The sequence below is a fragment of the Anastrepha ludens genome, chromosome 5 (assembly GCF_028408465.1).
Source record: "Anastrepha ludens isolate Willacy chromosome 5, idAnaLude1.1, whole genome shotgun sequence".
NCBI classification, from domain to species: domain Eukaryota; kingdom Metazoa; phylum Arthropoda; class Insecta; order Diptera; family Tephritidae; genus Anastrepha; species Anastrepha ludens.
The window spans coordinates 18,390,737-18,534,915 of NC_071501.1; the positions used below are offsets into that span (position 1 = coordinate 18,390,737).

General features: G+C 36.0%; 1 long non-coding RNA gene across 1 annotated transcript; it reads right to left on the bottom strand.

Annotated features, from left to right (window-relative positions):
• Positions 1-29,796: 29,796 nt before the first annotated feature.
• LOC128865373 (uncharacterized) lies at positions 29,797-74,408 on the bottom strand. The gene is made up of 2 exons (XR_008454791.1): positions 73,377-74,408; positions 29,797-30,247 (listed from the first exon to the last, which is right to left on the bottom strand). It is a non-coding gene; the product is annotated as an uncharacterized LOC128865373 (long non-coding RNA).
• Positions 74,409-144,179: the final 69,771 nt, after the last annotated feature.

Here is a 144,179-nt window from a genome sequence, read left to right on the forward strand (position 1 = left end):
ACACGGAGAAAATTCGGTACATTTTACAGTTTTTCTTTGATGAAGGCGAAAATGCAAGCCAGGCCGCTGAAATTGTGAATGGTGTTTATGGTGCCGATACTGCAACAGCTAATTATAGTACGTGCAAATTTGGTTTCGTCGGTTTCGTTCAGGTGCCCCGCACAGGCAGCCTCTTTTTCCAAAATGTCGATCACAGAAATAATCGAAGTTCACCGGCATGTCATTAGTCGTTGCATAGCCCAGGAGCTTAACATCGCAAATGAAACAATTTTAAACCATTTGTGCAAAGCTGGATTCAAAAAGAAGCTCGATGTTTGGGTGCCGTATCAAAAAGCATGATGGATCGAAGTTCCATTCGCGAAACGAAATGACCAAAACGAATGAAATTGATCCATTTCTTAAACGAATGATGACTGGGAATGAAAAATGGGTCGCATACGATACTATTGTGCGAAAACGATCGTGGTTAAAGCTTAATGAAGCAGCTCAAACGGTGGCCAAACCAGGTGCAACGGCCAGGACGGTTATACTGTGTATTTGGTGGGACTTGAAAGAAATAATTTCTTATGAGTTGCTTATGAATGGCCAAACACTAAATTCAGATCTCTACTGTAAACCACTCGACCGTTTGAAGCTAGCGATTGACCAGAAACAGCCAGAATTGACCAACAGAAAAAGTGTTTTGTTCCATCACGTCTGTAGTGACTCGTCAAACACTCCAGGAGCTTGGTTGGGAAGTTTTAATGCATGCACTTTATAGTCCGAATCTATTACTAAGCGATTCCCACTTTTTGTTCTCATTGCATAACGTCCTGAGTGATAAGAAATTGGTATCAAGGGAAGATTATGAAAATCGATTAATAGAGTTTCTCGCCAAAAAGGACCAAGACTTCTATGAGAGGGCCATTATAAAGCTACCTTTAAAATGGTGCGGTGCATATTTGACCCATATTGGACAATCCGAAAAATCTTAAATATAGCTTCGAATTTTATCCAGAAATAATGAATTTATTTTTCCCCAAGCCAATATTTTCCTAACCCATTTGTAATGGATATTCGTTATTAGAATCCCAAATGGGTTTCGATTGATTTGTACGTTTTTTTGCCTCTAACTTTATATAGTAGAAATATTGTTGAAAAAATACAATGCAATCCACACCATTCACTGTGATTTGTGGTAAAAGTATCTAACAAAAAAATGGTTACATTTCTAATACGTCACTGCACACATAAATATGGAACCAAATAAGGACTTAAATGCAATATTTAACACCAGTTATAGTAAGCCATAATTAAATAAATTACTATTTTTATATTATGTCAATGTACAATAACTTAAGGCTTAAATATATATGATGGATTTGTGCATCGTCTGAAACCATTTAGGCATAATTTTACTGCGAACAAATATATAAATTACGTGTTTGACGCCCACCTTATATTCACTTACGTTTTGATAAGCGATAGACAAACATTAGATGCCAGACAGCAGGCAGTTTAGTAAATGACTAGATTATATTTAATGTTTAGAAACTCGTGTACCATAAAAATGAATAACCATTAGTGTCACGCAAATAAAGTACCACAAATTACTAACACAATTATTCGAAGTGCCCTCAATTTACATGCTTGGTGCCTCGGCTACAAAGTGCTTCGATCATACGGAAAATAAAAGGGACATTCTACAAGTCACACACTGAAGCCGAATATACACATGTACACTGGTACTCGAACGTCTGATAGAGAAAGTATGTTAGTAGGCGGTAATTACGCACTTAGCAGCTTAAATAAGCAAACAACCACTCACTGGATAGTATGCAAAGTCGTATACACACTCACATGCTAATATAGCATATATATATGTGTATGCATATTTGTGGGCTGCGAGCTGCAACTGCCACTTTATTTATGTAAACAAAAAGCGTAATTTTTTCCATATTTGTGAGTATGTAATTGATATTGTTGTATTAACTTTTTTTTTGCCAAGTGCACAGTGTATGTGCATAGGGACTTTTATAGACAAGCTTGAACAATTTACTTGTTTCTCATTTAATTTAAATAACTCTTTATGAACATTTAATGAAACCTGCTACGAAAGCCATATAAATCCAAGTTTCAAGGAAAAGTTTGAAATCATTGTATCAAAATTCGTAATATAGTTCGCTTTAATTTTTCAAAAAATTTAGAGTAAAAATAAGAGAAATTGTGATGAAAATTTATTGAATTTGTCTTTAATTTTTGAAATAATTTTGATAAAAAAAGCATATCTTGATGAAAATGTATTGAATTTTTTTAACCTTTCAAAAAATGTGTAAAAGTGTGAAATTTCGATGATAATTGATTGATTGGGTTTTGTCACAAGCATTTGAAAATTTGATTTTTTTAAGAAAATTTGTTGAATTTTTTTAATTTACAAACTTATTTTGGTTAGAAAAGTTTGAAATTTTGACGAACTTTTATTGAATTATTTCTATTTTTTCTAAAAATTTCAATTCAAGGGTATAAAATTTTGCTGAGCTTTTGTTTCTAATTTCTCGGAAATTTTCAATTAGAAGAATGTAACATTTTCATGAAAAATATTTAATTTTTTTTTTTGATTTTTCAAAAGAGTGGAGTGTGAAATTTTGTTGAAAATTTATTGGTATAATATTATATTATAAAATTTTTAAAAATTTTTTGAAAATTCGTAATTTTGCAAAATTTATGAATAAGTTTGAAATATTGATGAAATAATGGGAAGTTTTAATGCAAGTTTACTGATTTTTTTTTAGTTTAACAAATTTTCAAAATTTTTTCATTTCTTTTTTTTAGACTGATTTGTTTTAGTTTATCGAAAACCTGAAAATTTGTTCTATTTTTTGTTCTTAGTCTGATTTTTTTGAGTTTATCAAAAACTTGAAAATTTGTTCAATTTTTTTTCTAAGTCTTATTTTTTTTAGTTTATCAAAAACTTCAAAATTTTTCAATTTTTTTTCTTAGTCTGATTTTTTTAGTTTATCAAAGACTTGAAAATTTGTTCAAGTTTTATTCTTAGTCTAATTTGTTTTAGCTTATCAAAAACTTGAAAATTTGTTGAATTTTTTTTCCTAGTCTAATTTTTTTTAGTTTATCAAAAACCTGAAAATTTGTTCTATTTTTTTTTTATTAGTCTGATTTTTTTAGTTTATCAAAGACTTGAAAATTTGTTGAGTTTTTTTTCCTAGTCTAATTTTTTTTAGTTTATCAAAAACTTGAAAATTTGTTTTATTTTTTGCTTTATTAGTCTGATTTTTTTTAGTTTTCAAAATTTGTTAAACTTTTTTCTTAGTCCGATTTTTTTGAGTTTATCAAAAACTTCAAAATTTTTTAATTTTTTTTCTTAGCCTGATTTTTTTTTAGTTTATCAAAAACTTCAAAATTTTTCAATTTTTTTTCTTAGTCTGATTTTTTTTAGCTTATCAAAAACTTGAAAATTTGTTCAATTGTTTTTTGTAGCCTGTCTAAAATTTTCAATTAGAAAAGGGGGAAATTTTTATGAAAATTTAATGAATTTTTTTTCATGTTTCAAAAATTTCGGATAAAAAAGTTTGAAATTTTTATGAAAATTTGTTCATCTAAGAATTTCGATTATAAGAGTGCAAAATTTTGGTGAAAGTTTGTTGAACTTTTTTTAATTAGTAACAAAAAACTTGCATAAAAACCTTTGAAGTTTTGATAAAAAAATTTTAATTTTTGTTTTTTAATTTTTCAAAGACTTTCAAATTTTTTGAACTTTTTTCTTATGTGTTTAAAATTTTGATGAGAATTTCTTGAATTCAATAATTTTTTAATCTAAATTTAATCTAAATATATCGATTATTTAGCAAAAAGTAAATTGTGAATTTTATTAAAAAGTATGAAATTTTGATGAAAATTTATTAAATTTTTATGAAAATTTCATGATTTTTCTTCTTTCCAAAAAGTTTAATTTTACAAAAGTGTGAAACTTTAATTTACCCAGTTTGATTAAATTACAATAGTTGAATTTTTTTTTAATTTTTGAAATAATTTTAATTAAAATGCGCGAAGTTTTTATAAAAGTTTGGTAAATTTAATTTTTAAAATTTGAAAAATAATTCTCTTTTATTAAGAATGCAATTTCGATTAAAATTTTTGATTAAAATTTGTAGAATTTATTTTTAGTTCGCCTAAAAGCTTCAATCAGAAAAGTGCGAAATTTTGATGAAAATTTGTTTAGTCTTGCTTAAAATTGCTTAAGGGGGTCTTCTGGTCTCCAGCGAAAAAAAAATCTATTTTTTTTTTTTTGCATAATTTTGTTGTATGTGTATGCGAGAATACGCCACAGAAAGGATTTTTTGAAAATCGCATTTTTGCACATTTTTCTGGGCACCGAAGTGTACCCTCCTCCGGCCGTTTTATCATAAACTTTATCTTTAAACGCGTTTCCCCGAAAATCGTGTTTTTTAAGCATTTTGGTCACACTTTTCATAGTAGTTATACTCCGATTTTGGTCTTAAAAGGTTCGGAAAACTTACCGCTAAGTTTCCCCGTGTACGATTTTTGAAATTTTTTTTCATTCCATTTTTATAACCTTTTAAAGTTCAAAAAATGAGCAAAAAAAAATTTTTTTTGCAAATTGTTGCATAACTTTTGAAAAAAATTTAAAAAAAAAATCTGTCACGGGAAAACTTAACCAGGGCAACTCTGAAGACAACGCATATCTAATTTTTGCTTTCTGATTACCCAGGTGGAAAAACCGTGACCAAAATGGAGACCTGTTTCGTTTGGAGGTGGACGTCTTCAGCGCCATTTCAAGGTCGCGGGTGTTAATTTTTTTCAAAGTCAAAACCATTTTTTAAAAGCCAAGACATGTACCTTTAAAATAAAAAAAAAATTTTTTTAAAATATTCACAGGATTTGTCACAATCAATCCCCAAAAAAACCCTTCATTTCAGGGCCTCGAGACCAGAAGACCCCCTTAAGGTTTGAAACCTGGATTTGTATAGCTTTTCAAGTATAATGAGCCGTACTTTCATAAAAAAAATTATTAATTTAAATTAACTAAATAAGAAACAAATAAGTTGTCAAAAAATAAGTCCCCCGCTGTAGATATTTAACGCAGTGCCGTAATTTTCCTCTCTTTTTTTCTTTCTAGCTACAGTATATTTATGTAGGTGTGCGTATGTACTCATGTTTTTATATTTTATGTATTTTATAGTTTTGAACTCTTTGTTGAAAAAAATTGTTAACCAAGAAAAACCTGTTAAGAGAAAAAAGTGTTAACCCAGTAAACAACAACTGATTTATGCATAAATAATTGAAATTAAATGATTGATACATAAATTGTTGTTTACTTATTGCATTGATTTCGTAGCAAAAAGAAGCGGTGAGTGTTCATTTTTTCGTTTTATAGTATTAGTTCATATATATTTGTATGAACGAGGGTTTAAATTTGGCTTGAAAGCTTATATTATAACTTCTTTCTGATTTTTTTTATTAACATAAAAAATAAAAAAATAAAAATTAATTTAAATTTATAGTCAGCAAGAATTTAACCACACTTTAAAGCTCTGTTAAGTTTCAAAAATTACAAGAACTTACTGGTATCTTCTTTTTCCTATTCCTTGGTTTGCCTTCTTTCCTAGCTTTGGGTAGATTAACGATTAAGTCAAATTCCCTTGTCTCAGAAATTTGTGTAGTCAATCCAATACACACTTTTGGGCTCTAAGCGATTTAATCCTCCAATACATTTGCACATAAGCGATAAAACTCCTTTGTAATCGTTCGCATAAATTAGCGCATGAATTTAAATTAATAAAAAGCGATTACCGCTCAATGAGGATATACCCGCGAGAGTAATTATGAACGATTCTGCAAAATGTTCTACATATACATATAAAATGCAGCCTATGCGGTGCTACATGGCGTATGAGTGATTTGTTGAATGCAAATTATTTTCATCATCTATATAAACAGATAATAAATAAATATAAATTTACCGCAATGCATTACATTTTTAATATAAAAATTAGTGAAAATACTCTCAAAATAAATTTCACTAACTATTGAATAATTTCGATACTAATGAGGCAAAAGTACATTTTTCGCAAAGCCACATAAAGCTTTTAAGCTTTTACCAACGCCCTGACTGACTGCACTTTTATTATAAACTACTTATTTATAAATAATGTAAATATTAAATTATTTTGCGCACTTAAAAAGCGTTTTTGAAATAATGAAAATATATTTGCTCGCAATTGATTGCAATTTAAAAGGCTCACACCTGTTTTATGTGCATATTTTATTTTTATAACATCCCATGGCATAAGAGCAAAATTTGTATTTGAATTATGGGTGTATGGGCGACACTGCAAAGCAAACGTGCACATAAATATTTCCAGCTGACTGCACTAAGCGGTTTTTCAGACAAACCTATTTTTTGAGATTAAAGGAAATACACAAAATGGATTTTGTGGAAAAACTAAAGTAAATTTGATAGATTTGGTGCATATTTTATATCTGTTTTTATTTGTAGACATTTTGAGTCCTTTTCCCCTCTATTTTTGTATGCAAAAATGTCAACACATTCGATTAATGTAATTTAGTGTTCAGCCGCACATATTTTACTCTTTTTTAAGCTATTAAGTGTAGAATTTGTACAGCAACTGACTTACACACACATACATAGAAAGCGAGAAAAAAATCACATTCGCATGCACACATACATATGCAAACGCTTTTATCCCTATTCAGTTCAATCCCAAAGCCATAACTCATCCGGTAATCGCTTTAAACACATATACACATGCACACACACACAGTCACAGGCACAAATTCAGACAACAACTGATATGCTTGTTGTTTCCTTTTAAGTGTTGTAGCATAAGTAAATAGCAGATGAAATGTGGTCGAAGACAGCACACAGATGCACAAATAAAAGTATGTATGTAAATATGTCAGTGTATATGTAAATATGCAACATTCCAAAGGAAACAGTCAGTTGAAAATGAAGACGGTCCATTTTGCTTGGACAACACAATCAAATTTAAATTCATTATATTACAGAATAAAAACACCCAAAGAAATTTTTTATACATAACAAAACACATTTGGAAAAGAGCTGTCCGTTGCTGGGCCCACAGTAGACAGATAATGGCAAGAAAAAAATTCGGGGCAGAGGCATGATGAATGACACGCAAGAAGGCAGTAAAATGATAATGTGGCAAACATATTTCAAAGCCGACTTAGCAATGAAAAAAAGGGACGAGATAAAAGTGTTTAGCAAATACAAAAAAAAATTTGGAAGGGAAATAAAGCGACTAAGCAAATTCGATTAGAATTTCGTAAGAATATAAAAGGGATATGTGAAACCAGTTCAGATACAAGCCTTTTTACCGACAAGACAATAAAAAAGCAGATTTACCCCAACAAAAACTGCAGAAAGCTCTGAACTAAATCTAACTCACACTAATCGAGCCTCAGTTCCTACTTCCTAATAGTTCTCGTTCTAACCTTACTAGTCACAATTTGAAACTGGTTCCATTTGGAACAATTGGTTTTAGTGCATACCATAAAAGAATATCAGTCGGAGCAGCACTACCTCTTCATATTTTTAAAGAAGTAGCTGCAGTCTCAAAAGTGCTTTAATGTGTTTATCAACTAGCACTTTTCCTGGCAGCCAGTATCAAACACGCATCTTACGAAAGACGCCAAGCAGAAAATGTGCAGTATTTAATTCAAGGAATTTACGAATTTCTGGCTATGGCAAGAATATGTCAGCATAAATTGCGGCAAAAAGTTTGAATGGTGCATTTATAGTCATCCATTAACATCACCAAGTGACCGCTAAAGAGCTACTCATTCGACCCTTCTCGGCTCAGCTTGTAAGTACAATTTTATAACACAGTAACATCTTTCAAGTTAATGTAGGTTTAAATATCGGTGAAACACCAAAAAATGAAGAAAAAGTTGTTTCTAAAAGCGGTCGTCCCTCGTCAGGCACTGGCAAACCTCCGAGAGTATTTCTGCCATGAAAAAGGTCCGCATAAAAAATATCTACCGTTCGGAGTCGGCTTGAAACTATATGTACCTCTATTTGTGGAACAACATCAAGACGTTTGAGGAACTTGCCATTATACTTTCTAAAACCAGTGTGAGCTTTTAAAAAAATTTAAAAGATCCCTTTCTCTACAATACAGAGATGTTTCAACTTATTAAATTACGTCTGGATAGAGCAGGACGATGGCACGGAAGGTACGAGATATTCTCCTCCTTTTCCTCATTTAGATAACTTCTGAAGAGTCATGTGCCCGCGCAATCGACGGAACGACATAGACATAGTGCAGCGAATAAAGATCAAGCAGCTACGCTGGCAGGGTCGTGTGGTCCGAATGGATACAAACGCTCCCGCCTTTGAAAGTATTCGATGCAGTACCAGCTGCTGTTAGCAGAGAAAAAGGAAGGCCTCCTCTGCGTTGGAAAGATTAGCTGCAGAAGGACTTGGCTTCACTTGGTGTGCCCAACTGGCACCGGCTAGAAAGAAACGAATGGCGCGCTTTGTTAAACTTGGCCAAAATCGCGTAAGTGGTTTCGCACCAATAGAGAAGAAAAAGAAGATTTTTACGCTAAAATATCTATTTTATAAAAAAATGTCGTAAGGACAAATAAACTTCAAAAAATCCCCGAAACAAACAACAAATAAAAAAGAAAAACTCTACTCAAAAATAATAAGAAGTGAAAGCTATCTGAAGTACCTTTTAGCTGGAGCCCATATTGTAATAATTTATAAACTTTATAATCTAAATAAAGCAACTCATGCAAAAAATTCATCCGCACTTTGAAGCAATTTTGCAAAAACTAAGACGAACTTCAATAGCCACTGTTGGTCGTCATCCTCTAATCCAACTCCCTTCTTCCTTTTTTTCCACTTGTCTTATTCCTTTCCTTCTCCTCTCTCCCCTCCTGCTGTATGGTAACACAACGGACGAATTTATCTTAACGGCAGCCATTTATCCTAACCTTTGTAGCAACTTTTGGAGTAACTAATAGACAATGTATTAAACTTAAACTAGTTTGTAACTAGTCACGAACTGTAAAGTATGTAAGTAGAAGCCTTGGTAAACTACATATATAATTTTCCTAGTGCAGTGGATATGATACCATTTAATGAACCTTCAAACGAAAACCACACGAATTATTTCCTTTATACATTTTTGTACCAAAAACTAATTCATTCGTACAAAAAATATGAATTTCTCTAGCTGACTAATTCCACAAGAAGCTTTACTCTTTTAATCGAAAAACAAACGCATAAATAGTGTTTACACAAAAGCAACAAAAATGGAAATATACAAGTGGTATACATATGTATGTATATACTAAACAAAACCTTGCAATTGAATTCTAAGCCAAAATGTGTAATCGATTTTTTCCGCTTAATCCAATAACTTATACTTGTATGCTAGTATATGTTTATATGTGTATGTATGTAAACGCGTGTCAGAGTATTTTATATTTCGATTAGTTTGGGTTTAGCATAAATGAAATAGCTTAGGGAATAATAAATACACATTGACATACATACATATATAAATAGATCTTGATTAGGCCTTATCCATAATCGCACGCAAGCCAAAAGCTGAAGTGTGGGTCACAGGGCTTTACCTACAGCAAGCAGATTGCCGACAGTAAAGTGGTTTAGGAGCTCACCGGCATACAACTACAGTTGAGAAAGGAGTGAGGGTGTAACTCTATTCATAAATTTTTCTTCCAAACTGACACTATTTTTCCTGGTGGTATAGTTTCCTATGATTTCTTTAGATTTAATTTATTTTTATTATTTTTTTTTGTAATTTTTCTGATTGATGTATGACCAAATGGGATTATAAAAAATCAGCAGAAATACGATATAGCAATTCTGAAAGAGAAATAGTCTTGGGGAACCTCCTGTTTATACTAAAAAGTCCCAATTTTCTTTAGCAGTGGATTGCAATTTTTCTACTTAGGTCTCACCCTGATTCAAATTACTTTAAAAAGCTCATATAAAACTGGATTTTCTTTAACACTGTCTTGAAAAAATAATAGTTTTAAGGCGGTATTCTGGTCTAGACGCCATAATTTTAGTTATTATTAAAACTAAGATAAAAAATGAAAAACATTTTTACTATTCATTTTTTGCATGGTTTTTATTAATACTGGAAAAGTATAAAAAAAATTAATAAAAAACATAAATAAAAAAATTGTGGAATTACAGGCCGGCGGAGTAGAAACTACATAAAAACGGTGCTCCATGGTTGACATGTACCCTTTAGTGATCTAAAACAAACAAATTAAAAAAATGCTTCATTAGTTAGGATGTCGCTATCCGATTATGCCAAATCAAAGAAAAAAAATCACAAAATGGCGTCAACTTGAAAACAAAAAAAATTGTTCCCTCTTTTTTTACCTTTTCAAATTTTTTAAAAATACTTCAAACTTAAATTTTTCCGATCCGAGGTAGGCTCGATAGACAGAGGTATAATAAAGAGCTCTTCTCAAACTTGAAAGCGATCGGTCAAGTAGAACTCGAGCTATCATGACGACCATCTCAAGAAAAATAGTTTTGAGAAAATCGCGTTTGAAGTTTGAGCAACAATTCCAATAGAATAACTTAGATCATAATATTTAGTACGCACTCTGGATTAATCGGCGATATATTTCCAGGTATATATTATAGAAGTATAGAATAAATAAAGGTTATGTGGGATACAAAAGATTTTCTGGAAAGAACGAGTTCTCAAGTCGTCCAGTAACATCTGCCGTTCATTGTGCGATTCGCTCCACTCGGCCGGCTTAGACGCCACGGCACAAAATCCGCTGTATCTCCGAAAATAACTCGAATCGAAGATTTCATTTAGAGAATAGTATCTGGGTGTTCACTGACGTTTGTTAAATTGAGTTCACCAAAAGAGATCAGATTTGAAGAAAGTCTCTTCTGATTCTTGCAACACGACCATGCGCCACTCACTAGACTGTTATTTTGAACGAATTTCTGAGCTCAATAAATATTAGCTTTCGTAGTCATCTGCTTTGGCAAAGACTATATTTTTTTTTTAACTTAAATTTTAACTTCGAGGCACCTGTTTCTATAGGCAGCAGGTTTGGAAAATGTTTTCTTGATTGGATTATTCGTGGGCATAAGTGCATAACATATTTCGGAAGGGATTTACATTGCAGGCGTATAATAAATTTGAATGAATAATAAATAACCTGTGTCTTAATGATTTTTGATGTCGTCAAATATTATATAAGTCAAAGTATGCATATAAAATTAACTATTGTCTTTGGTTTGGTTACCAATAAAAAAATGTTCACTTTAAGTTAAAAAGTATCTTTCGAACCCATTTATTTATTCTTTATTATATGGTAGAAGAGCCTGCAAATAATACTGAAGCAATTTTTTGCGAGTTAAGCTGTAGAAAAATAATGAGTAAATATACCTTGGAACAAATCCCAAAATTGTGGGTTTGTAAAAATTAAAAAATAGAAACAAAAACCATTACAATTAGCACCAGCCACCAGGGTCGTCAGTTGGATGCATTCTTAATAATAGAATATAATAGACACATGATTTTACAAATCTACTGAATTTAATATAAATGGTTTTTTGTATTGAACGTTGCCTCGACAAGCCCATATCAGAGTTTAATTATTTCACTCTCTCAACTGAAAGACTTACAATAAGTCCAAAGACAAGTGGATAGGGCGAGGCTAGGCCGAAGCGGTTGTCCTGTGGGACACACTCAGGCTCATAGCCCACTGTGATGCCGAGTGGGGAGCTTTCCCTATTTCTCCTAAAACCAGTGTATACTTTACAAAAATTTTAGAATACCTCCTATTTCTGCGGAACTGAGTTCTTCCAATTCGTTAAAAAATTGTCTGCCTAGAATAGCAAATCTTCGTCTGGATAGAGCAGGACAATGGCACAGAAGGTGTAAGATTGTCTCTTCCTCATCAAGACAACTTCTACAGAAGTCATGTGCTTGCACACCCATCCTTTGGGCGTGCCTACCTATTAGACAATGTCCCGTTATGTCTGAAATCAGTGTACTAAGACTGTGCTTATTTTGGCTTACCTTGGAGGTTGTCGACTTTTTGCGAGGGATTTTATCGCCGCCTGGCTGTCAGTGAAAATGTAGATGTCATTTCCAGATATTGAATCACACTGTACCAGTGTTGCGGCTTTCATTATTGCCATCAGTTCAGCCTGAAAGACACTACAGTAGTCGGGAAGCCGAAAACTGAAGGAGATCCCCATATTCTCGGAGTATACACCTCCGCCCACCCTGCCCTCGAGCTTTGAGCCATCTGTATACACATGGATGGACTCGCCCTGTCTTACATCGTCCCGTTCCCACTCTTCCCTTGAGGGTCGTAAACGACGTAATAGCAAGTATAGGCGCGAGTGCATAGTCCACCAATTCGGGAATCTCCGAAATGCCAGCCAGGATTTTGCCGTCCCCGTAGCTCTTATTTGACCACTTACTTACAGTGTTCAGCCTTATTGCCGTGCTCCGCGCGATGTATTTTGCCTGCAGATCTACCACCAGGAAGTTTAATATCACATATAATGATTTCGATGGTGTGGTTGACATCGTGCCAGTTATGAGAACAAAAGCTAGTCTCTGAACCTTGTAAAGTTTTTTGAGGTTCACCTCCTTCTCAACGGGCATTACACCATGTCACAAAACCATAGTAGAAAATTGGCTTAACCACTGCTGTGTACAGCCAGTGTGTCATTCTGGATTCCAATCCGCACTTCTTTCCAATTAGCCTTCCGCAGTAGTACAACGCCATCATAGATTTGCGTACTCTATCTGCGACTGTGAGCTCCCAATTAAGCTTCTTATCCAGTACAAGTCCTAGATATTTCGCCTTTTCTGTTACTCTTAGTGGTTTCCCTCCTAGGAATATGTGTTTAAGAGCGGGTGTTTTATGTTTTCTGCTAAATATATTAGTATCAGATCTGTTTTTTTCCGGATTTACTTCAAGTCCTCGACTTATACACCAAAGTGATAGTCTGTTGAGGGATCTTTGTTGAAGATCGCATAATGTTAGAAGGTGTTTCCCCGAGATTACTATAACATGAGATGAGTTGATGTTCAAATTTTATTTTTTATTTATGTATCGATAAATCTCGAACTAGAATGCACATTTTTCGCCAACTTTACGTCGACCAAATAATTGCCAATTATTCAATTCTTCACTATAAATCTATAGTTATATAGGTATTCAATTTAGTTCCCACAAAAGGCCACAATATAATCCAATTAAAGCCAAATAATTATATATTGGTGGAATTACCAATATTAAACAATAGGCAAACGCTCATAGAGACTCTCACCCAAGTGTTTGGATTAGTGGTAATACTGTAAATAGTACCAACTATACAACATTGCACACACACATATGCATACATGCGTACACATGTATGTGTAGATAAGCGCATACTCAAATAAATTCCAAGCTACATTAATGCATTAAAGTTTAACCATAAATAGAGATAAGTGCAGGTGTGTGTGTGTGTCTGTGTATGTCTGTGTATGGGTGTGGAAAGAGGAGACTACTCATTTTGAAAGAGTGCATGGATATATCCATGCGTACAAACATATATATGTAACCTCATACAAAGTAGACACCTATTAGTGGCACCATTGGCAACGGTGTTTTGTGGCAAAGTGCTGTCAAATTTATGGCATGGCAATGTTTTGCGTGTGCTTAGCGTTCATGTTGTTTTTGTTGCTATTTTTGTTGTGTTTTTTGTTAGCACTGTATACCAGCAGTGGAATATCGGAAAAGGTGCATTTATTTGGCTTGTAGTTGCCACTTCAATAAAACATGTAAGTACCTATATACCAACCAACCAACCTATATGGGTGTATGAGTTCATTAGGGTGTGAAGTTTTAGTCCATTTTTCAGCAATATAAAAAATTTCAAAGAGATTGTGTAGCATTTGGGGGTGCATGCAGTGATCACTTTAATTAAGTTAGCTAGCTGAAGTAGATTTTCGGAAAGTTGCTGACATGGAAACGCTATTTGAATGTTTCTGAATCAAAGTGTTCTTAAATATACCTCTTTTAGTATCCACCTTTCTTTTTAACTTGATTTAATTTTTTTATTTAAAAGACAACTCTTTAACTTTGTTTAAGTGGCAACCCCATTCAAAAATGAATTTGAATTAAGACTTTCCCAAGCGTTTTACGTTTGATACGATTGCTGTAATAGTACATTTAACTGTTTATATAGTTAATTAGTTTTCATTTTACGACAGATGGCAACTCTATGAAAAATAGGTTTATCAAAAATTGCCTATGCTATCAATAGTGTAATATTACTTATAATGCTAACTGATTAACTTGAATTTTTTACATTCAAGACATACCTTTTATTTGTCTTAGATGGCAGCCCTGTTCCAAAATTAGTTTGGATTAAGACTTACCCAAACCTTTTTCGTTTGATACCAATATTGCAGTATTTCACTAAACTTTTTGATATTTAATTAGATTTAATTTTAGATAGGTGGCAACTCTACGAACATAAAAAATAAGTCTATATATAAAATTATACTTAAATACTTTATTGTATTATATTTAACAGTATTGTAATGTATGAATTAAAAGTTTAAATTTATTTTTTTACAAAGAAGGCAACCCTTTTGTTTTTAAAGTGGCAGTCCTATTAAAAGATATATTTGGATTAAGACTTCTTCAAGCAAAATTCGTTTCATATTAATTTTTTAAAATCATGCTCAGATTATTTCATCCTTAATTATATTTAGGTGGCAACTCTAAAAAAAATTTGCGTATAAAATTATATTTAACTTCTTTATTGTAATATCTTTATTCGCATTTTAATATTTAACTTTACTTTCAACTGAATTTTTTACAAAGAAAGCAATCCCTTTATTTTATAGGTGGCAGCCTTAAAAATTTATTGTATTTGGACTCACACTTCTGCAAGCAATATTCGTTTGATATTGGTCTTAGAATATTTTACTAAGCTTATTACATAGTTAATTAAATTTAAGTCTTTAACTAGTTGGCAACCCTATACAAATATTTCTAGAAAAAAGTTTTTAAAATTTTTTGTAAATGTAATCTTTCAGTTACTTTGAAAAAAAAAAATTTATTAAAATAAATATTTTTTGTAATATTAAAAATTAATAATAATATAATATAATAAAATTTATTAATGTTTATAAAGGTAGCAACCTTTCCATTTTTAGCCCAATTGGCCCAAAACTTTGAAAAACCATCTACATATTTTCCCAGAATATTCCAGCTTCTTCAAAATTTGTGCAGCGCTTTTAAAGTCTATAAGCAACAAACACACATTTACACATACACATACACCATACATAATATTGTATTTATCATTTTTTTCCGCCATAAAATGAACTACCCTAGTGTTTATATGCCATTAAAGTTATTGCAGTAGCACGCACATTATTACACAGGAATGCGCACAAATAATCCGAAATTGCGAGGATTTGTAGAGTTGCGTATGCGCTAAATTTCATGCGCTCTTAGATAAATAAAACAAAGTAGAACTAAAATTTTCCTTCAGTCGTTTGCGTTTCAGTTGAGCGTGACTAGCGGTACCGCATACAAAAACAATAACAATAAGGAAGCACAATTTTGTAGTCAACGGTAAGCGTTAGCCACCACCTACGGCACACATTTGGTTGCTGCCAAAAAGGGAATTTCAGTATTTTGATGTCCTTGTTTACGTTGCGTTACCTCCACCAGCATTTTGTGAAATTTATAACCTTCATATAGACAAAGGTGCAGTGGTATAATATGTAAATTACGCGAATGTGAAGCATATTTGCGAAATTGCACCAATACATTCGTCTGCAGTGAAGAGAGGTAGGGAACTTTCATGGAACTACTATTTCGGGAATTTACATTGGTTTAGGTGAAATTAGGAAGGTTTATAGTTTATAGTTTATAAGGCAGAAGAACTTGATTGACTATTGATTTATTTTCTTTTTCATTTTAGCTGTTTTATGTATCCAAGGGTCCCTACAAGTACCGAATAAGTATGCAACATTCACCAGAGCGTTGCATAAGGAAGTTCTACGCAATAAGAGCGACACTTTTTAAAAGACTCCGAACCACAAGGCCCGGTAAATTTATCCATATCGCACTTATGTGAGCTAACAAACCTTAGGAGTTAACAAACTGAAACATGCAAACGAGCTTACCCAGAATTTCAAGAAACACCACCGCTATTCTGGGATTCCTCACTTCGCAAAAGTAACTTACAGTTACCTAAATTTTTACAGAAAAAAAGTTGTTTCTTACATACTCGTGAGAAATGAGGTTTACGTAGTCGATAAGAGTGATTGTTTGCACAAGTTTATTATTTTTGCTGACTGATAATTCTTATTCGGAAGAATATACGAATCAATATAATAAAATTTTCGATGATATTTTTGGCTTTTATAGGAATAAAAGTTCACTGAAAACCTGAAGTACTCTAAGCTATTATTGGAAAAAAAGATTTTGTCACTCATTTCACTGCTTGCATTCCACCTTCATTCACGTCTCACATTTTTTTAATCCATTCATGTCTCACTTTTTTTTTAAATTGCAGAAATGTTTAAATATTTTTAAGCAGACCTTTTAATGTTAAATGCTTTTATCTTCCGAGGTGACTTTTTCTGAACAAATTTATTTTTATTTATTTATTTTATTTATAAACAAATAAATTTTGGGAGCAGTTTTCAAATCGGTTGATATTTTTTAATTGCAGAATGTTTTTAATATTTTTATGCCGACCTTTGAATGTTCTATATTTCCACCTTCTGAGGTCATTTTTTTATTGATATTTAAAAATAATAATTTTATTTATAAACCAAACGACTTTTGGAGCAATTTTCAAATCGCTCAAGTTCAAATAAATCTTAAAATTTTTTTTTAATATTTTGCAGGAAGTCTTAAAACATAAAGATTTTATAATTTCGGTGGAAAAGTTGGTGACTTTTTTGAAAAAATATTTTTAGAAAATCATTTTATTTAGAAAAACCAATAGACAATTTTCCAATCGGTCGAGTTTTCTCAAAAATTGCAGAAAATTTTAAAATATTTTTGTGCCGATCTTTTAGTGTTCAATCTTTCTATCTTCAGAGTTTACTTCTTCTGAAAAACCATTTTTTAAAACTAATTTTATATCTAAACATAAAAATCAGTTTTTGAGCAGTTTTCAAATCGGTCGAGTTCAAATAAATCGTAATATTTTTTTGCAATATTTTGCCAGAAGTCATAAAAAAACTAAGATTTTATAATTCCGGTGGAAAATTTTCAATTTCTTTGAGAATATTTCCAATACTTTTTTTAATACATTTTTTCTCAAAAGTATGATACATAAATGAAACAACCAAACTTTATGCGAAATGCAGAAAAACTCAAAAAATTTTCATTTAACTCCGAAATGTTTTATCTCAACCCGCAAGGTAGCAAAGGTAGCGGGCGGCCAAAGCGTACTTGAAAATGTTCGATGTTGTGTGACCTAGCAGATGCGGACATTACATGGGACGACGCAAAAACAACAGTGATCGATGGAAAAGTCTTGTCGAGGCCCTATGCTCCCGAGCGGGGTGAACAAGGAAACAAAAATTGAATATTTAGAAACTTTTCGGGCACGCAGTAATATAACCCAATAGATGAGCAATCGCTTGGATTTTTAATAATTCTTTTTGCTGATGGCTTTTTGACTTTCTTCCATGTAAAAATTAATTTCTTGTGGAAGAAAATGCACCGGACCGCTTTCACAGAAATTAACAAAACTCAACTCCAGTCTTTATAAACTGCGCTGTTTTATAAAAAAAAAATCCGACAACAAAAACTTTTTTCAAAAATGAACGCGATTATTAAGGAGTTTGAAGCTTGCACTTTATTTTATCAAAACTCAATGAGCTATAAAGCTGGTTAAAAATAAATAATTTCCGATTACAATTCTGTTAGATACACTTTGAGGTTTGCCATTGCCTGCCGAGGGTCGAACGCTATTAGAAAAAAATGCTTCCTATAATTTTGCTGTATCATGGAAGGAGGTTTGAATCTATTCTCTCCCGTATGGTATGGGCAAGCACCAACCCATTTGGCGGCCAAAACTCTATACCGAAATTTTTTTAAAAATTCAGGCCAAAAACTTCAATATTTTTTTATGAAAATTTGTTAACATGTTCTTAGTTTTTATACAGTTTGAAAGTTTCTTACATATACTATATATTAGGTAAAAGAATATTTCAAAATTACCAAAAAATATTTGACCAAAAAATAAAGAAAACTCTCTGCAACATTGACATTAAATTAGAATCGTCAAGTTTAACCACTTGCACGATTAGAATTTTAAAGACGTGAAGTCTACGATGCTTCTTTCATGCAAAATAATTCTTGAAAGTCCCAATGCAGCCTCCCACTTTCGCACAGACTGATATGGGTTATCGGTTAATATTTTCATTTCTTCTCGATGCCCGGCTGAGTCCTGGTGTTGGTGGTTGTTTGCCACCGAACTTAGTGCACGAAATCTTTGCACTTATTATTGAATCAAATCTTTACTTGGGGAATCTCGCGAAAGTCGAATATTGTAATGTGAAAAAAATCTACGACGAATTGTTCAAATGAATCGTTGGCCTTGAAGTACGCTTCGATTGCAAAACGCACGTTGTTCACTGGTTCACTGCGACTTACTTGCTTACTTACTTACTTACCTGGCAACTACAACCGATGGTCGATATTGGCTGCTACCAAAATGTTGCGCCAAACGCTACTGCGCGCGGAGGTAAGATCGTCGCCAACTTGATCTTTCCAATGTAGATGCGGACGTCCTTTTTTGCAAATTTCACCAGTTCATTTCGAAAAGAGTACCACCTTTACTGGAGCGTCATTGTCTATTCGCTCAACGTGACCTAGTCAACGTAGCCGCTCAATTTTAATGCGCTGCACAACATCGATGTCGGCGTACAGCTCATGGTTCCATCTTATTCGGTATGCATCATTCGCGCAAATTGGACCATAGATCTTGAGAAGAATTTTTCTCTTGAAAACTCCTAATAACCGCCCACCGGTGTTCGTCAATATCGAGAACTCAGCAAAGTAGAGTAAGACCGGGAGCTTGAGCTCTGCTTTTCAGTTGCAAAACTTATTTTTCACTGAATCTCTTGGCTGACGCTGTTGCTGCGACATCCTAACTAAATGACCCGTCCGAATAACAAAGCTGACGCGATCCCCTGTCCACTCACACGCTCAGCTGTTAGATAGAAGCTTTAAATTTAACACCTAATTCTACAAACGAACACCCTGCATATGTGAGTACGTCAATATTTTCATTAATTACGAGTAAGCGTTTTTCTGCCTTCTAAAACCCTTAATGCAATTTTTTGGCAAATCGCTTCCTTAAACATTTCAGTATTTGACTTTTCTTAAAAAATGGGTCAAATTGGCACGTAAGCGAAGTAGATAGAGGGTTAAAGTGTTTTACAAAAATGATGCTCTAGAAATTTAATTATAGAATTGGATAATAGAATTTTTATCAGAAATTTACTTCTAACACTTTTCATACCCAATACAAAAGCATCTACGACCAAATCCTGAAAAATTTGATCCACTCTAAAAAAAATGTGATATGTGTAAAGTGCTTGAGTGATTGTCATGTGAAGTGATACTGAATCGTCACGTGTGTGAAACAGGATCGTGAAAGTAAAGGTGCTATTATCTTATGGAAGAGCTTTAGGGCAAACCTGCCGACTAAAGATTCCTTTGAGAATAAAAGATTTTTTTTTGAGTTAGGGGCAAACAACTGCCTTCCAACTATCAGGTAGTGACTGAGCTGCTTGAGCTGACTGAGCTGCCTTCTGATAGAATGGCTTTATTTTTATACTTTCTTTTCGCCTTGTCATCAAATATATATATATAATTACAATCAAACATTGTTACAAATAAAAATCAATAACAAAATTGTAAGCACTTAAAAACACTATACAAATGAAATTCTGCTTAGGTTGACTTAAATTTTGTTCAGGGTTAGCTTACTTCACAGTGAGCTATGGCTTTGCTTTGGAGTAGGGTATCATGTGACAAAAAGTGTATTTGGTGTGTGCCATGTGTTTACTTATGTTTTGGGTTTCAAAAAAAAGGCAAAGAGTTTATGTCATTGAAATTGAAAAGAATTATGTCATTAAAGTAGAGCAAATTGAATTGACATGGTTTACATAATTTGAGTTTGAGTGTTAAGAATATATTTAAAGAATTCGAAAGAAGTTTGAAAGTGAAGTGGAGGTACTCTACATATGTCAGGCTTGTTCTACCAAAAACAAGTTCATCTCATGATGGAATTTGGCGATCATTTGGTCGGATATCTATTAGAATCGAAAAATCTGAACTCGTTTCGTGGTGTTTTTCAATGAAATTTTAAAGTTTATATTATTTATATTTGTGTTTACACTTCAAATTGATAATCTGTATATACTCTTGGCTAGAAAAGCAACTACTAAATTATTATCTTTGTTAAAATATGCAAAATCAGAGTGTGAATTTTATTACACTCAAACAAGTAATACAATTACAAACCGGTTTTTGTTTACATACACAATTTGATTAAAATAAAAGTGCGCCCTTAAAAAGTTTATGAAATTTTACATCCATTAAATAACTGCTTTAATTTTGCAATTTCACAAAATTATTAAAATTTCTCTACTCCCACTCCGTATCTTGCTTTGCTTTATATATTTTTTTGTTTATGACCCGAAGCCATCAATAATCCAATTTGTCTCTCATAGTTCCATTTTTTTTTTGCTATTTTGCCTTTGATTACACTCAGCATTATTGTGTCTGGTTTAGTCGATCACAAGAAAAAAATTGTGTTAATAAAATTTGCTTAACGACATTTGCACGCATGAAAATGCCATTATTTGTGAATAATGGAAGCAAATGCCGTATTTCTGTATTCTCGCATACGCTTTAATGTGAATTTAGTATACATGAGATGTCCACAATAATGGCCTGCTTTTGTATGGAAAATGATTTTTATTGTGCCATAACCGATTTTTTCACCTTTACAAATTTGTTTGGTTGGGCTTGTTAGTAGTAAATGTTGGCAATTTTCGATTCTGTTGCACAAATGGGATATAGAGATATTTTACTTCAAGATATTTTACTTGAAGTTATGCTGAAGAAGGCATTTTAGGAAGAAGTTAGAAAAGGTGTATGCTGACTTGCACTGTAGCACTGCATCAGAAAAATATTGGAACTTAAATCTAAAGTCACATTTTGGTTCCATAAGCTAATAAAAAAGTCAATGCTACAACTGTTAAATCTTTGGTTTTAAAATCCTGAGTGTAAGAAAATCCTCCAGCGCCTTAAAACCAGCAGAGAAATAGGCGCTGAGGCGGGATACTTATCTATGATGGTACAAGAAAAATAAAGAAAATATAGAATATAGAAATATAGAAAATAGAAAAATACGTATGCCAGTTAGTTGAAAGATGTACAGAAACTAGAAATCTGTAGGCAAATAAGTACAGAGCTATGTACTACTTTCACCCTAGCACTGAAAATGAAAAGGAAACTGCATTCGGTGCATTTTGATGTTAGGAATTCAGCGGAGAATTCAGCGCTTATACTGAAAGCCATAGCAAAATTGATACAATGATGTTTGCCACAGTATTAAACGAAGATTGAGCAACAACTCAGACTACGACCAATTCAGGTCAATTTCAACAATGGAAAATTTATTCACTGATAGATCTAAAATAACTGAACGGAGGTTACTACAGGAGATTATTATATTCTGAACTTCCTTTTCAGCAGTCATGCTTTCATGCTCAGCCTACTGAATCAGCCTATTTTACGGCAAACAAAGTCAAGGGGGCTTTCAAAGTCGAGTCTCCAACATTTGGGGCAATAATTCGAAAAATAAATTTTGGGACTACAATCTATAGCTATATTCTCATAGACTTGGAATTGAAAAATCTGTGCATCTTCCAAATACCAGCAGTCTCTTCCAGGCGGAAGTACTGGCAATTGGGGAAGCCTGGATACTTGGCTACTAATCACAGATTTCTCTTTAAGGGCAACATAGCTATTCTTTCGGATAGTGAAGCTGAAATCCGGGCACTGGATTCGGCTACAACAACCTCTAAAGTGAGGTGGAGCAAAGTAGGAATAGCCTTATCACCTTGAGTGAAAACCATAAAGGAACCTTAATCTGGGTCCCGGGACACCGGAGCATTGAAGGTAATGAAAAAGCGGATGAACTGGGAAAAGGGATCTGCCATAAATACCGCTCTTGCAGTACCGGTATTCAAACCATAAGGTGCAGTCAAGAATGCAATTTCCCTAAAATACCTGCGAATCGCGGATTGTAGATGGAAAGACCAGACAAAATCTAAAATCAGCAGGACGTTATGACCCGCCTACAACCTCAAGCAATCGTCGCCATTGCTAAATATGAAACGACGGGACGCCTGTAGACTAACGACAGTCATAGCTGGCTTCTGGGCTATCGGAGAACAAGCCGCCACAATGGGCATCCCTCACAACACCATACTGTCACAGTTGTAAGCAACCGGAGAAAAAGAAAACAATCTTCCATTTCCTCTGTGAATGCCCTGCCCTATGGAAGGACAGAATGTTAACCTGGGCCAACCGCTGTTCGAGAGTCTCGAGCAACTGTCTGTCTTAAACGTCAACAACCTAATAAGGTTCTTAAACCGCACAGACTGGGTATAGGTAGTGATGCCGTAAATAACTGGTAAGCGAGTTGGTAACGAGGATGTGGCAACAAAATGGTGTGGAAGCGCTAGTTGGATTCTGGATGTATCACCACTATAACCAACCAACCAACAATCAGCTAATATCAATGTGTCGAAGGAATGCCAGTGCGCCTGAGAACTTTGCCGCTGCTTGTGTCAATTTATCGCCTACAGACTGGTGAAGCTAACTTTATACCAGCTGTAAGGGACCCATTGACCATAAGCAACATTTCTTGTGCACTGAATGCACTTCGGAGTATTTGAAATTTTGTTTAAGATCATCTTTTTTGACAATACGCACTTTCCGATGAATGTCTAAAATATAAAATGATCGTATATGGGTCGGCTTCAACCCAACATAATGTCCATCAGTTCGCATTACATCTAAAAAAAAGTTACTTATTGGCGCGGATTAAGATGATAAAATCATTCTAAAATGAAATTGTTAAGTGCATCTCCATCGACAGTGAGTGCTACAAATCAATGACAACCAGTTTCTTTTGGACGAAATTAAACGCAATTGATAAAGGTGGATCAGGTGTCCAGCAGAATGGCGCTGTGTGCACCAGTAACTGACCCGAAGGGCACTCGGCATGAATAACACGGCAATAATAATGGCTTTCTCCCGCAGCAGTGATGTAAACCGGCCAAGATTGTGAAATTTGACTCCGTCAGACTTTTTGTTTAAGGGATTTCTTTAGTCATAAGTCTATACTAATAAGCTACAATCAATAATGATCAACATAACTCTAGCGATTTCGTACATTCTGAGGGTCCGAAGCAGCAGGGGTATTGAAATTAAATGAAATGCAAGAGGGAGTTAGGTAATTTTTGCCATTTAGTCATCGCAATAACTTAACTCATCCAAACACAGTTCCTTCAGTAAACCTAAGATGAAGCTGAGTTTGGACTGAGCTTATATACTGTTCTTCTGGGCGCCAAGGCCAAGAGGTTTACTTTATCTCTTCACTATAAAATTGGATGAGAAAAGAAGATGTGTTGGAGCTTTCGAGGATCAGTGGTGGAAATCACACGAGTATGTGGACTATATTCCAAACTTGGAAAGATGGTTGCACAATCTGCAAGGAAAAACTTAAAATTGGATCGCTCGGATTTGCAAATTAAGCCATTATCATACAACGCTTTACATACATAGGAGTTTAAATTAGGGGAACAAATTTTTTTAATACCTCGCAGGCAGCTTTTTATTTACTTTATTTAATTTCAAAATCAACCCTTCCTTCTTGGCTGCCGTAGCCGAATGGATTAGTACTTGACTACCATTCTGTATAGCCTGAATTCAAAATGCACTGTGGGCTTCAAAAATTAACTGACGGTTTTTAAATAGCGACCACCCATCGGCAGGCAATAGCAAATCTACGACTACTTTTCTGTTATAAAAAGGTTCCGTCAGAAAATAAAACCTTTTGCCATTCAGAGGCGACATAAAACTGTCCCACCAGTTGTGGAAAAACTTCAAAGCGCAGTAGAGGGAGCTCAGTCTCAATTAACAAAAAACTCATTTTCCACCCACACAGTGCAAAAAGCACCAACTATCTAATGATATTTCTGAGGGTAGATAGCAGACTAGTGTCTTGGTTGCATACAAGCGATTGTCTTACATCATCACAAGCTGCCAAAAAAGAGCATCTAATTTAATAAGCACAAAAATTGGATTGAGAACTACTGCCGCTTAAATGCCATAGGGTTAATATAGCAACAGAAAATCCCAAATAAGGCAAAAGCTAATAAAATGGCATACATTAAGGCGCACCGAGAAAGTATTTTGGCATTTGGATAAAAAGTTGTCTACTTTAAAATCAGTAAACAGCTTTGAAAATTTTCTAAAATAAAAAAAAAACAAATAAAAATAAAAAAAATGTCAAAAAACCAAGAAACTCCATCCAAAATTAAATAATTGCGCTATAAAAAACGGCAAATAAAAAATTATTCCGCTTCCAAGTAGCGAAAGAGCGAAAGCAACGACAAATTGAAAAACCTAAGCAAAAAAGTCTTTAAATACCGCCAAAAGTTTTCTTGGCTGCATGCACAACTCTCTAATTTCACTTAATTTCATAGCAATCCCATTGTTGTCATAACAAATAGCAACAACAACCGCAAAAGTGGATTGAAACCAAAAAGTGTCGCAAAAATTAAAAAGAAAAGCAAAAAAAAAAAATGGACAAGAACTACAGAGATTGGGCACTGTCAACAATCAGAGTAATGAAAATAATCACGAGACCGGTCAGACGCGGAAAACGTGGCAGGCGTGAGCGTATATTAGTTCAGAAACTTTGCCTCAGCTGAAGCAAGGCGCTATGAATGCGCGGTTGACAAGGGACACTAGCGACAAACACGTACACGCAATGGCAATTTGCCTACGCCGGTAAGAGAAGAAAAAGGAATTGGCAGTAGACAGAATGGTGGCCGAGAAGGTGCTTAGTAGCTGCAACAAAAACTCACTACAGCGCCAGATAATTTAATTCAATTTCGGCTACTTAAATGCCATAGTTTTGTACCAGCAGCAGGCTGTAAATTCATTCACTCTTTTGCTGGCATTCTCTGGCTGTGCTTGCGTTGTCACTTTTCTAAATATTTGTTGTCTGCCCTTCTGCCTAGAGTTAGTTTATGGTATGGGCACATTCAGCAAACTAACGGATAAATAGGCAAAAAGTTGTCTTCAAGTTACACTGCCTCTACAACTGTCTCCTTGGATTTCTATAGGTCTAGGCTTTGTTGTTTTAGCATAAAGTTAGGCGTAGCAACATTATGAAAATGGACAAAAGTTGATTAAGTGAAATCGTACAGCTGCTGAGGCAATAAGGCTGTGCAAGCAAATTGTGCGCCAACAAAAACATTCCAAGCTGAAAAATTTAAAATAAATAATTTCTGGAAGCGAATGAAAAGTAGGACACAAAAAATTCAGCGCATAAGAAAATTGAAGAAAAAAGTAAAAAGAGTCAAAAAATATAAAAAAAAAAAAAAAAAAAAAAAATTGTTTACAATGAATTGCAGATGTCAACATGCGCCAGTATGTCACATACAGCTACTAAAACGCTACTGCGCCTTAAAGTATGCAAACTGAAGAATTCACTTCCACGCCAATTGTCTACCTGTCCAAAAAAGTACAATGAAATTGTGAAAATTCTCGATTATACTTAATACAATTTAAAGTTGCAGACACAAAAATTCTTTCATGCACCCATACATTCATACAAAGACCCTCTGCTGGTATCAGTGTGTATGCGTGTGCACGAAATACTGCGACATTTTTTATTTTAATTTTTTTATGGCTCCACGTGCTTGCTTCAGACATGCAACAGACAACTTGTTATTACTTTTTCATATTCGTCTTCTCACTCCCCGCGCTTTGTCTTGATGGATATTTTGATTTTCACTCCCATACCTGACTTCCCCCTCTTCTTCTTATTGTGCCAAAATCGATTCGGTAATATTTTGCCAAAAACTTTCACTGCTTAAGAGCGAAAGTTTTATTGGCATACTTTTTGGCGCATTGCTTGCTAAGTGAATTTCAATAAATCACGCAAATCGATTTAGCAAAACGATCAGCCCGAAACAACGGCACAAATCTTTTGCAACAACAGACCAAAATTTCGTCAAGTCAAGTCCAACAACAACGGCAAGCGAAACTTGTAGAAAACCGTGGAAATGCCAATGATTTGTAATTTATTTTGATAAATTGTGTGCGCACTCAGCACACAAGCAATGCCCGCACGAAAGTTGTGCATCGCATGTTATGCCGTTATTTTCATGCCGATTTCAGCGCACCAAAAATTTTAACAACTACAACTTCGAACATGCGGCAAATGCAATGGTAACTGTAACGTGACCAATTAGAAGTTGACACGCGCTTTTGCGCCCGTCTATAGGCAACGAAAAAAACTAAGAACTAAATATAACGGTGACATTTTTTTTAATTGCTATTCATTTGTGGCAGCTAGAAAGCGCAAGTGCGCATTTGCCAACGAGGTGAAATATGAATTAAATTCGGGCAGGTGTAAAGACTGAGAATGATTTGTGTTTCTCTTACCTACTTCTGGGCGTATTAGTGTTAAGTTTCGCAACGGTGGGGTACACCATCGACATGGTTTTGTGTGTTGGAATTTAGGGCGCGCAATGTGAAATACTTTGAAACGCTGAAACTATTGGCATATATGTCAAACTGATTTATGCAATTTTCGCAAGCAAAATTTGTTGCATACTTTCGGGCTGTTTTGGAAAATAGGAAATTGCATATGCATGTTATTTGACACATTAGAAACCTGAACTAATTGGAGAACAAGTTGAGGCGTTGAGATATGATGAGTTTTACTGGATCCTTTTTGGCGTACAAAAATTAATAATAACAGTAATTAAAATGTGGATAAGTTCAGGCAATCAAATTATGTATTTACCTAACTAGGCCGACTAAGGCTCAACTATAAAAATTCCATTTTTGTATTTTGTTTTTTCAGAAAAATATAAACAGGCCGCCGAAAACCCCTGGCGGAACGACAATTTGACTCATTTGACCGCTTCGTCATCATTGCTAGCTCAATAACCTATTGCGGGTCCTGACTTGCTGTAGCACTTCTTTTCAATTCGGTATATGCCCCCACTGAATTCTGTAACAGCATAAACCAAATAGCTCAGCGTCTCGATCTACGCCGTTCAACCATCGGAGAAGTGGTTTTCCTTTACTTTTGTTTCTTCTGCTTCATACCCAGTAGGCTTTTCTTCGGTGTGGCTTATCCTGCCCTTATAACACTTAGCTAGTGCTGTAAGCATATTACTTTATAATTTTAATTATATTTTAATAAATAAATAATAATAATATCATAATAATAACAATAATAACAAAGAACAGGTTTATTAAAAAAAATTAAGGTTTGCAGTTTTATAGCCCATTAAATTTCAGTACAATAGAATGCAAGTCCGTAGTGGCTCGAAATTCTCGATGATTGCTGATCATTACTTTTCCTGACGTTGTTACGTATTTTTTCCGTGCACAACATCTTCTTTTTTATATGGAGAAAATGGGCAAGATCGCCAATACAAAGAATTTTCAAAAAGCAACACTATTTTGAGCCACTTGAAACTTACACTTTTTATAGGAAAAATTGAATGGGCTACAAAATTGCATACCAAATATCTTCCTACAAATTTTGACTAAAAAGGCGGAAATTTTGATAAAAAATGCGTCGCAGTTAAAAACTCTGATTTATATGATATTTGTTATATTTAGAATTTTTTTTTAGTTTAGTTTGAAATTTTAATAAAAATGTATCGCAGTTTGAAGCTTTGATTAATATAGTATTTGTTGTAGAAAGAACTACATTCATAAAAACAATTCATACAAATTAGAAGAAGAAAAGAAATGTAATCAAAACCGTTATGTTTCTAAAGCTTTTTTCGCGGGCTGTATATTAATAAAATTAAAAGAGAAATTGAAAGATAGACAGAAAAACATCAGCCGTAATGCAGATTTCGAGAGACAACGACTAGAAAAATTTATAAATGTCTAGTAAAATGTTGCTCTTTATAAGATGAATCATTTAACTTTAAGTCAGATTTCTGAGAAGCTACTCTTTCCAGAACGTGCACAGTTTCTATAGAAGCTTCAGATCAGAGATCTGGAAATTTTGAGGTTATTTTGGGATGAACTTGGACAACTGAATGTACTTCTTTGACCACTGAGTGAAAAAAATGTATAATTTAAACTTCTAAAGTATTATTCATCTCCGAAGCCAGATTTCTCTAGGGAAATGATGCGAAAAACACGATTATTTTTGTTTTTCAGGTTAGGCTAGGTTAGATTGACCTGTCTGACTGAAAGCCATGATATAGACCTATTGGCGCTTAGTGCTACCAGATGGAGCTAGACCCTTGCGTTTCCTTGGAGTAGGCTTCTTGTAATCAGCCTGCGTCTTTTGCGAATCTAAGTAAGCTCTGAACCTCTAACCTTGAAAGACATTCCTACCTCTCATACTGTAGAGCTCTATACATTTCATTCGGATTCTAACTAATGCAGAGCAAAAACATAGAAGGTGTTCTAGAGTTTCCCTCTCTTCCAATTCATTGCAAAATCTGCAGCTATCATTGTTTGCAATTCCCATCTTGTATGCGCGTGCCGCTAACAATTTGTGACCTGTCAGCATAAAAAAATTATTAAATTTAAATATAATAATCATCGAAACATTTCAACAAATGTTGTTTTATAAAAATACCCAATATATTTTTAATTTTTACGTTGGTTCAAAACATGATTTTTCTTCGTGAACTTTTTATTACTAATTTATTTAAATATTGTTCGAACCGCTCTATTGAGGGCAACGAAATGTTTTAAAAAGTTTTTTTAAAGTACTTTTTTTTTATTACTTATTTATTTATATTTTATATATCTGATTGTAACAAAATGTTGTAAAAAAGCGTCTTTCGTAAACTTTTTTTTATTACTTATTTATTAAAATTTAGTTCAACCTGCTCTATTGATTGTGACAAAATTTTACTTATATGTTCATGCAATACAAACACATTTACATAAATAAAAAGGTACTCACATTAAATGATTAGCCACCAAACACGCCTCCATAACGTTGCAAATGCGCATGTGTAACGCCGTACAGGGTGTCAAATGCCCACATTGATATGTGAAATGCGAATAGTAAAAAATTTAGTACACCAATTAAGCGCTGAGATCTCAAACTGTTTCACACTTTACTAGCACAATTTGCATTATTATTATTATTATTTTTTTTTTTTAATAACTCTGTCTTTTCTATTTTAAAAACTTTATATTTTTAATTTCAGAAAATTCTTTCACTTTTTTATTTAGGATCTGCTTGCTATTTTTCAATAATTTTTTATGCCTTCTAATTTTTCCTCTCCCGCGCTCTTTTGCTAACTTAAAATTTTAATTTTTTAAGATTTTCCAAGACTTTTTTTCCACAAGTTTAACTAAAGTACATTCGTCTGCAAATCTTGAAGCATCAATTTTGTAGTTTTCCACAAAATTTCATCGCAATACTTTCGATGTCCACCAAATTTAATTTTGTTTGTTCTATTTTTAGCGCTGCCATTTATATTCCCATTCGTTTGCGATCCACAGCAAAACAGTACAATAAAATTCGCCAAACTGCAATGTTAAAGTATTTGCACTTCAATTAATACCTACCGCAATATATAACTTTTGTGTGGCTTTCAAATTCGCAAAAAGAATAATTTGGCATTTTATTGCTTTCTTCACCTTGCTTGTTGCTGTTGGCTGCTCATTGTGTTCGAGTCATAATTTTAATGGGATTTTTTTATGTCCACACAATTTAAGGGAGTTATGGCTGTACAAGGTGCAGAAAGTTGTATCTGCGTATGTGTGGCTGCATAACAAGACCGTTAAGCTATGCTTCGCAGTTATTGGCCATTACTATTCTTGGCAATTATTTTGTTTTTCTAAGCACCTTAGAAGATCGTTGTTCCTGTAAGAAGAAAAATAATAGATTTATATATTAAAGGTACTGCGTATGTAAGGGTGGGATCTAAAGAATAATTCTATAACAAATTGCCGATACACGGCTTTAAGCTCGAATATCTCATATAATAAAATGATTGTAATTGTAATTGATCTGTTGCATAAATCCAAATTAAAAAAAAAAAAATTATATGGGCCTGGCGAAAATGCGAAGGTTCCTTGCAGGCACTATTTTCAAAGTTAATAAAATTTTATGTTTGAGCATATAATTATAGGGAAGCAATGATGTTTTCGGCAACTCAAATGGAGAATGGGAATCAGTCATTTATTTTCATTGAGTGACGGTAAACGATTTAAAAGTGTGTTTTCAAAAATCTTCGACTTTACTGGTAGCAGAGATATCGGCCAGTAAGAGGGCACTTCTTTGGGTGCTTCACAAGGCTTAGATATCATGATAAACACCAATTGAGAGACATTTGTAAGAAGATCGATAACGTGACACGATTAAAATACCAAATTTACATTCTGTCAAAAAAATATAAGAAATTGTTCACTTAAAAAGCGCGCGTTACACATATGCCCTAATTTTTTTTGCTGGAATGTTGGTATAACTGTCCGAATCATTGAAAATATTGCAGAAAGCATATAGCGAGTGTGCTTTATCAAAACCACGGGTCTATGAGTGGCATAAAGCTTTTGACTTTTGAAGAGGGCCGAGAAGTCGTGAGCCGATTTGGTCGCCTATCAACGTCCTCAACAGATGAAAGCGTCGACAAAGTCAAGAAAATGGTGCTGGAGAACCATAATTTAAGTTTGAGGGAGGTAGGTCGTGTCCTAAGCCTGTGTCATGAATCAACCCCCAACATTTTACACCATCAATTAGGCATGAGATGCGTGACTGTTCGACTCATTCCATTTGAATTTCACACAAACAATTCATCGGAAGAAGGTGGCTAAAGACATGCTTGAGCAAGTGAATTCGGACCCAATGTTTATCTAACGCATCACAACAGATGATGAGACATGGGTATATGGGTTTGACATGCAAACCAGTCAACAGGCGGCTGGATGGCGCTATCACCATGAGCCGAAACCCAAAAAACCACGTCAAAGTCGGTCAAAAGTGAAAGTCGTGCTACTCGTTTTCTTTGATAATCATGGTGTTGTGCACTCGGAATTCGTTCCAAATGATTAAACGATTAATAAAGATTATTATTTGGAAGTTATGCGACGTTTGAGAAAGAATGTACGTAGGAAACGGCCCAATTTGTGGAAAGAAAACTCATGGAACTTGCACCATGATAACGCACCATCTCCCAAAGCTCATATTGTGAACAATTTGTTAGCCAAAAACTCGACAAATATCATAGAACAACCACCGTATTGACTGGATTTAGCCCGCTGTGACTTTTTCCTTTTCCCAAAACTTAAATGCCGCTTTAAGTCGATAGAGGTCATTAAGAGAATTCGCTTAAGGAGTTGAAGAAGATTTCTTCAAGCGCGTTTAAAAGGTGATTTGATAACCTTTTCCTTTAAGTATTACTACAAATTTTATATTGAACTTATGCCAGAGTGCCAGATCTTTGAGATATGAATTGTAAGGGTCTCCAGAGTTTCCAAAAATTATTTAGTAAAGGCCAAACCTTTAACCCCTGTGTATGAGGTGTAGACTTAAATCATTAGGGAGAGTTTGTCAAAAGTTTCCTAAAATTTGGAAATATTGTATTTTTCTTTCCATAGCTTTAAGTGGTTTTTACCACACTTCATTTGAAGTTCATTGCATAGAATTGAGTCATTCGGAAATGCAAAAAGTTCATCTCGATGGAATAAAGCAGACAATAACTTTCAGAGCTACCCATGTAGGTGAAGAACGCTCATTTTCTGGGGGAATATTTCTTCCTGGAATGGCATACAGTTTACCGTATTGCTCGTTTCCTCCTTATAAACAAAAAATAATAATAATAAAGTACGAAATGTAGTGCATTCGTTTTATAGAAAAATTGTAAGGAAATAAACCATACAAAATCTACAGGATCTCGCAGATTACGTACTACCTACCGTATTTTTAGCTATGGAGACATGGACAACGAAAACTATTGATTTGAACAAATTAAGTGCATTCCAAATGTGGATTTTGAGGATAGTTATTTTTTCTAATTACATTATTTAAGGGGTTAGGGGTAGTCAGAGACCCGAAAAAATTATGATTTTCAATCAGTTTGTTTTGCTAGTCAATTACTTTATTCCACAAAAATAATAACATAGCATTAATACATCACGTTTCGACTTGACTTTAGCACAATTGCAAAAAAAAAAATTATAATTGTAAAAGTTGTCGCTGTTTGTGCGGAGCTGCTTCTATAGATGTCCCTTGCGGTGATTATCACAAGTCCTTGGAGATTAATCTAAAATCAGTCGAGAAATTAGGTTTATTATTAAGTAATCTTGTGCCTGATTCAAGCTCATTGTGTCAAAATTGACCATATGGCGGCCTCAGGAAATATTTTTCAGACTTTCGAGAAAAAAACCGACAATAACATCATTGTTAAAAAAAAAAAAAATTTTTTTTGAAAAAAAAAATTCTTCGTCTGGCACGCGTTTTTTATGTTTTTCAAAAGCAGTATAAATTTTATTGAAATCCACCAAGTGGTTTTTAAGTTGCAGTGATCACCAGGTTAAAAAGCATAGTTTTGAGAAAAAGGCATTTAAAGTTTTGCTATAGATTCCAAAGCGCCCAAGCGCCCTTTGTTAATTGTTGAAAAACAGAAAAAGTGTTTGTCAGATTTACCTCAAATTTTCACACAACATTTCTACGATATTATGCTTTAAGAAAATGAAAAAACGGTAAAATGTTTGAAAATTCTGATTGCGCTTAACCCCTTAAGTATTTGTAGTGCAATATAAAATTGTGTGATCGCCTGTATTCGATATCGGGTTGGCAAATAATGCATAAATGAATATGACAAAATAAAAAATAAAAAATACTCAAAACAGGTAAAAATATTGATGTGCTACCAAATTTGGCGCGGGTTGTATATAAATTAAAAAAAAAAATTACCAACAAAAAATATTACCAAGCGAGTGCCTTACTGCTGCTCACTACCCCAGGCTCAATTGAGCAATTATTTAAATAGTGAAGCAAATGCATTGGATGCTGCTGATAAAGAGCATATGTTGATATTGAAAAAGAGCAGCGCAGGAATTTTTTCGCATGAAAAATAAATCTTAAATTTAATTAAATGTTTATTTATGCAGTGTCAACAGCGTACACATGCACGCATATGTAAATAAGTATGGGTTAGATCACAGGCACTCCTGCACATACATACACACATAGACACGCTTAAGTCACTAAATAATGTAAACAGTATTTAAATTTTAGTGCTTTACCGCTAACATCCGCCTTTTAATTAACGCAGCTCAGCTAATAATGAAAGATTCAACCAAACGAGCCTCAACAAAACGAACCTCAACAAAACAAACTTCAGGAAAAAAAAACGAAACAATGCCATATTAATTAATTATAGATTGAAATAACAAAAACTAGGTATTCGTGCACGCAAATATATGTGGTGATGCTATTAAATTGTTTGTAATTCATATTAATTGTTATCAATAAATAAACTATGCAACGCGCCTGTCAGTATGCCACGGATAATCACGAATGCAAATGGGAATTAAGCAGACAAATTTAAAAGAAAAAAAATCATTGAAACTGCAAAACGTGCATAATTTTGTGTTTGTGTACGTCTATGTGTGTATGCGTGTAGCTATCATTTGATTATAATTTAAATTATGCGCAACAAATCCCGGCAAATATTTTAGGTTGTTTTTTATGGTTTTTTTTTTTATTAGCTGTGCGTAATTTCATAAATAATTTGCGTTTTATTTATAAATAATTAAATTTTTTTTGGGCAGCGCACGTATTTGCCACACATCTGCCTTCCTGCATCCGGTTTACTGTTATCATCTGTTTTTAATATTAATTGTCAAGCGCAGCCAAACTTGTGTTGATGCACCGGGCGCCATGAATGAAACGGATGTAAAGGGTGGCGCATTAAATCTGTTGCATCATCAGGCTTATAAGTTGAAATAAATTATGCAATTAATGGCTGATAAAATTAATTAGTCGCATTTCAAATGCAACATGGCATTATAAATTAGGTAAAAGTAATGAAAGCATTGAAACTGCACGAAACTTCATATACCTGCGTAAGTATATTATGTATGAATGTATGAGTGTGTGAGTGTGTAAAAATATGTGCGTGCGCGAGTAAAACAATGCGACGGCAATAAATTTCAGCTCTAATGGACTTTCGATTGGATTACGTCTACGCGAGATATACTTACGCGTGTGTGTCTTTGACGTAGGTGAGCTGGTTAGCGAAGGTCAGCGGGTGTATTAAAAAGTTTCCCATGGCTTAAAAAAGTATACGCTAATGCCATGTAATTTTAGTGGCATATTTTCGTTGTCTAAGTAGTATCGGGTGATTTTTATTTTAGCTGCATGAGAACTATCGATAGCAATAACTATATTTTGACAGCGTAGAAAAGCAAATTGGGTTAAAACTTTCTGTTCAGTATGGTTTGGCAAGTCATCATGAATCGTTTAACCAAAAGCGATTCTTCCATATTGTGGAAATTTATTTTGAAAAAAATAAATAAATCGGTTCTCAAAGTTCATTGAGTGAAGTGTCGAAGAAGTTGCCGATAGTCGATTCGTCGTCATTTTCAACTTGTTGTCCTTTGCGCTTCGACTACGCGCACAATTTTTCGTAAGGATCTTGGCTTACATGCCTATAAAACACAGATCGCGAAAGAGCTGACGCCAAATGGTATTTGTTAACGTGATAACGTCTTATAATTCGATGTAGCCGGCTGCACGCACCAAAAAATGCGTCGTTGTCTTGCTCATGCGGCGTTACCTTGCTTAAACTGCAAGCGAGAGCGCGGAACGAACGACAAGGAGGCACAATCGGCCCCCGCGTTCGGCAACGTTCGACATCTGGCTCTCTCCTACTTGAGTGAGCATAGATATGTATGTATGTATGTATATGCGCATATGTATATAAATTCACATACTTGTATTTGCATATGCCTTCTTCCTGTGTGCATGGTAATGAACCATTTCTCTGTGGAGAATAGGACGATGATGGGAAAAGTCGGAAATGAAAGCGAGTGTTTCGAGTGTAAAGTGTCTTGAAAAAGGCAAATCGATGATGGTGCCTCTTAGTGTTGTTGACTTATTAACGTCTGATGCACAATCGAAATTGAAGATATCTTTCATGAATTTGACAAATGTTTCGTCATTTTTCACGTTTGTGTAAATGTAACTTGATCAATTCCATTGCGATTCCATTTACCTCCTTCTCTATATCCATACAAAATATCTATTAAACAAATAAAATTACAATTTTCTTTTGAAAATTGCAACCATTCCATCAGTATTTTCTTATCACGTTGTCGCGTTAAACTATTGTCAGTAAACCGACTTTACAGGCAACCTCTTTTTTCGTCGCATTTTTGCTGATTCAGCTTACTTAAATTTATCATTCAGATTTACTGGAAAAAAAAAACAGTAAAAAATTACACTGAAAAAATGAGCCATGTAACTCATATCGCAACCGGAACCCCTCAGGGAGGAGTCTTATCCCTTCTGCTGTAGTTACTAGTTGTCAACAATATCCTTACCCAATTCAGCCGAAAGGGAAGTAGTGGCGTACGCGGACGACTTAGTGCTCTTAGTGGCAGGAATGTTTCTAACCATAATAAGCGAGATTATGGGAGAAGCTCTGTTATTACTCAGCAATTGAACCACGGACTGTGGTTTGAATGAAAACCCGAGCAAATCGGAACTGATGCTATTCACCAAGAAAACCAAGATATCAAACTTTAATCTCCAAAAACTAAACGGCGTTAGTCTCACGCTAACCCAACAGATAAAATACCTAAGTGTTGTCCTAGAACCCAAACTCAGCTGGAAGTCCAACGTAGAGTAAAGGGTAAAGAAAGCGAATATAGCACTTTACACCTGCAAGAGAATGATGGGTAAAAAATGGGGTATCCAACCAAAACTATCAAATTGGTCCTCCACAGCCATTGTAAGGCCAATACGAACATATGCGGCACTAGTCTGGTGGCCCGCGATAGAAAAGAAATACAACCACACCAAGCTGAACAAGATACAAAAACAGGGTGTATCTTAACTACAGGAGCGCTTAGCACCAGTCCTACTGAAGCGCTCAATGTACTAACTCATCTGCTGCCATTAGATTTACACATTGAAACAATCGCTACTTGCAGCGCGGTTAGACTCAGAGACATAGGAAGCTGGACAACAAAGTCGTACGGCCACAGTAATATCCTCCTAAAGGGATCCTCGCTGCTCAAAAACAGATCAGACTACACAGTCCCCGACCTTAACTTCAAGAAAGACTTTACGGTGCGTTTTCCACCGAGAGCTGAATGGAGCAAAGGGAAGATACGATATCGAAATCTATACCGATGGTTCTAAGATGAACTGCGGTGTGGGAGCTGGCTTCCATTCGGAGCCACTCAACCTCTATCAGTCAATTCGTCTTCCTGACTATGCCAGCGTGTTCCAGGCAGAACTTTTACCGATCAGAGAAGCATGAAAATCACTAAAGTTCTACAAGGAAGTTGGTGCGAGAGTAGCTATCTTCAAGCAGCTATAAAGGGCTTAGACTCCAACTCCATTTCATCTAAACTAGTCTTACAGTGTAGAGAAGAGCTGGAATTGTTTAGTCATTGGCTTGAAACCACTCTGATATGGGTTCCCGGACATAGGAAGATACGGGGTAATAAGATAGCGGATGAGCTAGCAAGAAAAGGTTCGACACTAGACTTAGCAGAGGCGGTGGCAGCCTCGCCCCCCCCCCCCCCCCCCCCCTCTCCATTGAACACAATAAAAGCAGCATCCATTGCTTCATACTATCTTGCGTTAGACGAAAGAAGATGGAAGGAAATAACTACATGTATTACAACAAAAAACACATGGCCGTCTTACAAAATTCAAAGGACAAATCACCTGTTAGGATGTTCTCAGCCAAATATCTCTCGCATCACTGCATTCCTTGCAGATCATTGGAAAGTAGGCGAGCATGCAGCTAGACTCAACCTTCCCTTCAATCCCATTTGCAGAAGCTGTCAAGCGGAAGGCGCGAAGGAAAGACTTTTCCAGTACTTATGTGAATGCATGACTCCGCTCTTTCGGTAAGCCTTTCTTACAGCAAATTAAGGAGAGCTCACACATCGAGATTAAAGATTTGCTGTTATACTTGGACCTTACGCAAGGGATCTGACTTGGAAACAAAAAAAAAGAAAAAAAGACGACATCACACCAGACAGTTGTAGTAAAAAGGTGCTGGTCACTAATTAGGATTATTTCAGTGCAAATATTCAACCTTTTCAACAACAACAACAACATAGCCGCTACGGACCTATGCCGGGTATCAGATTCAAAAAAACAAATTACTTCCTCACTTACTTACTTAATGGGCCGCAACAACCCATTCCCTAGTTAAAGCCTACGGAATAATGTCTCGCCAGGAGTCTCTGTTTTTCGCACACCTTACCCAGTTTCTTGAACCAAGGAAGCCATGCCATCTTCATTTTGGTCCTTCCACTCCACTCAAGAACGTCTTCTTCGCTGTCGTTCGCCAATTACCCTTTCAAACACTTTCTTCGCGTTAGCAGTTCCTTCCATACGGACGACATGACCAAACCACCTTAATTGCTACAGACTGATTCGTTTTACAATGTCAATATCACCGTAAAGCTCATACAGCTCGTGGTTCATTAGAATACAGTAATCGTCATCTTTCTACTCTGTTCATGTCCAAAAAATCTTCCGAAGTACTTTCCTGTCGAAAACTCCAAGAGCGACTACATCTGATTTTTAGACTATCCAGGCTTCCTCGCCATAGAGAAGGAGCGGGGTGATGAGCGTCTTGTGGAGTGTTGATTTCATTTGTCGCTACTCAGTTGGCAGTTTGCCTAAAGTAGTAGCTGGCAAAAACTATCTTCCGTTGGATTTCAAGATTTCGAGGATTCATAAAATAAATTCCATGAAATTATCTACCAGATTATAATATACAATAATAAAAAAAAAAATAATTCCAAATATATTTCTGTTTTTTATTATCATTTTAAATTCTCAAGCTTTTAAAAAACACCCGATATAAAAAGCTACAGATTATAATAAAAAATCAATTCGAAAAATATTTCTATTTTATTATCATTTTAAATTCTCAACCTTTTAAAAAAAACGCCGATATAAAAAACTACAAAAAAAGCACACTTTCCAAGCCATTTAACAAAAACCAATTTATTTTAACAAAATATTTGTGTAGCAATATTTTTTTATTTTTTTATTATTATTAATCAGCATCGTAAATCTTTGAAAATTTATTATCTTTAAATTACGTACTCGCAAAAAAAGTTATGGAATTTACTAGTTTTAATGTTTATTTAGAAATTAATCATACAGCGAAATAGCGACTTTAGGGCTTAAAATAAACCACTTCCAAATATTTGCAGCCAAACACGGCCGGCCTCATGCAGTCTCACACCGTCCCCACTCTCCACTAACCTTCTTCCTTCTTTCGTTGGAGTTTGTTTGTTTCCGATGACCTAATTTTCAGAGTCAAATATTTTAGCCCTCCAATTACGCTCCCAAATAGTCATAAAACTTTCTCAAAAAATGGGTCAAAAATACATATTGAAGTAAAAGCATGAAATTTTCCATAACCGAATTGCAAAGTGGCCTATGTCCTCGATAGCCTCACGAATTTTGAGGTCTTGAATCAACCCAGGCTGTAGGTGTAGACCTTCTCTTTCACGTGTTCCCAAAGAAAAAAAAAATAAAAATAAAATATCGAACAAAAAAAACTCCCAGATGTTAAGGTGGCAATGGATCAATAGGTGCCACGGAAATTATCTTCGTAGTCAAATTGTTGATCATAAATATTTTATAGTGCTGGTGTGAGGATCTCAAGTGTGCGACATAAGAGTGGTAGGAGCAGTAAAATTTATAAAAAAATGTTTTTTTGAGAATTATCGACAGAAGTAAAAATTATAAACTTTCTAAGAACAATAAATAATCAAAAAAATTGTAATAGCAAAAATTAAATTTTTATGATCAGAAATAAAAATAAATGCACATGTGAAATAAGAAAACCAAGGAAATATAACGCGAAAATGTAGGCACCAAAAGTATATTTCCTACAAGTTTGCACCAACAAACAAGCGCCAAGAAGTAGGCAATGTTTCTTCTCACTAGAAATTAGCAACCACAAGGAAAAACTCAAGAAAAATAGCCCAAAGTGTATCTAAGATATATATAAGGTATAGCTCTCTCTCTCCTTTTCCCCTACGTTATATCTTTTTTCTCTCTCGCGGAACGAAAATACCCAAAACGTTGCATGGCCCTGAAATTTTACTCTCCATTCTCGCTCGTCCATCGACGCCTAAGAAGTTTCACCACAAAAAGTCACAAGATGTTAATTCACAAGATCTGGGTGGCCAATTGTGAAGAGGCGATCCCATGAGAGATAACACGATCCGGAAACTTTTCCCGTAAAAGATCAATTGTTTCGTTGCTTGTGTGGTACGTAGAGCCGTCTTGTTGAAAATAAACGTTGTCTAGATCAATACCATCCAATTGCGGCCATAAAATATCGTTAATCAGCTATCGATAGCGCAATGCATTCATTCGTAACACCTGTTATTGGAAAACCCTTTACTATCCCATCATACCACGGGAACTAACAAAACAAAAACCCGTTCATGAAGAACTTTGGCAACTGTCTTTTGGCTCTTTAGATGACTGAGGGATTGAATACTGAAACCTGTCTAGAAATTTGAAGCATAAAATTATTGAAAGCGTGCCAAAGAGGCAAGCAAATACCTTTACACAAGAAGAAGTTGTGACTGGACCAAAGAGGAGGAGCATTTTGTGCTTCAAAATTTTTAAAAGAATGGGAAAATCTGTAAGCAATAAGTGACAAAATTGCATTCGCGGGAAACAAATAAAGTAAAATTTTAAGACAAATTCAGAGAATTATTTTCTTCTTTTCATGTTTTATAAGTTCAGACATTACCAAAAAGGTGGCTGCCAAAAATATGAAATTGAAACTTTTTCGGCTGAAGAAGATATTGTAATTTGATTTAATTTTTGTGAAGCACAACTTTTTTTTATCTAATAAAAAAGATATATTACTTCAACGGCTTCACTTTATTGAAATATCTTTGAAATTATACATTTTGTGACGCTTTGCTAGTTATGAATAAACTCGTTGTTTATTTCTCGATTTAGTTTTGTGTTCATTTTTCCTTTTTTTGTTTCTTTTTTATATGCAATTTTTCCGCCCTCTTAAAAGAAGAACTTTTTCTATCACTTAATATTTTATCCCCTTATTTTGTAACGAGCCTGAGCCAACCAAATGATAGTCGCCCACATGCCCACTCGGGCGCGTTGGTCGCGTTGGCCACGCAAAACTAATGAAAGTTTTCAAGAGACGTTGTTTGAGTGAATATCACCAGATCCATCAAAATTCAAAAGAATTTTGTAGAAGCATTTCATACCAGAACAATTTTTCAGACAGAATAAATACTCAACGTGTGAAAGTTGTAACTTTAATCTTATTTTGGAATAAATGGTTCAAACTGTAGAGCTCCATCTGCCAGAATAAAGATATTAAAGAAAAAAGGATTTCTTCTAATGGAGATGTGGCAGGCAATGCCAAACCTCGGCAGGTAATGGCAAACCTCCGAGTGTATTTCTGTCATAAAAAAGCTACTCATAAAAAATATCTGCCGTTCAGAGTCGGCTTAGAACTGCGAGGGATCTACAATTGTGGAACAACATCAAGACGCACACCAAAAATAGGAGGAGGAGCTCAGCCAAACACCCAGAAAGGATGTATGCGCCAATTATATACCATATATAATGAAGGTGTGCGCTTTGCACGCAATGACAAACTTCCGTGCCTCTGTGTATTAGATGTGCGAATATTTGCATCCTCAAATGCATCACTGCAAGCGGTAGATCTATTTTGAGCGTCCATCAATGACAAAATTGAAAAAGTGGTATTGTCTTACATATTTTTTAATAGAATCGACTAAATGCATTTGAACAAGAATATAGCAAAATAATCACGCTTTCAAAAAATCAAAAAATATCATAGTTTACTCGAGCTTATCACGATAAAATTTAATTGGAAACACCTGAAAATAATTATTCAGCCTAACTCCTTTATTTTGAATTGGCTAAATCAGAAGACTTTGAGAAATTAAATTAAGTTATTATTTGTTCTTGCTTTATTGAAAAACATCTTAATTTTGTTTTTTTGAAGGAACATCCATTTGTGAACACAAAACAGATATTACTGCCAAAAACTAAACATTTTGGCAGCACGGTGGGGGGTCATTTTTCCCAAAATCACTTTCCCAAAAAAATTTTTTCCCAAATTTTTTTTTCCCAAAAAATAATTTTCCCAATATTTTTTTCCCCAAAAATATTTTTTCCCGCTTTATTGTTTTTTCCCGAATGCATGTTTTCCCAAAATAACTTTTTTCCAATAGATAGCTTTCCCGAACAAATACTACTGAAATTAATTTTTATTATTCTACTATTTCACATTTTTCGACGATTCCGACAATATGAGTGTATATAATAATCAAAAATCTTATACTTAAGTAATCGAAAAAGATTCGAAAAAGTTTTTCAATATACATTTTTCAATTCGGATAAAAAGACAAGGTAACGAATGTATCCAACTTCACTCATATAAACAAGTTTTTTCACGTCATTCTTTTCGTGTCAAAATTTCATGAGCCAAAATTTGCTGCCTAAAGTCAAAATTTCTAATTATGGCGGAATTAATTGAATGCAAAAAATCATTTCTTTTCAAATAATAAAAAATGTACTCGCCCATTCATTGCAAATGTATATGCGATATTTTACAGACGAACGATATTTTGGGAAAAATATTTTATGGGAAAATTTATTGGGAAATTTTTAGTTTGGGAAAAATGGCATTGGGAAAATTATTTTTTGGGAAAAAAAAATTTGGGAAAAAATTTTTTTGGGAAAGTGATTTTGGGAAAATTGTACCCCAATCCATTTTTGATATCAATAAAAGTGTTCACACTCATTGAATACTTCAATGCTTCACATCAGTAAGTCAAATTGTGGCTTGAAAATTTATTGCCACACAAAGCCACAGTATTTGTGTTTCTAGCAGTTAACCAAACAATAGAGGTAAGACGTATGTGTGTTTATGTGCGCATATGCACAATCAACATCTAAACAAATGGTAATTAAAAATCAATCAAGCATTAAGATATATTAAGCTTTTATTTACAATTCGTTCATTGATTTGGCTGCCAAGCAGAAATTCTACTAACGACTTCATTCTTGTTTTTCTTTAGTTTCTTCTTTTGACTTGACTCATAGATATTTAATGCAACTAACGTTTTGTTATTATTATTTATTTATTTATTTATACAGCTACTGACATGGCAATAAATATGAGGCAGACACGTGTGAAATTTCGTTTTAGAAAAAGGTTTGATTATGTTTGTGTCCATGATAGAGAATTACTCTACAGGCGAATATCTGAATTAAGGGGGGAGCCTGGTTTATAAGGTCAAAAAAATCAATTTTTGTTTTTCGTTTTAAGCGATTCCTAATATGTTTCAGAATATTCACACAAAGTTACAGAGCCTAATTCTCAATATTTCCGTTGATATAAAGCCAAAGGTAGGCGAGCGTTAGGTAGTTACGCTCTGACCGGACAGCTATAGTACAAACTTTATCTTCTTTTCTCGACTTCTCATTTTTATGATTTCTTTGAATTGGCGTACATGAATGAAAACAAACTAATGAGCCTTTTGAAATGAATCATAGCTTTTTCCCTTCAGTATTAAAATCTCTCTCAAAATAGATAAAAAAAAGGTTTCACGATTTTTATACCAAGTTGAAGTGAATTTTTTTTTTTATAGAAAGGCATTTTTTTCTTTAAAACCCCCAAAAAAGTTGAAATTTTGGAGTTTCTCTCAGTTTTCTTAGTTCATCTAGAATAAAAAATCATGATAATTAGAAATCCATTTGAATTTTTTGCTTCAGATAATAATTACGAGCTGTATCTTGTACGCCAGTTGGAAACTCCAGCGTTGCAGCGCTCTACTAATTTCTATGTTAAACATTTTTTTCAACTTATTTTAATATTAACCAGTACAAAAATTTTGTATACTTTTTAAATGTTCATTAAACGATAGAAAAAACTTTGCAGTGCTAAATTAATTTCTTCCTTAAAAAAAAAAATCGCAAAGAGATGCAATTTTTAGACCTCATAAACCAGGCTCCCCCCTTAAGTGTCTGGTTCAGAACTAATACAAGTTTGTTAATTTAAACCATATCACATCTCATACTACGAGTTGTAGGCGACAGCTGTTTAGGGAGTTCGGCTACTTCAAAGTCGAAAATGAATGAAATGACATATTAAAAAACTAAAAAAATATAATAAAAATACACAAAATTTATACTTAAATAATCTTAACATTTAACACGGGAATACTTCATGAATGAGCAAAGAATTGAATTTGTCACAATTTATTTTCGAATTATTGCTCGGTGCGCCGCATGCGTTTGGGGGTTGATGCTGACTTCTGAAAAAGAAAAGAACACCTCCCTTAGTAAGGCTTATTTTTGGTTAAACGGTTTCGTTAATGCGCAAAATGGTTAATTTGTCGCACAAGAAATCCATTATTTGTTTTATTTATTGTAATTTAAAAGATGGAGCACTTTTAATAAAAGGGTCTCTATAATGAATTGTATCCATCTACTTCAAATGTTCATCATACGCCATGTTGAGCAGGTAATGTTCTTCAACGCTTAACCTACCTCCCCAGCTTTGCGTGTGTACATTTTTTTGCACCTTCACAATTAAATATGAGCGTAAATAAGTTTAAGCCTTTCTGCTTTATAGCAAGTTGCTGAAGTCACTATGTAAATATTTTGAAGGGACCGAAAAGTCAGCTAAGTGCCCACAACAATTGAGGAAGTAAGAAAATATGCCACATTACACAAAACACAACTTCAATCGCATTCAAACTCCCTTGTGACAGAAATAATTGCGAATCTCACAGCCTTCACCAGCCACAAGAGAAAGTCTACAAAGGCCCTCATATGATATAAAATTAGTCTAAATTATTATTTATCACAAAATGAGTTAATGGTTACACCACTCAAAGTATTCTATGAATGTTTTTGCTCACAAATGCATTAAAAAGCTTGAAGTAAAAATACCACTTAATGTTGAAAAAAACAGATTGCAATGAAGAAATAAATTAAAAGAAAAAAAATGAATAAAAAAATATTTATGCAAATATATAAAAATGATGTTAGAATAACTGAAGCTGCCACGTTTCACAGCTGCTATAATTAAAAAAAAAAAGAGAAGTGCTAGCATACCAACAGTTTTGTGAGAGCTTAGTTTAAGTACTTAAACGCGGCAATTTTATTGCTTTTAATTTTTACTGTTTGTGTTTATTTTTACGCTTATCTGTACTAAACAACTCAAGAATTTGTTGCCCTCTTTTATGTTCCATCCCGAATCTGCTTAAAAAGCAAAAGGTTTTACTGCTGCAAATATTTTTTTTCATGTCTTGGTTTTTGTTTGTTGCTGACTCTCATCCGGTAAATTTGTTGGTAATTTCACGTATTTTTATTTTTACAAGACAATTCATTTTGGGTTTTATTTCTCAAAAAGCACCTATAAGCCCCAAAAAGGGATTCAGGGCATTTCAGTATCAAATTCATCTCCTTCAAAGTAGTCCCGCTCAGATATAATAAACTTGAGCCTGAGGTTTTTCTAATCTTCAAACCACCTCTTTCCAAAAATTGGTTTCGTATGGTCTTAACTCTTCCAACAATGCGAAATTTGTCTCCACAGGAGCGGCAAGTCTCCGACCTTTCACAGGTATTTACTATTTTGGAGCAAAGTCAAGTGGGAACGGCAGCGGTTTTTGGCTTTTTGGCGAAAAGATTCAGATTATTCTATGCAGCTGTACATTTCAGGGATAAGGTGAAAGCTTCTTAAGGAATAACTTCAAACGCGATATGTGAGAATTTGAGAGCGGAATTATTTGGAAATATATTGGGAAGAGTATCCGCCCAGTACTGCTTTCACTGGTTATACTAAACAAAGGCAGAGTGCCCATACCATCCGGCAGTTCAATTGGTTTTGGGTAGGAAAATTTTTGCAGTGACCCAAAGGAACTGTGGATTAGCCGCGCGAACCAAAATGGCACTGCAACTAATTTGCTTAGCTCTTGTCCCACAAACAAATGCTGCTTATTAGTCTTTCTTATCTGACTTTTCTCAGCTATTTTCTCTCATCTGGTCTTTCTCATCCCGAAAATACCCCGTACTCACATAGGCCATAAAAACAGTAGCTTTATTAAGAGAAGCACGTCAACACAGTTATGTGGCCACACAAAATTTTTTATTTTCACTTCGAATTTTATTTTTGCTACTTTTATTTTTGGGACAATTCCAGTAAATTAACAATTCTTCACAGCAATAAAAAGTGCAAGGTGGCACCTGAGAGGTTAACGCACTTCAGCCCGGTAACTGCCTACATAAATTAATAAAAACAAAGGCGGTAACAAAAAAATGCTCGCAAGTCCAGGGAATGCGAACAAAAATTCCTGAATGTATGCTATAAAAAAACATTGAAAAAAAAAAATTAAGTGGTCGTTGCCTGAGTTCCAAAACTTAACCAAGCACCTGATTGTGTTTATTTTATTTTTATTACTCTTTTTTATATACATATGTTTTTGGGCTTATTTTATTTGTATTTCTTCTCACACAAAACAGCTTACATATGTAGTTGTAAAATACGCTGGCCGTGCATGTTTTCACGTTTCGTGCATAACAATTCGTAAATATTTAATTAGCCAACGTCGCAGGTTAAAGGCCAAAAAGGTACAGCCAGTATATGGCCAGCACTGAAGGATAGAAAGGTGTGCTGCTGAGTGTACTGACTGTAGGTCATATTACTTTTTTTATGCCTAAAAGCATGCTGTAGTAGGAAACAATTAGCTGGGTAAATGGAAAGAAGAAAATGTACATACATTTTTTTCAGTTGCCTTGAATATGAGCACCCAAGCGTTAAATACAAAATGTTTGAAGTACAATTTTTCAATGACTTTGTGAAGTTGAAAAATTAACATTATGTTGAGTTTTCATGTGCGCACAAACACTTGCATGCACATAAGTGAAATATGTACTTATTACTGGGCAGAACTGGTAAAATTGTTTTTTTTTTTAATCTAAGAATTATTTATTTTTTTATCTTATAAACTCGAAGTACAAGTACTTTTAGGGATTAAGGGGATATACTTCAAACTAACTATAAAATTATTTAAAAATAGAGCACATTTTCTTTAACTCAATCAACCTAACTTCCGCAACTGAAATGCAGTGCGTAGAGGAACTCAAGTTGCTCAGCCGAGGGCTCCCTATTACTACAGCATAGATTCTAGGCCATAGAAACATCCAGCATAATAAGAAGGAGTATGAGTTTTCTAGGCTTGGATCCTCCTTAAGTTTGATCGAAGCGGAAAAATTAGAAGCTCTCTTCAACCGGATTAAGGCAGAACTATAATCTCTCTACTATAGCATTGCCTGTAGATGATAAAAGTGATTACCAATCTGTACATTACACGGGAAGGCATGACCTGACTATAACAAACAACTGCTTAAGTATGGTCACTTAAGCAAAGAATTGAAAATTAAAAATGCCCATAGCAAAGATATTTGACCAAAGAATGTAAAACCAGTTTAAGGTTTTACTGTACGTTTCTAGCCCTTTCACCCAAAGTTGAAATCTTTCCGCCCTCAGATAATGACACTCAAAGTGTTGCATAGTTGTACGCTAAATGTATTTAAAAATGTCACTGAAAGAATAGTTCTCAATACGTATGAGCACAGAAAGTCTTTAAAAATAGCAGATATCAGTCCTTCATAAATTAAAAACAAAATATATGTAAAGCACGTGGATTTCTGTTAGGTGTTTGGCCAAGCTTCTCCTGTTTGTGGAGGAGAGGGTCCCATAAACTGCAGAGCCTCCGATACATAAACCAATAAACGGATAATGAACTCCCATCCAAAATATGTGTTTTGTTTGACAATAAGATAAAATAAAAACTTTTGTTTTAAATATGCTTTGACTTTAAAGACCCTTTCTTATTTCTTTATTTTACTGTGTTCCGCAACTTTCTTAAGAATTCGCCAGAGCTCTAGCTATTGATGAACAAATAATACTTTTCTGTAAAGCAAGATTCTAGAAGCGAGTGCCCACTTGCCAATGACCGGAAGAACTGTCTACTTTATATTAAAACAAAATCGGTAAAGAATATTTGACAAATTTTTTTTTTTGTAAAAACTACAAAAAATCAATTAATCGGTTGAAAAAAAATGTATTTAAAAAACAAATTTAATTAAAAAAACGAATTAAACAAAATTTGTTTTTAAAGCTTTTTAAATTTCTTAAATGATTTTTTTTTTAACTTCTTTAATTGTCTTAAAAACCAATTATTTTTTTTAAATAAATTTGTTTTTATAACCGATTATTTAATTTTTTATAATATAGTTTTTACAGTTACAAAAAACAATTATCAAAAAAACAAATTTATTTTTTAAGACCATTAAAAAATTAATTTAAAAAACAATTTGTTGAACGTTTTTTAAATAAAAAAAAAATAAATAAAAAATTTTAAAAAACTTTAAAAACTTAATTTTTTTTTTTAATATAAAAATATAAATATATAAATATAAATATATAATATATATATATAAATATATAATATATATATAAATTGTTTTTTAATGGATTTTTTTTTTAATTTTTTAATTGTCTTAAAAATTAAATTTGTTTTTTAAATTAAGTTTTTTTTAAGTTTTTTAATTGTGTTAAACATTAATTATTTTTTTTAAATAAATCTGTTTTTGTAACTGATTATTTATATTAATTTTTTATAGTTTTCATAGTACAGTTAAAAAAAAAATGGATCAGAAAACCAAATTTAACTTTTAAGACAATTAAAATATTAAAAACAAACTCTTTAAAAAAAAAATTTGTTGAAATTTTTTTAAATATAAAAAAAATAAATTTTAAAAACTAAAAAGTTTTAAAAAACTGCAAAAGCTTAAATGTTTTTTTAACATAAAAAACTTTCAACAAATTTGTTTTTATGAATTTTTTAATTGTCTTAAAAATTAAATTTGTTTTTCAAATGAAGTTGTTTTTTTAAGTTTTTTAATTGTCTTAAACATAAATTTTTGTTTTTAAATAAATTTGTTTTTGTATCCGATTATTTAATTTTTTATAGTGTTTACAGTTAAAAAAAAAAAATGTATCAAAAAAACAAATTTAGCTTTTAAGAAAATTAAAAAATTAAAAAAAAATTCTTTAAAAAAAAAATTTGTTGAAAATTTTTTAAATATAAAAAAAATAAATTTTAAAAGCTTAAAAAATTTAAAAAACTGTAAAAGCTTAAATTTTTTTTAATGGATTTTTTTTAATGTTTTAGTTCTCTTAAAAATTGTTTTTTAGATATTTTCAAATTGTCTTAAAAATTAAATTTGTTTTTTAAATGAAGATTTTTGTTAAGTTTTTTAAGTGTCTTAAAAATATTTTTTTTTAAATACACTGTTTTTGTAACGATCATTAAATTTTTTATAGTTTTTACAAACAAACAAAAAATTACTCAAAAATTCTTTACCGAGCACTTCCTGTCACTCAAGAAATGGTAATTTGCAAGTAGGCAAATTTATGTAAAGTTTTTTAAAAGGTTTTTTAAATTTGTTTAAGAGAACTTTATCGAAAGCAAAGCGAAGTAGTTCTCTATTTAGAACCAAATTAACACCTAATTTTATCACAAGCTTTTTGAAAGTATTTGAATTATATAAATGAATTTTTTAACTTATGAAACCCCAAAATGTTACTGCTTTCAGGAAACTTCATTTGAAACCTTTTGAACCGAACAGGCTTTGATGGAATAATTAATTTTTTTTCTTTCATTTCAAAATTGGTCGAGTGCTTCAAGTAGACACAAAATGTTTTGGAATTTATTAACCCTACAACATCTCTCACCATCGCCGGGGACGCAAAAGCCACAAATGTAAATTCCAAATCCCTTTCTGTGCCTTTGTCCATTAACATATTCACTTGCATGCAAATATTGTTTGTCCACTTGCCTTGCAAAACCGCTAAATAATTTATGCAAATTTGTTAAGTAAAACTCCGCCTTCACTACTCACCTACGCCGGCATGTCAACAAACTTGCGCAGAAAAGGTATAAAAAAGGGTCGTGAAAAATCGCGACACTCCATACCACGTAAAGGCCATAAAAAGCATACAAACACACACCCGCACAGAACTATGTAAGTAGTTATACTCATATATGTGCGATTGTGTGGACCTTTGGTTTCGCGAACAGCGGCACATAAAACAGGTTAGTTCTTGTTCAGCCCTTGAATTTCACTACCTAACATTAGATTTGATTTATTGGGCGGCATTAGAACGTTCGGCTCGCTCACAGTCTTGTCGTGCTTGCCTAACATTTTACAAGCCAGAATTGAGTGCGGAATTCGTAAATTGGCAATTGCAATTCGAGTAGCTATAAAGTGGCATTCGTTTGGAATTACAGCCATATTACCAATGGGGAAGGCAAATTGAAGCGATTTTCAGAATGGAGTAGGTCATCAAACGGAGAATGAATTTTAGTAAGAAATCAATGGTTTTAGATTTATTTTCCATGTTTTTTTGTTTTTTGCAACCAAATTGCCTAAAATGCTTCAAGTATGGGATGAAGTTGATATTTACGTATATATAATTGTAGCTTTCACCCTTTCTGGGTGCTTGGCCGAGCTCCTCCCCCCATTTTTGGTGTACGTCTTGATGTTTTTTCCACAAATAAAGTAATCAATTTTATTATTTGTTAAGTAAAGGCAACATATATTTGAAATATATTTCATACCCTACAATAAATTTATTGAAACTCCCAGGGTTTCTGTTGCGTTTCGAAACCCTCCAATTTTCCAGTTCCATATCCATTTTGCTTTTGTAAACCCTTGACGCATAACTTTAACTATAGGCAGAACTTGAAAAATCAGATCGCCTGGCGAAAAGTGCAATGAAAAATGTGTAATCAGTCGGTTAGAACATCCCGACTAAGTCCAGAATAGGCGATGCATAATGACTGAGGCACCAAAACATCTAAGGCGGGAATGACATCAAAAGACGCCGAAAAAGATTCTTTTGCCTTTTCTAAATACTTTAAGCCTTGTAATTTTTGACTACGCACGAAGTTACTTAACTCACTCTTTGTCTACAGCTCAGATGATAGTTCTCCTTATAAAATTGGTAGTAGCTATAAAAATTATTTTAAAAAAAGTGCGTGTAGCGTAGTACACATAACAGGGGCAGACAAAGAAAGACCCGACAAAGAATGAGAGAGAGAGAAAGAAAGAATATATATCTAAATAAACTTACAACATTTGCAGAGAATACAAATAGAAAAAATTTACAAAAAACGGAGAAGGGTCGACCGGTGTAGGTAAACGCCGAAGACAATCCGTGGCAATAACGCGCACTACCCCCAGCGTTTATCATCCGCACAAATGCAGCGAAACAAGGACCGCAGCCACGACACGAATTACCGCAAGGCAATACTAATAAATCCGACGCCGGAATGGGTAGCACTTTATGGTACGCACAACCACTAGCCAGGAAACGGAAATAAGCGCCAAAAAGTAGTCACCAAAAAACGCCAAAAAATTAGGACCAAACAACGCCCCAAACAGTAGGCACCAAGGAAATATAACGCCGAAAAGTAGGCACCAAAAATATATTTCCTACAAGTTTACACAAACAAACAAGCGCCCAAAAGTAGGCAGTGTTATTTGTGACTAAAAATTAGCAACCACGAGGAAAAACTCAGGAAAATCAGCCTAAAGTGCATCTGAGATATATATAAGGTATAGCTCTCTCTCTCCTTTTCTCCTACGTTATATCTCTTTTCTCTCTCGCGGAACAAAAATGCCCAAAACGTTGCATGGCCTTGAAATTTTACTCTCCACTCACGCTCGTCCATCAACGCCCAAGAAGTTTCACTTCAAAAAAAAAAAAAAAAAAATTATAATGTTAAAATATTTTTTAAATAATAATAGTACAAAAGGCATGGTAGTAAGCAAAGTGAAAAAGTTGCTTGTTTACATGCAACGGACATTTATATGGTGATAATAAAATCTCATTTGGATCCATTGGAGCCGCGGGTAGGAAAATAATAATAATTCTTATAAAAAAATAATAACTATCAGCAGCCAAAAATTTCTCCAAAAATTTAAAAATTTGTTTTAGTTCTGAATTTATAACACAGGTCGACAAAAAGAAACAATATTTTCGGCTTTTCAGTTTTTCTGCTTGAGTTATAGCACTAGCCATCGAAAACAAACCAAATTACCCATTATTAGCTTTGTAAGTAAGGGCTTTTTAACGATAAGCTCTATAAAGAGATAAATAAACACTAACAACTGCAACCTGCAACTGAAATCAAATATTTATTACTTCACATTTTTATAAATTCGGCTGGGTATTAGGTCAAACAGAGTTTTGTCTGTTTTTGAAAACTATTTTTCGGAAAAAAAATTATGAAAAATTAAGCCAAATTTCTTAAAAGTCGGAAATTTGATCTATTTCCAGAAAAACAAAATTTGGTCAAACCAATTTTTTTTTCTATTTTTAATGTAAAACTAATAAAGATTTAACGTTCTGATGCCAAACCCCAAATTGGGAGACTGGTATTATTTCTTGGAGAATGCTACAGGGTCTGACACTCGAAATGTAACCAATTAAAAAGGCCATAATAGATTTAGTTTGGAAAATTACTTTTATTCACTTCAAAGTAAAAAATGTGTACCAAAAATAATACAAAATTAAGTATCAACTTACTTTTGCTCGATATGACCAGCTTTTTCCTTAACTACGGCATTGAGGCCATCCAGAAACACATTTCTTGAGCTTTGGCCAAATTTGTCTAATTATCAAACTGGCCGATGGTGGAGCGTGTGTAGAAAGTTAACGCCAGGCTTTCTAAAATTTATACTCGTAAAGGTATGGTAGCTTAAGTATAGGTGCCGAGAAGGCTCCTATCATCAACCTCCAGATAATTACAAGAGAAGAAATGCAAAGTGCCTGTACTGAATCTCAACGCATAGATGCCATTGCACATTAGTACCCAATTATTAATGCCTTAGAAGTTTGCTCGCCTGTCATCGTTTCAATCGTGGGTAGAAGGACTTCACAATCTTGCATGCCAATACTTTCACTACTTTCACTACATAAACTGAGCCAAGTCAATCTATGGAAGAGCAGACTATGTATAGCTTAAGATATTCTCACCCTCTTTCTGCGCAGAACAACCACCTCACGCTTGTCTTGCCTAGGCAGCTTATGATTAAAACAGTTTGCCACAATTGTCTTCTGACCTAAAATATATTCAAATTTGAACGAAAGAAAAGTCAGGCGTGCAACGATTAACTTCGTTATCACCTTCATAGAGTTGGGCTGCTTGATTGCCGCTGGGCTTTCAAGTTACATAAATGTTTATATCCGTAAAGGGGTTTACCCTAGTGAATAGCAGATTGACTGCCTTTTTGATAGCAGCTACCTGCACTTGGAAGCTATTGCAATGATAAAGAGTTCTTATTATAAGCTTATTTGGGCGCTGGTCGCAGGCTCCTCTTCCTTAAACTTTTTCATTTAACTTCGAACAATTCGTGAAAAAGTACACTGGCATCTGCTCCCAAATACTACATCCCATGTAAAACTTGATTGAGAGGAGCTTTGGGTGCTGAAGGAAACCGCTTGTTGAAAACTGATCCGCAACAGCGAAAGTTAAGTCGCACTTGCCATGAAATTTGGAATGCAATCAACATTCATACAGTCAACATTTTTTTTTGTAGAATAAAGTTATAGCCCAGCAGGTCTACTTTTCTTCAATTAGGTCAAAGATTCAAAGTTTGGGCCAGAAAAACCTTAAAGTTGCTTTTAAAAAGGTGTATGATCAATACCTGATGGAAAGATGGAAATATTTTATTTACGCGTTACGTGTGTGGCCTAAACAAGGTTGACCATACATCTCTGTGGAAGCTGAAGATTCTCGGACTTAAGTTGGGTTAGGTTAGCCAGGTGGCTTGTCTAAGTGACCTAATCGGTGGCTCTAATGCCCATTGTGATGCCTGCGTTTGATTTTCATCCCCTAACTAAGTTGCTAAAACCACTTATATCTACTTTTTTTAAAAGGTAAATATACTCCGCAGTGAGACATTTTTCAAATTTTCCAGGTCTTCAAGGAAATAATCGCCAGGATATTTCGCACAGCTTCTTTGAAGTACAGGACATTCACAGCATGAGATTAAATGGTAGACCCTCATCAATTTGGTCTCCTTACCGAAGGGATTAGGCTTAAGTGTTGGTTTAACACCCATATCGTGGAGGTTAACCCGCCACTAACTAAGAGGGAAGCTACCTATGGGTATTGGCTACCCATCCATCTGCTGGACAGCGGTGGCCCTTCAATCGAACCCTACCGATAACTGTTATTTCTTAGCCTTGGAACCTAGATCAGAGAAATGTTACCTGCACACCGAACAAATTTTTTCTCCTGCTTACAGTAGTTGACTAGTTTGGAGCTACACCATGGCGTCGTCAGAGCCTTGATCGCGGCTTGACTATCGGAAAACATTTTAGCATTCCCTACGCTCCTCCATCTTTAGCTCCTACACTCATTAAGCATTTTGTATTCCTGAAAAAGAAAAGACTTCTGCCTGAAAAATACTATCAGTATTCGGCAATTTTAAGGAAATAGACAAATTGGCTGATTTAGAGAAAACCCCTGCTCTAACTCCCGATTCCATCTTGGAGACGTCAGTGAAGACATAGGTAAAGTAACAAAACAGAGTGGAAAAGGAATCCTTCTTTAGTACTAGCAGTGCAGCCTGAAAGACATTGCAGTGCAAACATAGGCACAGGCTCCGGTTTACTGAAAATCGTCTTGAGCTCAACTATGAGGGATAGGTAAAGATGTTAGTGTAGATTTTGTTCTTTTCAGGCACACTTGGGAAATATTCTTGGAATAAAGCAACAACATGTTCTTAAAATAAAGAACAAGCAGTTCAAAAACATATAAAAATTCTAGTCTTTATTTTTCCTCTCATGGAGATCCCGCTCCACTTTATTATTTGTAATTGAAACAACAATTTATCACAACTTTTCGATCAATTTGTTGTGCTTCTTCTATGTGTTGCCTCCATAATACTTTTGTGCTAAAATATGCCAAGCGCAATTTTTTTTGCTCCCCTAAATTGTAAGCATGCAATTTTTTCTCACTTTACCCTCTAATTGAGACACATTTTATGCGAAGAAACATAACTTCACAGTTACTAATCATTAACCTCATTCAGCGCAAGACACCGTGCGAATATGAGTTGTGGTGTCGCATGCGGCTATGCTATGCAATGTTTACTATATTTATGGCCCTTCCAGCCGTACAGCGTAGTCGCAATAAACACCACCTCACCCACTCACAGCCACACCATACAAGTAATGTATTGTGTTTTGTAAAATCTTAATTTACTTTTTACATGGCTTCTCACTTTTCTTCACAACGCCATTTGCTTCACCTACACGTACGAGAGTACAACCATTGGACACGCAAAGTTAACATGCAAATTTCTTTGTAATTTATAAACGTTTAAGTGCGCCTAAAATTATGCCATACAAAGGTAAGCAAATGAAATCCAAATGGGTAGGGCAAATGCGATCGGATGGATTGCGTATGTATGTGGGTGTGTGTATGTGTGTGGCACTACTTTACGCTGTCTGCCTTACGCGCCAACAGATTTACGTGCCAATAATAACGAAATTTCACATTTTTGCCCATTTTCGTGTTGTCCGCTTCTTGTTAGAGGCAAATGGCGAAAGCGAGCACAAGCCGGCAGAAAATAAGGAACTTGTTAGCACGAGTGCAAAAGGTCGTTGCCGGCAAGAAAAAAAATTGCAAAATAAAAAGTGAAAAAAGGTAAAAAAAACTACAAAGTAAAAACAAAAAATAAAAATTGCAAAAAAGAAAATTACACATGCGAAAGGAAATAAAAACTACAAAGAAAAAATTCCATATACAAAGAAAATACAATCAAACAAAAGTAAAATAAACGCAAGCAAACGCAAGGAACGAAATATGGCACAAGCAACACGAAAAAAGTGAGCGTAAAAACAAAAAAAAAAAAAAACAATAAAAGCACAGCTAGCGCCACACCTAAATTAGTGAGTGAAGCGTTAGAAGCACGCGGAAGCGCTGAGGGGAGATTATTGCAGGAATAAACAGCAACTGGCATTTGATCAGACATAGCGGACAGTACATTGACCAGGTAGCGTAAGCGCGAGCGATTCACTTCAAGTTTCTCTCACTTACACCGCCAATTGCTATGTCCTTTTCGGTGTTTGAGACACCATTTATTTGCTTACTTCCTTCTTTGTTTGTTAGCTTGCGAGTGTATGCATGTGTGTGTGTGCGTTTTTATTTGCTTTGGCACATGGCACAATAGTGCGACAAACCATATGCAATGGCGTGAACTGGGTTAGTGCCACGTCCTTTGTTTACACGCAGCTACTCTTCTTCCACTTGCGCTTCCAATTCTTCTCGTTCGCATTTATTCCTTCAGTCGCTTGTTTTTCAGTAGTTTCTGAGCCGACACTCGCTAGTGTCAAAATGGAAACACATTCACACAGCCATGCATTAGGGCGGGTCGATTTTCTTTCGACGTGGTTCCCAGCAAATTCGGATGCTACAATACATAAAATTGAAGGAAAAAAAAGTCAGCTAGGTATAGCTCTAAAATCAATTTCGAGCTACACATTTTAAAAGTAGCTATCTTTAAAGTGGCTTACCTTTGCAATCCGTTGAGGAAATTAAAGACTTAGGCGTTATTTTCGACTCTAAGCTGAATTTCACCAGCCATGTTAACCACGTCATAAGACGATCATATGCGATATTCGTTCGCCGAAATTGTTCTGCATTTACCAACCCACACACTCTCAAAACATTGTATTGTGCTTTTGTTAGATCAAGATTAGAGTATGCCGCTATTATTTGGAGACCGTACCAAATAGGTCTGTCTAATCGGATTGAGAGAGTGCAGAAAGTCTTTCTTCGTTTTGCGCTCCGATCTTTAAACTTTTCTGAACCTGTACCATCGTACCGCTCTCGATGTTTACTAATTGACTTAAAACCACTTGATAGCAGACGGTCTATTCTATCGTGCTCATTTATTATTCGTATTATTTCTGGATCTATTGATTGTCCTTCCCTCTTAAGTAAAATTCAATTTAATATACCCAATATGAGGCTCCGACAGTACGAAACCTTTAAAATTGGCTTCTCGAGAACCAACTATGGGATGAATGCTCCGATTCCTAGGGCATGTTCAGATTTAAATATGTTTTTCAATTCTTCTGGTGCTGATTTTACATGGCCGTATGGCATCTTAGTCAATCATCTTAAATCGTTCTTTTCTTAGTAACTAATAAACTATTGTACATTAGCTTAATATAGTCTGTAAGAATGTATCCATTCAAAGTCAATAAATAAATAAATAAATAAAAAAAAAATATTTATTTCAGTACTATGAATGCTATATTTTTTCAATACAAACTTTTACTTGGAATCCATTTGGAATAAAATTTTTTTTTTTTCTTAGTTTCACAATCTGGGTTGATCCTTGGCATCTCTAAGTAACTTCGACCAAGAATCTCGATTCTTTTCAGACATCTTTCAGTTTACCAGTCCAAAGGTCTTGGCATCAGTCATCAACTGTGTCAAGCCAGATTTTTCTTGGGCGACATTCTTTATAAGGCACATACAAGATCTTTCTACATTTTCGTTTGGGTTTATCCTCCGAGATATCCAGCCCACATAAGACGCTGAAGCTTGTTACAGCCGCCGATTTTGAAATAGTTTCGCTCAGCTAGGCATTTTTCATTGCAACGTAGGCGCTAGCTGATGCGACTTATCCACACATCGAAACAGTGAAGGAATTTATTTACCTCGGCAGCAAAGTTGCCTCGGGCAGTGGCAGAGATGTAGACATATGCTCCCGAATTGAAAAACCATGAGGGACACGCGGGACGTTGTACTCTGTATGGTGAAGCAACAACCTGAATTCCAGTTTAAAGGTTAGGCTTCTGTCGGTACTGCTGTGAAGTAGCTCTACCTGGAAAACCACCAGCGCGATAAACAGTTGCTTACAAGGTTTTGTCAACCGCTATCTAAGGATTCTATTCCGCACATGGGCCCGCTAGATATTCTGATAAAAAGACAGATTTCGAAGTGGATTGGTTACACCTTGCGCAAGGAATACGGTAACAAAACGAATAAAACAATGGAATCAAAGTCATTCACAGCTCACAGAATAATGCCTGGTAGGCCAAGGGAAACCTGGAAAATAACTTTGTATCGCGAGATGTCTCAACTCATGTTAATCTGAAAGTAGGTGAAGGCGTTCTCCAGTAATCGGATGAGATGGTGCGTAGGTGTTGCTGGTGCCCTGTGTTCTGCCAGGGATTCAAGAAAACATTGATGATGAAGATCCATACCGGTTTGAAAATATGGCGAAGGAATTTTTCGCTAAAATAGTTATGTTAACCTTTTTTCATCCACCTTACGCATTTCCCACGTTTCGGAAGCATAAATAATGCAAGACCTAATTATTGTTTTATAGAGTTTCATCATCATTCGCTTGGAAAGAAACGCGCAACCTAGAGCCTTGTTTAGCAAAAAGAACACCACGTTTCTCGCCTGAATCCTCGCACTCACTTCTGCGTTCACAGACATGATAGATCCAAGGTTTTTGACCAATGTTCAAAAGGGTAAGTGTCGATCAATATTGCAGATTTGTATTCAGTTCGAAATTTTCCAGTGCACAAAGATTTAGGTTTTGATTCATGTATAGGGAGGCTCAAATTTCTTGTTGCGTTTTCAAGTTTTAGGAAATCATTTTTCAAAACTGCTGTGCGCCTGAAATTAGCGATGTCGTCCCCGTGGAAGCTAGAATTTGTGATTGTTTTACCATTAAAGTGACGTTCAGACATATATTAGATACCCGCGCAATCTTCTGCAGAGCAAACACGAAAAAAGTTGAGACGGGTGGATCACCTTGCTTCCCCCCGTGCTAGTGACAAAGGGGGCGGATGGCTGTCCAAAGAGTTTTAGTTTTTAGTGGTTTTCGCTATTTCAAAGTGTAATTTAAGCTAGTCTTACAAGCTTGGGAGGAATATTAAAATCGTAAAGTTCGTTGCACAATTTTCGTCTGAATCAAATGCTTGCTTCCCTCTCTTCTTAGCATCACAGTCCTTCCACCGCTGCACGTCCTCATGTCTTAAACCGGATCTGCACAGGAGCATAAACTTCGTTTTTTCTGTATTAATTCTTAGCCCGGTAATTCGTACTTTTAGTCTAATTTTTTAAGCGCGCTCTGTAATTTCCTTCTCTTTTTCGCCATGATAAGAATATCACCTGCATATGAACACAGCTGAAACGGATTGTTGTATAAAGTCCAATTTGGACTTAGTTCGGTAATTGCTGCATGTAGAACCAGGTTGAATATCAATGTTGATAAAGTGCACCCCTATTTAAAATGTCGCATTGATTGAATTTTTCCATAATTGGCCTTAAATTAAATATCAATTGTATCGCCAAATATACTTTAAGCCCTTCATTTAGTATGGAGGCTAACATTTTATAGACAACGCAAAAAATAGTAATACGACGTTAGTTTGTAGAGGACAGGTGGTCGGTCACCTTTCTTATGTAGATCACGTTCAAGTCTGCGGGTATGTCTTCACTGCACCACACACTTTCTATGAGGGTATGAAAATCATTGTGTATCCCTTGTCCTTCTTCTTTGATTACCGGTGCGCTGATGCCATCGCTTTGTAATACTTTTGTTTCACAACTGCGCGGTAAGTTTCTTCCAAAAGGGTTCAGGTGCCAAGTTATCAATTGTATTGCCTTAGTAGACACTATTGGCGATGTTGCTTGGTCATTTAAAAGATCACGAAAATAGTCAGCCCAGATTTTTAACGCGTCTGCTTTATCTTGAACGGTATTTCTATCGAGTTGCCTGCAGGCGCATATACGAGAATTGTAGTTCGAACGTAGGGGTTGTAGTAATTGGAACTTTTTTGGTAAAACAATAATAATTTTTTATATCTATTTTTTATTTAAAGGACCGCAAGATAGTTAAACATACTAAAGACAAATTTGTTTTTTTTTTTTTTTGTTTTGAATTTAGTTTTTACTTTTACATAAAAAAAAAAACGGCTTGTAATCATGTATACCTTGTAGCGCCATTCTGTGAATGTTTATATAAAAAATAGACACCAGTCAAAAAATATCCTTATTAGAGCAGTAAGCCGCAAGCCCTGGCAGCTAGTGCTCCTTTTACTGTAAAATAATAATTTATTGTTATTTTCCAAATATTAAATAAAAATAAATAAAAGAAATAGATATCAAAAAAAAATTATTTTTTTGGATATGATTTTGCTCTATATAAAGGAATTCCGAAATTACTTAACAACGAATGCAAAAAAAAATTTTCAATAATCCACCCGATACCCAAGCGACTTCACGGTTTCAGTTTATTACATCGAAATTGAATGGGCTATAAACTGCATACCAAAAAGTTTTCTAATTCTAATTTAATAATTGTAAACTTTGATGACGATCACTTGAAATTTTCTAAATTTTTGTAAATTTTTATAATTTTTGGAATTTTGATTTTTAGGGATTTTGCTTATAATAAATTGTATTTTTGTTTTCAAAAACCAACGTATGAAATTCGGCCTGAAAAATATTGCGCTTAATCTAAAAAGATGAAGCACCTTAATTATGGGAGCACAAATGTAGCTACTCTTGGAAGCTTTGCTAGGTAGGCAGGTGAAATGGTTGAAGTACCGCTCTGCCACTCCCCAAGTAGCGCCAAAGCGCTGTTTCGTTACCATTTTGAGTGCTCCAACAAGCATATACCTACAGCCAGTCTAAGGGACTTAGGTTGGCAAACTTCTCTAGGCTGTCGAAGAAAGGAGCACCTAGTTTCCTTAATCATCTAGTGCCAATGTCCCAGACATTTACAGAGAAAATGCTCAATAGTCTTCTTCTCTAAAAAGTCCTTGCAGCTTCTGCAATGCATTTTAAATGGTAAACCTGGCTTTTCCGCGTGAGTGCCAATCGTCCAATGACCGATTAACTCAACTACGTTGGGAAATTGAATGGCGTCGACTCACCAGAACTTTCTAGTCTATTGTACTGCGGCTAAAGTGTTTTCGAAATGCCGTATTGAGTCTTTGCTCTAGTGGACTTTTTTCCTTATCAATTCTATTTGGAAATCAAACCCGATACGGACGTTATCGAAGAAATGGATCCATACAAAGTGCGCCGCCCTAATATACATATCTATGCAAACACTTAAACACACACACACGCATACCCTCTTGCAGTTCTTTTGAGGTATGCATTGTTTAGCAGCAACAGCAACAGCGCCAACGCAGATAAGTCATAAGACGCCGTACTTAAGTGGCGACACAATTGAGCTTTTTATTATTGCTTTTGTGTTCTTCACACACACACACACACACACACAAGCAGCGAAACAAACCGAGCTATACTTTCTTCTTCACTATTCAATTTTCCTTTTATTTCTGCCAAGCCATTGTATTGTTTGCATCGAGCACGCCTCTTTCATGTCTGCCACCTGCTGGTTGTCTGCATTGTTGCCTGAATAACTGCAACTTAGCAAACTTCCGGTTTGGAAGCTTCACATTTGCAAATGTCTACCACCGACTACGTAGTATTTGCTAAGACACATAAATTCATGTGTGTGTGTGTATGATTGTATAAGTATATTTATGACACACTCACAGGCCTGTGAATGTATGAGCTCATTTAAGTAGGCAGTGAAAGGTCTTCGAATCCTTGTGCACCTCCAGCCAGCCAACAGGCAACGCAAAAAGTGTGCGCATAAACTGAAGCTCCCGCTACCCTTCAGTCGCTTTATTTTCACTTGTATACATTTTAATTGCATCACATTACAAATTGTATGAGCTCATGAGTATTATATATTAGTTCAGTGGCAGGAGAGCGTACGCTGGTGAATCAGTTTACGTGTGCGTGTGTGTGTGTGTGTGTGTATGTCATGGTTGATGGAAGATTTTGTTAGATAAAGCCACGTGCCTGCGCCGCCGAGTGTGTCGATGTGTGCATGTGCGCGTATGTGAAGGATGTGCAAGTGAAGGCTGAAAGTCTGAAAGTTTGCGGAAGTATTTATACAGTGCAATGACTTTCTGTCACAATGCGACTGCTGTTTGTTAGTTTTGATTAGGAAATTTGTAGGAAATTGTAGTTTTCCAGGCAGTTGAACATTCCTTTAGCTGGAATTTGTCGGAAAACGCGCAGGCTTTTTGTAAGCTTAAACAGCAAGTAAACTGAATATTACTTACGTTTTCTATAGGCAAGTATTAGTTACTTGCTTTGCTTTAATTCATATACCAACGTTTATTAACAAAAAATGGTTACAAATTTAATCTTCAAAATAATAGCCATCGCTAGCGACACATGTTCCCCATCTCCCAGGAAATTTGGGGATGCCGTGCCAAAAAAATTGGCCGTCTTTGGCCGCAAACCAGTCATCGAGCCATTTTTTGGCTTCTTGGTGAGAACTGAAGCGCTGCTCGAAAAGTTCGTGTCCCATCGATGCAAACAAATGATAATCGGAAGGCGTCAAGTCTGGTGAGTAAGCCGCATGCACCAGCGGTTCCCAATCGTACGTCTCCACCAATTACGGGGTCGCTCTTGTTCGATGTGGCGGTGCATTGTCATCAAGAAAAATTACTTTGTGACGCCGATCGGCATATTCTGGGCGTTTTTGGTGTATAGCGCTATTCAAATCGGCCAATTGTCGTTGGTAGCGTGCCCCGTCAACTGTTTCACCTGATTTTAATAGCTCGTACCAAATCATACCACGGTGATCCCAGAAAACACACAGCATTGCCTTGCGGCCGAAGCGATTTGGTTTGGCCGTTGTTTTTGGCTTGTGGCCGGACGGACCATACGATTTCATCACCCGTAACGATTCGATGCAAAAAAAGACTTCCTTTTGAACCGGGAGAGCAGCATTTCACAAGTGGTTTTTCGATGTCCGCCAATCGTAGTTTGAAGGCACAAAATTCGATCTTTTTAAGAGCGACAAAAATGCATTGTTGTATGAAACGTAACAATCAATGAACTGAATATTGTTGACAGATGTCAGACACAGAAACAAGACATTTGGGAAGGTTTAAAACTACTCCTAGCGACATCTATGGACTAATAGCTGAAAGTCTGATTTCATAGGTATATACCGTAATATCCAAAGCCATGAACGGCGTGGTTTTCATGACGCCACATATTGCTAATTCCGCTGATCTCTGCACCTAACTCAATAAATTGGAATAGGTTTTGTTCTCCATAGCACACCACCAGACAACATTTCCATATAGAAGAATGGGTCTGACGACAGCAGTGTAAAGCCAATAAGCAACCTTAGGTTTAATTCCCCAAGTATTACCTAAAGCTCTCTTACAGGCATAAAAAGCTGGGTTCGCTTTCCTAACTCTTTCTAAGATGTTTTACTTTCAAGTGAATTCCCTTTCTACGTTTAGTCCCAAGTACTTGATTTCTTCCGAAATCACAAGAGCTTACTTCTTGAGCATAATTGGACTTAGCTGAGGGATTCTGTGTTTCCTAGTGAACAATATGAGTTGTGGTTTGTCTGGGTTGACTCCTAGACCACACCTTTCTGCCCACCTAGAAAATATTTCTAGAGTCTTTTTTATTAGCTATCTTAATGTAGATACAAATTTACCAAAGATAACGTCATTGCCGTAAGCTATAATCTTACAGCCCACTGATTCCAGTATTAACAAAAGTTTAATTACAACTGCGTTCCATAAACACGGTGAGAGGTATCTACCTTGCGGTGTACCTCTACTCACCAATCTCCTGAGCACCGATTCTCCTAGATTCGCTTCAATGATTTTGCTATTTAGCATTTTGTCAATGAAACCTACCAAGCCCGGTTCTACCCCAATCAGTGATTGCCTCCCCTTCAACCTTTTAAAGGCTCCTTCAATATCAAGACAATCAGCTAAAGTAAATTTCTGTTTATGCAATGAACTCTCTGTCGCGTAAATAAGGCTATGTAGAGCTTTCTCTACCGATTTCCCTTTTGAGTGTTGGCATATTGTGACGTAGAGATAAGATTTTTATCTAATATATAGTTAGGCTTAAGGGAAATTCCATGAACCTCTTCATATGAAAGTATGTTAAGTTTTATTTCAATCTGTCAATTCGTTATTTGTTTACCATCCGTTTACTATAGCATCGACGTGCCACATTATTTTCCACAATATAAAAAATTAATAATGAGTTTTCATTCGTGAAAAGTTTAAAAGCAAAGGAAATTTATGAACAAATGTTGAAAGTGACAAGAACTTTTCACCATCAATTAGTACAGTAGCAATATGGGTTGCTGAATTTAAACGTGGTCGTACAAGCCTTGAAGGAAGTCCACAAACAGCAGCAACACTATAAATCGCAGAAAATATACAGGATATCGTATTGAAATTTTCGGCAAGGGACTGAAAGAGATTTAGTAGAGGCATCTCGCCTGGCAGTGTAAGTAACATTTTGCTTCAAGTATTGAGTTTCAGAAAGCCGTTTGCTAAAGATTGGTTTAAATCTGGTTCTTCGGCGCCGAAACGAGTTCGTGTTAAGAAATCGGCCAAGAAGATGTTAGCATCAGTTTTTTTTGTTTGTTTTTGCAAGCGACAGGTTTACTTGCAAACTGGTAAACCAATAAATTCTGAATATTTTTATACCTTTTTCGACCACTGAAGGAAAAACATCATGGAAAACACCCAGTTTACAAAAGAAAAAATATATATGTACCCTAATAACTTTGCACATAGTGCGGCAATTTTCAAATTTTTTTTTATGTTTCCAAGCTTATATCTGCTATTGGGTTGCTTAGTTGCCAATTTCGGGTTTCACTCATAGATGGCTTGAGTTGAACTTTTAGGTTGGCAGACGTAGTATAAATGTAAAACACGATTTGTTATTTGATAGTTGGCAATTCAGCTGTGAATCAGTAAAAAAAGTTTTTTGATTGGTTGCATAGTTTTCGTTTGGCTTTCGTTGAAAAATGGAAAATCAAATGGAACATTTTCGTCATATTTTGCTCTTTTATTTCCGCAAAGGGAAAACCGCATCGCAAGTTCATAAAAAGTTATGTGCTGCTTATGGTGACGAAACCTTAGAAAAACAAATAATCGATTCGCATCGTCACAGTACAACACGTGAGATTGCAGAGAAGCTTCATCTATCACATACCTGCATTGATAATCACCTAAACCAACTTGGCTATGTTCAAAAACTCTATACAAGGGTTCCTCACGAACTGAAAGAAATGCATTTAACCCAACGCACTAACAGCTGCGATTTGCAAGAGAAGCGTAATGAAAATAATCAATTTTTAAAACTACTGTTAACTGGTGATGAGTGCGTTGGGTGTTTATCATAATATCAAGCGGAAAAGATCGTGGAGCAGGCCATATGAAAGGACTCCAACAACATCAAAAGCTGATATTCATCAAAAGAAGGTTTTGTTATCAATTTGGTGGGATTACAAAGCAATTGTCGGCTTTGAACTCTTACCACCCAATCGAACTATCAATTCTGATGTCTACATTGAACAACTAACGAAATTAAACAATGAAGTTGAAGAAAAGCGGCCCGAATTGACAAATCGAAAAAGTATTGTATTCCATCATGACAATGCAAGGTCACACATATCTTTGGTCACCAGGCAAAAATTACTGGAGCTTCGTTGGGATGTTTTGCCACATCCACCCTATACAGTCCTGACCTTTCACTGATTTCTGAATACTTTTTGTTTTGATCTTTACAAAGTCCTTGAGTGGTAAAAATTTCAATAACGATGATGATGTCAAATCGTATCTGATTCAATTTTTTGGCTAATAAAAACCAGGAGTTTTATGATCGTGGGATTATGATGCTGCCTTATAGGTTGCAAAAGATCATTGATCAAAATGGGCAAAACATTACATAATAAAGTTATTTAGTTCCATGAAAAAAATTTTCTTTGATTTTCAAAAAAAAAAAAAAAAAATTCGCAATTACTTAGTCGCCAACCTAATAGAAGGCTTTTTAATAGAAGTTTTATAAACTTAAAAAGCAGACGTGCCTACAAGCAAAAATGGGTTGAAAAATCATAAACTTTTTTTTTTTGAAACTGCTGGAAATCGAAAGTGTTTAAGGTCGAATTTTATAAATTATTTATATTCCTTTTAATGTATTGTTTTTTATTATTTTATTTATATTTAGTTTTTGAACACAAGTTTTTTACAGACTATTTAAAACGAGTTATTATTATTATTATTATCATTAGGCTAATACGCACTGCGACCAATAGAGATCTATAGAGAGATCAAATTCTGATGAGGTGACATATATTTTAAAACTTCTTAAAATTTTAGCACATTCTGGGGCTTACTGTCCCATAATTATTATAGATGCACGGCAATACCCCCAAGGTGGTGCAGACTTTTTCTGCTTAGCGCAAGACATTCACAAAGAATATGTTCTAAATTTTCGGTATCCATTTCACAGAATTGATAGATGATGGTCTCACCGTTCTCACGGCAATCGGTTCCACGTTACCGGAACTACCCGGGTTTATATTCGGCCAAGGACTGTCACCCCAGCAGCATTTCCCGTATATGTATTTGAAATGTTTATACTGACACAACAACAGCATCATGGAGGTCTCAGTTAAACCAATTTTGTTTAAGTTATATCTCAGGCCACAATGGCGATACTTAACATTAATACTTCATTATCATTCATAGCATCACAACTCGTTGAGAGCTTTAGCTTCCTCCACAATTCTTCTCAATGTATCTCGGTCCATAGCCAGACTACGATAGTTGGTTACTCCTATGCTTCTGTGGTCGTTCTCAACGTCGTCTAACCACCGATTCCGCGGCCGTCCTCTTCACTTTTCACCAAGCATGTGCGCATCTAGAACTTTGTGAGGTATTCTTTCATCTTGCATTCTGCAAACGTGCACTGCGCCATCGAATGCACTGCGATTTTGTAAACCGCATAACGCAAACCGCATAACCGCAAACCTCGATGTTATATCTGAGGCAATATGCCCCATGCTCTTCTCGTACTGGACCCAATATTCTCCCCAGTATTCTTCTTTCCAGATTGTTTAATTGTATTTTATTTTAAACACCCCAAAATTTTTGTCGTTTAGTTTACGATAATCGACGGGTTAACCAAACAGCTTCATTAAGATTGTGGTTAAGGAAAGACATAAATGCAAATGTCCTTAAAATTTATTAGTGAATTCCCCTACAAGCACCTTTAAGCCAAAAATGTTGGACAAGTTCCCTAATTCATATTTGGTTTGGCAAAGCCATCTGTTAGTGTGGTATGAAAAGCAAACCTTTCATTACTGCGGGCACCATGAATCAAGAAGTTTATTTGAACATACGGTTTAGTTCTGTTTTGGGGCAATATAGCATAAGGTTATTAAAGCCGCACCGAAAGTATTGTTCGATATTGTAATTTAAGCTGTTTTCGTTATGAGATAGCAAGAAAATTTGAGAAATTATAAAACCCCGCTTTAATAATTAATTTACAATTATAAGTGACTTAAATGTCGTTTTACTCAGCCGATAAGTAGTAAAGTACAAAAAGGATAAATTAAAAATTGTTTTCAGCATAATAATAAAATCACCCAGGGGGTCTGAATATAACATTTGTTTCACTTTTAGAAACTAAAAAAAACAGAAAGGAAAAACCGAAAAAAACAAGCAACAAATATGTATCTTTGCTTACAAAAAGAAAAAAACGCATATAATAACCCTGCAAACACACACACCTGTAACTACATCAAATCACTTTACTGCTTACTTTTCCTTACTTCCCCACTTTGTGTGTCAACGGCATGTTTCACGAACATACTTTAATTACTATAAGCCACTAACAAAGTTAGCGAAACACACCTACAGTCAGATAACTTTTTGTGTGCAGCAATTCACAGTCAGTGTGAACTCCGCCGCCCATGTACGTGTACTTCAATGCTACATCATTACAGGTGCATGTATGCGTGTGTGCACAATCGAGTGAAGATCGTGAGCAGACATACAGATGCATAAACGCATACGCACATACACAGCAACACTGAAAGTTCGTTTAATAACATTAAGTTTTGCCCACAAAACAACCAACGTAACAGTTATAAATAAAAAATGAAAAACTTGGCATAACCGCAGGCGCTGTGGCGTGCATTAATGAAGATGGTGGTAAAGCAGTGAAGACAAATAATTCAGCAAGGCAAGGACGCTCTACAAGAAACTGGCGCAAGAAAATACAGCGCGCAGTATTTATTTAAAAACTTTGGTCACAAAATCATTTGCGTGCCAGAGTTGGAGTGAAAGTCATTGAAGTCTGGAGATGAACCAAGAAGTTACATATTTTTTCTGTATGTAAGCGTATATATTCAACTATGTGGAACAAACTTATTTCATATTGTGAAGTTTTCAGGTTTAGTAGTAGGGCTAAACTTTTCACTGGCAAGCGCGTTAAGTTCGAATAACCGCGAAAATGCAGCTAAGCAAAAATATTCGCGAAGCCAAAATTTGGTTGTGGTAGAAATTGAAAGGGAGGGAACGGCGAAAAGTAAAAGTCTCAGTCGATAGTAATTAAAAGGAAAATATTCGAAATTGTAATGTGTGTGCTTACAGTTCGATGTTTATATATTTGTAATAGTTATTTGTACTAATATATATTTTGAGAGTCTTTTTTTTCTGTTCGCAAGGCTGGTGAACACCTGCACCGATTTTTTGATATTTTGGTTATGAACTCTAGATGGACTTCTTATCATTTTAAGCAAAACCATTCCAGCTACTAAAGATTTTTGTAATAGTGGAGACTACTTCAGCCCGGCATTAGGTGCTCTGATTAGTCTACCCCCACTTGACGTTTTGATCCAAGGAGGGGCCTTGAAGACCACCTGCAGGCCGAAACACAATAAGAATTGGTATGACCCCTGCCCTGCATTGGAAAAGAGAGAAAGCATGGACGTCGATCCAACGATTCTCTCCATGCCCCTTGACTCCATGGCATCAAGAGGCGTACAGCACCACCGTAAAGGCTGAATTGTGATCAAACTCTGAAAATAGGCCCAACCAGTACTGTTTTTCGAGGACTGACCACGGTTCCAGCTCTGATGCCTGCGTGGAATTCAGCGAGACCAAACCACACTTTGCTCATGGAATATACATACGCATCTCTGTTTCAAGCGGAGGTGTATGCTGTTCAATAATCAATGAATTTTGTTGTGGAAAACAGGTGGAGAATCAGATTTGTATGTATCTGCAATGACAGCAATGTTGTGCTCATGGCCTTAGACAGCCCTTCAACCCCTTCATGGGTATTTGGTTCCTGTAAATCCAACTTCTTTGCCCCGGAGTCCGTTCTGCCACTCCCATCGGCAGCCATCACGCCTAGCAAACGGTTTACTTCAACCAAAAAGCGAGCTTGGCAGCCTGAGAGAGGGTGCAGATGTACTAAACTCATGTTACCTGTCATGTCCGACCGATTCACAGATTCACCTTCCACTAAGTAGAAAGGTCTGTGGGTAGCTGGTTTGACTGATGACGGACCGCTTTTTATAGACAAAGCACATGGAAAAGGTAGGCATCTCAGATAGTGCACTCTGCCCAGCATGTGGGGAGAACGATGACATAGTAGGCCTTCAGGCTACAGGTCTTTGGTACTGATGTGTTAAGAAGCGACCACCTTGACTCCTTGGCCCCACAAGATCTACTCAGATTTCTCCGGAGGTCGGGTAGATTTAAAGACAATTAAAAATGTTGTCTGAAAAGACAAACTGAAAAATGTTCCGTTCAGATATTGCCTTCTAAAGAGGATTAGGACAGTGGTACGGTAGCTGATGAAAATAGAGTCAGCGTATTTACTGACGGATCTAAGCTTGATGAACAGGTAGATGGAGGAGTCTACTCTGAAAAGCTAGGCATCAGTACACCCTTTCGCGTGCCTAATCACTGTAATGTCTTTCAAGTAGAAGTTATCGCCATAAGAGAGCGCATATTACTCTTAGAGAAGAGGTCCCTATCAACTAGCGGAGTATATGTCTACTCGTACAGTCAGGTAGCACTAAAATCATTAGAGCTAGTAAAACACTCGTCAAAAACGATAGCTGAATGCCACAAATTATTATGCGAAATATCGCAATATTTTAAAATATACCTGATCTGGGTGCCAGACCATAGAAATGTTCAACTCCGAGTGTATTTCTGCCATGAAAAGCTCCTCATAAAAATATCTGCCGTTCGGAGTCGGCTTGAAACTGTAGGTAACTCCATTTGTGGAACAACATCAAGACGCACATCACAAATAAGAGGAGGACTTCGACCAAACACGTTATGCTTGAACAACGTACTGCACCAAAAAATCAACTACATCCTACCGAGCGCCAGTCTATACGTTTTGAAAGTATAGCATCACAACAGAAAGCTGACAATATTTTCGACGCAAATGCGACCCACATCTATACCGACGGAAGCAAGTTTCAAACAGGCGCTTGTGGATCATCTTTTCACGTTCGTAAGCAAGATGACGACTGGACGTCACGTAAATTTAAATTACATGAAATATGCACTGTCTTCCAGGCTCAAGCTCTAGCAATTGACGCTGCACTGAAGTGGGCTCAGAAAGAATTGAAAACGGGAAAACTAGTCATATGTAGCGACAGCCGCTCTTTTTTGAAAGCTATTCAAAATTAGAGCAAACCTAATCCCTTAGTTTCATCAATTCATCAGCATCTGCACCTTCTTCGCCAGGGACAAAGATGTGACTTTTACAGGAACAAATCACACATCGGTATTGAAGGAAACGAGCGCGCAGATGAGCAGGCAAGAGAAGCTGCAAATCAAGAAGTTGATCGAGTATACACTGCATTTACTTTAAGCTACGCTATACGGCAAATTCGTCTTAAAATATTCGAGTTATGGCAGTATGAGTATGCCGACAATACCACTGGCTCCATTAAAAACACTTTCTTCCCCATTCTCGAAGATACGCAACTATACCGACAACTATTTGGGATATCATTCGAATTGACACAGCTCTTTACTGGCCATGGTTTCAATAAGGCACACTTAAAGCGATTCAAAATCATTGACAAAGACTGGTGCCCGTGTGACTGTGCAGAGTATGCACCATCTTTTGCACGACTGCCCACGCTTTCACAGTGCACGACAGAGACACGAAACATTCTGTGCACAATATGATATTCCAGCATTTAACATTAAACAAATTTCAAAGTATCCTAGTTTGATAACATCATTCAATGATTTTGCCAAAAAAATTATCGATAATTTAAAAAACTTCAATACTTCAAACATTTATATAGTAGAATAACTAATAAACTGCTTGTATCCAATCGCAGGCATTTTATTTCAGTTGGATTTGTTAAACTATTTATAAAATATGTAATCGAAAATGTTTGTAATCTATTTGAATGTCATAATGCACATATGTATAAAAATATTTGAACTAAAATACAAAAAAAAATCGATTGAAATAATAAACTACTCGAAACGCAGTAAGCGCGTAGAGACCAAGGAAAAAAAACAACAAATCCATAGGAACAACGTTCAACTTTTTTTTGTTAAGAATTTTTTAAACAGAAAAACTAGAAGTTGCAAAATAAACGAAATTTTGTTTTTGTTTCAATAGCCTGATTTATCTTCTTTCGGGTCACTGAAGGCCCTAGTAGCCAGTGTGCTAATTAAGTCAGGGTTATATTGTTTATATCTCCTATAAATAATAATAATCTTCTTTCATTTGACGTCCATATCAATATCATAAAGTAAGTACAAATATTTAAAACTATTTATTTGAATAACAATTTTTCCTACATAACTTTAATTGACGCACGCTGCCATCGATGATTTCATTTATATTGAGAAATCGGGGAATTCTCGTTTCAGTCACGAATGTAAGGAGCTATTATCCACCCATGGAAGGTTTGCCTTGCTAGTATATCCTTGTCGTATGCAAACTGGCTTAGGCTACGGATACTGTGCATAGGTATTCTGACGACCTTTAGTTTGGACGTATTCCAACGAACTGTTCATCCTAATAATCTGGTTACACTGGGAGAGATTCTGATAGTCAGAACTCTTCTGCCTCCAGGTAAATATAGACAACTTTTTTTTTTGATTGTTTTATTTTCTACACTGACCCCTAATAACATTATTTTTGGCAACAGAAAAGGTTAACGACTTATTTTCCACAAGTGACTATAAGGAAGAGTTCTAGTGTTCTTTTACAATTTTTTAGATGCACCACAAAAATTGTTTCAGGGTGAACGAAACAATATTTGAATATAAGTAGATACACTGAAGAAGGTAGAAGAAAATATCATAAAGTATTATAATTTTCGTGAATTTATTTCACTGAAACAAAGGCTGGCTGCAATTGGAATTATGGAGCAGGAAAACAGCGATCTTTCTCCTAAAACTCAGAAGAAAGGACCTGAGAGTGCTGGTGGATCTAATCTCAGGCCACAACTTCTATGGTCAGCATATGGCTACCATGGGGGTCGTAGACAGCCCGATATGCCTATCCTGTCTTGAGAATGACGATACTGCAGAGCATTTTCTCTGTAGCTGTCTGCATAGCGTTTGCTTTTTGAGCCACCTATTTTTTCGAGAATGGTAACACAAATGGCATGTCAAATGTGTTCATAATTTACTTAAAGGTTTAAAATTTACGAAATGGGGCGCTATACGCTTGAACAAAATTGGGAAATATTGAAAACCTATTTCGAAAGTGATGAGTCTTCTTCTTCTTTTCTGATTTTCACATCGGTGGCACCGTCAATAAGCAAAATTGTCCGATTTGGGGCTCAGAAAATCCGCACGTTACTGTAGAGAAGCAAATGCATCCACAGCGAGTCACTGTTTGGTGCGGTTTTTGGTCTGGCGGCATCATCGGGCCATTTTTTTTTTCGAAAATGAGCGAGGAGCGGCGGTTACAGTAAATGGCGAGCGTTACCGTGACATGCTCAAGGAGTTGTTTCCAAAAATTGAAGATGATGACATGGACGACATTTGTTTTCAACAGGACGGTGCAACTTGTCACTCTGCCAAAGTTACACTCGAACTTTTGGTTACCGTTTTTGAAAACCGAATAATCAGCCGAAATTCCGATATCAATTGGCCGCCTCGCAGCTGTGATTTAAGCCCGTTGGACTATTTTTTGTGGGGAGTCGTTAAGGACAAATGCTATTCGAACGACCCGGAGACGTTTGATGCTTTAAAACACGAAATCGAAGTTGCCATTCATGAAATTGGAGCCCAAACAATCGAAAATATGCTTAAAAATTGGATTGATCGAATGGCCTACTGTAAAGCCAGTCGTGGCAGTCATTTGAACGATAATATTTTTCATTCATAAATGACAATGTTCAATCTTCAAAATAAAAAAAAAGTTTGAAAAAATATTGATTAGTTTTTTTTTTTATAGCCGATTCAAAAAGCAAATTTTACATGGCCCACCCTATACAAAAGTAATTCGGCATACCAAATTTGTGAGCAAAAAATACAGCACTCAATTTTAATCACAGCGCTGCTCTCCATTTCAATTAAAGTTATTTTTCAAAAATCCATTTTTGCGCACTCGCTTTCTAAGTTGAGCCCACTGTGCGCCAAGAAGTGTGGCATACTACTCCACTGCACAATTACACAGATACCCCGATATACACAGGACTTATTTTGGTATAGTTGACTTATTTTTGTTAATTATAAATAATTAAATTTTTTTCTTACTTTCATTGCGTGCACCAAATCCACAGAATTCTACAGACTACTTGAAGTCAGCTACGCAGCCAATTTCTGTTTACTTTCTCTCGTGCATATGTATGTATGTGTGTAGTTACAGCACCAAATTGTACACTTTCCTTGAACACAGCTTGCCAACAACTTCTGGCATCGTCACATTTCAAACGCACAACTCACTGCACTACACTTAATTGTTGTTGCAAAACAACATTTGATGTTTCGATTTTCGTCCGCGCTTACAATTCGTATCATTCGTCAAATATGAGCGGTTAGAAAAGCTATTCTCAAAACGGTATTGCGAATCAATCAATCAATCAATTAGTCAATCAACTATGTTTGTTTACTTGTTTGCTGCCCAAAAATTTGCTATGCCGCATTGGAGAACCACAGTATGCAACACTGGCACGAAGTAACGGAATTAATTAATTCGATGTTTACCAATCACAATTTTTGCACAAAAATGTGAGCTGCACAGGAGCAGGTATGGGCATGACAGCAGGTTGATGTTTTTTTCTTTTTGTTTTTTTTTTTGTATACTTCAATACTTCGTTCGTTTTGTTGCAAAATGCGAAAAATTCGTTTTTGTTTTCTTATGCTGCATGCAACATCTTTTTCATATTTACCTTGCGCTATGTTTTGGTCCTATTAATTTGTGTTTTTTATTTTATTTTTAATTTCTTTTCTTACACTTTCACCATTCACCCAACTCAATTCATCACTCCAACTTTCCACTCTTAAGCTGATACACCTTCACTTATTTTCCAACCGTATTTTGAACACTCCATTTATGCCCCGGCCGTAATTGATAGCCAAGTTGCATTCCATATTTCAATATTTATCATTCATCACTGCAATCCGTCAAATATAAAGCAATTCTTATCACACCGAACATGAACACACAAGTTTTACTCCGACGCGTACGCGACCTCCAACACCAATCACCACTACCACGACGTAAGTGCGGCAGCAGCAAATAACTTTCGTATACTGAAATTGCCGCACGACATTAGTCGCATTTTATGCGACAAACGTAAATTTCGATGCACTTCGGCAGTGGCACAATCGTTTTCTATATTCTCGTGCCAATATTTGTGTTTTTAGTACAAACGAAAGGTGGCGAAGCGAATGTATCCAACTCGAAAACGAAGCTTGCTTGGCGAGCCTCCAACTATGCTTTGCTCAGACAGAACGCAATTCTGGCACATTTCGAAACTAAAGTTACAAGCGAGGCCGGAAAGGGGTGGTTGGGCGGCGGAAGACAAGCGGCGTGCTAACAGAAAATTGTTGTCCTAGTCCTGATTTGCTATGCACAAGTGCACGGAGATGTATGTATGTATATGCAGTAGTTATGCTATGAGAGGCGAGCGAAAGACTCTCTGTGTGCGAAAGTGCGAGTAGTGCGAAATTCGGAGTTCGAAAGTTGGGAGTGTGCAGAGTGACTGAGAAAATCACAAGCGGAAAAAGCGCATGCGCGGGAAACGGGAGCGTAAAAATTCAGGTGCGAGCATATTTTGCACATGTTCGAAAAACGTAGAATTGCTATATTTTCGAATGTCAACGTTTACTCAGTTTTGAAAGAAAGGGATAATAAAAAAGTAGGGCAAGTTGGATTTTCGTAATACGAAACTAAAGAATTGGAACGGGGAATGCGAGATGTAGAAGAAGAACAGCACTAAGAAACACGTGAAAATATAAAGCAAATTTGCTTTTGCGCCTATACTTGCAAAAATCTTTAGGTGATATGCAACTGCGCTCATCAGACAAGCAATTGTTAAAAAACAAAGAAAAATTAACAAACTTTAGCATTGCTAATACAACTACCAGTAGCTTCAGCAACCCCTTTACCGTTACCACTACCATTATTTTAACCAATACCGTTCTCTTTTCCATAACAGTTTGCACTAATACTATAATTTCTGTTTTCATACTTCTACCATTACCATTACTACCATTACCCTTAACATTACCATAGCCATTGCCATTAGCATTATAATTTTTACCACCATTACTAACAACATTACCATAACGCTGCGACCGGGCGGTAATTTTTCCATTCAAACTCATTGAAGGGAGGAGTGTGCGAACAATAAGAGAGTAGTGGATGCAAAATTTGGCGACAGGAGATGACAAACACGTTTGCAGATGGCTCGAAGCTGGACGGAAAGGTTGATGAGGGATTATTCCGCGAGGAGCTCCCTGCCCAGCTTTAATTTAAGCTGCAGTGTTTTCCAAGCGCAGGTAGCCGCAATTAAAGAAGCAGTGGATTAGTTGCTTAATTCTGTAATTACTCTAAAGGACGTAAATATCTACTCTGACATCATGAACCCGTATTTGTGCTGTGCCTTCGAAATTAGTAGGCGAATGCTTGACTTCCCTCTTGACTGCATCTGAATAATTCGATATAAGGCTCATTTGTGTTCCCGATCACAGTGGCATAGAGGGAAACGGTTGGGCTCATGAGCTAGCTAGACTAGGGACCTTGGAAACGGTTTCACGGCGAAAGCCTGTAATATACCCCTGGTAAGATGGACCTCACGTCAAGCGTGCGCTGGGTTAGTGCGCATGCAAGTGTGCAAAGGCGCGAGATACTTCTGGTCACGCGTAGATCGGGGCGCTCGAGGGAGCTTCTAAAGTTAGCAAAGCCGCAGTTCCCGAATTGGGTGGGTATTCCAATCAGGAATTGACCGTTAGAACAAGAAGTCTGGTGATACCTGGAATGTTTTCAAGTCCTTTCTACAGAAACTGTCTGAAGGATTAGGTGGAATCATATCAGCACCTCCTTCCCAGGTGCTATACTCTCGGCGGGCCGGGATTCAGGCATCTGGGCTCTCACTTTTTTCTGCACCAGCGGAGATAGCAGGTTTAGGCACACACCTGATTAATTTCATCAGTTGCTTGAAGCAGTTAATGCAAATTTAATAAGCTACTGTTGATCGTTTTCTTACAATCCAAAGCCCCTTCATATTTATTCTACTGTTTGGTTATTATCCGTCTGTTTTTCCTCCGTGTGATATCGGATTCGTCCATTGAGAATTTAGATTATTTTTACAAGTGGGCTCCTCGTGTAAGCGGTGATTAATCCTGTCCTGTCCTGAACATATTGCCACTAACAGTATCGATATATTATCTTCACCATTACCATTACCATGCACATCCCATTACCATTACCATCGCTATTATCACAGTATTAATATGTAAGCATTTTATACCAGATTTACGGCAAGTGCTTTTCACCAATGGAAATTTAATAATAACTTTCAAAGCCTTGAAATTGAAATAAATTTCAAACCCACAGTTTTATGCCGCCTATGATTATCAGATGGTTGTATTATGAGAAGCTGTTTCATTGCACACGGACTGCCATAGCTGGCCAGAGGCGACAGCCATTAGAAAAAGCATTTTCTATGATTTTGTGTTTCCTGCTAAAGATTTCCGAACTAGTGAGAGAATAATATTCATGCCATGATAAAGATATTCAAATGCAAAAATAATCCTTCTAATTTCATTCTCTTGAATGCATTCCCTTAGAGAAATTATCATATAAAAAATTGTTAATATTTTCCAATTACAAGCCAATAAGTCTATTGTCTGTTGCCTCTAATCTCTTCGAAAAGCTGCTTTTAAAAAGGATAAATCCAATAATTGCGCAAAGGAATCTCATTCCAGCCCACCAATTTGGTTTTCGTAAGTATCATTTCACCATAGAGCAAGTCAATTGTGTTCATGATTTCGCTAGACAAGCACTTGAGAGGAGGCAATACTGTACAGCGGCATTTTTAGATATAACGCAAGCCTTCGATAAAGTCTGGCATGAAGGCCTGCTATACAAGCTTAAGCAGGGTTTACCGCACAACTATTATATGCGCATAAAATCATATTTGCAAAATATACATTTTTTTGTTAAAGTAAACAATGAAACCACTAACCTTCACGCAATTATAGCAGGTGTACCACAAGGACGTGTTCTAGGCCCCGTATTGTACTCTTTGTTCACGGCAGACCTGCGCCACGCATGCAGATGATACTGTCGTCATGGCCAGGAGGACCCTTCCCTCAATTACTTCTGATTACCTACAAGAAAACCTTAAAAGTTTTAGCGACTGGATGAAATAATGGCGCTTAAAAGCTAACGAAAGCAAATCGGCATAAATAACATTCACACTTCGAAATGGCTCATGTCCTGCCATATCTTTTAACAGCGTTCCAATACCTCAAACAGATAATACCAAATATTTAGGTATTCCATTAGACCGAAGTCTTATATATCGCATATATTTTTAAAGCGAAGGCAACTTGGACTGAAATTGCGATCACTACACTGGTTAATCGGCTACAATTCAGCACTTACACTAAACAATAAGGTGCTTATCTACTAATCTATTCTGAAACCGAAATGGACGTATGGCGTTCAATTATGGTGCTCAGTTGCAAAATCAAATCTAGAAGTTATGCAAAGATTTCAGTCGAAGGCTCTCCGCATGTGTGCCAATGTGCCATAGTTTGTACGAAACGTGATATTGCACCGTGACCTAAAAGTTACGACAGTTTTCGAAGAAATAAACAACCTCAGCCAAAGACACAACAACCGACTTGCCACTCAACCGAATAACCGAGCAAATAACCTTTCCAAGATAAGCTACTCTTCAAGATCAAAAAAATCTCAGCATAACGATTTAATGCAAAGATTTAAAATGTAATATACGTAAATGTAAAAGTTATAAAATTGTATAATATATATTTTATATGATGTTCATTATTAAGTAACGAATTCTACTGGGAGTTCTTACTCTAAGTTATTCGTCGTTAAATTTTAGGTAAAACTAGTACTTATTGTTATTGTTATGACAGATTGTATGAAATAAATGGAGATCTAAAAAAAAAACAAAATATTTTCCACAGTGAGAGCAACTTTTGAAGGATTTTTACTATCCTTGGCTTTACGCTCTCAACTAATATATGAACGCATGGGAGTGAGTTTGCACATATTTCATGCAACAACTACAGTGCGACATACCTACTTGAATCTCAGCTGTCTGAGTGCGGCCAATGGAGACTTTCGGGTGATTGATGCTGATACCACGAGTCTTAAAATTGCTCACGGCAACGCAATACCATTGAATTCCTCATTGACCGTCGCTGAATTTTCATCCCACAAGGTAGATTATAACAATGGATTATTATATGCCTTCATGTGTATGTGGGCGTTTGTAGGTTATGCGCACTCTGCAGTCAAACTCACTAGCACTGAATGACCATAGTGCCAATTTTCTGTAATTCGTCTTCGTGTTTTTCATTGCTAACAACTGGCATTTTTATCGCGGCGATGTCTTCCGAAATCTCTATTGCCAACCTGTGCATCTGCATTTTACCTTTTAGGAAACAAGTAAGACTGTGCCCCAGTGTAGTACTAAAGGTTGATCAATTTAGAGGTATCGGATTTTAAATTGAAATAAAACAACTAAAATTCTAATTTATTGAGCAATCTTTATGATTTTTGCGTAGAAGCCATGAAGGAGCTTTTGTTTTTTAAAAATAGTTCCTTTCAAATGTTGGGCGCAACGGCGCTGTATTACGGCCATCCGTAAACACCAATTTTGAATGGCTCGCTGGAGGGCATCGGTCGGTTTCTCGTGAATAACTTTAGTAATATTGGCGTCCAATGCCTCAATTGGAGCTGGTTTGCCCACGGAGCAAATAGACTTTACATGCCCTCACAAATAAAGGTGCAAGAGTGTGATGTCACACAATCTTGGTGGCCATCCACTGGTACATCCGAGACGAAAGATAAATTGCTTACCGGAACAGCGACGCAGTGAATCCACTTTCCCACAGGCTGTATTGCAAGTAGCGCCGTCGCCGTTTTGTTGGAACCAAATGTTATAAAGATCATGGGCTTCAATTTTCGGCATCAAAAGGTCGTCTATCATGGCGCGATAGCGTTCGCTATTCACTGTTACATTGGCGCCAGCCTCCCTCCGCCTTCAAAAAATATGAGCCGATGATCACTTCAGTCCGTAGCCTGCACCAAACGGTTATTTTCAGTGGATGTAAGAGATGTCCTTGAATGGCTTCGGGTTGCTCTTCAGCCCAAATTTAGCAATTTTGCTTAGTGATATAGCCATTAAGCCAATAATGAGCACCTCTCATGTACAACTTTTCACAGAGCGTCGGTTTTCGTACGTTGTTGAGACGTAAGTCTTTCCATGATGAAATGTGTATGAATACTGAAAAAAATTATGTATTTATTGTAGTTTCACAGTAGTCACGCGTAATCTGTACAAAAAATAACTTAATAAAAAGAAACTACCTCCAATCTGATCGCCTTTTAGTTCATTCCACATCAAAAATCATATAACTCAAACTTTCAAACTTTGCAAAAATTAAAAAAAAAATTCAACAAGTTTGAAGCGGTGAAAAGTCGCATTAATTTCTTATAATTCTTAGAGATTTTTCACACATTTTTTAACTAATGATGTTGCGCAGTTTAGTTAAAAATTAAATCATTACAAAATTTCGAGCATTCGTTGTATGGAACAAACTCCATAGCATCATCAGACAAACAAATTATCACAAACCAACGCGAGGTACTGCTCTGCAACTGCTCAGTGATAAAAGTACCATTGGAATACCTTTGGCCACGCGTAAACTAATAATCGAAAACAACATTATCCAAAAGGCCAATAGCTCAAGGAGAGATGAAGAAACATGCGTAACAGCTAGGCTACTATGGCCGCAAATAAACAAGAAAAGGCATAAGGTACTGCTTAGCCTCTCAGGAGTTGATAGCTCGAAGGTCAAGGCTTGTTTAACCGGTCACTGGCTATTTGGCAGGCATTCCACGAGAGTTTTCTCTCATGAATATTGCAGAAGTTGTAGAGATGAGGAAGAGAAATACACAGTTGAGAACACCCTTTGCAATTGACCAGTTTGAGCTAAAATCAGATCAGGTTGTCTAGGTAAATACTTTTTCAATTCTCTTACAGAGCTGTCTGGCGTGGGGATGGGACCAATCCTGCGTTTCATAAGAGCCACAAAATGGTTCCACGAAGCAAAGCAAATGAGCTTCCCGCGCAGTATAGTGATATCGCAACGGACCTATAAGGTCTAAGTGAGTTGGTCGTACAGACCGACTACCACCATAACCTAACCTAACGCGAGTTCTTAGCTACCTTAAACTTATATGAAATTGAGCTAAAATTGAATAGCCTATAAAACTGCGTCCAAAGAATTTTGCTCAAATTCTAATTTTGAAATTTTTATGAAAATTTTTGTAAGTTTGTAAAATTTTAAAGAATTTTGTACAAAGTTTGAAAATTTCAGCTACATAGTTTTTTAAGAAGCTACAAAAATATATTTGATAAAAATTAATTTTTTTTTTAACCCAACAATTAGTGAAAATTGGCAATATATAGCGCTGATATTACTATTATCCTAACTGTACATACAGTCAGCGTCGAAATGAGGTATACGCTGCATATTGAAAAGTTTTGCCTCTTTATTTTGTAGCTTCAGTTATGTTTTATAAAAATATGGTAGGTAGGTGAAATGGTTGATGTGCCGGTCTGGTATTCCTCAAGTAGCACTAAAGCGCCGTTTTGATAGCATTATAAGACCTCCAACAGGCAGATATCTACAGCCAGTCAGAGCAGTTGATATAATGGAGGAGATTGATTGGATTTAGGTTGGCGCACTACCCTAGGCTGTCGAAGCAACAAGCGCCCAGTCACCTTAGCCGTCTAGCTGCCAAACCCGGACATTTACAGAGAAAGTGCTCAACAGTCTCCTTCTCTGAAGGGTCCCCACAGTTTCTGCAATGGGGGTTAAATGGTAACCCTAGCTTTTCCGCGTGTGTACCTATCGGCCAGCGACCGGTAAATACAGCTATGAGTTTTGAAATCGAATGGCGAGGAGTCCAAACGACTTTCCTCCACATGTCGTATAAGGGCCAAAGGATTTTCGAAATAGCACATGAAGAAATGGAGCTCCATCTTTTCTGCGCTTTTCTGAGAAATAATTTGTGCAGTTCCCTTTTAACCACTTTCAGGGGGATGCCGATGCCCGGGGAGGTGGTCACTGAGGCCAATTCAGTTCCCTTACTCGCAAGCTCATCAGCAATTTCATTTCCCTCTATGTTCCTATGTCCTGGAAACCACATCAGAGAAATGTTACGCGCACACCCAAGAGATTTTATCTCCTCCTTACAGGAGGATAAAAATATAGTTCATACTAAAGCTACAAAAAAGTTTCGAACTTTATATAAAATTTGTAATAAATCGGCAAATCTTCACCAAAACTTCGAGCTTTTTAACTACAATAACTATCACGTAAACGAAAGTTTCGAACTCTTTACTCAGAATTTTTAGGAAAATTTTTGGTATGCATTTTTTAGATCACTATTTAACGCCTACTCCACACTTTCTCTATATGGAAGAAAACAGCCAATGCCGTCAAACGAAAAAATTGTTAAAATTAATGTAATTTTGGAACCACTTGAAACTTGCACTTTATTGTGACAAAATTCAATGAGCTTTAAAATTGCATTCCCGAAATCTTTCGGAAAATTCTGAATAAAAAGTTGTAATTTTTTTTCATTTTTTTTGTTTTTAGTAGGAAATATATTAAAAAAAAATAACTGAATAAATAAATAAATAAATAAATAGTCAAAGCTTGACAATTTATAGCGCTTATATTAATTTTGCCATCACTGTATGCTTCCACGCAAGTATTTCCCACCAAACTCGTGCGATTTTAATATTTACATAAATGCATTTATAGCTGGGCAGAAAATGAAAAATAAATACCTTCCATACCACCATGTATCAAATTACTCATACAAAGCCAATATCTGACTTAAAAGCTTTTAAAACCGACATTACATGTCGCACGTGGTAGAGTCCAGCAACCCAAAAAAAAAACCAAAAAAAAACAAAAAACTGGCTAAAGACACTTTTAATAAGATTACCTGAAAGATACAAAAAATGTGATGCGAACTTAAGTGTATGAGCACCGAAAGGATTTATTACCGCAACACCGGAAAGCCCCCACCAATGCTGCCACGTACACATATATTAAGCCGGAACAGAAACAATTTTAACGAGAAAAAAATAACTCAAAGCGAGAATAAAACCAATAATAAAATAACCTCAACTGGCCTGCTTTCCTTCGCCGTTTTTACTCTTTCCCCCTTTCAGCATCACTCACGCTTCATCTTTATCTTGCTTGCACGCCTTCACATGCATCAGCGTTCACTGATACTGTAATCCGCCACATGTCATTCAATCAGCATTCAATCACAACGGGTTACGTATACGCCGCGTCGGACACGTGCATACAAATTAAATATGCGTATAAGTGTATGCATGCACGTATATGTAATATAATATGTTGCATGTAATGTGAGATATGTTAAGATATGCCTTGTAGGCCAGCAGAATACGTAAAAAAGGAATGAGAATAATAATACAAAATTACATTTAGTAACTTGAAAGCGAAGTCGCCCACATAAAGGCCAGAAAATTCAATATATAAATCCAATTTAATGCAAAAAATGCAAAGCAACACATTAGTGACACGCATACACACACGCGCAGACACATAAATGTACTAGTACGCGAAACATATTTATGCACGTACTTTCCTGCTGCTTAAGTGTCCTCTAATACCCAATGCTCCAATTTTAGCTAGAATTAAATTCTCTTTCTCAATTACTTTGCAATTATGCGTAAAAATTAATGAGAAAATTTCACCTCGCAACGTGTGCGCTATGCTAGCCATGTTAAGCTATGTTGAGCAATGTCGAGCTACGAGGCGACCATGTAGCGCAGCGCAAACAAGTGTAGTTCGACAACAATAATTATGACACGTGTCATGTGGCAATCGTTGAGTCAGCGAAACTCTGGGAATAAGCAGTAGAAAAACAAGCTTAAAAAAAAGTAACAATAAAAGAAATATGAGCACTCTTCCTTCAGGCACACCAGCAGGCGAACATAGTATCAACTCGCAGTAATGACGCCATTGAGGTGGGCGGAGGTAAGCGAGTGGGCTACATAGACCGACACTAATTAAGAAACGTGAGACAAATGACAAGTAGCTAAGGGCAAAAAATGGTAGAAAAAAATTAAATAGCAAAATAGGAAAATAGTAGAAAATAAACAGCAGCTCGAGTCCTACGATTGAAGAACATGCAGCGTAAAATGGCATATACACACACAAGCAAGCGAAATGATGTTTTTAAAATAGCATTCATTGTTGCAGCGGCTCATGATATACACACAAGACAACGTGTATCCTGTTACCAGACAACGTGATGGCATTGCATTATTGGTTGACAGAAGAAGGCGTATTGCTGAGATCGAAGCGGTGTTATGGGGAGGGAGAAAAGGTACAAAAAAAAATCACAACGAGATCGATGGAGGTATTGAGAGAAATTAAATATTTTTACGTAATGCTTACACACATTTGGGAAAACTTGTTCAAGGTGAAATACACCAGAAAAATACCCGCGGTTTTCCGAATTAACTTGGATAATTATTAAACTTTAAAAATACGTAAGATATTTCAAGCCTTCGCATTACTGCACTAAAACTGATCTTACTAAAAATCTTAAAGCTAGCTAGCATTAAATTAATGAAATCAAATGCCAAAAAATATACTGCGGCCGCCGTAGCCGAATGGGTTGGTGCGTGATTACCATTCGGAATTCACAGAGAGAACGTTGGTTCGAATCTCGGTCAAACCAAAATTAATAAAAACCATTTTTCTAATAGCGGTCGCCCCTCGGCAGGCAATGGCAAACCTCCGAATGTATTTCTGCCATGAAAAAGCTCCTCATAAAAATATCTGCCGTTCGGAGTCGGCTTGAAACTGTAGGTCCCTCCATTTGTGGAACAACATCAAGACGCACACCACAAATAGGAGGAGGAGCTCGGCCAAACACCCAAAAATGGTGTACGCGCCAATTATATACATATATGTACAAAACTAAGAGTTGCAATTACTCAACAAGCCGTGTAGTCTTCATCGTTGTCGAGTATAGCCTGGCATCTTCTTCATGCTTTGAGCCAGCTTTTCTGCGTGGCTCATCGACAAAGAGGACTAGATTTTGCGTACAAGACGCACGAATTGCTTTAAATCGTGGACTGGTTTTTCGGAAAGATGCGTTTTCATAGTTTTTCACACATTTTCAATGGGGTTGGCGTTTGGGGCTGGGAAAGCCAGACCAATACTGTGACGCCATTTCCTTGTTTTGTTATTTCTCAATGTGTTTTTCTGAGAGCAGTGGTTTTAATGATGTGGGACGGTAGGATATGATCGCCTCCTTCAGTCGACTTTCGATGGAGTTGATACTCATACCTATTCCCTTTTTAGCAAGAATTGTACATGCTTGGCGTAGTCACAAAGAATAGTAGTAGTAGGTAGTCACAAAAAGTTGGACGATCACCTTAGCATGCTTTTTTGTCGTCACTCGCTTCAAGCCACGTTCGTAAAAATCATCAACATTTTCGTACACTTTATACCGCCGACTCCACATCACAACAAACTTTTTGATTTTTTAATTACTTTTGCAGATAAGATAATTTCGGCCCTTTCGAATGCGTGCATAAAACTACCGCCTCAAAACTTCGCGTACTTTTCACTCATTTTGGCTTCATTGCGTTTACGTGAAAGTTTCGAACGACACTAGCCTGAGTTAGCACTGGCATCGTAGCCCTTGAGTGGGACTATTTCGCAGCAAAAAGCAGAACGAAATATATCTTGAAGTTACAAGAAAAAAAAACGGTTATTTTCTTTAGACGCAGACTGTATAATCACAACAGGTGCACAATTTTTTATCACCGAACGCATACAAATCTAGCGTAACTGAGAGAAAGAAATAAATACAAAGTTATTCTCTGAAGTATCCACCACTGAGTGATAGAAAAATGATATTTTTTGAAATATGCTCCACTTTTTGTCAGAAAAATTATAGCAAGCGATGAGCTTTGAAATATTATATTTACGCAAGCAATATTCTGTGCTTGTGAAAATTTCTCCCATATTTTTGGTAATAGTGAAAATTATGAAGAAGAATTTAAGGGATTAGGGGTAGTCAGAATTTTCAAAAAATTGGAAGTTGTTTTCCCTTTACCTAAAATATAATATCATGAAAATATTGTGTGAAAATTTGCGGGGAATCTGTCAAATACTTTTCGAGTTATTCAACAATTAACAAAGGGTGCTCGGGCGCACCGTAGCTTAGAGAGCAAGTAGCTAACAGCAGCTGCAAGCAACCGACGATAGTAAAAATTTAAATGCATTTCTCTCAAAACTATGTTTTTAAACTGGTGACCACTATAACTAAAAACCGCAGGGCAGAACTCGTACCTGATCTAAGGATCTTTTTCCAAAAATTTTTTTTTACAATTAAGTTTCGGTTTTTTTCTCGAAAATCTATAAAATAATATATCCTGGAGCCGTTGTGTGTTTTGAAGAAATAGTTTCGATTAGGCACAATATTATTTATTAATAAAACTAATTTCTCTTATCAGATTCATTTTAAATGAATCTCCAAGGACTTGTGATGATCACCGCATGGGACTTCTGAAGTAAGGCGCTCACACAAACAACGATAACTTTTGCAATTATTAATTTTTTTTTTTTTTTAAATTTTGGTAGAGTCAAGTGAAAACATGATGCATTAATTGCGTGTTTTTATTTTTGTAAAATATAGCAACTGACTAGCAGAAAAAAATTATTGAAATTCATAACTTTTTCGGACCGCTGGCTACCCCTGAAACATTAAAAAAACTATCCAGCTTCAATGCAAAGATGCGGAACGTGTAAGTAATGAAGGGGATCAACTCTCCTAGAGACGGATACAACTTTCTTCCAAGACGGCAGCGGATGAATCACTTGAAAGCAGTTTTAGTAGACAAGCAGTTAACTGTCAATAGGCGCCCGGTGGGAAGGAAGGGTTTGTAAGTTTGGATGAGAAACGAAATGAGTTAAACGTGAAGCAGAAAATGGACAAAGTTAATTCAAGGGCCGATTTTTGTAATTTATAAATTTTATTATAATTTAATACAACACATAGTAATAATATAGTATCGATGGGTCATTTAATTTTTTAGAAAATTTTCCAAATGTAATTAGTGTTTTATAGTCTTACGATTCTTCATTTAAAATTTCAGAAAAATCGGTTAGAATGAAAACAAAAAAACGTAAAATAATTGATGCATTGTCAGCAAAACTTCCCCCAACGACGCAGCTGGAAATTTGTTACTCAATACTTAACGTCTTTCGGCGTCAACTGCAAAGCCTGTGGCAATTTTCAATGGGTTGCAAACTAAATATTAATTGAACTATGTTCGAACTGAACTGAATATTTGTAAGTGTTATCAAAGACTCCACACTGGATATTTTTCTGTGAAGGACGAGTGTCGAGAAAGGCGGTCAAAATCGTCGACTGATGAGATAAATGTAGATTTGGTGAAGTGAAAAATTGGCTGAAGTCAACGGATAGCAAAGGAAGTGGCATGTAGTGAATTGGACTTGAATGCTATGGCTGCACTGTGAATACTGCTAAATGATTCGATATCACGAAGAAATCTACTCGATGGTTTATACGAAAAAGCGGTTATAGAAGTGAGAGCCAAAAAAAGCTCGATATGCTCGATATTAAAAAAAAAATTCGAAAACAGACTCTATGTTTTCAACTTAACTTTAGTATGATCGTAATAAGTGATGAAACATGATTTTTCAAGTATGACTCGTAAACTAAAGAGCAGTTCGTGGTATAGAGAACTAAAGGAGCAAAACCAACGGTGCAACCAGGCAACATATGCAGCAACCAAAGTAATTGTAAAAGTCATCGCTGTTTGTGTGGAGCGCTTATAAAGGGTGGTTACATTTCAAAGCCCGATGTTGAATGTGAACCACACCTTAATGTCAACGACACCGTTGGACTTCTTTCGTTGGGGTTATTTGAAAGAAAAGGTGTACGTCGATAAGCCAGCAACAATTCAAGAGCTAAAGGATGAGATAATTCGGCACATTAACGGCATAGAACCTCAATTATACCTCAACGTCATCGAAAATTTAGACCATCGGATGGAGTTGTGCCGCCAAGGACGCAGCGGCTATTTAGCCCATAGTTTATTCCATACATAATTGAGCCATACAAGTATTATCATAATAAAGAGAAATGACAATAATTTCCTAAAAAAATTCTATTTTGTTCAAGATCAACACCGGCCCTTGAAACTTAACCACCCTTTATAATAAAATGTTGTGCCAATATATTTCTGGAAAAGTCCCATATTTAGAAAACTTAAAAATTACAACAACAAAATAATTCTAAAAAATTGGATAAAAAAAATATGAAAAATATTAAAAATAATTTTATGTTTTTGTTTCTTGTCAAAAATTTTATCCTAAAAAGTTTTTTAAAGTTTTAAAAAGTTAAGAGGGTCCGCAGATATTTCACTTTAAAACCACCAAGCAAAATTTTCAAAATTTAATTGATCTCAAAATTACTAAATGTTTGTAAAATTATTTTAATTTGCAGTTTTTTCAATTATTGTATTATATTTTATCCTAAAAAACTTAAAAAAACAAATCTTTATAAAAATGTTAAAAAGAACCAAAAATATTTCAGCTCAAAAAACTATATCCCAAATTTTCACCACTGAATAAATCTCAATATTATTTTTCTTTTTTCAAAAATACGTTTACTTCACATTCTCAAGCAATAAAGAAAACGATAATGTAGCCAAAATGGCTTTTCAACGGAATCCGCAAAGAAGTCGGCACAGAGATCGCCCAGGTCAAGTTTGGACGCACATAATCTCCAACGAGAATTCTGCCACCGCCACCTGAAACCAAATCAGGCACATAGCGGATAATAGAAATCGTTGGAGAACATTTATTTCCGCCCTATGATATTTTTCTAAATATTTTTTTTATTTTCAATTGAGAATTTCACCTACGTATAATTTATTAAGGAATAGAAAAATAAAAATGCACAAGCCTACAAATAACTCAAGTTTTAAAAGAATTGGCAACAACGTAAAAAAAAATTGGACTTGGACTTGACTTGGAATCTTTCTAGAGGGTCGGGGTCTTCTCACATATAGTTAATTTTATTTCTCTAGACTAGTGACTAGTAAGCGCTCGCTAGTAAAATAAATATTGTAAGTCGTGAGAAAAGTTCATCATTAGAGAGGTGTCTATGACCACATGGGCCTGAGGGAGTGCGATGAAATCTTTCTTTCTTTTATACGAAAAATTATGATGCACTTTAAGTGCCGCGTCAAGGCCTAATTTCCTTATCTATTTATACTAAAACAAATTTATGTACGAGGAATTCAAACTCGAATACTTTGTTCCAAACTCTCCTAAAACCTTTCTTTTTTGGATTTTCTGCTCATAAAAGAAATAAATCAAAGGTATCTCTTTGACATTTGTCACTGGCTATCTTTTCTACTGAGGTAATTAAGTAGCATCTAAGAATGAGAGATTCAATAACTCTCTCACCTATTCTCCAAAACTATTTGAATAGCCTTTCCCGCTATAATTTATTGTATTGAGAAGATGGAAGCAACCAACTGGTCGAAGAAAAAAATGCAATTTTCCCAGCAGACAAGCAACTCATTCACAAAGCCACCGCAATGCGTGACTGACATTTCTGAGTGACTTTGCCGTGCTCACAACAAACCAGCGCTTAACAAGATGATGAAACTGCGCTGCAACCACAAAGCAACAAAGTAACCATTTAAGCCGCACGCACCGGCAGCCATGGCAAATAAAGCGAGTAAAACAGGCAATCAGCCAGAACAAAAGACCATTCGTACAGCTCTGTGCTGGGCTAACGGCTTTCAATGCCACATCCGGTCGGACGCCAAAAACCAAGAAGACGACGACGAAAGCCGTCATTTCGGCCACATTAGCACAGCATGCGACGCGCAAGTCGCGCTGACATAAATCCATTCAATTGTGAATCGCATAAGCTGCAACAACTAAACTAAGTAAAAATGGGGTAAAGCATAGGGAATCGACAGAGCAAAAATGTTGTCAGCATTTATGTTTAGGAGAGCAAGCAAAAAAAAAAAAAAAACGTTGATTTGCCATTAAGCACCATTTAAGTGCCGAGGACGCTTAATGCCGCACGCCGCACGCTCGTTGCTGCTGTCCCATTCATAGGTCACAAATGAAATTTCAAATTGTCCTGTTGATGGTGTTTGTTTGTCAGCTTTTGTTGGCCAACAGAATGCTAAGTGGGTAATTAGTCAGGCGTGAATAGTGCGCAAGTAAATTTAAGTAAGTGATAAATTAATTCAATTGAACTGAATTGAATTGAAGGATACTTGAAACTGGTCAAATGGCGAAAGCAGCGAAGGATGTACGAATTAATGGATGTCGTATCGACAATTGGCGAAAAAAAAAAAATTAAATAGTTTGTACGAGTGCTGACGTAGCGTGGCAGGCAACAAGTGGTAGCCATTAAATTTTTGTTAGCAGATTAATTGAAAGAATGTAAGTGGGAATATTTATTGATTTTCAGAAATGAGCTGCAAGAAATCGACTCGTAAAAGCAACTCAGTCGTATTTTAATGTGGCAGAGAGAAATAGAAAAATAAATCCCTCAATATATTCAACTTTTTCATTTAACAGAATTTTTCTGGGCGATTAAATTTAAGCACGGATCACAATGCGCGAGGAATGCATGCTGTGAGATTTGGAATTACCTTAAGTCCTTTTTGCGATGGATGTATGGAGGATGAGGTGAAATCATCTCAGCACCTTCTCCTCTGGCGGGGCTAAGATCCAGGCATCTTGGCTCTTACTTCTTTGCTACGCCCGCTGACATAGCTGGCGTTTACATTAAAAATCTGATGAATTTCATCAGCTGCACAAAGCGGTTGACGCAAACGTCAAACGACACAGTCATCGTTCGTAATCCACACACTCTAAACCTACCCTCTTAACCATCCCAGCACCACCTCTCCCCGCCCTCTCCCTGCATCCCATCGGTCTTCCTCTTTCACCTCACCTCCTTCATAATGGTACCACAAAAGACGAAACAGTTTACCTCTTCCACGTGTGCCCATTCCTTAGGCAACCATACCAACCTAACCTTAACCTAAACTTAAGCACGACAAAGTGCGAATTTCAAGCTTCAAACTACCGTTGATTTTTTACATTTTTTTTTGTTGACGGTGGTAGGCCTTTTACTCCATATAAAAAATATTCGAGCATCTACTTTGTATGGAGGAAGAGACGTGACACCTCAGCGAAAAAAAATATTATTAAAAATCAGGAATATTTCGTATTGACTCCAAACTTGCATTTTGTTATATTAAAGTTGAATGGATTATGTATGTATATATGCAGTTTTAACACAGTAAAAATTAGTTCGGCAAAATTCTAAAAATTCTGGGTAAAAGTTCACAGTTTTGATGAAATTTTGAAAAATGTTTGCATAAATTTTGAAACTCCGCATTGCATGGTTTTTGTTCTAATATGAACTATATTTTTATGAAAAAAGTATTGGCGTATTTATGCTTTTGCTACGCGGTGTATATGAAAAGGAATAGTACGGGAATTAATAGTTGTTAGGGCAAGCAGAAATAAGAGGCCACACATTTTTCAGCTCTGCTTTGCCTACTTATTCCTGCTTATCCCTCTTAGTAAAACCCAAAACCCTCCTCAAGGATAAATTGAGAATGCTCAGGTGCACTTTCACAGGCAGTCATTTGCATATGATTGGTATATGGTTCACTGATTCTTGTCGTTTCTGCAACCAACCCCAGGAGACTCTTTCTCCTTGAATGCAGCACAGTAGCGCAGAGAAGGTTGAAACATCTCGGCCAATTGCAGATAGAAGAAAGTGACATACGCTCAATCCAACCCAGCTCTGTTTTGAGTTCAATAAAGTGAACTGGGTCTGGATGAGGTACTATGATGAGTTGATGGAACAAAAGACTATGTGGTCGAAGTTCAAACCCCAATTAATCTATGATTATGCCTATTCCGCTTAGTGGAGCTTAGCACATATCACACATACACACAAACAGTATTTTTTTATATCCTTTCTTTGTTTTCAGAATTTTAACTGTAGTAGGTTAGGTTAGGTTATGGTGGTAGTCGGTCTGCACGACTAACTCACTTAGACCTTACAGGTCCTTTGTGATACCACTGTGCTGCACGGGAACTCCATTTACGTTCCTTCGTGGAACCAGTTTGTGGCTCTTATGAAACGTAGAATTGATCCCAACCCCACGCCAGACAACTCTGTACGAGAACTAAAAAAGTATTTACCTAGACAGATTTTAGCTACGGCTGGACAATTGTATAGGAAGTGCTCAACTGTTTCTTCCTCTTCCTCATCTCTACAACTTCTGCAATATTCATGGGGGAAAACTCCTAGTGCCAAGGCATACCTGCCAAATAGCCAATTACCGGTTATACAAGCCCCGACCTTCGAGATATTATCTCCTGAGAGACTAAGCAATTCCTTTGTTCTTTTCTTGATTATTTGCGGCCCTAGTAGCCTAGCTGTTACACATATATCTTCATCTCTCCAAGACCTTTTGACCTCTTGGATAATGTGGTTTTTTTATTATTAGTTGACTTCTGGCCAAAGGTATCCCAATAGTACTTTTATCACTGAGCAGTTGAAGAGCAGTTCTGGCCAGCTCATCAGCTTTACAGTTTCCCTCAACATCTCTGTGCCCCGGAACCCAAATATGGCTGACCTTGAATACGACACTAATATAATTTATAAGTTTTCCGTATATTTCTGAACTGACTAACTTGGGGAGACCTAGTGCCGATTTCGAATTCGATATACCGATGTTGTGAGAACGAATTTTCGTTTGAAACTCGTCATCTTTTAATGTGGTTAGAAAACATGTCGGAAGCCAGGGTGATGTCAAGAACTTCCTCTGTGGTTATAGTAACAAAAGTCGGATCTGAGCCTAAATTCAAAACACTCATCCGGCGGGGCATCTATCGTAGACCATGTAGGCGGAGGCTAGCCAGAAACCGGTTTTCCCAAGCTCGATACTTGCCGCCATAATGTCGCCACTACTAAGCTGTGGAAGCAAGAAAATATTTATATTATTTTTTGCGAGGATGCAGCTACGAATCTTACCTGTTTGTTCTATGGCAATCAGTTTAAAGCCCTTCACTCCGAGACCGCAGATTTTATTGCCGACTCTTGGGTGAGGGCTATGTCAAGCCCCCCGGCAGCCAAGCGGATGGAAAGATGCACGGACGCAAGTTTGTGGTAGATATTAATTTGGATCAGCTTCATGGGAATCTGTCCGTTTCATCTTCACCATCGTGACCTCGTCGTCTTCCTCAGAGATCTCCCCACCCTCAGTGTCAGCGAGGAGATCCTTTTCGTTAAGAAGCGGCCCCACACCGGCCAGCCTCTCCGAGTCGGTTGAGCATTGGCTGTTGACCAACCCTTCTGCAGTATCACTGCGCAAGCTGGCCTTGTCACTCTCCTCATCTGAGTCCAAAGCTGGCTCGTCGCTGCGATAGATTCGAATGGTTCGATCAACAAACCCGAACCTCACGACGTTGTTTTTCTGCACCAGTGGGGCGAGCGATTCTCTATTGAGGATGAGCAACACCTGTCGCCTAGCTTCTACTGGCTCCTCTATTCTAGCAACCTTCCAATTATGGGTTGGCAGGTCTCTATTGCAGGATTTGAAAATCTCCTCAATTCTATTAGGCTCTGCCGGCTAATGCTCGAGGCCTGTTTGGAATTTCATCCTTACTCAACGCTTCGAGTTTGGCTTTCGTCCAAACCTCTCCTATCTTATTTACGGCCAACCTGTAGATTGTGTCTGACCTAGTGTCTTCGCAGGCAATGAGTTTAGCTCTACCTTGATACTAGCCTGCGTCATGACAAAAGTGGAGAAGGTCCGGGGTGTTCCTCTAAGACCTGGAGGTACACTTCGGCTACAGCCTCTTCAATCCACCTCCATTCTTCCTTAGGAATGACTCCTTCCTCATCTCCCTTATCGATGATGGTCAGTATCTCGCCACCGCCTTTTACAACTTCACTAAAGGCTGTATGTTTATGACCACCTGCCTTTTGGTGACACTTTCTATTGTCTGCACTGTCTCATACATATAGTAAGTGCTTAATCAAAAAGTCTCATCACTCGATAAATTTGAAGATTGATTACTGGATTCATAGTTGTAGGTTACATTTGTTTCTGATTTGAATTATAAATTATCAAGATCTATGTTGATTTGTCTGGTTCTCCTTAAACCTTATTTCTTTCAATTTAGGTGATGAACCGCATTATCCGCAGTATTATTCTACTATAATTAATACTAGCCATGATGCACTGTAATCTCTAGAGTGATCTATTGTTCGAGACAATAATTGGAAGCTTTTAATTAATTTCAGCACTTCCTTAGGTTTTTTGTTCAATAACACAATTGGTTTTAGAGACATACCACCTCGGGACGTGAGTCTTTATCTTGAGAGAGCTATACATTCGTAGAGGAAACGTTGTGACTTTTCATTGTCAGGTTCATAATATCGGCAGATATTTCCTTCTAACAAATTTCGTACTATGCTTCACACTTCCTGGAATGAAAAAGAATATTAAGATATCCAGTCACAGTTCAGTTTAAGACACTATTTGATGCTCTTCTAGAAGGATATATAAATTATTTTGACCAACTCTATTCTGTCTACGAATTTCATATCTTACCAGTCATTGATAATTTCCTTTATGTGGGAGAAGTTTAAAAACAATGCATTTTTAAGGTCGATAGAGGGTAAAAATTATAGAAATTTTTTTTCTTTTGTCGGTCGCATCCCGGCAGGCAATGGGAAGTCTCCGCGTGTATTTCTGCTATAAAAAAGCTTCTCATAAAAAAACAATTTGCCATTTGGAGTGGGCTTGAAACTGTAGGACCCACCATTTGTGGAACAACATCAAGAGGCACATCACAAATAGGAGGAGGAGCTCGGCCAAACACCTAACAGAAGTGTGCGCATCACTAATTTATTTATTTTTTTAGGGGGTAAAAATATTTTACAACTGAAACTATCTCCCAGAAAATTTCATTAAGGTCTTGTCAGACAAAATCTGCATATAAAGCACGTAAAGCACTACAGACGCCTAAGTATCAGCTAGTTTCCCAATTTCCTTAAGATGTGTAACTCTTTTTATGCTTTCTCTCATTGGCATTTACGTAGCGAATTAACAACGCTGCTCTGCCTGTGCCAGTAATTTGATTCAGTTTAGTATCTAAAAAACTCGTTTGCTTCTACTTAACTGCTCGACGTGCCACCAAAAATGGCTGTTGCATTGTGTTATTAGTCAACCTTCAGAAAGCAGCGCAGTGCAGTATACGGAGCGCAAGGCGTATCAGAAGGCACAAGCACTCAATTAACCTTTGTTTTGGATGATGAGGTTTAAAGTGTTTAAGATTGGGTCTAGTTTTATGCCTAAATACTTTAGAACGTTTTGAGCAGTCCGGGAATTTGAGCAGGTTTGTAGGCTAACTTCTAATGGGATATCCTTCTTGGTTAGAAGTGTTAGCTCCATTTTCTCTGTGGATTATTTGAGGATATGAGAATCGTTTGTGTCCGTTTCATGACTTGGTTAAGTTTTCTATGAACCTATTTAAGGCTTCGTGCTGTGATGACTGCGGCGAATCCGCTTAGAAACCATCTGGCATTTCTATATTGAATATTTTGTCATAATTAATGTTCCACAAGTCGGAACCGAGAATTTATCCTTGTGCCGCTCTGGATGTGACGTCTATACAACGAGTACCCTCTGTGTTTTGATGGAGTAATTTACAGTAACACATTGAATTTCTCATTATGCGTTGTAGGTATTCCGGAATCTTTAACCTGAGCTCTAAGGCGGCTAATATGTCTGCGCATCTTACGCTACTGTGTAAGCATTAACGTATTTGCGCTCCTTAGATCTAAAATCGCAAGGAAAACTAAGCTTCTGGATTTAATACTGCCCTGTGGCGCTGCTCCTACTACTTCAACTAGCCTTAAAGCATTCAAATTTATTATTATCTATACTAATATTATAAAGAGGAAAACTTTGTTTGTTTGTTTGTTTGTTTGTTTGTTTGTTTGTAACGAATAGGCTCAAAAACTACTGGACCGATTTTAAAAATTCTTTCACCATTCGAAAACTACATTATCCAAGAGTAACATGGATTACATTTTATTTTGGAAAAAAATAGGGTTCCGTAAGATATTTGGGTTTTTCGGACACAAACTGAAAAAAATCTTATATATAAAATAAAGTCAACTTTTTGTGTGTGTTCGCTAACCGGCCGTGTCTGCACCGCATTAAACCAAACTTACACACAATGTTAAGAAGGTATTGAAGATGGTTTCCGTATAGTTTGGATACCTATTGGTGGATAGGGCTCGAGATATAGGTCAAAACGTGGACCCGGGTAACCTTCGGATATGTATGTACAATATGGGTATCAAATGGAAGCTGTTGGTGAATGCTTTAGTTCAGAGTATTTTTCATGCCGCTCCGTGACTAGGGTCTCGAGATAGAGACCAAAACGTGGACGCTAGAATGTGTTTGTACAATATGGATATCAAATTGAAGCTGTTGGTGAATGCTTTAGTACAGAGTATTTTTCATGCCGCTACGTGACTGGGGTCTCGAGATATAGGTCAAAACGTGGACCCGGGTAACCTTTGGTTGTGTATGTACAATATGGGTATCAAATGAAAGCTGTTGATAAGTGCTTTAATACGGGGTAATTTTCATACCTATTGATGACTAGGGTCTCAAAATATAGCCAAAACGTGGACCCGCCGTGTCTTTGCACCGAATTAAACCAAACTTATGCACATTGTTAAGTATGTATTGAAAATGGGTTTCGTAAAGTTTGGTTGTAATTCGGAGCAGTGGCAACGGGTACAGCGTTCTTTTGAGCCAGCCATAATGTCGCTTACTTTTTTAACGCTTGGGGCGGAACTGAACTGTCAAATTGACAGTGTGAGTTACAATGTGTCAATATTTCTTTCTGATTTGGATGCCATAAGGAAAAAACGTAAGTGCAACATGTAAAAATTGTTTGTGAATTTTTTTGGAGTGGATTTTGGAACAGTGAATAATTTCTTACGAAATTTGAGAATTTAATGTGAAATCCGAATGAAATTATGTGTTCGTGGAAAAAAAAATTGTTTTCGTTTTTTTTTTTTTTTGAAAAATATAAATGGATAATGGTTAAAAAAGCTCCAATGCTTAATAAAACATATAAATTGAAACGAAAAATTCATGGATGATCAGGAAAAAAGACGATTGTTTATTCATATGCGATGATTTGAAATTTAAAAACAATCTTCTTTTTTCCTGGTTTTCAATTTATATTTTATATTTACTCAAAAACAAATAGAAAAACAAAAAATATTGTTTATGCCAAAGCGCTTGAATAAAGAATAAAGAAATAAATAATATGAAAACCATATATTTTCTGTTCTAAACCATATCTATTCTATTTTAATGTGCCCAGCGAAGGGGGCCGGGTTTGCTAGTCTAATAATATTGTGCTACTTAATACCCCTCCTTGTACACCCTCGTGTGACACAGTTATTGCCATCGTAATACCCCAGGCTGCATGTCGATTATTTACTGGCGTTTATTTAGTTCCAAATAACTGATTTTATCTCAGAGGTGATATTTGACCTAATCGATTCTGAATATTACGTATGTAAGTGCGCATGTGTGTGTGTGTGTATGTCAGTAAGTGAACGTCTTCTAGGCACATACACATGCACGTTTGTCGGTGTGTATGCACATTATTGCATTTCACGCTGTCTTGTCAGTGGTTTAAACGCCTGATTAATGATAGGAGATAGTGCAGCTAATTGCCGACTCGAGATTTATTGACAAGTGTGGTGCATCCTCTGGTGTTTTTTTTTCGTTTGTTGATTTGTCTTGTTTTCCACTCGAGTTTAGGCTAATGCGAGTGCTGTGGGGCGTGCATTTTAGTTAATCAAAAATTGAGTCCTGTAGGTACATAATCACTGTGATGTCTGAATCCATGTGGTATGGGTAATTGAGTTTCTGTCAAAGTGGATATTAGTTTGATTATAACTATTGTACTATATATAAGTAGATATGTGAAACGTAGTTAAAAATAGGCAGCCAAAAAACTAGTCATGTGAATAAGAGGCTCGTTTATCTTATTATTACCGGACATATTATAAGAGTTCGACTGATCAAAATCTAAATATATTTACATTCTGTCACGCAAGTAAAGAAAGTTAGTAAGTAATGCACAAAATATTTATTATTCGCTCAAATTTATAGTACCCTTCTTGAAAAAAATCGCTCCGGTGAACACATAATTCGAGCATGAAAATATTTTCGAAATGAATTTTCCAGAATCGACTTCAATTACTTCTTTATTTGTGCCACTTTGACTGGAAACGGCTGCCTTAGGGTGGTAGTTTGAGTTTGAGGAAGACAAAAAATTCGGCTGAAGTTCTATTCAATGCATACGGAGTTTGTTCGATCATATTTCTCAGGTTTTCTGCCAAAAATTCTTTTACACTAAGACAGTTGTGTTATCACAGCGGACCTACCATAGGTCTAAGTGTGTCATAATGGTAGCCGGCAAATCTAGCTAAGTCAGTTGTGGGATGTTGCATGCTCGTAGTGCAGGCACGAAGAATATTTTTTCATAAATCTTGCGAATGACTTTATTCACTTAACGGGGTATTCTAGTGCAGAATTTTGAAAAAGTCGATTTTTTTTTCAAAATGCGACAGTTTAAGTAATCAAAAATATCTCCCTAAAAGGATTTTTCGAAATTAGAATTATTTTCGAAGTTACAACTATTTTAGTGACGCGACAGTGGTTTGAGCGGACGGCTGTAACAATAGGCAGGTGCAGGCTCGGGCTACCTGAGTACAAATAAATCTCCCTTTTTTCTTATAAATAATATTTCCATAATATCTCTCATTATAGTACATATAGCCACTTTCTAAATAATTTGAAGGTCATTGCAACATATTATAAAAATATCTTTATTTAATTTGCTTTTAGTTTGAGTTAGTTTCATGTTAACCCCGAAGCTGTTAAGACTTACGAAAAAGTGAGAAATTCTTTGTCAACTCTTTTAATTTAAATTTCAAATGAATTTTATTATTGTTTTTAATATGGATAGAAAAGTAATAGAAACAGCAAAAATCGTCCAGACAGATCAAGAAAACGGAGGTTTACTGGAAATCAACATAATCTTGAAGAAGATTTATCTTTTAAAAGCGCATCAGCAGCAAAGTTGAAGAATTCCAGTGACGTTGAAATTCTTATTGATTATAATTTCAGTTATAGTATATTATAATTTTTTTCTGTATTTTCATCTCTTGCGCTAATGATAGTATGTGATACTTGCAAAAAAGAAATGTCGTTCAGTCGGTCGGCTGCACGTGGACTAGGATTCAAACTCGGAGTATGTACAATGTGGCTGCAAACACATCCGGTGTATTCAGTCATTCCCAAGGCATTTGAAATAAATCGCCGAACTGTAACTGCTATGAGGCTCATCGGAGTTGGGAGAGAAGGCATCAATATGATGAACATCAAGATCTTTGCTCAATATATCACAAAAAAAGTGCAGGAAAAATGGAAGTAGACTCAGTGGTTGAAATGCTCGGTCGATCTAAGAGAAAAGCGTGGATAAAATACGTCAAATATATCGGTGTTGGCGACTCGAAGACTTTTAAAGGTATTCTTCCTACTGATCCTTACAACGGTGATCCTGTTGTGATAAAAAAAGAATGTGTTGGGCATGTCCAGAAACGTATGGGATCGCGTTTACAGAAGGCAAACAAAGAGAACAGTGGAATCGGTGGCAAGGGCGCTGATAAGTTGACTGATAAGTTAATCAACGAGTTGTCTTTGTATTACGGATTAGCTATCCGTCGTCGTCCTGATTCAGTTGAGCATATGAGACGCCAAATATGAAGTAAGTAATTTATTATTATTAAACTTGATGCTAAACATTATTTACTTATACTACTGTGGGCAAAAAAGGTGAATTTGGTTGTAAAATGAAAAATCTTTATTTATTCTTGTAAATCAATTTCGTGCCCTTCAAAATAATCCCCTCTCGATGAAATACACTTATGCCAACGATTTTTTCAATTCCCGAAACATGCCAAATAGTCCATTTCCGGTATAGCCATCAGCACCTTCTTCGATTTAGCTTTTATCTCCTCAATCGGCTCGAAACGCGTTCCCAGGAGTGGTCTCTTGAGTTTTGGGAATAGCCAGAAGTCACACGGAGTCAAATCAGGCGAATACGGTGGTTGCGGAACGAATGCGTGGAATTTTTGGCGAAACGGTCACGAAGAACGAGTGCAGTGTGAGACGGTGCATTATCGTGATGCAAAAACCAAGAGTGGTTGGCCCATATTTCTGGTCTTTTTAGACGAATTGCTTCACGCAAACGAAGAATATCGCTCAAATAATATTCCTTATTAACAGTTGGCCAGGTGGAAGGAATTTATAGTGCACCACACCATGAAAATCGAAAAAAAAATGTCATCATGACCTTTATTTTTGAACGACTTTGACGTGCTCTTTTCGGTCTGGCCTCGCCTTTAGCACGATATTCGCTTGATTGGTCGGTTGTTTCAGGGTCGTAAGCATAAATCCAAGTTTCATCTCCCGTAATGATGCATTTAAGCTTGTTCTGATAGTCTGAAAGCATTGTTTCACACACATCAACGCGACGACTTTTTTCCAAGAAATTGAGAGTTTTCGGTACCAAACGAGATTTGACTTTTCGTAGGCCCAAATGGTCTTTCAAAATAGTTTTCACAGATCCTTCTGATATTCCGATCATACCAGTAAGATCTTTAACAGTCAACCGACGAGTTTTGAGCACTAACTCCTTCACTTTATTGACGTGTTGGTCATCTGTTGACGTCGATGGTCGTCCGGAGCGCTCCAAGTCATCAACACGTTCTCGACCCTCTTTGAAGTCTTTGTACCACTTATAAACATGTTTCTGCGACATGGTCGAATCACCAAACGCCTTCTGCAACATGCTAAACGTTTCCGGAGCCGAAATTTCATTCCGCAAACGAAATTTGATGGCACTTCTCTGCTCAATCAAAGCAGACATTGTAAAAATCGAAAAATGCACTCTTGGTCGTTTGGTAAACACAAGCGTAAATATTTTATTGATAATGACATTCACATGAAAGTTGGCCCAGATGTTATTAACAGTGCTGCCAACTCATGAAAGAAATAACTAGAGCGAAATTTTAATCCCGCGAAGTTTGACAAATAAATTCGCCTTACTTTTTGCCCACAGTAGTAAACTTTGTGTTTGAAACACAAAATTGCTATAAAGAGCCCATAATTTTTACCATTCCTTATGCACGGCTCTACGAGCTTCAAGTTCGATGCATGAATTTATAAAGGGTGGTTAAGTTTTACGGGCTGGTGTTGATTTTAAATAAAATACAATTTTTTTAGAAAATTATTACCATTTCTCTCTATTATGAAAATATTGGTATGGCTCAATTACGCATTGAACAAAACATTGGCCAAATAGCCGCCGCGGCCTTGGCGGCACACCTCCAGCCGATGGTCCAAATTTTCGATGACGCTGAGGCATAATTGAGGTTCTATGCCGTTAATGTGCCGAATTATCTCATCCTTTAGTTTTTGAATTGTAGCTAGCTTACCGGCGTACACCTTTTCTTTCAAATAACCCCAAAGAAAGAAGTCCAACGGTGTCCTTGACGTTTAGGTGTGATTCACACGCAACATCGGCCCTTGAAATTTAACCACCCTTTATATGGCATCATGCCTTCGTCAACGATCAATCTGAAAGAACTTTTAATATAGGTAGTTAGACCCAAAACCTCTCCGAATACGGTAGTCTACCTAAAATTGGTAATCTACCTACATCTCTACCTTCGTTCAATGCTTTCCATAAAGTCCGATCAGCAGCTTTATCGGGGGAAATTTCTTCATTGCAAGATGCATCAATAGCATCTAATTAATTTTCGGTTTCAGCATCAGAAATAATCCACGCTCTGATTTTGCTAGGAGCTATAAAGCTAGGAGAACCTATTCATCACTACTCGAAAATTCAATGATATTGGCTTTCTCCTCTATTTCGCTTACGCTTTCACATAGGTCAACATCGCCAAGACGAAGGCTATCAGTGTTAACCGCAATAAATCAAGACATTTAATGGTTGACAGATACCCGGTGGAATTTGTCAAAAGCCTTTGCTACCTCGACTGCGCTATCACCACTGGCAGCGGGACAGGTGAATATACCAACTGCAGTCTAAACAAAGTAAGGTCGGTGTTCGATTGAATGAAAACAGTATGGGTGAGTTCGCAAATATCCAGGCTTACTAAGCTGTCAATATTCAGCTCATATGTGAAGTTAGTATTGTTGTATGGAATTGAAACATGGCTAGTCCCCAACACGATCACGCAGAGGCTACAATCTTTCATCAACAAATGCTTCCGCATCATCTGTAAAATATTCTTGCCAAACACCATGAGGAACGATACACTGTGAAAATTAACGAATGAGGAACCAAACCTATGGTAATTCAAAATCAGAAAGTAGCGATGGATAGGTCACACGCTTAGAAAACCACCAGGTAGCATCACGAGAATGGCACTGGACTGGAACCTGCAAGAGAGTAGGGGTCGCGGTCGGCCAGATCTATGGAGGAGAAAGTCGATGTTGCGCAAGCTGGCAAATGCCGACGGGATGTTCGATGAAAAAGTCTTATCGAAGATATAAAAAAAAAACAAGTATATAAAAAGATATCAGATAGTTCCATATCAGTACCATCTGATGCATTACTTGATTGATCTTCCCTTATTTTGTTTTGTTGTTTTCGGAAAAGATATTTTTTTTGATTTTTTCTCATAATTGCAACCCAACGAAATTAGATGTAAAATACGAGTATATATATATATTATAAATTGGCCGCCGTAGCCGAATGGGTTGGTGAATGACTACCATTCGGAATTCAGAGAGAACGTAGGTTCCAATCTCAGTGAAAGACTAAAATGAAGAAAAAGGTTTGTCTAATAGCGATCACCCCTCGGCAAGCAATGGCAAACCGCTACAATTGAAATTATTTTGGTGAACCTAATTTAAATTGCGAAAAATGGAGGCAGTCACTTGAATTAAATCATAATTAAATTAAACCAGAATTAAAGGATGGTTTAAGGGCCGATGTTGAAAGTTAGCCACACCTAAACGTTAAGCTTTCCGAAGCGTTTGATTTGACATTTTTCAATTTCAGACTGAGGCCGGTCAGGCAGTTACTGTGAATAGTGTTCGCTATCGTGAGATGATAACGAACTTTTTATGGCCCGAATTGGAAAATATGGATGTAAACGATATGTGGTTTCAACAGGACGGTGCCACTTGTCACACAGCTAACGAAACAATGGCTCTTTTGCGCGAAACATTTGATGGCCGAATAATCTCACGTCGCGGCGATGTCAATTGGCCGACAAGATCATGTGATTTGACACCGTTGGCCTTCGTTCTTTGGGGATATTTGAAAAAAAAAGATGTACGTCGATAAGCCAGCAACAATTCAAGAGGTAAAGGATGAGATAATTCTGTACATTAACGGCATAGAACCTCAATTATGCCTCAGCATCATCGAAAATTTGGACCATCGGCTGGAGGTGTGGAGGTGTATTTGGCCAATATTTTGTTTTATGTGTAATTGAGCCATACCAATATTATCATAGTAAAGAAAAATTATAACAATTTCCTAAAAGAATTGTATTTTATTCAAAATCAACATCGGCCCTTGAAACTTAACCACCCTTTATATTGAAAAAAAAAATATTTCTCTCAATTTTTTTTTAATAAAAAAAAAAAAACACTAAACAGATGAACCACAATGTGAATAACCTTTTTCGTTCAATGTGTACGGTTGTGAATTTTTTATTTTCTACTTCCATCCAGGCTACCCTAGTAGACATTCCCAATTACATATTTGTATATATCAGCTTTAATTCAACACAAAAATTCACACTTCGCCTCCCTGACGATAGTCTGAAAATACCCAGAAAAAATATATTCCAATTGGTATGTTGAGAAAAAATATATTCCATATATTTTTTTCCATTGTCCTTATTCTGAATCCTAGTATTGATACCATCAACTGCTTATTTTACCAAAATTCGAATGTAATATTTATCTGCGTGTGTGTGAGTATGCCTACATACATATGTCACACTGTCACTTGCGTTGGTTCTGTCTTATCTGGTAATTGCCAATTGACTACAAAAGCATTACAATAATGAAAATAAAAGGTAGTAAACGATGACTATCTTAACTTCGGCATATACTCGTACATTTTTATTTATATGATTTCATGTAATGGCAGATACAGGCATACAGGAACGTAGCAGGAATTGCAACTATAAAAAGACAAATACTTTAGTCCACTAATCTAACCGTTGGCCATCGACCAAATTGTTTGACAGCTGTCCGTTTCAAACAGCTAAGGACACCAAATTCTGGTAGACCTTTAGTATCTAAATAGAGTTTGTGATGAACAAATAGACGTTTCAACCTTGATATATCAAGTCAAGTAAGCATGACTGAGTTTGATGGGCATGGGGGTGGTTTAAATGTTATACTTTTCACTCCACGTATATAGTTATAAGTATATGTGTGTATGTGTTGGTAGTGCATTGCAGCCATACTTTGCATTGAAGGAACTTTATTTCACTATTTTTTTTGCTCTCTTCTGTATAATTATGTATTATTAGTATTATCTTATTACACGAGTACTATTATTATTTTATAACAAGCCGAATTACGAAATAAGTTGAAGTGCGTGGAAATTGAATGGTGAATATTTTTTTTTAATACAATATAATGGGGTTGATAAGGATAATTTGTGGGCTTAAACTTAGATCAACTACTCAACTCAATTTCGAATAGACATATAATATATGAATTGAAGTCAAGTTTTCAAGTTTTAAATATTAGAGAATGAGGCGTGGCAGCTCCCATAAAAAAGTCTACGTATCAGTGGAACTACTTTTGTTAATCTTGGTTTAGATAGGAGCCGCTTTTGCTAAGGTATTGGAATTTGTACGGCTAGAAAAAAAACGATAATACAGAAACGTATTAACAAGTTTACACAGTTGGTTTGTTTCTAGTTTAAGGGGGTATTCTGATCTAGAAATTTGAAAAAATCAATTTTTTTCCGCATATTTTCAAAGTTTAGACCTTCAAAAATATGCCCTTCAACGGATGTTTCAAAATTCGAATTATTTTCGGATATACAGCGCATTTTGCCACGTGACGTCTAAGCCGGCCCTGTGGAGCGAATCACACAATGAACGGCAGATGTTACCGGACGACTTGAGGACTCGTTCTTTCCAGAAAATCTTTTGTATCAAACACAACCTTTATTTATTCTACATATACATATATATATAATATATATACATACTTTATACTTATATAATATATACCTGGAAATATATCGCCGATTAATCCAGCGTGAGTAGTAATTATTATGATCTAAGTTATTCTATTGGAATTTTTGCTCAAATTTCAAAGGCAATTTTCTCAAAACTACTTTTCTTGAGATGGTCGTCATGATAGCTCAAGTTCTACTTGACCGATCGCTTTGAAGTTTGATAAGAATTTTTTATTATGCATCTGTCTATCGCGCTTGCCTCGGATTTTGAAAAATTTAAGTTTGAAATATTTTGAAAAAATTTGAGAATGTTAAAAAGAAGAGGGTAAACATTTTCTTTTTTTTTTGATTGACACCATTTTGTGAATTTTTTTTCCTTTGATTTGGCGATAGCTACCTTCGGTTTTAGTACCAAGACATTTCTTAAAATTTTTTTACTTTTTAAATTTTCGTACATTTTTTTTATTCTTAAAGCTCACTAATATATAAGTAAAAGTTTCAAACTTTGTACAAAATGAAGGGGGGCCTCTTATCAGTCGGCTTCAAAAAATCGATTTTTTTTTTTGTTTTACTGCATACGATAGATATATTAAAGGAGAATATGCCCTCAAAATTTTATAGCGGAATTCAAAGTAATTTCGGAGTTACCGGCCTGTGTACCGTCTCTCGTATGAGTATACTGTCTACCTTCTCAAAACTTTGAAACACGTTTTCTCAAAACCATGTTTTTGAAAATCGCGTGTAAGATTTAAAAAAAACGACGAAAGTTTTCGTTTCAAGCCGATAATCTATATAAAGATAATTAAAATGCGCAACTAATTAACTAACAAAATACAAAAAAAAAATCATTTTTTTAATGTTATTTAACTCCTTTTTTGAAAAAAATACCGAAAAAAAGGACTTTTTTTCAATAATCAATTATGTGTTCCTTTTTTCATATTTTTATATGAGAGTAGTCTATTATATGCGGCAAGGCCTTTTGAGTAAGACAATATTTTTCTTTTGTGTTTCAGGGGAAAACTACGACCGCAATCTTACACGCCGTTTTACTAGCGCGCAACGAGAAGCTGTGCGAGATCCCTCGCATGTCCGCCATTTTTTTTTTTTTTTTTTATTTATGTTAAGAAATTGTTTATTACTCTTCAATCATGCCTTCAAATAAATGCAAAAGATTATTCCTGTGTGTCGCTTTTTTCGCCTCGAAAAAAAATTGAGAAAAAACACCTCTTTTTGAAGCCACTGATAAGAGGTCCTCCTTAATAAGAACTTGACAATTATTCAAAAAAAATTCAAACTTTTGAATAAGAATTTTCTTTAAAAGTTTTGAATATGCATTACTATAGCTCATTTAATTTTGATACAATAAAGTGAAAATTTTAAATAGCTCAAAATGTTCGCTGATTTTTGATCATTTTTTCTCTGATAGTATAGTGCATTTTCTCCATATAACTAACGCGCAACCTTTCCTATGGTTTTGGGCTGTTATTTAGAATACTAATAATGGAGTGTTTTTTCTGCTGCTTCTCGGTATGCTCTCTTGAGTATCACGATATTTCAATGGCATGTAAAAAATCTCAATATAATTATGATCAAGGCGGCAAGGGCAGCAATATTGACCAAATTATAAAACATCGTCTAGGCTCTAGAGCCAGCGTCTAGTTGAACGTTTGAACGTTGAATAATGATTTGGGAACAATTGGTATGTTGAGTTATGGAGGCGTTGTTTATTGGAGGAAATAGCTATACGTCGACTCCTTGAAATTGATTTTGATAACGTACAACTCAGCATGAACTTCCTTCTTCTGCTTGATTGCCGCGATAATAGCTTAAGCGATTTTGGCAAGTTTAAGGGGACAGAGCTGTAAAATTTCGAAAAAAAATGTTTTTTCTCATTAAATGTTAATATAATCCCTTAAGAATATGTCAAAAAGTTTTAGAACGTAAATTTAAGTATTTCTTATATTATATATTAGATGGTCAACTGTAACGACTCTATTCTTTGCGTTTGAGCGCTAGGAGAGGAATTTTCATGTATTCAAACTTTAGACGCGTTTTTCTCAAAACCATATTTTTTGAATTGGCCTACACGATAACTGGAAAAGTTATTGACCGATCTCCCTGAAATTTAGCACACATCGTTTTTATGATATTACATACTTTCTATGTGAATTTACAACTCGAAAATTTTTCGAAAAAATAATTTTTTCGAAGCAAAACTAGTAGGAAAATTCGCCCCAAAATTCATTTTTTTAAGCATTTTATTCAGCGATTTTTTTTTTTTTTCTCATTTTAATAATTGACATTAATAAACAAAAAAATTTTGGGTTCTTGTATTCAGGTCACTGACGCCGATGCGACCATGCCCGCCGATTGAGAATCCCCACTGCGACCATCCTGGAAGAATTGAGTGTACATCCGCCATTTTAAATGATTAAAATAAAAAAATTCTTTATATAATTTTAATGTATAAATAAACTGTATGCTAATTTGGAAAAAAATATATTGACTTCTTCATTTTAAAAAAAGAAAATCAGGGACAATATGGCCGTTTACAGGTATCTGCCCCCTTAACAAAGCGCGTCAATCGTTTCTTTCTCATGCTAACCGGCACCAGTTGGACTCACGAAGTGAAGCCAAGTCCTTCTCCCCCTGATCTTTCCAACATAGATGAGGATTTCCTCTTCCTTTGCTAAGTCCAGCTGATATCGCATCGAATACCTTCAGAGCCGTAGTTTTTGTATGCATTCGGACAACATGACGCAACGACCAAAGCCGTTGGATCTTTATTCGCTGTACTATGTTTCTGTTTCTGTCGAAGTAAATCCTTCAGCCGGATACTCTACTTGGATATCTTCGAATTGCTCATCCTCCTACTTCATTTCATTTTCTTCTGCATCAATCAATCCATCTCCTATCCAAAATTGTATAAATAAATTACTTGCATTCGCTTTAGTCCCTCTGGTTAATATTCGATTTATTTGCAGTAGAAATTAAGCACTCATAGGTGTAAAAACATTCTGCGTGTACACTATTTTATATACACCCACCGATAGCTGGCTATGACATCCACAGCTCACACCCACCAACAAATCACTTCTCATTGAAGTGACTGTCTGGGATTTATTTGGATAGGGAAGAAATTGTATAATACCCCAATATAAACAATCAGTGGTAGAATGCAAAGAAAGCAAATCAGAAAAAATTTTTGTGCGGTGGGGAGTGGTAGAGAAAAGTTTGCGCTACGCAATGACATTTCAATCTTCATCATTCAGCTACTGATTTCCCAACAATTCAAAGTAGAGTGGCAGTCATTCATAATTTTCTTGTTTGTAAATCACTTTTGCTGATGCTCGCATTTTCCACCTTGAATGGGAAAAAGGGATTTGTATGGCTTGGCGAGTAAAGTGTGAGCGTGGGTGTGGGTGTGTAAAAAGTGATGAGTATTGATAAGTCAAGGAAATGTACGAAAAAAAAAACAAAAAAAAATCTTGAAAACACGACTGCCAGCACCAGATTGTGCACTACTTATTTATTTATTTTTGGTCATGTTCGACTTATTGACAGCTGCTTGTCACGCTGACAAATGAGATAGTCAGTCAGTCAGCCGATCGATGCTTGAATGTTGTCCTTGAGAGTCGAGCGGTTGGTTTCGGCGATTGCCCACTCTTTTCTGTATTGCTGTTGTATGCAATTTTTTATTTGCTTTGCGCCTTTTTCTTTCCCTTTATTTACGAAACGATGATTATTTGTGTTGCTGAAACTTTTATGGAGTTTATCAATAGGCGCATTATGCCATATGGAAATCAATTTCCGTTGGTCTGCAGTGAATTCAAGGAACAGCTACTTTCTGCGAAGATTAGCGGGCACTCAGCCACTTAAGTCGTGCAGGTTAAATGGAAAGGAAAAGTATTTCTTTCGTAATTACTAGTCAACTGAAATACGGCGAGTATATAGAAAAGTTTTTTTTTTTTGCTTTTTTTTTTGTCTTTATATTTTTTCTTTTTTTTTTGCTGTTTTGGTGAACTTCGCACTTTTACACGCAGACACGCACGGCCGTCGAAAAATGCCTGCTCATTAAAGTTAAGTAATTAATGAGTTTAGCGCTAATTGTGGTTGCGTAGCTATGCTCGAAAAGCCTATTAAGCGCCTTAAAGTAGACTGCGTAAAGTAAAATATAGCTATAAAGTGTGATAAGCTGCATATTTGAAGCCACTCAACCTTTAACTTCTGTAATAAACACGCGACGGTACCCCGTCCATGATCCCTAGTAAAAATTATAGGCATTTCAAAAATTCGTTGCACACACTTAGGCGCAAATTTAATCGCTTTTGAAAATGTGCACCGAGTTTGATGGCAGTGTTGTGTCTAACACATTGTTCATACTCGCTTCCTTTATTTCTACAATCTTTGACGCCTCAAAAAATTGTATGACAACAAAACCCGTCCACACCGCCACTCCAGCGGGCTAGAGATAACGCAATGTAATCAAGTGGCTAGGTGGTGGCATTCTATGCTATGCCACATGCAATATATGTGCACAAATTTACTTATAACACCCCACTTTAACAACACACGTAGGTCTGCTACGAGTGTGTTGCGCACTTTTAGGCGTTTGAACCAAATTAACGATGATTTGTGTGTTTTTATGGCGTTTAATAATGTTGTTAAACTTTTATTGGTGGGGCTGGTGGAGCATTTGATAATAAACATATACGCCAGGTTTAGCGGAAGCGAGATAGCTAGATGAAAGGAGAGCAAAAGAGAGAGAGTGGGAGAGAGATGGAGATGGAGAGAGAGAGTAGCAGAGCAATAAGGCAAGGACGCGCAATAAATTCAGCCAACAAGCGCTTCATAGATGCGTAGGGCATTTTTGACGTTGGACGTTTGCGCTAATGATGGCAACATTTTATGCACCCCACCACACTGCCGCGTACATATCTACGAGTTCACACGAGTACCCTGGCAGATTTGCGGTGTGCCAAAAACAACTGCAATAATCAAATGCGTACAAACATTATGCCGCGTCATATTGCAGCGTCCCCTTCATGTGCAGGCCGTAAAATAGCGAAGGCCATGCATTTATTATGCGCAAATTGGTTTAAGCTTTAGCGTATGCCACATGCCCATGCATGACCGTTATGATGGAGTGACGACATTATTATGTGTTTTGCGAAATGGCGCAAGTGTGGGTGCATATGCCACTGGTTTTACCGGGGCAAGCAATGTGAGGAGGCTGATTGTTGTGGCGAAAAAAGTGCGACATGCAAGGGATGTGAAGAGGAGCAAAGCCGAGCTTTGGGTTTTATTTTTATAAGTGAAGGTGAAATCGTAGTAACCCAGTTGTATGCCTGTGGTAAGTGCGATGGTTTGATATGGGTTCGATAGAAATAAGTCATAATATGATAGTTTTTGAAATTTGAATTTGACTTAAGCTCGGTTTGAATCTAAATCTGAGTATCTGTTACAGATTTATTTCGAGTGGGTTTAAGTGGATTTGGGATTAAAATTAAGTTAAAAAATGTTTTTAAAAAGACCATAAATTTATTTAGGGTCGAAATTGAGACTATTTGACTGAGTTATGAGTGCTTATTGGAGTGATTGAGTGAATATACATTGACTTAAGTCCAAGTTAAAACCTCTCTTTGGATTAGTATTTATAAAAGAGTCTCAGCTCTAACTCAAATTTGAAACTGAAACTACACTTTCGGAAATTCAGATTGAAATTGAGCTCAAATGTGAGTGAAGTTTCGAGTAAAAACTGATTTAGGGCAAACATGTAGGACACGAGGTGTGCTCAAAAAGTATCGCGAATTTTGTCTTTTTTCAAAAATTATTTATTTATTCCTAATATCCATTTTGTCCCCTTCAAAGTACTCCCCATGAGATATTATGCACTTGTGCTTTGTTTTTTTAAATCTTCGAAGCACTTCAAAAAATAATTGTAGGTATTCATCTTGTTCAGCTCCTCCTTCGATGTCGTCTTTATCTCGTCAATCGTAGAGTAGCGTCGTCCTTTCATGGGTCTCTTCAGTTGCGGGAACAAGAAAAAGTCACATGGGACCAGATCTGGGGAATACGGTGGCTGTGGCATCATTAGTGTGTTGTTTTTCGCCAAAAGGGGGGGTATCGTGATGCAAGAGCCAATTTGTTCCTCCACAAATCCGGGCGTTTCTGGCGAATTTCTTTGCGCAAATTGCGCATAACTTGCAGGTAATATTCCTTATTGACCGTTTTACCCTGTGGCAAGAACTCGTGATACACAACGCACCTGCAATCGAAGAAAACGGTAAGCAAAACTTTTAAATTCGACCGAACTTGGCGCGCTTTTTTCGGTCTTGGTTCGTGCGGCAGCTTCCACTGAGATGATTGAGCTGTGGTTTCCACGTCATAACCATAAATCCATTATTCGTCACCAGTTATGACCCTCCGGAGCAAATTTGAGTCGTCGCGGACAGAGTCCAACATCTCATTAGCAATGTTCATGCGATGCTGCTTTTAGTCGAAATGGAACAGTTTTGGTACGAATTTTACGGCGACCCAAACCATTGAAAAAATCAAATGGCATGAGCCAATCGATATGTCTAGGTCCTGAGCAATTTTCTAAAGGTGATTCCACGATTGGCCAATACCATTTCCTTCACTTCATCAATTTTTTCGTCTATTGTTAAAGTGCTCGGGCGTCCGGCACGCTTTTCGTCGGTCACATCTGCTCGGCCTTCTGGAACATTTTGTACCACCGATAAACGTTGCTTTGGTCCAAAGTAGCTTCTCCGTATGACACAGTCAACACTCGGAATGCTGCCGCACACTTATTTTCGTTTTTCACACAAAATTTGATAGAGGTTTTTTGAACCATCTTTTTCAATAGGTAAAAATCGAAGACGAACCGAAACACGTACAAGCAAAGCAGCTGTCAACAATTAACTGAACATTCAAAATGGCCGAATTAGTCGGCATGAGTGAGTGACATGAGTACCAACATATCGCCACAAAAAAATCGAAATTCGAATATACGTAACGTGCGAAAATTCAAAATTTGCTATACTTTTTGAACACACCTCGTATTTCAGTGACTTTTGAGTAAACGTTACTTTTAATATAGCTCCGGTTAAATCTGAGTTAATGTTGGTTCTTGAACTAATATTTAAATAAGAGAAGCAGCTCTATCTCGGCCTTGAGACTTGAACTACAGTTTGGGAAGTAGGGGTTGAAATTGATTTCAAATATGAGTTTACTTTGAAATATACGGAATTTGGGCTGAAAGTATGCTTATTTTATTGAGTTTCGAATGACCTTTAAGCGACTGTTTTATGTAACTTGAGGTAAGCCTGAGTTTAAGTTTGATTTATGCTGTAAGCTTAAACCGAAAATTAATTTTAGCTCAAGCTTGAGATTTAAATTAAAATTTGGAATTGATTTAAAATGTGAGTTAAAGTTAAGTTTCTAATACCGAATACTGCCCATTAGGTATCCATGTGGTGTGACTTGGCATAGCCTCAAGTCATTTCTGCAGTAGCAGTCTGGAGGACGAGGTGAAATAATCTCAGCAGCTTCCTGCCGGCTACCCTGCTCTCGACGGGCAAAGATTTAGACACTTAGAAAGGCAATGTCAGGAACGGCAAGGCTTGATTATTTGCCTCCACAATAACTTCAAGAAGTTCTTCAAAAGGCTTGAGTAAAAGTCGTCATGATGAAGAAGGACCAGAAAACTGATAGCAACGACTCTGTGCCTGCCCTGCGCTTATTATGAGAAAGCAACAACTTTTTGTGCAGGGTTAGAAGTGAAAGAAACGCAGTCAAGCTACTTAAACTGAAACTGAGTTGACTCTATGAAGTGCCTTAAAACTGAGTAGGATTCTTGGATCTATGTGGCAACATACTTCTAAAAGCCCCATTTGCGAGCCTTTTTGGGCTAACCAAATTGTCAATAACCTGCTTATCTTGAACTCAGCATTTCTCTAACCACTGCAAACCACTATAGACTTCTCTTTCATTACCATATCTATATTTCCCTCGGTTCTTTCAGAATAATACAAATAAACTTTATGTGCATCAAGTTTTTATACAAAACCCAGTATATGAATGTGTATGACATAAACAAATCACACGCAAACACACACACACACACCAATGCAACTGTTAACAAAATAGTAGGAAATATTTTATGCGAATAATTTTTTTAACAAATTTATATGAAAATATTTCTTTCAATATTTGCTGTGGTTAGTAAAAATGATTTTAAGCTGCATTTAAATGAATGCTGACATGAAAACCAATTTCCAAATATATTATTTCGGCAGCTGATGATTGGCAATAAACAAACAATTGGCATTTTGAGGCGATGAAGTCAACAAGCAATCAATTGGCAATCGCATTTGGAATCAAAAAATTTAATGCAAAACGTTAGTGTGTCAGGATTGCATAAATTTTGAATTCATAAGAAAACCAATTAGTACAAGGTGGTGCACAAAATTGTATTGGATTTTTTTTTGCTGTATGTAATTCAAACAAATTAATAAGGAATTGTTCGGCTTAAATTTTTTAAAGACTTATATTTATTTTGAACAGGGAACGCCAAGACACACATCACAAATAGAAAGAGGAGTTTGGTAAAGCACTCAACAAAGGGCTTATGAGATAATTATATACAGGGTTCCAGCAACAAATTAAGATTAGATTCTCTGGTTTATAACCATGATGAGAGAGAAAGAAAGTTGGTACCCAAATCGAACACCCTAAAAAGACAACCATTTCTATTTCTATCTTGCCTCAGTCTTAAGGTGTGTGTAAAAATAATGTAGAAGTCAAAAGCCAGTTAAATTATCTCCTATATTCCTATACTTCTTTTCAGTTTTATCAAACACTTAAAACAAGCGAGCAAATTAAAACAAAAATGTAAAAAAAAAGTTGCTTCTTTGTTTCACTGTATATTGAAAACCCCAAAGTGTTAACCAATAAATATTTTTGTATTTATCGGCCGTGGGTTATTCAGTCTCAAATTTGAGTCTTAGAGCCTTCAGACATGAAACACCAAATAACAAAAAAGTTTGTTTCTCATAGCGGTCGCCCCTCGGCAGGTGAAGGCAAACTTCCGAGTGTATTTCTGCCATGAAAAAGCTCCTCATAAAAATATCTGGCGTTTGGGGTCGGCTTAAAACTGTAGATACTTCCATTTGTGCAACAACATCAAGACGCACGCCACAAATAGGATAAAGAACTCGGCCAAAAACCCAATAAAGGATGTATATACAGTTGTTTGAACTTGGGCCTGCTTCTCAAAGTGCCTTAATTATGTGATTTTTATCAGCGAAATTCATAGCTAACTGAACATAAATTATTTCTAATTCAAAAGCTTGCAAAACAAACGTTGATTATTTGTGACTTTAGAGCTAATTAAGAAGTTACACAAAAATTGTTTCGTTTTTTGACGATTTTTAATCGCCCGTGTTGGATGTTTTCTTCTAAAAAAATTTAGCATTCTTTATATGGAAAGATCGCCAGCAGAATAAGTTGTTCAAAATTAATACAATTTTTGAGCCACTTCAAGCTTTCCTGTCTTATACCAAAATTTAATGAGCTATAAAACTGCGTACTCGAAATATTTCTAATAATAAGAAACAAATAAATTGTCAAAATTGTCAATAAGTCTTGGCGCTATAGTAATTTAACGTCGTGTATACATGTATATGGAATAGATAGGTGTCTGACTACCATTGGGTAGGGCACAGGTTTTCTAATAGCGGTCACCCCCCGGCAAGCAAAAGCAAACTTCTTAGTGCGTTTCTACCATGAAAAGGCTCCTCATAAAAACTCTCTCCACTTCGGAGGCGGCATAAAATTGTAGTTGCCCCCATTTGTAGGAAAGTTACAAGACGCATACCCAAAATAAAAGGAGAACCTCGTCCAAGCATGCAACAAAGGGATGTAAGCGAACTTCATTTTCTCGTGAAGTTGGCCCCCAATAAAGAGTTGAGGGTTGTAAGTGGTGACCAAGTTTATAAAGTAAGTCCGTGGAAAGTAGCCAGAGGGTCAACCACAATACCCATATCGAAGACTGAATGGAAAACTGTTTCTTATAAAATGTTTACCTGTAGTGTGTTGCCTGGATTGTCACAATTTCTTCACCTCCTACAGTTTCTGTTTTAAGATCTGGTTCATTACAGTCCGATAAAACTGTTGTTGTTGTTATTGTTTCTGACTATGATGATAACGATGCTGCATTAGTAGTGGTTATGTTAGTTGTAATTGTTGCTGTTGTTGGTGGTGGTGAAGTTGATGGTGGTTTTGTTGGTGGTAATGTTAATAATATTATTACTGTGTATGATACGAATGCTGATGGTGCTGTTCTTTTAATTTTTATTAGTATTTTAATGTTGCTATTGTTGTTGTTATTTTTTATTTTTACTGAGCTTGTTATTGTTATCCTTGCTGTTATTGTTCTTATTGTTGTTGATGTTTTGCTGCTGCTGTGTTATTCTTATTATTGTTGTTGTCGTTTCTGTTGTTTTTGTTTCAGTTGTTATTATTTTTTATTATTTTTTATTTTTCTTTCTAATTTTTATTGATGCTATTATTGTTGTTGTTAAAAAGGGTTCTAATTCCTCATGAATGTCAACAAAATGTTATCGAGGCGACATTTCTTGGTCAGATATATTGTATATATTATACAATAAATACGGGTAGCTCCCATAACTGAGAACCGACTGCCTTGGGAGCGACTTTTTACTCTTTCATGTAAAAATTATAAGAAACAAACCTCTCCCATAACTATAAGTTTTTAGATTTAATGTAGATATATTTCCAATATGACAAAAATTAGTTCAAAGCGTATCAAATCATGCTAAGAAGTGCTAAATTCGGACCGGCACGATCTTCATATTCCCACGCACATTTTAGCAGAATTTTACTTGCGATTGATGTTGATTATTAGAAGACAACAAACTCATGTGCAATACGAGTTGTAGAAAAAATTGTTCAATCATCAAAATTCATTTTGTCGCGATCAAAATAGGCTCCACTCGAAGCAATGCCCATTTGCCAACGATTAGTCCAATCAGCAAAGCACCTTTTAAACGCGTTTGAAGAGGTCAGCTCCTTCAGCGAATTCTCCTTAATGGCCTCTATTGACTCAAAGCGGCATTTAAGTTTTGGGAAAAGGAAAAAGTCACAACGGGCTAAATATGGTGAATACGGTGGTTGTTCTATGATATTTCCCGTATTTTTAGTCAAAAAAGTAGTCAGAAGATGAGCCTTGTGAGGCGGTGCGTTATCATGGTGGAAGTTCCATGAATTTTCTTTCCACAAATTGGGCCGTTTCCAACGCACATTCTTTCGCAAACGTCGCATAACTTCTTTCTTTTACCATAGAACCATTTTTTTTACCATAGCACCATTTGGAACGAATTTCGAGTGCACAACACCTTGATAATAAAAGAAAACGATGGGCATGACTTTCACTTTTGACCGACTTTGACGTGGTTTTTTGAATTTCGGCTCATGTGGATAGCGCCATTCAGCCGCCTGTTGACTAGTTTGCATGTCTAACTCATATGCCCACGGCTCGTCATCTGTTATGATGCACTGGATAAACGTTGCGTCCGAATTCACTTGCCCGTGCCTTCAGCCACCTTCTTCCAATGAATTTTTTTAAAGAAATTCAACTCTCTTGGAACTAGTCGAGCAGTCGCGCGTATCGCGCCCAATTGATGCTGTAGAATGTTGTGCATTGATTAGTGAGGCACGCTAAGGTCACGAGCTACCTCTCTTAAACTTAAATGATGATTCGAAGGTTTTCCAACACCATTTCCTTGATTTTGTCGACGTTTTCATCCATTCAAGACGTTGATGGGCGACCAGATCGCGGCAAATCTTCCTCGACTTCTCGGCCCTCTGCAAAAGCCTATACCACTGGTAGATCCGTGTTTTAGATAAAGTACGCACGCCATAGGCTTTCTGCAACATTTTCAATTAGGCGGCATACGAAATCCCGTTCAAAACACAAAATTTAAAACAAATTCTTTGTTCGATATTTTTATCCATAGTGAAAATCGCTGAGCACACCTGCGGTTGACTGATAGCATTAAATGCCAAAAATAAGCTAATTGACAGACTACGCTCAAACTCTGCGACACTATAGAGGACAGTCGTACCAACACTCCAGCAAAAAAATGTAGACATACATATGTGTAACGCGCGCTTTTTAAATGAATAATTCCCGATATTTTCTTTTTTTCATCCCGATTATTGTATGCTGATACACGCATCCATGATGTGAAAAAAATAGTAATATCCTTGGGCAGAAGTGGGTGTGGCTGCAATAAAACTCCATTCCAAAGACTCGATGTGGTATTTGCCTTTTTAATAAAACCCATTACGAATTTTAATTTAATCATTTAAAGTGAACTCATAGTTTCAACTATGCTAAATTTTTGTGTCAACTTGCCTACAAACCAACAAAAATATTTTCACAATTACTTGCATATTCGTTACAAAGCGAATATATGCACGTATGTATGTGTTTAGGCATGCATCTATATTTATTTCATCAGACGAAAGCAGATTTATGCTAAAATATTTACATAATTCAGGTGATGGAAGAGCAGGCAAAGACAATAGGGAATTTATTTTTAGCAAAATATGGCGACGCGCTAACATACTTTTAGATTTACAATAAATGGCCTGTGAGTAGGCGAAATAATTTATACAAGGTTGCGCAAAATTAATGATTTAATTAAGTTTTTGAATAGCCTGTTTACTAATATTATAATTAAAATCAATTTTTACTTCGAGTTCACTGACATTCTGAAATCGTACATATCAAATAGTTGCTTCAGAATAAAACAGGTGACTTTCTGTAATTCGATAGTCGACACTCGTTTGCTCGATACTTCAATTCGAAATCGAATGCGCGACGATCCCATTTTGGGTCGCGTATTTCGATTTTCGTACTACGTACGTTTTCATATTTTAGGAGATGTTTGAAAACTGGTTTATAGCTAAAGTAAATATAATATGTACAATTGGCATTATTTTTTAATTTTGCAAGACTTTAATAAAGAAAACTCTTCAATAAATAGAAGGAGAATAGGCGATGCGTAAAATCTAATGGAATTGCCCGATTTATAGTACACAGTACGCAGGGGCTGTGCACGATTCCTTTGTTTGGAAAGCCTCAAATGAAAGGAAGGTAATGGAGCGGCGCTATAATAATGGAGATACAAGTTCATGGATATTAGGTGAGTAATTAAATAGGAAAAAATTAAGTGACGGGAATAAATATGTATATTTTTAGGGGATTCTGGATACCCTCGTATCGATTGCCCGAAAATGAGGCAAATGTATTTTCAAAGATATTCATAGTAAGGCTAGAGGCATAGTCGAAAGAAGCATTGGCGTATACAAAGGTTCATGTATTCATTGAATCAAAGGTAAATATACTAACATTAATTACATTCTTCACTTTAGGCCGCTGGGGAAGATTACCGCACGACCGAAAGCTAAAGTACAACCCAACATTGGTTGCCAAAATTGCAAACGTGTGCGCCGCTCTTTACAATGTATGCATCAATAGAAATACTCCATTTCAATTCAGCAAAGAAACTCTAACTCCAGGACAAGAAGGACTGTTAGAATGTACACTATTAGACATAAGCAATCGATTACCAGAGTTCACAAGTGCCAAATATGAATGACGCACGACGTCATTTACAAAAATTGTAAATCTTCCGCTAGAGTGACTAGTTTTGCGCCACCTTGTGTATGTAAATTTGTTCCATATTCGATAGGTAGGTTGGTAGGTATAGTGGTTGTCAATTGACATACCCAGCCCTGCTGTAGGACCATTGCGATACCACCATTGCTATCCCCTCTCCTCACTCTACATTGTCCTCACTGAACCAACCTGTGTCTTTAATGTGTCTAAAAAGTCTTTTTATTTTTAAGTTCATATTCGATAAGAGTCGGGCATTTATTAATGATTTAAGTGCGATTACTTTTAACAGATTCCATTTAAATCCACGCAGCTTCGTGAGAGATAATGGAAAAGTTTATTTTAGCGTAAAATATTCGAAAGGGAAGTCGTAATTAAGTATTTAGGAATTTGCATAAATCTACATAAAAAATCTACGTTGAAATACCGTAAGATAGTTACAGGGGTAGCTTTCAAATACCTCATTAATGAAATTTCAACCCCAGCAGTTTATATGGAAAAATTTTTTTTTTCAGCCTCGATTTATTTTAACCCCACTGGCATCCAATCGACTCAATACAGTGATTTTCGCGTTCTGAAAATAATTTCACTGGGAGTTTTAAAAAAGGTAAGAAATTATTAGTTTTCGAAGGAATTTCATTTGGTTATAATGGAAATATGGAACCTTCCCAGCCAATTCAATCGAATTCCGACTTGAGCCTCGCTTTGTACAGACAAAAGGCAAATAGCTGGCTGATTTTTAAGAAAGTAGCAGCAGATTACGGGAGTAGCAGCTACAAGTATTGCTTCTTCTAACATTGGAACAAAATTCAGCTAAAAGATCATTGTGGAAACTGGTGAATTAAATTGAAATAAGTTTTATGCCAATCAGTAACATTTCCTTAATTGTAGAACCGGTAATATTCTGTTTTTGACGTGATAACGTCTTATAATTCGATGTTGCCGGCTGCACGCACCAAAAAATGCAGCGTTACCTTGCTTATGCAGCGTTACCTTGCTTGAACTGCAAGCGAGAGCGCGGAACGAACGACAAAGAGGCACAATCGGCCCCCGCGTTCGGCAACGTTCGACATCTGGCTCTCTCCTACTTGAGTGAGCATATATATGTATGTATATGCGCATATTTATATAAATTCACATACTTGTATTTGCATATGCCTTCTTCCTGTGTGCATGGTAATGAACCATTTTTCTGTTGAGAATAGGACGATGATAGGAAAAGTAGGAAATGAAAGGGAGTGTATCGAGTGTAAAGTGTCTAGAAAAAGGCAAGTCGATGATGTTGCCTCTTAGTGTTGTTGACTTATTAACGTCTGATGCACAATCAAAATTGAACATATCTTTCATGAATTTGAGCAATTCCATTGCGATTCCATTTACCTCCTTCTCTATATCCATACAAAATATCTATCAAACAAATAAAATTAAAATTTTGTTTTGAAAATTGTAACCATTCCATCAATATTTTCTTATGACGTTGTCACGTTAAACTATCGCCAGTAAACCGACTTTACAGACAACCTCCTTTTTTAATTTGTTTTTGCCTGATTTTTTTTTAATTTTTCTTGCTCGACACATCCGCTGTTGAAATAATTCACATGGACTCACAACTTACACTACCATTTTTAAACAAAAATAAAATTCGTTATTACACATTTTTGCTCGATTTTGTTTTTTCATAATAGGTTTTTGCCCAATTTTTTTTTTACTTTTATTTTTTATTTTTTTTATTTCGTTTTTTTTTTTCTTTAACAAATCCACTTAAATAACACAGGCCGACAAAATTTAACCAACATTCAGACCCAGAAACCAGACTATATATTTCCGAAGGTTTATGATGCGCTGAATCCAAATCTGGCCTCAGAATTGCTCTATTAGTTTGAGTTTTCGAGATATCCTAACCTAAAAGTGCAAAAAACCCCATTTTTGCCCATATTTGAGGTTATATAGCCTTGCAGATGTTTTCTTTCACCAAAATTAAAGGATGGCATCTTTAAATACAATCCTTCTTTTTTCAAATGGCGTTTTGTTTGCTCAAATATCATTTTTTTTCGCAGAGATATCGCATTTTGAAATTTTCATGTTTCGAAATTTTCCTACACCTGAAAATCGATTAAGATAACATAGACATGATATATTCGATTACTATATTAATTTTCTTGAATTGAGTCTTATTTTTCTTAAAATTTTGTCTCACACCTTAAGTGTGCTGACCTTTGGGTACCGAGTCACACACAGCCCTAACCCCTAGAAACCACCCCTATCATACCGCGAGCAGGCTAACCCACATAACCGCAAGCAGGCTTTCCCACAAACTCCAAATTTACATACTATTAATCCATATATTTCAGGCCCTCAAACCCAAGAAAATTAGTAAGCGACTATATCATGTCTATGTTATCTTAATCGATTTTCAGGTGTAGGAAAATTTCGAAACATGAAAATTTCAAAATGCGATATCTCTGCGAAAAAAAATGATATTTGAGCAAACAAAACGCCATTTCAAAAAAGAGGGATTGTATTTAAAGATGCCATCCTTTAATTTTGGTGAAAGAAAACATCTGCAAGGCTACATAACCTCAAATATGGGCAAAAATGGGGTTTTTTGCACTTTTAGATTAGGATATCTCAAAAACCAGAGCTGATAGAGCAATTCTGAGGCCAGATTTGGATTCAGCGCATCATAGACCTTCGGAAATATATAGTCTGGTTTCTGGGTCTGAATGTTGGTTAAATTTTGTCGGCCTAGTTCCATTAAACACGAAAGATACGATTATCGTAAAAACTCAAACTAACAAATTAATTTTAGTTATCAATCCGAATTTTGCATGGACAGAGAAGCAGATATTAGTTTAAATTATTTCGGATACTTTTCCTTGTAGACTAGTGTAATTTATATGGACTGAGTAATTGGTGCAATACTACGATATTTTTAACCAAAACACCAAATTCTTTGTTAAAACATTTTCTGTTAAAAACTCTAATTTTTAGGCGCATTTTAGTTTAAAATAATTTTCATTTTTCTATTTTCTTCCATCTGGTGGAAAAATATCGGTTAACAAGGCGCAGTAGCGCTCGCCATTGACTATGCCGGATGTTTCATGCATCTTCAAGCTCATTTTTGAAATAAAAAAAGGCTTCATGAAACCACCCAACCAAAATCCATGCCAAACAGTCTCTCAACACTCACTGTGAATACATTGACGTCTCTATGATGACGTACGGGTTTTCCGATCCCCAAAAATTGCATTCTGTAAAGATGACATACAACAAAATTTTGTATTTGTATGTGAATAGTCTAATACAAATTGATGAAAAATATTATATATAGATGTATATCTCTCTATACCTAACGAGCCAAAATGAGTGAAAATTACTTTCCTTTCAACCCATACAAACAAGAGAGTGGCGAAAAGTTTTAAATTCCAAATGCAACTAATTGCGAGTACAGATCCGCATTACTGAAAATACTCGTCCGTACATACTCGTACCAATGCTCATCCTTACACAACCGCAAAAAATAAAATAAAAACCAAAAAAAATAAAGGAAAAAAGGTACAGAATGAAATATTTGTTGGTGTGCGCGCATTACAACAAGGTCAGCAGCGACGCATTAATATTTCAGCAAACCACTGCAACAATGAAAACAGAACTTACGCGAATTTCCACCAGCCAAGCAAAGGCCTTGCGAACGAAATGAGATTTGAGAACAAATGGTGGTGTACATACATACAGATATGCACATGACACTGTCTCCTCTTGTATGATTTGCCTATTCGCTTTTTGGGCCACCGACTGTACACACAGATTTGGCGGACGAATGGCAAAGAAAATGTCCTTAACCTGTATTTTGAGCGATTGAAAAAAAAAAAAAAAAAACAGCAGCATACTGACTGGCGCAGAGAAGGACATTTGGCAGTCAAGTTCTTTTTGTCGGTGGTCTCATGTGTGTATATAAATATGTCAGCCAAAAATTTGTTTGCAATATTTTCTAAAAAATTTATGCGGCACACAAATGACTGTGGAAATTAAATGACATGGAAATTTTTTCCATCTACACACAACAATAAAATAATATCATAATAGGATATGTAAATGTAGTAAATATTTGTGGTTGACAAAGTGTGTGTGTGTGTGTGTGTGTGAATGCCGCTAGAAAGGGTAACAAAACAAATATGCTGCATAAAAAAGAGAAATGCGCCAAAATTTGGAAATATTTATTTATTTATTTATTTATTTAAAAATGTTTAAAAGACGCAACTCGTGAAAAATATAAACGCTAAGGTACATGTTTTTTGTTTGTTTTTGAATACATCAAAATTGACTTGGGATTTAAGGTTGACCCTGTTTATAAAAAAATAGAAACAGAAGAGGCAGACACATTTTAAATGCAAACATTTTCCCTTCCTCATAAGAAAAGTGGAATAGATTTGCGAGAATCTGCGAAAAAACGAAAACCTCATATTACAGGGTGATTCAAAACACCATAACTTTTTGTGTGTGAAATTACAATAGTTTTTATTGATTTCAAGACAAAATTGTTCAAAAATGATTACAATTTTAATATGCATTCACTTTAGCTCGACATGACCACCTTTTGCCTAGACTGTAGCCTTCAAACGGTCAAAAAATTAGTTGCATGCTGCACGAATGTGATCTTGAGGTATTTTGGCCCATTCTCGTATAATCGCTTTTTTCAGCGCATCCATACTGGCATATTTTTTAGTCCTCAGCTTGCTCTCCAAAATGGACTAGATGGAATACCCCATCGGATTTGCGTCTGGCGACTTCGAAAGCCATTGTGTGCACGAAATGAAGTGTGAAGCACGATTTTTTAACCATTCTTGGTTCACACGAGCTTTATGAGACGGTGCCGAGTCCTTTTGGAACGTCCGTGGTCTACGACCGAAATGTTTGCATGTCCACGGCTCTAAAGCAGCTTCTAAAACATTTTCCTGGTAATAAGTCGCATTCAATTTGACAACAGGCTCGATAAAAACGTCTGGAGCCCTTGTGTGTGAGGAGATTTCCCAGTTTTGGTGTTTGGCAACCGATTTTCATGATTTTTACATGATTATAAAGGTTGACGCTTCTACAATTACGTGCCGAAATTTCAGGCTAATCGGAGCAAAGCTGAGCGAGTTTTAGTGGAAGGTTATTTGTCAAACCCCCCATCTTAGCATGCAACCAGTTTAACTAATATTTATCTTATTTAAGATATTTTTTTACCAATATTTCTAAAATTCTGTATCAAATTTCTCCAACTCATAAACGAAAATTACTTTAATAAAGAAAGTAAGCAACTTTCTATGCATTACAAAATAAAAGGAAAAAAAACAAAGCGGGCAGTATTTGTGAGCTCTATAGCGAATTTCTTAAATACTTTACTCCACCTCACCACGTGAGTTGAATGTCAAAAAACTCCTCGCCATACACCAATATTAAGTTATTCTCCAAAGCCACCTAAAATACTGAAACTGCAAGTTTTCCGCTTGCTCATCCGCAATGATAGAGCAAATTCGAGGCATAGCATCGAGGCGCAATAGCAATTGAAGCGTTTAATTCGCAAGCAGACACACCTACATCCACACACACACGCACACACATACACTCTCTCTCTCTCTCATGGAGTAAACTGCGCAAATATAAGTCACTGATTGAAACTTATAAAATTTATCAGCGTCAGCTTTTCACAGCTGAAATACTGTTCGGCAACGTTGACCTTTTTCAAACCTCCAAGTGCCGTCGACCACATTTACAGTATGCACACAGAACTGTCTCACAACAACACTACTGCCTCATTGCGCAGTTGAGCCTTTCCCTTTATCCGCTCGCTTTCCTGCTTTCGTGATCCACTTTCAATCACTGATAAGCGTAACCATTCGACAATTGCCCATCCCTTTGGATGGCGGCGGCTCCAGAAAACTTTCGCTCAAAAGATTAATGCGCCTAAAATCATGCTGACGGCATCAGGTTATTTAACACTTTAGATAGGCGCAGCGTCTTGCAGACTACAAAATGGGTAAACTCAAATAGTAGTAATAAGAAAAATACAAAAAGATATACAAGTAAAGGGCATAAGGAAGGAAGGACGCTTTATTGCTTTTGATTTCATTTTCACACGTGCCTCTAAGGCAATCGGAAAATCCATATTAAATGCAAGCATTGATTAAGGCTGTTGCTTTGGGTTTGCATGATTGCAAAGAGGTGTGAGTTGATTACTGTTTTTGTCTTTTTTTTTTTTTTGTGTGCTAAATAAAGGATAGGATACAATTTATGTGCACAGAAAAAGGCCTGAAGGTTTGTGCATTTTAAAAAATTCTAGCAAACGGAACAACATTGGATGTCAATAAATGCAGCATAGAAGGGAAAAACATAGTTTTATAATGCAAAAGCACTTGGAATTCAATATGTTCTCAGCATTATTATGAAAAACAACTCGAAGTAAGTTTAAATATTTTTAATTTTTCTGTATAATGCCCAGATTTAAATTTACAATATTCTGAAAACTAATTACAGTTAAACTAAGAAGTAAAGATACATAAAATAGCTAGAAAATTATCCAAAATTTAATCCTCAGACGGTTAAAAAATCATTAAAATTAAATAAATACCAAAAATGTTAGGAATTCTAAAAATTAATAACGATTAATAATATTCGAATATAGCAAAGAAAAAATTCGGAAAAATCTAGAAAATATATAAAAATTGCATTTTTAAAAATTTAAAAGAATATACAATAACTAAATTAAAAAAAAAAATGGTAAAAGAAATTTAAATCTTTAAATTCCAAAAACTCTCAAATATATTTTACCTAAATTTCAGAACACTAATGGATAACATAAATTACAAATAGATAGATCACTAATCCAAATTTAATTGTCAATTGTCAAAAAATTATTACATATAAATTACATATAAATAAATTTAAATCTCAAAGACTAAAAAAATATTAAAACTAAATAAATCTAAATCTCTTAAGTTTAAAATATCATAAAATAAATTATAATGTATTTAAATACAAGAATAACGAAAATTAAAAAAACAAATACTGCACATAAATTGAAATTTATATTTCAAAACTAAAAAAAAAATCCTAAAACTGAAATGCCAGAAGGTCAAAAAGTTTTTAAAATTAAATATATATTGAACTCACAGAAGTTTAAGAAAATATTAAAATTAAATATATTCAAATCACAAAAATTTAAAAATATTGAACTCAAATAAATTTAAATCTCAGAATAATACAATAAGAAATTAAAAAAACATATTAATTTGAAAATTTTTAAAAACTTCTTAAAATTAAATTATTCTTTCTCTAAAGTTTAAACATCTGAATATTTCAAAATTAAAAAAATTTATAAACAGTTAGAAAATAAAATGAAATTTAAATATAAAAAAAAATTATTAATATAAATTAAAATTTCAAAGAATAAAAAAAAGTAAATATATCTAAATCTCTAAGGTAAGTAGGTAGGTAAGATGGCAAGAGTACCCCAGGTACACTTCAAGTAGCACTTACGTATCGTTTTGATACCATAAGGTGGACCACCACCTGTGAAAAGATTTAGGGAAGAGAAAAATCGTCTACAGCCATCCAGTGCTGTTGATATAGTGGAGGAGAGAAAAGGGATCTAGGCTGGAGAATTTCTTCAAGTCATCCCCAACGATAGAAATTGAATGGCGAGGGATTCCCATCACCTTAAGCGGTCTGTTTATATCGTATTGAGCTCATTGTGTTTTTAAAATAGCACACGATGAGAAAGACCTCCATCTGTCTTGCGCTTTTTTAGAAAGAAATTGTGTAGTTTCCCTTTAACGACGCCCAGAGGGGCACGGATGTCTGAGAGGGGGACAACTGGAACTGGTTCTGCCGACCCCTTTCTGGCAAGCTCATCGGTAATTTCATTTCCCTCTATATTCCTGTGCCCAGGAACCCAGATAAGAGAAATATTTCCTGCACGTTCGAGACGTTTGAGTTCCTCCTTACTGGAGTTCACCAGAAGAGAGCTGCAATACGGCTACGACAGGGCCTTGATCGCAACTTGATTATCGGAAAAAATATTAATGCCTCCCTCCCAACAGCGATCCCGAAGCATTTTGCATGCCTGCAGGATCGCGAAGACCTTTGCTTGAAAAACGCTGCTTGTTGTCGGCAGTTTAAAGGAGACCGAAATGCTCGCTGATTTAGAGTAAACCCCCGCTTCCACTCCAGACTCCATTTTGGATTTGTCAGTGAAAACAGAGGTATCTATATTCTTCTTAACTCGATTTTCTATGTACAGCATACACTGAGACCGCCAGTGCACCTTCCAAAATTTCAGCCATTACTGATGGAAAGGGACCTGAAACCATTAAGACCAAGTCACCGGCATATGCTACCACCTTTACCCCACCCCTGTTTAAGCGAGTTAAACCTTCATCCACAGCTACTAGCAAAAGAGGGGCGAGAGCACGCCACCCTGCGGGGTACCCCTATGTACGAATCTAGTGATTCTAGCCCCTCCTGCCGCAGCATTAATTTCCCTACCATGAAGCAGGGACGAGATCCAGAGGTAGATAGGTCTTTCCACCCCTAGCCTATTTAGAGCAGTGACAATTGACTAAGCCGAAATATTATTAAAGGCGCACTCTATGTCTATAAAGATCGCCAAAGTGAATTTTTTCCCTCCAGAGATTTCTCTACGTTCCCTACTACCTCATGTAAGGCTGACTCGGTAGATTTCCCTTTCAGGTAAGCGGGTTGGGCTGGAGAAAGTCTGGTTTCACAGTGCTCTCGGATGTGACAGTCGATCACTCTTTCAAACACCTTGAGAATAAAGGAGGTAAGATTATAGGTCTGAAGTCCTTGGCCAGGGGCCACGTCCCCTTCCTGGCTTGGGAATGAAGACCACCTTGGTTATCTTCTAGCTAACAGGAACGTGGATTAGCGAGATACACGCCAAAAAGATCTTTTGAAGAACGAGAACCACCAAGGTTTTAGTCTTCTGAAGCATTATTGGCATGATACCATCGATAAATGGAGATTTGAAAGGGGAAAAGCTCTCGATTGCCCAGTTTATTCTGTTGACGGACAGGGCAGGTGTCAGGGTCATCGCAGATAACCCCTCCTGCCGGTTCGCGCCTTCGCTACAGACTGGAGGACTAGAATTTTCCGGGAAATTCCTAAAAATTCTTAAAACTAATGAAATTTAAATGGCAAATTATTTCAATATTGGTAAAGTTCAATAATAGTCGGAAAATAAACTAAATTTTAAATGCCAGAAAGGGTTAGAGAAACATTAAGATTAAATAAATTTAAATCTCAGAATACTAAAAATGAAAAAAGAGTTGAGCAATTCTTAAAATGAATAAGGTTTAAGTATCTTAATATTTAAAAATTAAATAAATTAATAAATAACTAGAAAATATCCTTAAATTTAAATTTGGAAAGTTTATAAAAATATAAAAATTAAATAAATTTAAATATCTAAAATATTCTCAAAACGAATTAGATTTAAGTCCCTTTAAAAAGTTTAAAAATAATATTAAAAAGAAATAGATTTAAATCTCAGAATTGAAATGTAAATGTAAAAAATGTAATGTAAAATTAATTAAATTTAGATGTCAAAGGATTAAGAAATTCATAAAATGAAATAAATTTAAATCTCAAAAATTTATTAAAGTTCCAACACCTTAAAAGATTCAAAATGAATTCTTAAATTTAGATTCTTAAAATCTTACAATTGAATATTTTATAAATTGAGTTTGAAAATTTCCAACCTTCTTAAAACTTCTGCTTAGCAAAAAAATTCAAGCGGCGTCGCACTAGCTCCGGGAGACGTCTGACTACTCTGCCTTAAGAACTACACCCAACTTATTACAGTTACTCACAAGTGATGGAAAGTATTTCTTTTTCTGTATATATCTAATAATAACCAACTCCCTGTGTCAAACATATTTATAGATTTTTAAGCTGGCTACCTCATTATTGCAACACAAGTGCGTCCAAGTACGAAAAATAAAGAAGTTTTTACCTATCATCAACTCGAAAGCGGAGATCTACACCTCACATCAATCTAGTTCAGTTCATTTACTAGTTATGTGACCTCTTTAAAACCGCAAAATTTTTCGAACTAAGAATATGCTCATTGCCTTAAAAGCTTTTGCCAACCACAAATGACCAAACTTACTTATCTCCTTTCACACAGAATTTGGTTGGCCTCAACTAATGCCAGGAAAATTCAAACGACTTTCTCATCCACAGCTGCACAAACAAACAAAACATCAATAACTTAGTGCTTTTCTCCTGGCAAATTTGTTACAAAATCTTAATAGAAATGTAAGAAATTGTATGAGCAACATTTCGATGCCACCAACAACTCTCAAAGCTGTAACAAATATTGGCATAAATATTTCAGCTCGACTGAGCACGCGGCATTGAGGCGCCACATAATTTTCTTTATTTGGTCAGCGATTAGAATTATTTTTATTTGGCAAAGTGTTGTAATCAGATTTGCATATAAGTATGTGTGTGTATTTGTATACAAAAGCTTCTCTGCCAACGAAGACTTGCAGTTATGTTTTTAAGATAAATAGAAAAGCAGCTGTACGCGGCTCAGCCTAAGCGGTGCCAATAAAACTGATAAATGACGTTGTCAAGCAGTCATTTACAAATTCACACACTTTTCCTGTTGAAAGGATGAGCGGCGGTCAGTAGCAAATGAAAGAGTGAATAAACCTTTTATGAAGGAATTGGTAAAAAAACAGTATAAAAAAACATTTCAGTAAACCAAGAAAAAACAATAAACCTTAGGTCAACACACCACTACTAACTTTGCTCTAAAAGGTATGCAAAGCAAATATATACAGTTACGGACATAAAAATATGTGAGGTAGTACTCTTGTGGGTAAAAAGTAACAGAGTCTAGCGCGCGTAAGGCTGCTTTTCCCGTATAAATCTAGGAAATATATGGTTTTTTCAAATATAGTACAATATTTTTTGTGTCTGCGCTTTGCGAGAAATGCTTCTGCAATTGTTGTAAATGTAAAAGAATGTCGAGTTTTATGAAAATTGCTGAAAGTGAAAGGTGGAAAATGTGTGCTTTACGGAAAGAAAAACTACCCCAAAGAGAGATGAAAAATACAGAATTTGGCAAATCTGCCTTTCTTAAGAATATATGAAGGAATTAAATGAAGAAGAAAACTGCCAAAGAGCGTAACAGGCAGACCAGCTCGAAGGAGCATCACTGAGTAGAATACGCGATATGGAAAAATAGGTTAGATTCTGATAAGCCGAATAACTGCATTAGCAGAGGTTTCAGAATTTTGAGCGAATCAAATTGTTGAAAGATTTCAGGTTTCAGTTTTGATCCTCTCTATATCTGCCGGGTTCAATAGACTCGAAGGGAATTTTATTGTATTGCCATATCAAATCTGATGCATTTCATCTCTGGCTCTTTGTTTATTTGTTTGTTCTCTGTGATATTTTAATAAAATAATTTTCTTTTGTTAAATAACTCGTATTGCTAACAAAAATTTTCTAGGGAGAACTACCATCCGAACGGTAGGTAAAAAGGTTAATGGAAGCTTAAAGATCTAATTTAATTACTGTGTATTGAAATTTTTTTTGTAATAAAAGTTCAATACCCTCGCACGCAAGTAGCGCACACAATTTCGACTTTGAATTATTTCTGGTATTTAAGTTGAGTTTTGGGGTTTGGTGTATTAAGCAACTTGTGGTAGAATTATATAGTAAGTATTTTTGGGAAATGGTAAGTATTTTTGGCAGGCAATGGCAAACCTCCGAGTGTATTTCTGCCATGAAAAAGCTCCTAATAGAAACCCTTCGCCGTTCAGAGGAGGCTTCAAATTGTAGGTCCCTCCATTTGTGGAACAACATCAAGACGCACGCCACAAATAGGAGGAGGTGCTCGGCCAAAAACCCAAAAAAGGGTTTAAGCGTCAATTATATATATATATTGTATGTATTTATATATTTTTGGGAAATACCTTAAATGGATATTTTTTGCCCATTCCATCAAAAGAGACTAAAAAGGGCTATATATTGACAAGTTAGAGGATAAAAATGTTTCACAAAATTGTTCGCCGTTATTTTTTACATTACTGCTGAATTTCTCATGTATCTAAAATGTATGAACCACATAATTTCTTATGCCGATTTACCATCAGAATGCACAAGAGAGTGAAATCGTTGACCGCCTTAACTCCTAAAGAAAAATTCGAACGTAAGCTTTCAAATTGCTAATGCAGGTATATCTTTGTCTTCTCTACCACAATCCTTTGTGATGGGAAATTTGTGGTTCTTTCGTTTTTTCTTTTTGTGCTGCAAAGGCGAATGAACTCTAAACTTGTAATACTCTCAATCTAGGTCCTACCTATTTCAAAGACACAGCTGGTGTGGTTGTTTTAAAAAATATTTTTTTTTTTTTTGTTGGGTTCAGAAATTTGTAGTAACGATTTACAAAAATTTCATATAGATTTATAACCGAAATAAATATTTTTAACTTCGCACTCTTTGTGTTAAGGATGAAGAAATTCGTGCCAGAAATACTTACCTTTTTGGTCAGATGGAAAACATTATAATTGCGATATATTCCAAGTGAAAGTTTGCTTCAAAACTAAGGTTTAATTTCTTCCACCTAATTGTCAAGGATGAATACAAACGATCTGGCTCTGAAAGTATTCGATGCGGTGCAAACTGGTGGTAGGCCTCCTCTGCTTTGAAAAGATCAGGTAGAGAAGGATTAACTTCACTTGGTGTGCCCAACTAGTGCCGGTTAGTACGGGCAAGAAACAACTTGCGGACTTTGTCAAACCCAACATCGCTTAAGTGGCTATCGCGCCAATCGAGAAGAAGAAGGAGAAGAAGAAGAAGGAGAAGAAGAAGAAGGAGAAGAAGAAGAAGGAGAAGAAGAAGAAGGAGAAGAAAAAGAATTGTCAAGACGTACTATATTTAACAGCCAATAAAGTGAACACAGCAAAGTTTTTTTTTTGTTGTTGTTGTTGGTTCTGTTTCTATTGATGTTATTATTGTTTTTGCTGCTGTTGTCTTTATAGCAATTGGTGATTTATTGTTATTGTTTCTGTTGTTGTTGGTACTCTTGTTATTGGTCTTGTTGTTGTTGGCGTGTTTGTTGTTACTATGTTTGTTGTTGTTGGTGTCTTTGTTGTTATTGTGTTGATCGCTGTTGTTGTAGCAACATAAACATTCCCCACGCATGCGCAGGCAATGCTGCTGGAGTGACAGTCCTTGGCCGAATATAAATCGGGTCCTTCCGACAACATAGAACCGACTATTGTGGAAGCGCAAGGTATCTTGTTTCGGCTTTTAGTTGAAAGAATATTTTAAGCAAAATTTGAAAATTTAGATGCCAGATAAATAGACAAAAAAAATCAGCAATTCTCCAACCTCTTCAATCTGCCTTGCTAATCGTCTTTCCTTGCATTGAAAAATCTTTCTATGTTAAGCGATATAATTTTTATTTTTTTGGTTTTTTTACTTATTACTTATTTTTTTCATATCAATAATGTAGTGCAGAAATTATTTGTGTACAAATATTTCTTTGAATTTCAAAAATTGTCTACTTGAAAAATTTAAATAATTTTACTTTCTGCGTGAATGCAATGATATTTTTACCCTTAAGGGGGCAAACCGGTTTAGATCGATCGAAAAATCATTTTTTTTATTGCATAAATTGTTAGAATAACTACCCAAGAATATGTGGTAAAAATTTTAAACCAAAATTCGCATTATTACCGATTCTATGAGCACTTAAGTGACTGCCCGTCGGTTCCGCACCGTAGCGCGCGTTAGTTAGAACGACGTTTTTCTCGAAACTAAAGGGTGTTTTTTTAGAGGTTAGGTTTTCAAGTTGGCACTACTTTTTTCGTAGATGGCCAGCCGCGGCGGCCACTTGCCCGAAATCATTTTTAAAACATAATGGCAAACCCTTATCTTTATAATAAAGTTAAATTCTTGGCCATAACATTAAATTATATACGTTTTATTTCATCTTGAAAACCTAACCTCTAAAAAAAACACCCTTTACTTTTTTTCAACTGATGGGCATTCTAGCTTGAAAAGTTATCGACCAATCGTTCTAAAATTTTTCGGTATTTTTTCTTTATTCAATTCTAATCTATATGAACCTAATTCTGGGATTATATTATTATTTAAAATATGGTTTTTTTAGCAAAATAGATGAAAAAATATAGTATAAAAAAACTACTTTGTATTCAAGCGCCTCAAAGGCATGCAATTTTCAATATTTTTTTACCACAATTAGGTTCAATTTCTTAGGAAATATGTTGTTAATAAAAAAAAAATGCTGTTGATTTCAGAGAAAAATTGCAACTTCCTGAATTCCCACCACCAAGGCACTCGGCTGGCGATCGTCCATGGACAGCACGCTCTAACGCCACTATCTCCGGCGGAAATAGCTTCAAAAAAATTGAAAAGTGTACGTAAAAATATAAGTAAAATATCCTCTACACTTAAACTATTTCTGATTATTCCTAACACCAAAATTTTGACCTCCTAAACCGGTGTCCCCCCTTATTATAGTGGCTTCCGATCTCCGATCTCATTTTTCTCAGACAAATCGATAGTTTTCTTTTCTCGAACAAATATTTTTTTTTTTTTTAAATAATGATTTAATAATGGACTGATAATTAACTCACCCTTGATTCCGTTTATTGAAGACTCTGGTACCCCGGAGTAGTCTAAGGGCTTACCTGCGTTAGGACAAACTATTGATGGAGTTTAGTGTTAAGGAATGATAAAAGAAATACAGCCACACTACAAAATTAGAACGAATAACAGCTGTATATGAAACTAAAGTAGGTAAAGGAGGCTCGACAAATATAAAAACTATTCTTTTAGAGTATTCCACTTTGCGCTAATTCAAAATGTTTCAAACTATTTGTAGTAACAGGATACGCGGAAATATATGCAATTATAAAAAGCTTGCTACTCAAAGCCCAAAATAGCTGAAATTACCATATTTTCATACCCAACAGCAAATATACGAAGCATTTACTGCACACAAACTTTTTTCAATAAGTTCAGCTATTACAAAAATTACAAAAATTTTTCCTTCGTATCCACATTTGTATACTCGCAACTGTTTGTTTCTGTATGCCTACCAACGGATGGTAACGGATGGCAAGTTGAACGAATCCTCTTCTACTGCTCTTCATTTTTTGTTTTTTTTTTGCCAATATATTCCAACCCGCTTCGACCTCTTGGCGATATTTCAATTAATTTTTTAATACATTTGCTTTTGACCCTTCGTGTCTAAAGGGAGCAAATAGGTAGAGGAGATCTTGAATTTTGCATTCGTGGAGTGTCCGAAAAACCACACATACGCGCACATTTACATATATAAGCCCAAAAACTTTCACAAATTCACAAATAAGATACCAGGAAGCACTGAGCAGTGTTCAAACTCATTGGTCTAAGTAGCAATTTTTCACTGGCCACAAAGCTACTAAGGGAGAAGAATTATGAGTTCAACTTTCACTAGGCAATCTCTATATTTCTCTAAAAAATGTATGTATATGTGAATGTGCGTATCAAATATTTATATGTTTCCATTTAAGTAGCTGACATTTAACAAGCTAACGGTGCCCTTTTGCTTGAAATGCTGGAAAATAATGAAGCTGTGGTCATTTCTTGCCACACGTGCAGGGATTTTATAAGGCTGAGTGATGGAAACCAAATATTTGGCCCACATGGGACGATTTTACGTTTACGCAACCTTTTACTGCAACTATTACTTACTTCGAAGAATCATCAAATATTTAAATGCTTTACAATTTTAGAATGGCTGAAATTTAGTAACAAATGGGCAGTATTGTAATTGATGGACAGAGGAAAAGGTGAAAAAGTTTGCAAAACATTTAAGTTAATTTATTTTCGTAACTAAAAACCATTTCAAATACACTTGAGTATAGACTGGTAGTGGCTATGCAGCTGAATCACAATAGAAAATAAATATTTCCGAAAGTGAGCCTATCCTTGACGGTTGAGTGAATGAATGGATTTAAACACAACCAAAAGGAGTTTCAAAAGGTAAGATACCAAAAATTTGTACAATGAGGGGAAAGGTATATGAAAGGTAAGTTATTCCCGTACACAAGTACAGGGTTGCCAATATCCGACGGACCCATCTGGCAACCCTGTATCTTTTGACAGAGACGTCAGATCGCTTAATGACATACTGCGTTGGAAGCGTCAATCCAAACAGAATTTTACCATGGAACAGTATACGCCACGCGAGCGCTCCCAAATTGTTGAAATTTACATTCAACAAAAGAAGTCAATTGAGAAAACTCAACGTGCGTATAAAAAATTAAATAATGTGAAAGGTGCGCCTTCTAAGAACACCATTAAACGTTTGTACGAAAGGTTTTCGACTGGTGATGCTCTTTCTAATCCAAAGAGGCCAAATCAAAACCGACCAAGGCGACGCCAAGGACATCCCAAAATTGCCGTTCTCAGCAGTTGGGCATTGCTCGGACAACTTTACAACGAATTTTCCGCATTGATTTGCATTTATTCTCGTATATGATTCAATTAACGCAAAGATTGCTGCCTACGGACAAGCCTCGTCGATTGGAATGGGCCCAAAGAGTCATCGAAATCCGTCGGGTCCGTCGAATATGGGCAGCCTTGTAGTCCCAGGCCTATATAGTCGCAATGCCTTCGATTTGCTCATAAAACATTTACATTCCCCAGGCAATAGGTCAACGCCACCACAGCATTACAAGTAGATAGCCAACATACATGCATGGGGACCATCGCCACCTTTGCATTACACTTCGCCTGTCTTTCGTTAGTTCCTTTGAAGATATCTAAATGCTTTCAGAGGTATTGTAGCTTTTAACGATTAAAAATACAAAGTAAAAATCCTTTTTTACAGTTCAAAAATCCTTTTCCTTTGGTAGGGGAATAAAATTAAATATTTTCACTAATTTCCTTCCTCGAATTTTTATGAAGAGGCACTCTGTATGAAAAATATTTGTGCCAAATAGTTTTTTTCGATTTGCAGTAAATATTTTTCTCCTTGAATTTTCGCGCCAAAATTAAAAATTTCTTCGGTTTTGCTATTGGGCTTTTAAATAAAATGATTATGATAGTAATAAGAATTGGTTTAATTAAAAAAACACTTTCTGTTGAACGGATTCCGCGATTCCCGCAGAGTTGTAATGTAACTACATTACCAATCGCAGAAGAAATGAAAAATGTGCAAAGAACAACGCGCGACTATGAAGAAAAATGTTTCGAGTTCTTTCCTACTTGCAATGCAATAAACATAAATTTTAAAATTCAAGCTGCCGCGAACTACTTTCTACTCGTTGTGAAATTATTATTTATCTTTGCTTTCTATTTATGCCCCTTCCTTTGTGTGAAAAGAGACAAAATCGGACTGTCACATAACAGCCGAAATGTAACGCAGCGAAGGCGATAGACACCTTGCGCGTAATTTGCTATCTACAATGTAATGCTGAGGTAGCTATTGACCACAGCATACGCTAACTTCTATTTACAAAAAGGCAATAGCCACTACGCGTACTTGTAGCTACTTTTCTCATATTCTCTTCTCTGTTTGCGTCTTTGTCTTTGTCTTTTATTTCTTTTTAACCCCATCTTCACTTAAATGGAATTCGTTAAACTAAAGAGTTGATTTGTTCTCTTCTTCGGCGCATTGTCTTATGTACGCATATTGGCCTGTTTTTTATCGCAAATACTTAAAAACTTTTTTCTTATATTTCCATTATTTCCACATTCCAACAAAGTAAACTTAACCACAACTCATAAACTACGCGCAAATTCCTTTCAGGCAAATACCATCGGAATAATTTTGTTATTGTTAAATCGTTTTACGAGCAAAGGACACTTGCGCCTCATCGACCCAGAGCCAACGAAAGATAGAGATTTAAAACTTTTTGACCTTAAATCAAATTTGCAAGAAAAAAAAAAAAACAAAGAAAACACCGCTAGATTAATTTAATGACTTTCCGACATTTTACTGCCAAAACGGCCATGGCCAGAGCCAAATATAGCAAGTGCTTTGATGAATTGGGTAAGCACGAACAAGCAACAAAACAGTTAAGTGAAACAGGCGCAGAAGGGCACTGGCAGTGGTTTGTTGATGCGAGCGCGTCGTTGAGTGATGTTTGACATCTGTTAACCTGCCTGCAGGGCAAAACATAACTGTACGTGCTTGTTATTGTTTTTTTATTGCTATCTTTATTGTTGTTGCAATGAAAGGATTAAAAGTTCAGCAAAACAATGTTATTTGACATTTTATTAACGACAGCAAACCTTAGGCAGTCAACTGAACCCAAAACGTTCCTAAGAAAAAGTGGCACTGGGTATATGGAAGAGCGAATAGAATCGTAAAAGTTTTGCAGCAGCCGCCCAAAAAATAATAAACGCAAACAAAAACAAAATATTTTTATGATTTTTTTCTTCTTTTTTGCTTTGCTCTTTTTCTTCTGTTACCCTTGAGTTCCGCATAAAGGCTCACGTCAACAACGATCTTCGGGTAATAATCATAAACAGGAGTTCAAATACAAAACACTCAATCATATATGAATGGTTGCGGCACAAACAGAAGAGGTAATAAACATAGCAAGCCAACAACGTTCGGACGCAACGCACACACACTCAAGCACACACGCTTGCGTACAGGTTAATGGGGGTGGCAAAACGGGGTAAAGCATCACAACAATAACAAGTTACATAAACTTTGGTTTTTATGACAGAATATTAAATTTAGTTGATTGATGAGTTTTGATAGTGAAAAATAAAGCATAAAATGCGTATCAGCGAGATCTGGGCATGGAGGACTTTTGCGCTGAAATACAATAAAAATATAAATTTTTATTTTTTTTTATTTTTAAATTGAGATATGAAAAAGAGTTGCAATAAAAAAACGATAATAAATATGTATGTAGTAAGAAGGATATATTTATACGAAGTTAGTATGTATGTAAACATAGAGAACCAGTACAATGTTTAACCCCTTACTTCAAATGCCGAAAAGTGCTTGCTTGGAGGATTGCAGTGACTCCTTTAGATTAGATTAAACAAGCAGCGTTTAAAAAGAATTGCTCTAAGTGGCTACAGGGGAGATTTTTTCCCCTAAGAGTTTCAATTCGTTCTTAAACCACCGCTTTGCGGTTTTCAGCGAAATCAATAATGCTCCCAACGAGACTATAGAAGCTCGAAGAAATTGTTCCGCAGACATCTAAAGCTCCATCTTCCAAGTGCAGAGCATTTGCAAAGGAGCTGATGTATCTTCCTCTTATAGGCAATGAGCCTACCAGCAAAGTAATCAACAGTTCAGCCACTGAGAATCTATAATTGAGGGCCTCTGTAAGTTTCGTTGTATCTCTGTTCCTAATTTGGATAAACAGAAAACCCAAAGCGTCTTATATGTTTGGTCTCTATTTGCAGAGAAAGTGTTCCACAGTCTCTTTCTCTGCAGGATCCCCACAGCTTCTGCAATGGGGGTTGTACGGAATTCCAAGCTTCTCCGCATGAGTGCCGATCAGCCAGTGACCAGTGATCACCGCAATGAGTTTGGAAATGGAATGGCGGTGGATTCCCATCACCTTAAGGGTTCTGTTTCTATCGTATTGGGGCCATAGTGTTTTCGAAATAGCACACGAAGAGACAGTCCTCCCTCCATCTGTCTTGCTCTTTTTCTAGAAAGAAATTATGTAGCTTCCCTTTAACGACGGCCAAGGGGACACCGAACTCTGAGAAGGGGACAGCTGGAACCGGTTCTGCCGACCCCTGTCCGGCAAGCTCATTCGCAATTCCATTTCCCTCTCTATTCCTATGCTCAGGGACCCAGATGAGGCAAATATTTCCTGCACGTTCGAGACGTTTGAGTTCGTCCTTACAGGAATTCACCAGAAGAAAGCTGCAATACGACGATGACAGGGCCTTGATCGCAACTTGATTATCGGAAAAAATATGAATGTCTCCCGCCCAACAGCGATCCCGAAGCATTCTGCATGCCTGCAGGATCGCGAAGACCTCTACTTGAAAAACGCTGCTTGTTTTTCAAATTCCATCTCGGACCCGTCAGTGAAAACAGAGATATCTATATCCGTGCCGACTCTCCCTCCTTCCAGTCTTACCTGCTCGGTAAGCTAGCCCTAGCACAACCCTCAAATCCCAGTTTGTGGATGGAGAGATCAGTGCGAAGAATAGAGAAGGAAGGGGAGGTCTGCTTCAAGATGCTACTATGTCCTACAGGAAATTGTCTCCAGAGGCCAAGCTCCTTCAACCTAATAGCGCTCTGAGCAGCAATGGATTTAACCTGCTGATCCACAGGAAGTAAGTGCAGAATAACGTTGAGCGCAGCAGTGGGACATGTTCTACAAGCACCAGTGATCCCCACACATACAGTTCTCTGCACTCTCTCTAGTTTAGTGGTGAAGAGCTACCCATCAAACAAGGCAACCGTATGTCAAAATTGGTATAACCACTAAGTTGTACATCCAAAGTACGACACGTGGCTTGAGACCCCATTTTTTGCCGAACATAGATTTACAGGCGTAGAAGGCTATACTGGCCTTCTTAACTTGATTTTCCATGTGCAGCTTCCAGTGGAGCTTAGGCTCAAGTATTACACCAAGATACTTGACTTCCGATGCGAGTGTAAGACACAGGTTGTTTAGTCTTGGAAGCTTAAAAGGCGGAGGCTTGTATTTTCTGGTAAGTAGCATCAACTACGTTTTGTCAGAGTTGACTCTGAGGCCGCAACTGGCAGCCCAACTACTGAGTGTAGCCAGTGCACCTTCCAAAATTTCAGCCATTACTGATGGGAAGTAGTTTCATAAAATTTATTTTAATAGAGTTTTTAAAACACCCATTCAAGTAAAAGGTGAATAATTTGATGGTATCGGATTTTAAATTTAAATAAAACAACGAAAATTCAAATTTATTGGGCAATCTTTATTATTTTGGTATAGAATCATTCATGAAATTTATACTTGAAGAATAATCCCTTTCAAATGTTGACCGCAACGGTGCCGTAATCCGGCCATCCGTAAACACCAATTTTGAATGACTCGCTGGAGGGCTTCGGTCGGTTTCTCGGGAATAACTTTAGTACTACTTCCAATGTCTCAATCAAAGCTGATTTATACACAAAGCATTTAGACTTTACATACCCCCCAAGAAAGAGGTGTAATATCATCCGGAAATTTCATTTGGAAATGCAATTTTGGAAGCATTTAGATTTTTTTTTCACCTTAGTCCTTAATTTTTAATACCATTTAATTTTTAATTTTATTACTTATTGTTTTGCTAAGATCGTTAAAGTTTATTATATTATTTTCATATTTTAGAAAATGGCCAAATTCGACCATTCAAGCATATCAGAGTAACCTAATTTCCTCGCCTTCTATAAAACCTTTATCTACAACTACACTGGTAGAAAAACCAAATTCAGCTACTTAACACAGAAGCGAAGCACCAATACGAGTACAAAGTCATAGTAAAAATAAATTTTTAGGGTTATACGCGACTCACTCAATTGATCAGCCAACCAACTGGACAAACGAAAATGACCTTCGGCACAGCTTGCCACTTGATTGGATACCGAAAAGTGAATTAGACATCTGCTCGTATGTGCAAGTCTGTTTTCTTTGTAACTCTCTGCCCTCCCCTTTGAATTTATGATTCCTTCTTTTGAAGTCGTACTCTTACATATCCACATATTCGTCGTCCACGTCCTTTACTCTCCTGTCTGCTCACTTATTGTAGGCATCAGCCGTTCGTTGAGGCGGATATGTATTATTTCTGCTAGTGACAGCCTTGAGTCGCCAAACCGAAATTGACGGTTGTCCTTCCGATACTAGCGATGGCGGTCGTCGCGGTGATGGTTGGGCTGTAAAATAGCATGAAAATGTCAGCAAAAGTGACCCATATTAAATTTTATATGAGCTTCGAATTGTGCCGACATGTCGAAGATGTCCGACATGCGCCACTGCATAATCGGATTGAAATGACGCACAGCTTGAACTTGCATGAGAGAGTTTATGTGCAAGTGTATGTGTGAGTGTGTGTATGTGAGGGGAAATGTGCAAAATCGTGTAATATTCCTACAGGAAAAACTTGTACTCGTGAAGGAATTTCTTTTCCTGAACAGTTTCAACATATGCGGACTAGTTTGGCACTAACTCGATATTCAAAAGTTGTAGTTGATTCCCTTGGTTTGGTGTTTGATGAATATGGAGTTACTATGAAAATGGATATGTTTCAAAGTCACTAAATTTTCTCAAGCCAAATTGTGTTTTTAATAATTTTTACCAGTTGTAGGAGAATCAACTGGTTTCCATGATTTTTTTTTAATCTAAAAATAGACAAACGCGGTGTGGTTCAAAAAACGGTTGTATTTTACATATTTTGTTGTAGGGCAGCCCAATTTTTTTTATATTATTAAAAATTAAAAAAGTGATATTTGGGCTAATATGGAAGTTACTAGATTCTCACCAGCAGATAAAGTATGCAATTTTTTAATGACTTATTGAACTAAACTATTGACAGTATGAAATTTTTTAATGACTTATTGAACTAAACTATTGACTTGTTAAAAAAAATAATGAAACCAGTCTGAAAACAACTAGTTTCTGTCTAGGCTGAAAGTAACTAGATTATGACTAGTTGCAGAAAGTAATTTTAGTTGTTATGTCATTATTTATAAAAAATAAAAATGCTTTATATGTGACTAGTATGAAAGGTACTGGTTTGTAACTAGTGGCAGACAAATATTTTTCTCTTTTTTTTGTTTTGATGACTTTTTAAGACTTAAATTAGTAATTTTTTTTTTATTATGCATATACAGAAGAAAACTAAGCTAAGTTATTGTAAGAGCGAAATTTCAGTTCGTTGCGCAATAGCAAATTTTTTTATCATTCAGGATTTTATGCCCAAATTAAGACTTCGAATTCAGAATCTACGTACCACTAGTCAATATACAACACTAGTGAGATCCCCAAATTCACCAGAATCTCCCCAATTTTAATACAGTATATTTCCCTAACGGGATACTTTGAGTACTTCAACAAAATACGAGTACGTACGTATACGTGATTGTGGCTTATGTTGCACGCAACGTTGCCAAGAACTGGCGAATGACATGTGGCGTGTGTCTCGTGTGGTGCGCACCTTTTGCCACTTGCCTGGCACGGTCAACAAAACACCATCATAAAATTTAATAGGCTTGTCAAAATGACCCTACAATAAAAGGGATCAATAATTTTGAACTTTAATGCAACTAATTACATGTGGAAAGGATTATGGCAATGGCCAGTTGGGCATTTGGGCATTTGGGTTGCGAAAAAAATTTTATGTAATTTTTATGCGCCAACTCCAGCTCTATTATTAGGCTTGTAAACAGATGTTTCTCGCACTTTACTTATTTTTTTCGCTCTTCTATGTCTGGCCAATCGTCTTTTGAAACTGATTTATGAAGCGATTAGTAGAGATGCATGTGGAAATTGTAAAAGTTTTCACTTGGTGGGGTATTTTTTTTTTTCGTTTGACACTTTAATGATCAAATGAAAAAGTTACAAAGAAATTCAAGGGCATATTGCGATATAGGAAAGATGTTGGGAAAAGTCAAGGAAAGCACTTGGTACTTAATTTTTTTAATTGGTCGTGAAAAGTATTCTAGATTATAAATATATAAAAAGTATAGAGAGCAAAGAAAGTTTTTGCATTTCTTATCAATGACATCCAATGGTGAACATCGATTTTTTCTCTATCAACCGGGCTATTCGGGTCATGTTCTTCGATTTCGATGTAACTCAAATATATTGCTCTCTGGTCAAAATAATGAGGTAATTTTGTTTTTCTGCTCGAAATCGATTTTTTTTAATTACATAAGAAAATTTTTTTTTTAAATGCCCATAACTTAGTCAAAAATGAACCGATTTTAATAATTCTGGGTTCAAAATGATCGTTATTACTTACACGAACGACTTCATGTAGAAACAATTGCAAAAAAGTAGTTGCAATTTTTTTATTTAGCAAAAAAAAAAAAAATTGAAATTTTTTCGAAATTCAATTTTTCAAAAAGTGTATTTTTTTTTTTTATAACTTTTTCCAAATCAAGAGGACACTTCAAACTTCAATTGAGCTGAATGCCCAGTAGCTAAAATGAGTTGTTTTTAAGTAATGAATTTTTGAGTAAAAAACCTGTTTCGCACTTTTTGCTTTTTGGAAAATAAAAAATCTTCAACTACTTTTTTGCAATTCTTTCTACATGAAGTCGTTCGTGTAAGTAATGACGATTATTTTGAACCCAGAATCATTAAAATCGGTTAATTTTTGACTAAGTTATGAGCATTTAAAAAATAATAATTCTTATATAATGAAAAAAAAAATTGATTTTGAGCCGAAGAACAAAATTGCCAATAACTCTTGAAAAAAATTTTTTTCGGGCGAACGAAAAAAAAACGTGTCTCATTATTTTGACCAACATATTTCAGTTACATCGAAATCGAAGAACATGACCCGAATAGCCCGGTTGAATTGAAATGGAAAGCATCTGTACTATTCTGAAGCCGATTCTGAACTACCCGATTAAACCAAACACAACGGATATTTATGATGAGAGTTTCGTCGTCGCTCCCGCGACAGTCAGTTCTCGATTAACGGAACGACCAGGATTTATATCTGGCCAAGGCCTATCCCTTAAGCGGAATACGTGTGGGGAATATTTATGCTATTACAACAACAACATGGGCATTTAGTTTTTCATAGTCCCTCACTTAATTAGTTAACTTTCGTTTATATGCCGACACGAGACGAAGGCCCAGTGCTCCTTCTCACAAGCTTATGAGTTATTTATAATTAGCTCTCTATTAAATTAGTAAATAAATGAAATATTTATCCAGATGACTTGAAATTTTATTCAGTTGCTAAGAACTCCGCTAATATAATGAAATTCTAAGTCGAGCTGGACAATTAATATTTGTGGTCCTTGAGATCATATCTTCCATTGAATATTAAAAACTGCTTCTATTACCAAATAAAGAGTGGTTAAGTTTCAAGGGCCGGTGTTGATTTTCAATATAATACAAGTATTTTAAAAAATTGTTATCATTTCTCTTTATTATATTAATATCGGTATGGCTCAATTACGTATGGGATAAAATATTGGCCAAATGGCCGCCGCGGCCTTGGCGGCACACCTCCATCCGATGGTCCAAATTGTCGATGACGCTGAGGCATAATTGAGGTTCTTTGCCGTTAATGTGCCGAATTATCTCATCCTTTAGCTCTTGAATTGTTGCTGGCTTATCGACGTACACCTTTTCTTTCAAATAACCTCAAAGAAAGAAGTCCAACGGTGTCAAATCACATGATCTTGGCGGCCAATTGACCTCGCCGCGACGTGAGATTATTCGGCCATCAAATTTTTCTCACAAAAGAGCCATTGTTTCGTTAGCTGTGTGAAAGTGGCTCCGTCCTCTTGAAACCACATATCTTCCACATCCATATCTTCCAATTCGGGCCATAAAAAGTTCGTTATCATCTCACGATAGCGAACACTATTCACAGTAACTTACAAGGCCCGACCGGCCTAATTT